This window comes from Glarea lozoyensis (genome assembly GCF_000409485.1).
Source record: "Glarea lozoyensis ATCC 20868 chromosome Unknown GLAREA3, whole genome shotgun sequence".
Classification (NCBI taxonomy): domain Eukaryota; kingdom Fungi; phylum Ascomycota; class Leotiomycetes; order Helotiales; family Helotiaceae; genus Glarea; species Glarea lozoyensis.
The window spans coordinates 550,033-686,638 of NW_007360998.1; the positions used below are offsets into that span (position 1 = coordinate 550,033).

The 136,606-nt window shown below is 46.3% G+C and overlaps 44 protein-coding genes across 44 annotated transcripts; 24 read left to right on the forward strand and 20 right to left on the reverse strand.

The window, feature by feature from the left end:
* Positions 1-503: 503 nt before the first annotated feature.
* Positions 504-869, reverse strand: GLAREA_00200 (uncharacterized protein; the record flags this gene model as incomplete). The annotated part of the gene is made up of 1 exon (XM_008084960.1): positions 504-869. One exon carries the CDS (start codon positions 867-869, stop codon positions 504-506), a length of 366 nt encoding a protein of 121 aa, XP_008083151.1.
* Positions 870-4,754: 3,885 nt separating this feature from the next.
* GLAREA_00201 (uncharacterized protein) lies at positions 4,755-5,614 on the reverse strand (the record flags this gene model as incomplete). Its single annotated transcript, XM_008084961.1, has 2 exons — positions 4,755-5,531; positions 5,588-5,614. The coding sequence occupies 2 exons, from the start codon at positions 5,612-5,614 to the stop codon at positions 4,755-4,757; spliced, it is 804 nt and encodes a 267-aa protein (XP_008083152.1).
* Positions 5,615-6,233: 619 nt separating this feature from the next.
* Positions 6,234-7,730, forward strand: GLAREA_00202 (MFS general substrate transporter; the record flags this gene model as incomplete). The annotated part of the gene is made up of 4 exons (XM_008084962.1): positions 6,234-6,386; positions 6,470-7,348; positions 7,403-7,496; positions 7,555-7,730. The coding sequence occupies 4 exons, from the start codon at positions 6,234-6,236 to the stop codon at positions 7,728-7,730; spliced, it is 1,302 nt and encodes a 433-aa protein (XP_008083153.1).
* A 513-nt stretch (positions 7,731-8,243) lies between these two features.
* GLAREA_00203 (Rhodanese/Cell cycle control phosphatase) lies at positions 8,244-8,858 on the reverse strand (the record flags this gene model as incomplete). The annotated part of the gene is made up of 3 exons (XM_008084963.1): positions 8,244-8,419; positions 8,475-8,589; positions 8,676-8,858. 3 exons carry the CDS (start codon positions 8,856-8,858, stop codon positions 8,244-8,246), a joined length of 474 nt encoding a protein of 157 aa, XP_008083154.1.
* A 587-nt stretch (positions 8,859-9,445) lies between these two features.
* GLAREA_00204 (uncharacterized protein) lies at positions 9,446-10,737 on the forward strand (the record flags this gene model as incomplete). The annotated part of the gene is made up of 3 exons (XM_008084964.1): positions 9,446-9,746; positions 9,794-9,936; positions 9,997-10,737. 3 exons carry the CDS (start codon positions 9,446-9,448, stop codon positions 10,735-10,737), a joined length of 1,185 nt encoding a protein of 394 aa, XP_008083155.1.
* Positions 10,738-12,604: 1,867 nt separating this feature from the next.
* GLAREA_00205 (Mannose 6-phosphate receptor) lies at positions 12,605-14,437 on the reverse strand (the record flags this gene model as incomplete). Its single annotated transcript, XM_008084965.1, has 3 exons — positions 12,605-13,266; positions 13,316-14,254; positions 14,344-14,437. The coding sequence occupies 3 exons, from the start codon at positions 14,435-14,437 to the stop codon at positions 12,605-12,607; spliced, it is 1,695 nt and encodes a 564-aa protein (XP_008083156.1).
* A 637-nt stretch (positions 14,438-15,074) lies between these two features.
* Positions 15,075-18,896, reverse strand: GLAREA_00206 (uncharacterized protein; the record flags this gene model as incomplete). The annotated part of the gene is made up of 1 exon (XM_008084966.1): positions 15,075-18,896. The coding sequence occupies one exon, from the start codon at positions 18,894-18,896 to the stop codon at positions 15,075-15,077; it is 3,822 nt and encodes a 1,273-aa protein (XP_008083157.1).
* Positions 18,897-19,478: 582 nt separating this feature from the next.
* GLAREA_00207 (uncharacterized protein) lies at positions 19,479-20,145 on the forward strand (the record flags this gene model as incomplete). The annotated part of the gene is made up of 2 exons (XM_008084967.1): positions 19,479-19,549; positions 19,713-20,145. The coding sequence occupies 2 exons, from the start codon at positions 19,479-19,481 to the stop codon at positions 20,143-20,145; spliced, it is 504 nt and encodes a 167-aa protein (XP_008083158.1).
* A 6,827-nt stretch (positions 20,146-26,972) lies between these two features.
* Positions 26,973-29,398, forward strand: GLAREA_00208 (uncharacterized protein; the record flags this gene model as incomplete). Its single annotated transcript, XM_008084968.1, has 2 exons — positions 26,973-27,411; positions 27,474-29,398. The coding sequence occupies 2 exons, from the start codon at positions 26,973-26,975 to the stop codon at positions 29,396-29,398; spliced, it is 2,364 nt and encodes a 787-aa protein (XP_008083159.1).
* Positions 29,399-31,307: 1,909 nt separating this feature from the next.
* On the reverse strand, positions 31,308-32,264 carry GLAREA_00209 (uncharacterized protein; the record flags this gene model as incomplete). The annotated part of the gene is made up of 1 exon (XM_008084969.1): positions 31,308-32,264. One exon carries the CDS (start codon positions 32,262-32,264, stop codon positions 31,308-31,310), a length of 957 nt encoding a protein of 318 aa, XP_008083160.1.
* Positions 32,265-32,576: 312 nt separating this feature from the next.
* Positions 32,577-40,088, forward strand: GLAREA_00210 (ARM repeat-containing protein; the record flags this gene model as incomplete). Its single annotated transcript, XM_008084970.1, has 6 exons — positions 32,577-32,632; positions 32,688-32,755; positions 32,805-33,756; positions 33,807-36,318; positions 36,374-39,610; positions 39,660-40,088. 6 exons carry the CDS (start codon positions 32,577-32,579, stop codon positions 40,086-40,088), a joined length of 7,254 nt encoding a protein of 2,417 aa, XP_008083161.1.
* Positions 40,089-40,771: 683 nt separating this feature from the next.
* On the forward strand, positions 40,772-41,831 carry GLAREA_00211 (NAD(P)-binding Rossmann-fold containing protein; the record flags this gene model as incomplete). The annotated part of the gene is made up of 6 exons (XM_008084971.1): positions 40,772-40,794; positions 40,841-40,857; positions 40,915-41,302; positions 41,348-41,454; positions 41,510-41,634; positions 41,685-41,831. 6 exons carry the CDS (start codon positions 40,772-40,774, stop codon positions 41,829-41,831), a joined length of 807 nt encoding a protein of 268 aa, XP_008083162.1.
* A 912-nt stretch (positions 41,832-42,743) lies between these two features.
* On the reverse strand, positions 42,744-43,354 carry GLAREA_00212 (cochaperone Pam16; the record flags this gene model as incomplete). Its single annotated transcript, XM_008084972.1, has 2 exons — positions 42,744-43,157; positions 43,244-43,354. The coding sequence occupies 2 exons, from the start codon at positions 43,352-43,354 to the stop codon at positions 42,744-42,746; spliced, it is 525 nt and encodes a 174-aa protein (XP_008083163.1).
* A 1,660-nt stretch (positions 43,355-45,014) lies between these two features.
* On the forward strand, positions 45,015-46,267 carry GLAREA_00213 (14-3-3 protein; the record flags this gene model as incomplete). Its single annotated transcript, XM_008084973.1, has 5 exons — positions 45,015-45,026; positions 45,252-45,326; positions 45,403-45,677; positions 45,756-45,843; positions 45,896-46,267. The coding sequence occupies 5 exons, from the start codon at positions 45,015-45,017 to the stop codon at positions 46,265-46,267; spliced, it is 822 nt and encodes a 273-aa protein (XP_008083164.1).
* A 751-nt stretch (positions 46,268-47,018) lies between these two features.
* Positions 47,019-47,450, reverse strand: GLAREA_00214 (uncharacterized protein; the record flags this gene model as incomplete). The annotated part of the gene is made up of 1 exon (XM_008084974.1): positions 47,019-47,450. The coding sequence occupies one exon, from the start codon at positions 47,448-47,450 to the stop codon at positions 47,019-47,021; it is 432 nt and encodes a 143-aa protein (XP_008083165.1).
* Positions 47,451-49,231: 1,781 nt separating this feature from the next.
* GLAREA_00215 (uncharacterized protein) lies at positions 49,232-51,503 on the forward strand (the record flags this gene model as incomplete). The annotated part of the gene is made up of 5 exons (XM_008084975.1): positions 49,232-49,300; positions 49,359-49,574; positions 49,626-49,729; positions 50,070-51,269; positions 51,326-51,503. 5 exons carry the CDS (start codon positions 49,232-49,234, stop codon positions 51,501-51,503), a joined length of 1,767 nt encoding a protein of 588 aa, XP_008083166.1.
* A 1,136-nt stretch (positions 51,504-52,639) lies between these two features.
* On the reverse strand, positions 52,640-54,686 carry GLAREA_00216 (uncharacterized protein; the record flags this gene model as incomplete). The annotated part of the gene is made up of 2 exons (XM_008084976.1): positions 52,640-54,240; positions 54,290-54,686. 2 exons carry the CDS (start codon positions 54,684-54,686, stop codon positions 52,640-52,642), a joined length of 1,998 nt encoding a protein of 665 aa, XP_008083167.1.
* Positions 54,687-55,765: 1,079 nt separating this feature from the next.
* GLAREA_00217 (uncharacterized protein) lies at positions 55,766-56,389 on the reverse strand (the record flags this gene model as incomplete). The annotated part of the gene is made up of 1 exon (XM_008084977.1): positions 55,766-56,389. One exon carries the CDS (start codon positions 56,387-56,389, stop codon positions 55,766-55,768), a length of 624 nt encoding a protein of 207 aa, XP_008083168.1.
* A 452-nt stretch (positions 56,390-56,841) lies between these two features.
* On the forward strand, positions 56,842-58,098 carry GLAREA_00218 (RING/U-box; the record flags this gene model as incomplete). Its single annotated transcript, XM_008084978.1, has 1 exon — positions 56,842-58,098. One exon carries the CDS (start codon positions 56,842-56,844, stop codon positions 58,096-58,098), a length of 1,257 nt encoding a protein of 418 aa, XP_008083169.1.
* Positions 58,099-58,969: 871 nt separating this feature from the next.
* Positions 58,970-60,061, forward strand: GLAREA_00219 (RING/U-box; the record flags this gene model as incomplete). The annotated part of the gene is made up of 1 exon (XM_008084979.1): positions 58,970-60,061. One exon carries the CDS (start codon positions 58,970-58,972, stop codon positions 60,059-60,061), a length of 1,092 nt encoding a protein of 363 aa, XP_008083170.1.
* Positions 60,062-62,526: 2,465 nt separating this feature from the next.
* Positions 62,527-67,336, reverse strand: GLAREA_00220 (GTPase activation, GAP; the record flags this gene model as incomplete). The annotated part of the gene is made up of 4 exons (XM_008084980.1): positions 62,527-62,558; positions 62,605-66,761; positions 66,815-67,087; positions 67,185-67,336. 4 exons carry the CDS (start codon positions 67,334-67,336, stop codon positions 62,527-62,529), a joined length of 4,614 nt encoding a protein of 1,537 aa, XP_008083171.1.
* Positions 67,337-67,369: 33 nt separating this feature from the next.
* On the reverse strand, positions 67,370-67,669 carry GLAREA_00221 (uncharacterized protein; the record flags this gene model as incomplete). Its single annotated transcript, XM_008084981.1, has 1 exon — positions 67,370-67,669. The coding sequence occupies one exon, from the start codon at positions 67,667-67,669 to the stop codon at positions 67,370-67,372; it is 300 nt and encodes a 99-aa protein (XP_008083172.1).
* A 4,669-nt stretch (positions 67,670-72,338) lies between these two features.
* On the forward strand, positions 72,339-73,562 carry GLAREA_00222 (RING/U-box; the record flags this gene model as incomplete). The annotated part of the gene is made up of 1 exon (XM_008084982.1): positions 72,339-73,562. The coding sequence occupies one exon, from the start codon at positions 72,339-72,341 to the stop codon at positions 73,560-73,562; it is 1,224 nt and encodes a 407-aa protein (XP_008083173.1).
* A 1,116-nt stretch (positions 73,563-74,678) lies between these two features.
* On the forward strand, positions 74,679-75,140 carry GLAREA_00223 (uncharacterized protein; the record flags this gene model as incomplete). The annotated part of the gene is made up of 1 exon (XM_008084983.1): positions 74,679-75,140. The coding sequence occupies one exon, from the start codon at positions 74,679-74,681 to the stop codon at positions 75,138-75,140; it is 462 nt and encodes a 153-aa protein (XP_008083174.1).
* A 770-nt stretch (positions 75,141-75,910) lies between these two features.
* GLAREA_00224 (RING/U-box) lies at positions 75,911-76,861 on the forward strand (the record flags this gene model as incomplete). Its single annotated transcript, XM_008084984.1, has 2 exons — positions 75,911-76,798; positions 76,841-76,861. The coding sequence occupies 2 exons, from the start codon at positions 75,911-75,913 to the stop codon at positions 76,859-76,861; spliced, it is 909 nt and encodes a 302-aa protein (XP_008083175.1).
* A 525-nt stretch (positions 76,862-77,386) lies between these two features.
* On the forward strand, positions 77,387-78,529 carry GLAREA_00225 (uncharacterized protein; the record flags this gene model as incomplete). Its single annotated transcript, XM_008084985.1, has 1 exon — positions 77,387-78,529. One exon carries the CDS (start codon positions 77,387-77,389, stop codon positions 78,527-78,529), a length of 1,143 nt encoding a protein of 380 aa, XP_008083176.1.
* Positions 78,530-78,910: 381 nt separating this feature from the next.
* GLAREA_00226 (RING/U-box) lies at positions 78,911-79,903 on the forward strand (the record flags this gene model as incomplete). Its single annotated transcript, XM_008084986.1, has 1 exon — positions 78,911-79,903. One exon carries the CDS (start codon positions 78,911-78,913, stop codon positions 79,901-79,903), a length of 993 nt encoding a protein of 330 aa, XP_008083177.1.
* A 1,831-nt stretch (positions 79,904-81,734) lies between these two features.
* GLAREA_00227 (RING/U-box) lies at positions 81,735-82,667 on the forward strand (the record flags this gene model as incomplete). The annotated part of the gene is made up of 1 exon (XM_008084987.1): positions 81,735-82,667. One exon carries the CDS (start codon positions 81,735-81,737, stop codon positions 82,665-82,667), a length of 933 nt encoding a protein of 310 aa, XP_008083178.1.
* A 519-nt stretch (positions 82,668-83,186) lies between these two features.
* Positions 83,187-85,206, reverse strand: GLAREA_00228 (uncharacterized protein; the record flags this gene model as incomplete). Its single annotated transcript, XM_008084988.1, has 2 exons — positions 83,187-84,799; positions 84,909-85,206. 2 exons carry the CDS (start codon positions 85,204-85,206, stop codon positions 83,187-83,189), a joined length of 1,911 nt encoding a protein of 636 aa, XP_008083179.1.
* A 519-nt stretch (positions 85,207-85,725) lies between these two features.
* On the reverse strand, positions 85,726-87,050 carry GLAREA_00229 (Chaperone J-domain-containing protein; the record flags this gene model as incomplete). The annotated part of the gene is made up of 3 exons (XM_008084989.1): positions 85,726-85,986; positions 86,034-86,875; positions 86,975-87,050. The coding sequence occupies 3 exons, from the start codon at positions 87,048-87,050 to the stop codon at positions 85,726-85,728; spliced, it is 1,179 nt and encodes a 392-aa protein (XP_008083180.1).
* A 942-nt stretch (positions 87,051-87,992) lies between these two features.
* On the forward strand, positions 87,993-88,523 carry GLAREA_00230 (uncharacterized protein; the record flags this gene model as incomplete). The annotated part of the gene is made up of 1 exon (XM_008084990.1): positions 87,993-88,523. The coding sequence occupies one exon, from the start codon at positions 87,993-87,995 to the stop codon at positions 88,521-88,523; it is 531 nt and encodes a 176-aa protein (XP_008083181.1).
* Positions 88,524-88,597: 74 nt separating this feature from the next.
* Positions 88,598-89,824, forward strand: GLAREA_00231 (uncharacterized protein; the record flags this gene model as incomplete). Its single annotated transcript, XM_008084991.1, has 1 exon — positions 88,598-89,824. One exon carries the CDS (start codon positions 88,598-88,600, stop codon positions 89,822-89,824), a length of 1,227 nt encoding a protein of 408 aa, XP_008083182.1.
* A 1,160-nt stretch (positions 89,825-90,984) lies between these two features.
* Positions 90,985-91,777, reverse strand: GLAREA_00232 (Chaperone J-domain-containing protein; the record flags this gene model as incomplete). The annotated part of the gene is made up of 3 exons (XM_008084992.1): positions 90,985-91,594; positions 91,646-91,706; positions 91,756-91,777. The coding sequence occupies 3 exons, from the start codon at positions 91,775-91,777 to the stop codon at positions 90,985-90,987; spliced, it is 693 nt and encodes a 230-aa protein (XP_008083183.1).
* A 621-nt stretch (positions 91,778-92,398) lies between these two features.
* GLAREA_00233 (uncharacterized protein) lies at positions 92,399-93,156 on the forward strand (the record flags this gene model as incomplete). The annotated part of the gene is made up of 2 exons (XM_008084993.1): positions 92,399-92,678; positions 92,726-93,156. 2 exons carry the CDS (start codon positions 92,399-92,401, stop codon positions 93,154-93,156), a joined length of 711 nt encoding a protein of 236 aa, XP_008083184.1.
* A 1,508-nt stretch (positions 93,157-94,664) lies between these two features.
* Positions 94,665-95,682, reverse strand: GLAREA_00234 (FAH; the record flags this gene model as incomplete). The annotated part of the gene is made up of 4 exons (XM_008084994.1): positions 94,665-95,246; positions 95,296-95,331; positions 95,382-95,621; positions 95,668-95,682. 4 exons carry the CDS (start codon positions 95,680-95,682, stop codon positions 94,665-94,667), a joined length of 873 nt encoding a protein of 290 aa, XP_008083185.1.
* Positions 95,683-95,933: 251 nt separating this feature from the next.
* GLAREA_00235 (uncharacterized protein) lies at positions 95,934-99,800 on the forward strand (the record flags this gene model as incomplete). The annotated part of the gene is made up of 5 exons (XM_008084995.1): positions 95,934-96,014; positions 96,077-96,108; positions 96,171-96,260; positions 96,581-98,100; positions 98,146-99,800. 5 exons carry the CDS (start codon positions 95,934-95,936, stop codon positions 99,798-99,800), a joined length of 3,378 nt encoding a protein of 1,125 aa, XP_008083186.1.
* Positions 99,801-105,427: 5,627 nt separating this feature from the next.
* Positions 105,428-106,285, forward strand: GLAREA_00236 (uncharacterized protein; the record flags this gene model as incomplete). The annotated part of the gene is made up of 2 exons (XM_008084996.1): positions 105,428-105,501; positions 105,553-106,285. 2 exons carry the CDS (start codon positions 105,428-105,430, stop codon positions 106,283-106,285), a joined length of 807 nt encoding a protein of 268 aa, XP_008083187.1.
* A 1,234-nt stretch (positions 106,286-107,519) lies between these two features.
* Positions 107,520-108,386, reverse strand: GLAREA_00237 (uncharacterized protein; the record flags this gene model as incomplete). The annotated part of the gene is made up of 4 exons (XM_008084997.1): positions 107,520-107,740; positions 107,787-108,049; positions 108,102-108,242; positions 108,301-108,386. The coding sequence occupies 4 exons, from the start codon at positions 108,384-108,386 to the stop codon at positions 107,520-107,522; spliced, it is 711 nt and encodes a 236-aa protein (XP_008083188.1).
* Positions 108,387-110,347: 1,961 nt separating this feature from the next.
* Positions 110,348-111,268, forward strand: GLAREA_00238 (uncharacterized protein; the record flags this gene model as incomplete). Its single annotated transcript, XM_008084998.1, has 2 exons — positions 110,348-110,526; positions 110,578-111,268. 2 exons carry the CDS (start codon positions 110,348-110,350, stop codon positions 111,266-111,268), a joined length of 870 nt encoding a protein of 289 aa, XP_008083189.1.
* Positions 111,269-117,456: 6,188 nt separating this feature from the next.
* GLAREA_00239 (uncharacterized protein) lies at positions 117,457-118,429 on the reverse strand (the record flags this gene model as incomplete). The annotated part of the gene is made up of 3 exons (XM_008084999.1): positions 117,457-117,585; positions 117,795-117,976; positions 118,351-118,429. The coding sequence occupies 3 exons, from the start codon at positions 118,427-118,429 to the stop codon at positions 117,457-117,459; spliced, it is 390 nt and encodes a 129-aa protein (XP_008083190.1).
* An 870-nt stretch (positions 118,430-119,299) lies between these two features.
* Positions 119,300-120,694, reverse strand: GLAREA_00240 (alpha/beta-Hydrolase; the record flags this gene model as incomplete). The annotated part of the gene is made up of 1 exon (XM_008085000.1): positions 119,300-120,694. The coding sequence occupies one exon, from the start codon at positions 120,692-120,694 to the stop codon at positions 119,300-119,302; it is 1,395 nt and encodes a 464-aa protein (XP_008083191.1).
* A 594-nt stretch (positions 120,695-121,288) lies between these two features.
* On the reverse strand, positions 121,289-124,041 carry GLAREA_00241 (ATPase of HSP90 chaperone/DNA topoisomerase II/histidine kinase; the record flags this gene model as incomplete). The annotated part of the gene is made up of 2 exons (XM_008085001.1): positions 121,289-122,913; positions 122,961-124,041. 2 exons carry the CDS (start codon positions 124,039-124,041, stop codon positions 121,289-121,291), a joined length of 2,706 nt encoding a protein of 901 aa, XP_008083192.1.
* Positions 124,042-127,353: 3,312 nt separating this feature from the next.
* GLAREA_00242 (DNase I-like protein) lies at positions 127,354-131,104 on the forward strand (the record flags this gene model as incomplete). The annotated part of the gene is made up of 3 exons (XM_008085002.1): positions 127,354-127,919; positions 127,965-129,296; positions 129,343-131,104. The coding sequence occupies 3 exons, from the start codon at positions 127,354-127,356 to the stop codon at positions 131,102-131,104; spliced, it is 3,660 nt and encodes a 1,219-aa protein (XP_008083193.1).
* A 1,063-nt stretch (positions 131,105-132,167) lies between these two features.
* On the forward strand, positions 132,168-134,100 carry GLAREA_00243 (MFS general substrate transporter; the record flags this gene model as incomplete). Its single annotated transcript, XM_008085003.1, has 4 exons — positions 132,168-132,353; positions 132,415-132,500; positions 132,833-133,355; positions 133,432-134,100. 4 exons carry the CDS (start codon positions 132,168-132,170, stop codon positions 134,098-134,100), a joined length of 1,464 nt encoding a protein of 487 aa, XP_008083194.1.
* Positions 134,101-136,606: the final 2,506 nt, after the last annotated feature.

A 136,606-nucleotide genomic window follows, 5' to 3' on the forward strand; every position in this document is an offset into this window, starting at 1 on the left:
ACCGTACGAGTCTCCATTGATTGTAGTCAAAATCCATAAAATGGGTTGGAGGTTCTTTCTAGCACTTATTTTGTCCCCTGCTTGAAAAACGTCTCTACCAAAGGCGAATCCTCGCTTACCATCCCCTATCACATGCGACCTACAGATCTCACCCCGCTGGAAAAACCACAATGTCCCTCTAGAGTCAAACACAAGTCTTTAGTATAGCAAAAATAACTCAAAGATTGAACAGAGTGGCCCACTCTAAAAGTGGGACGCGAACCCAAGCCACTCTCTGATATAAGTAACGGTCCAAGTAGTTCTTGTGCTACCTGTGAAATTCTAATAGGTCGTATTTTCGTATTGTTTTAGTGTTAGGCCAGTAAAGAAGTTAAAGCTATATTTTCTAACTCACTCAAAAGTAAGTACATAGCCGGTGTTTGAGACTGGCACTAATTAGGCCAGATTCTCTTCCTCTATTATTATTAGAACAACGATCCTGACTGGATGCCACTCCTCCTTCCTTATCTATTTTTCTGCAAGCAAATGGCCTTGACTTGGCCCACCACTTCTTCTTCTTCATCGACTCCCAATGTAGGATCTTTGCGTTCCGGTCGGCGCTTTCTGGGACTGACCTGGAGTCTAGCGACCTTCAAGTTGATATCTTGACTAAATAGGCCCCCGAAAGAGGGGTTGCTATCATCGTTTGAATAGCAAAGCGAGATGTTTGGTTGTGCCATCCTGAGTACCGAGTCCATAGTAATGGAGCCTGGTTGAATGGATCCCCATTGAGCACACCCAAAGTCCTCGACTACGGCAATTTCGTCTACTGAAGGCTCGTCCTTGCCTGCGTACCCATATTCCCAATTCCGCTGTGCCGTCCGAAACATCTTCTCTGTCTTCGACAGGTTTCCTTCACGCCTCACTCTGCGAAGATACATCAAATTTCTTTCTAAAGCGCCTAAGGCCAAATAAAGTTAAAAACTTTGCTTTTGTACTTATCAGCTGTACCAATATGATTTGTATTACGCTAACAATCTAGTTTATTCTCTTAAAAAGAGCAAATATATTCAGTGTTCTCATCTGAACACTCCTCTGTTCAATCGGCAAGCGTCTCTGCAATACTTTCTGCGTGTAGACGCCAGAACGCATATCCGTAGGGATAAATTTGGCCAGTTCACCGACGTCGCAGGTATGCGTCGCAATATGATTCACAAATTTTTGGCTAATATTCCTTGACCCCCAATGATCTTGATTCTTGATCCGACATGACAAATTCGTGGTGTTGGCACGAGGCAAACTTGATGACGAAGTATCGAAAATATCTCGATCTATGTGGAATGGAAAGCGAGTGTGGACCTCATCTTTGACTGTATTTGATTCACGCTCTCCACACCGAAGTGACCAGACTCTCTCACCATTGAATTGATACAGGAAATCTCAAGATCATCATCAACAACTGTCCCGACGACACAACTTCTCTTACCTTCCAAGTTCGGGCTTTAAGAAAACCTTCGACAATATCTTCCACAATGGCATCGAGCCCGTGAACAACTCAGGGCTGGGTACTCCGCCGAGCACCCAGCCAGTGATCCCCGCCAGAAGAAAACCAGACGGCGCGAAGATGTTTCACGATTCTATGGAAGATATCGCAGCTACGGTTGCATATTGGGAGGAATTCTTAAAATCCAGAGAATGCCCTAGCTACATGAAAGAGCTTCTAATCTCGCTCGTACCTTGCCACTGTTCTTTACACGTTACCTCCAGTATATGCGAAAAAATTCGAACATTCTCAAAAACGTGTAGTAGTGATGCTACAATACTACCGTTCGCAAGGCTAGAAATCAGTCGCACAGCTACCACCCGGGATACCTTACGGAAATGTTGCTCCATCAGACATTCCAGTGGTTCTTGTAGAACCGGCAATTGACACTTCGAAAGTAGGAATGCTGGGGTCAATCGCCAGTGACAGTATTGAAGGTTCAAATCACGATGTTGCTACTATTCGAATTACGCAAGTGGTCGACCAAATCCTCGAATTCAAGTCAAATCATGCGTGGGAATTGGAGCCATGTGTGAGGATTATTCTGGATAAGTTTTCAACTCAACAAATCATAGGGGTTGTGTTGAACTGCACCCACGAAACCATACTCAATTGGTTAGACGAGGAGGAGGTTGTTTGGGACGACGAGATCTTTGACGATTGAGAGGAGAAAGTCACTGCGGAAGCAGGAGTCTACCTGTGGCAATTTCGCGGCAAAAGCATCTTTTCTTCTAGCTGCGAGATACGTCGGCTGTTCCTGGGGAGCCGGGGGGCCATACTTCCGAATAAGTTGTCACAAAAATGAGAAGCACAGGCTCAGGACGATGGCCGCAAAAAGATGCTTACAATACGAGTATGCAGAAGGAGTATATGGTGAGAGGGAAAAAAGTCAGTTTACGGCACTCGCGACTGTCCCTCACAGTGAAGAAATGGGGTCAGAACACACCAAGGCATGGTGCTTACTGATCGAGTCGATTTTCATGATTCTACTACAAACTGTAGACAAAGAGATGGAGACCTCCGATATGCCAACGTTTCATGAGATGTATCTCCACGAAATGGAAGAATCTAAAATACCGCGGGGAGTTGATGTCCGAAATTTTGGAGAAATACATTCTCAAGTAACAAATCTAAACTCGAAACAGACAATCGCTAGTATCCTGTAGACTTAAAAAGCTTTTCACACCATATATCTCCTCAGTACCAGCGGCAATCGGAACACTTAGACTTCCCTACCCTCGTGGACAAAATTAGTGGCAGTTGAAACATGACATTTCTTCAATTAAGTTAACGAAATGTGTATATTTAGTGGATCGAAGTAGAACAATATCACATATTCTGTCAATTATTTTGAGTAAATAAGACTTCTTAAGCTCTATTCGAAGTTTGTCTATTCGGTCCAAGAGTAGTGGGTAGATAGATGACTGACACTTATCTTGTCCTCCGCGAGCTGGGCCCTAAAACCTCTCACAGGCTCAAAGCATTATCTTTTACCTTCTTATTATCTTTCCACGCCCCCTCTGGGCCCTTCCTAAAATCAACCAAATGCGCCTTTGAATCATCCTTCACCGGTGTCGAATCGATGGTGCAGCTTCCTCCCCAATCTCTATTCTAGCAGCCACGATACAGTAATAGGGATGGAACTACTAGATCATCTCGCCTGTACAAGTGTCTTCTGGAGTGTCTACTCATTCTTTAATACCTCCTCTTATCGCAATTCTGAAAACAGTACGCATAAGATATACAATCAAGAAATTCAACCCCACATACGCCGCACCGATTAATGCGCCACTGGCGTTGAGCATGGCAATACGCTCGCAGTCTTTATTTGTATCGGCGTTGGGAAGTGTCTGCATAATTGTTAGAAGCTGACATTGGAGTTAGGGAGAGACGTAGGCGGATTTCAAAGATTAGCTTGTAAAAACCAAAAGGAAAAATACATATCATAATCACGACCTTGAAGACATATACTCTACGCGGACGTTGAACTGCCGTTTACGTCACATTAGTACACTCTCTACTTGAAACCTATACTTTTATACTTATCAGCTGTACTATTATGATTTATTACGGTAACGATCCTGTTATCCTCCTAGGAAGAATTAATTAAACTGAACTGACATGAATCATTTCATAGACATCGGGATTAAGTATTATTGTGTTGTGACATCATTTGGCCTTAGGCGCCGGAGACGGATTCTCGCAGAGACATACCACTATCAACATTACTTCGTTATTCCCGACTTGGGGTTTTTGCTATATATATTATTTCCGAACACTGTCGTCCAATCAGCGGACAGATGGCCGAGCTGGTTATGGCGCCAGGTTAAGGTATACACTTAATCATGTTGTAAGCAATTACAATTTCCTGGTCACGAAAGTGGCGTGGGTTCGAGTCCCACTCTGTTCATTTCTTTTGCTTTTGAAACAATTGATCCTTTTTGACAGAATTCCATTTAATTATAGAGGGACAGTGTGGTGTGGGTTCTTCTCTTTGGTGGAGGTGGGATATGTGGGGTCGGACGATAGGGGTGTTAAGCGAGGATTGTCTTTCTGTGTACAGCTAACAGTAGAGGACAAAATAGTTAGTAGGTACTTCTTACTATTTTATCAACTTGAAGTGCGATTAAGAAAAGCTTAGTGATTTCAGTTACTTGTTCATTTTAATAATGGACAATAAACTCGTTATTCCTACAATCAATATCCTAATAAACCCGCCTTTATCTGAGTCCGAATTCCCTTCGTCGTGCGAAGCTTAAAGACAACCAATGCCAGTTTGATTCTCAAATGCAGAACTATTCCAGCTTGTTCTGACATTACTCTTCGCATTGGGCTTGTTGGTGTATATACCTATGGGAATTGGCCGACTTGGATGCCATTTTGTGTTATTAATAATAAGTGATGGGATACGAATCTAAGAACTTGACGAACGAAGACAGAGAACGGAAACAGTAACGTCGAGAGACAATATAGTAATAGAGAAAGAGGCCACTCGAAGGATGATGGAATTAGAAATCCTGGTAGGAGTCGTTGTGCGTGCATACTGGCAGTTGTTGCAATCGAGGAGGACCACCTGGATACAGTTTCAAGTGACAACTCCCCGCGCTATCTTCTAACGATGTTGGATAAGCGATGATTTTTGAAGGTTATCTATAGGATGGATGACTAGAGTGAGATATCAGTACAATACGTGACTAATGTGGACATGACTGCTTCATAATCTTCCAAAACATCACCCTCTTATATATTCCAAAACGCTCAACAGCAAGTTCTTGTCAACCGTGCAGCCACCGCCGCCTTCGCCCTTCGCGAATCCATTCCAAAGCAGAATGCCAATTTCGATCATGTCGATCCCTTTCTTGTTATGTTCACGAATCAGTGCATAGGCGGCAGAACACGGTGTAGTCTCGAGGGGGCGCTGGGGCTCGGATGGGATTTCGGAAAGGCCGATGGGGTTGTCGCTGGGCGTGGACGAGAACGAGTCCCATGGAAAGGACTGGCAACATGCGGATGCGCCTGGCATCATGCTGAAGGAATCTAACGAGGAGGCTGCTGCCAAAAGCTCAAATCCGAGGCCGTAGCCGTCTGTGAGCAGTTCGTCCTCGCCAACGGGGATGGTTGTCTTGGTAGCGACCGTGTCCGACTTTGGGATGCTCGAAGGAAGGACATCATAACCATTGCCTTTCTGCGCGCTTGCCGTGTTTTCGGGCGGCGCTTCTGGGACACTTGGTAGAAGGTTGGCACTGTCTGTCACCTCTACGCCACTGCGGTCTTCCGCCAGACGCGCGTCGACCAGAGCGTGCTTCACGCCAGCAAGTGCCAACATCTGCCGGAGTCTGCTATTCTCCTCCTCGAGCCGTCCGATGGTCTGCTGAAGAGCAGCATCCGCTGCGTATGGGGGGCTGCGAGCATCATGTTCGTAGACCTGGCGCTCGAGCTCAGCGACATAATCGCGTCGTTGGGCCCGGGAGCGCCGCTGATTATTGCGCACTCGAATCAAATTGGCATCCTACAAGAAGCTTCGCGGTTAATAGCGCACCGTGAATGATGGGATGGACAGCTAACGTCTTTTCCGACTTTTGGCCGTGGCATGACTATACAAGTGGGTGTCGAGGGTTGCTGAGGCAGGTCCTGGTAGAACTAGGGACGTGGATGACCTCGGTCAAGACAGCACCTGCAGATGAGATCCTCGGATCGTCGTAATCACAACCTCATCCGTTCAGTCTTGTCAATAATATCTGCACACCCGTGATTGCGCATGATGTATCAATTGACAGCAGGCGCTGAGCTGTGGGCGTCCAGAAGACAAAGGTAACGATCAGTTTGGCAGCAGTCCTATGTGTTCTCATAAGACTCTACTCTTCTGCCCCTCACGTCCGAATTCCATAAGCTAAAAGATATCAGGTAACCTTAAAGTCGCCAGTCAACCAGCTACAGCAGTACCACTGGTAGAACCAAAACGCGAAAAGGGTTGAAAATGCAGACCTCTCCTTTATCGACACAATAAGCTGCAAACCATCATTTCAATAATGGTGACATGCCGAGGGTCCTATCACAGCAGTGACAGATCGGTGCATCGCTCAATCCTGGAGCGGTGACATACCGATCAGGCTTGAATAAAGAGCTTGTCCGCCTGGTCCCATCACTACGCATTTGTTATCCGCCAAACAGCTCAATCAAAGGTCGCTCGGTCTGGTTGACAGTTAGCAGTATGGCAAGGGGCATGTCAAACGTCTCTCTCCGGGTTGAAGAGGACACCGAAAACCCACCTTCAGCTGTTCCGGGACCACCAGATGGTGGTTATGGTTGGGTTTGCGTCGCGGCATGCTTTACCATCAACTGCTTCACGTGGGGAGTGGTATCTGTAAGATATGCCCCCTACATCCGGCGTCTCCATCAAAGAACAAACGACACATGCCTTTCTGCCAGTTACTGACCAAGCCATAGTCGTACGGAGTTTTCCTTGGATACTACCTAGAAAAAGACATTTATCCAGCGGCGACACCTATGGACTTTGCTTTCATTGGAGGATTGAACTTTTCAGTAGCGATGCTGGCCTCTCCAGCCGTCACAGTTCTGGTTCGGCGTAACCCTATTGGCATCCACCTCCCCATGCTTCTGGGTGTAGTTTTCCAAACATCTGGATTTATCACAGCATCTTTTGCAACCCGTATCTGGCACCTCTACCTTACACAGGGCGTTTTGGTTGGCCTCGGCGTTGGCTTCTCTTACCTTCCCAGCATTGCTATCCTGTCGCAATGGTTTAGTCGCCGCCGTAGCTTGGCTAACGGCATCAGCGCTGCAGGATCTGGTATCGGTGGTTTAATCTTCTCCTTTGCTGTTCGCGCAGCTATTAGCAATATCTCCTTGGCTTGGGCACTTCGGATGACTGGTCTCGTCAGTGGCTTCATGAATATCATGGCCACAATTGCGATTCGGAGTCGCAATCATATCATTCAGCCTAAACAGCATCCTTTCGACATGAACTTGCTTGGTCGGTACGACGTCGGTCTTGTCCTCGGGTGGGCATTTGTGAGTATGTTGGGCTACATTACGTTGCTTTTTTCTATGTCCAACTTTGCTAGGTCAATAGGTCTAGACGATTCTCAAGCCGCTAGTGCTACAGCCCTTCTGAACCTAGGGACTGCGCTTGGGAGACCGTTTATTGGAGTTATCAGCGATCGCTATGGTCGTATCGAGACGGCGGGACTCATCACTTTCGTATGTGCAATATCCGTCTTTGCAATATGGGTACCAGCAACATCATATGGTGTAACTATTCTCTTTGTAATCATCAATGGGGCGATTTTGGGTGTTTTTTGGGTTGTGAGTAATATCTTAGGGTACACTTTTTGTCTTCAGAACTGATCTCGCATCAAGACTATCGGCCCAATATGTACGGAGGTTGTCGGGCTTGTAGAGCTACCCTCTATGCTCTCGCTAGCCTGGTTGGTGATTGTGCTACCAACCACCTGTAAGAAGCACCTCCTTCGACGTTGTGACATTTTCTGACATCTGTGCTCCTCATCTAGTCTCCGAAGTGATTGCACTCAAACTGAGAAGGGAAAAATCCGCACGCGAGTTTCTCTATCCTCAAATATTTGCAGGCTTAGCGTACCTCATCGCAAGCCTGATAGTCTTGGAGTTGTGGCGAGTTCGCCGACGTCGGATCGTGGTCGACCAGGCTCGAAACTATGAAACCTCATGACAAATCTTAGTATCGTCTGCATAGCCATGCTACCTTTCCGAGTAGTCATTATGTATTTGATATGTCCAGAGTTAAAACTTTGGGCATGAGCAATGGAGTAGAGAGGCTTCTTGCCCAAGAAATACACACAAAAGGCGAAGATCAACACTCTGTAGCGCACCAAGAATAACGTGCGGTTAGCACCCCAAGAACTACTGAACGACACATGTCAGCGTATTATTGACTCACCGCGGCCCAACTGTTTGCCATACCATAGCCAGCATATAGTTCACCAGGCCGTTCCAAGTATTTCACAGGTAGATAGCGCAACTTTCTCGGTACAGGTAAACCGCGACGGAAGAGAAATTATGAGTAAGTAGTCATGGACTGAGAGCCGTCTTGTTGAAGTACACTTCGATATTGAGTCCACCCAGAGATTGTGCTGCTTTCTCACAGGGTTTTGATGGAAAACTTCCCTATGTTTTGGGACAACGGAACAGGCCTCCTTCGTCATGCGAACAAAACATCTGGCCTCTATTTCCACACTGCCTCAACATATTCATCCATCATTCTCACATACTCATCACCTCCTGTCGCCCACCCCTTTATCCCCTGTTCAAGCGTAAGACTGTCCATCTCAGAGTCTTTCTGCTCCTTGATATAATCCGCAAACCATCCAGCAGCACGATTGCCTCGGCCGCGCGAGGAGCCTCAAAAAGTTAGCTACAAACATCGATCGTTGACGACGCAAAGAGAATAACGTACCACAATACCAAATCACGTTGCGGACGCCGGCGGTAGAAAATAGAGTGTATAGCGTGGGAATGGTCGAGTACAACGATTGAGCGGGTAGATTTACAGATCCACGAATAGTTCCACCCTGGATTTGGAAGTCAACTGAGTTCATGGAGCTCACACGAATCCGGAGCTTTGAGCTGATGGGAAAAGGAAGAAACCGCGACGCACCTCAAAGTCCGTCCGACGAAGATCCACCAAGACAAAGTCTACGCCCGCTACTAGCCCTTGATTCAACCATGAGAGAAGTTTATCGCGAGTGATGACGGCAGCAGTAGTCTTTGGTGCTGGGTAGGCGGCATGCCATGGCTTCTCGACTTCCTTTGCACCGAGACCGGGATTGCTTGTAGTCATCTTCGGGGTTGAGATTTTGGCACGGCGGTTTGAGATGCTAAAAATGAACTTTGTTATGAGAAATGGACTTCTCAAAGTCATAAAGTGAGGATTGCAGAGCCAAAAGGTTGAGGAGGCAAATGTGGCCAACTTAAAAAACGGATTACTAATATTGATATACCAGGTTTACACGCCTATCCGTCAAAAACGTGCGAGATGATGGGCCATCTTGTGAATCAAACAAGTACTTGATGATCAATTCAATCAACCTAGAACCGTCAAGAAAGATGTTGTGATACCCGTGGAGCTGGCATGTCACTCGCTTAATCTTGGGTGAGGATGTCACTTCTTCCCTCTGATTGGCTCGAGCTGCACGACAATCGTCGTGGGAGGTAGCTCAAAAGTCCTCGCCCCTACCCATTCTACAGCTCGATGAACTACTTAACCACGCTTCAGACATCGGATCGTTCTCTCCCTCAATTGCTTTATTAAATCTACAGTATCTGCACTTATCCAAGCTCAGTAAGCTAGGGCTACCATCTACTCCTGCTCTCCACTACCAAAAAAGGCTGTTGCGCGAAACACAACAATACAAGCAACTCAATATAATGTCTTCTCCTCTACATAACCCTCAAACACCAACGCCAGAAAGCAAAGAACACACCCTCTCCTCCCAACCACCGCCAAACTCCACAGTCCTCGACATCGAGCAGCAAGAAAAAGCCGGCTCAAAGGACACCGCCTCATCACCCACGGACTCTGTATTCAAAGGCCTGGCCCTCCTCGACCGCTTCCTCGCGCTATGGATCTTCCTAGCCATGGCCATTGGCATCATCCTCGGGAACTTCGTGCCCAACACCGGTCCAGCACTGCAAAAAGGGAAGTTTGTAGGAGTTTCTGTTCCCATTGGTAAGTCCCAGATTCGGTTGAGAAGGGCGTCTGGCTAATATGATCAGCAATTGGATTACTAGTAATGATGTATCCCATCTTGTGTAAAGTCCGCTACGAAACCCTCCACCGCGTCTTTCGAGACCGCAAGATATGGGTGCAAATCGGCTTTAGTGTCATCGTAAACTGGATCGTCGCACCTTTACTTATGGTACGTCCCCCCAAACCCCAAACCTATCCATACCACATCCCAACACTAACGTCCCCCCAGCTCGCACTTTCCTGGGCCTTCCTCCCCGACAAGCCCGCCCTCCGTGAAGGACTCATCCTCGTTGGTCTCGCCCGCTGCATCGCCATGGTGCTAATCTGGACCAACCTCGCCAACGGCGACAACGAGTACTGCGCCATCCTCGTCGCCATCAACTCAGTGCTACAGATGGTTCTCTTCGCGCCTCTCGCCATCCTCTTCCTGCGCGTCATCAGCGGCGCGAAGGGCGACGACGTGTCCTACGAAGTCGTCGCCCAGTCCGTCGCCGTGTTCCTCGGCATCCCGCTTGGTGCGGCGATACTCACGCGGTTTGCGCTGCGGAAACTCGCTGGCCCGGCGTGGTACGATGGTGTATTCCTGCGCTTCGCGGCGCCATGGTCGCTCATCGGTCTTCTCTTTACGATTCTCGTGCTATTCGCATCCCAGGGGCGCCAGGTGGTCCATCAAATCGTCTCCGTAGTGCGCGTAGCCGCGCCGCTTGTCGTGTATTTTGGCGTCATCTTCTTCGTCACTCTTTTAGTATCGCACAAACTGGGGTTCGGATACAAGTTGGCGGCGACGCAGAGTTTCACGGCGGCGAGCAATAATTTCGAGCTGGCGATTGCAGTGGCGGTTGCGACATATGGGGCGAATAGTGATCAAGCGTTGGCGGCGACGGTTGGGCCGCTGATCGAGGTGCCTGTGCTGTTGGCGTTGGTATATGTAGTTAAGGCTATTGGACGGAGACGTGGGTGGAAGGATTGAGTGAAATGTGTAGTGTTTATTAATTTAGAAGTTACGAGGGAGGGCCCGCCATAGATGTATATATTAGGTTGCTTGATCAGTAACAAAACGGAACAAGTAGTGCGTAAAAGCAAAAATCAATTTACCTCTACTCATCGTAAGCAACTTAGAGAAGAAACACAGAGAAGATCTTCACCGTGGGTAGAATAGAGTAACGAATATCCCGAATCATAATTATCGACAGAAGCGATCCAAATAGTGCCGTGGTACCAACTGTGTTTTACAGTTATACGGTATCGAATCTCTACACCTTCTAGACATTGTTCAAGTCGCTAACGGCATCCATTCTCGCTTAATCTTCAGCCGGCACGCTTTACACATTAGAATAACAAAGTAAAGTACTCTATAAGCCTTCGTGGGGGGGAAGTGCTAATGTAAGCAATAGAGTGAGAAGGTAATGTATTAAGATGTCGAAAGGAAAGTGAGTAAGCAGAGCCCGTACGAGGTATATATATAAGAATAGCATAGAACTAAGCCGAAAGAAGATTACACGTGATTTTAGGGTAATATACTCTCTACCTCTATACCTACCTAATACACGAGTACCTGTAATGACACGAGTATACGGGTACTACGGGAACTACGGTAGAGGTATGTGGTAGTATATATTCGGCTCTTATCTGTCGCAGGGCGACTGCGCAGACTCTGCAGATTATTATAGCAACACCGTAATATTTAGCAGAGTAGACGTAGATAGCTAATCTACAGCTTTTACAACCCACTTTCTAGTACTACGTACTTTATACATCGCAACTGTGTGACATTATCGGTGAAGACCGGGAAGGATCCGCACATGCGAGCAAAGGACCGCTATCTATAAACTCAAGGTCCTAACCCGAATCTCATACCCTAAGTCCTACCCAAACTAAACCCTGAGCATCTTCCCTATATAATTACAGTACCCCGAAAATTCAAAAAGGCACTATACCTTCTTTACAAACCTCTCTCCGAATCCCTCGAACTTAGAATATACTCTCTCTCAAAAAACACTATTTCCAAGAGATGGACTAGCCTCTTTTTATCAGCAACGCGAAAACACAAATCTCCGAGAGTTTCGCTAGGATAGAAATTCCTCGTCACACGGGTTAGAATTCGAATAGAGCGCTTAGAGGAAGATACTATATTATAATGCTTACGAGCTATTCTACTAAGGTAAGTAAGGATTTTGGAGGCTATTAAAAACCTTGACCTTACACCTAAAGAGACGAATAATCTCATCTACTTTAAACAAATTTATATATACGCTCACCTAACTACCTTCCCCATCCTCCTGCTTACACTTACTCCGAGCAAGCTACAGACAGCTCAAGAAAGAACAACAAGTCGAGTACAGAAAAACCTCACTAATCCACTTACAGTGTGTGGAGCGATGTCATTTGGTATACGTAATGGAATCGCCATCAGCTTAATATTATAGGACATCGAAATCCGAGGAAACCACGATTGGGTAGACGATTTAGTGAATACGTCGTCTACTCATCCCATCCCACTAGATTCAACGGGCCGTGTAGCGAGAGAGCAGACGATTTTCAATGCACACCAGATCTGCAGGAGGACCGTCGAAACACGCAGTCGTCGTGTCGAAATCAAAGGAGAGGGCAGGCTTAAGTCCTACAAGACCGCGTCGAATCAAGAAAACGTTGGATGGTTATACTTTGGGCTCCATAGCTGAGCGTGAGCAAGACTCATCGTACAACAGCGCCTGCAAACATTTTTCCAGTCGAAGGTTTCTTTACTTACTACAAACCCCTTTTCAACAAGCGAATAAAAAGAAGTCACAGAATACACACACTCTCCATTCATTTATACTACACACCCCCATCCAAATCTACAACTCATCCTTCCCCTTCCCCTTCTCCCCACCATTCCCACCACTCCCACCCCTCTCACAAACCGCCGGCGTCCCCACATCCATCCTATACATACACTTTTCCTGCTCCACCACCCTCCAAATCTCATCCTTCTCCGCACATGCCAGGACGACAAGCGTCTGCCGATTCGGGCCATTCCAGCAATGCTGGCCATTCTCATAGCTCATCGTGACGCGCTCTCCCTTGCCGACCCCCTTCCCATCAGCTCCGACCTCCTCATCATACACCGCCTTATCGAAGCGTACGAAATTACCCATCCCCGTGCTACCACCCCCTTTCTTGGATTTCTGCTTCGTGTTTTCCATCCAGCAGAGCTCGTATTCGTATTCGCCTGAGTCTTTGGAGATGCAGACGTTTTTGAGGGCGCGGAAGATGTCGTTGGGTCCGTAGTCTTTGGTGAGGTCCGTTTGAGACTCGCCGAGGGTGACACGTTTGGCGTTGAGGTCGTCAGAGACGGATTGGTATGAAGCGCGGGCGTCAGAAACGGCTTTGGATTCTGAGCCGCTGTTGGCGTTGTCGGCGAGGATACCGTTTTCCACGAGCATGATGCGCATGTCGATGATCTTCTGGTGGACCCAGGTGCGAACTCCTTCTGGAAGATATTCCTCGAACTTGTAGACTATTTTCATATTAGCATGAAATGAGTGTTATCAGGTTAGAGAACTTACTAGCTTCAACATCACTCTCCTCCTCCTCCGTCTCCCACTCCTTCCAATTAATCCCCTCACTCTCGGAATCCTCCTTCGAAACAGCTTCCACATCCCTCTCACTAGCATCATCCTCACCGCCCTGTCTATTGGCAGCATAATCCTCCCAAGCCTGCACGGCCCTCTTCACACCCTCATCATTAAAATTCGGATTCCTCTCCTCCTTAAACTTCGCCAAAATGCCCTCAAGCTCCGCAACCTTCTCCTTCAACTTATTCCTCTTCTCCACAACCCCCAACAACGTACTTCTCAACTCCTCAACCCTCGCCTTCGCCAGCCCAGCAAGAACCGTAACCTTAGACACCTTCCCCGTCGTGCTCCCACCCACCACCCTCCCCCGCTCCCGCCTCTCCACATCCTCATACACCTTCTTCAGATCCTGCTCTCTATGTTCCAGAACCCTAATCTCGCTCTCAAGATTGGAAATACTAGTCTCCAGCCCCGCACGCTTCTCCCCCGCATCTTTCAACAACGCATCCTTCCTCTTCAGCGCATTCCGCAGACTCTTCGTCCTGATATCATCCAGCCGTCTCCACTCCTTCCCAATCTCCTTACATTTGTCCTCGCATTTCGTGCCTCCCACACCAGCCCATTCATCGCTCCCATCACAGCAAAGCTCATAATCGCAGACGCCATCGTTGACATACATATGCGGGATATACCCTGGGATGTGCCCTTTATTCTTGCAATAGTACCCAGGCAATGCTAATGATGTATTTTCGGACCCCGCGAGAGGCTGTGGTGGAGAGAGACTCGAGAGGTAAGTACACGCAGCGGTACCAGGTTCGTCTGAACCATCGGGGCAATCGCAGTATTCATCGTTGATCTGGGAAGGCGAGAGGGAGATTTCCGGGTGGGAAATACATGTGAAAGTATCCGCGGACTTGTAGAATTTAGCAACTAAATTTAAAAGTCAATTGATGGTCATTTCATTGTGTGTGCACTCGGGGGGTTTTATAGGACACTTTGTTGGTTTGGGGAAGACTTACAATCTGGTCCTACACCGCGAGGTCGTGATGGTTCTGCGGCGAGAATAGAGGTTGACAAGGTGCCGAGGAGCACCAGTGCTTCTACTCTTTTCATGATTGCGGGTTTGAGAGGAATTGGTGTTGGATTTGAACCGCCAGTGCTCAAAGCTATTGTTGACTTGAAGCTTGGGGAAGATGCCACCGAATCCCCAAGGTGAAACCCGAAGATGACCCGACCCCTTTTGTGTCAGACTCGACCTCGACCGAAGCGAGATATTCCATGACAGAGACACAGGCACAAAAGGCACGAAAAGGTCACAAGCACCAATGCACATTGCAATTAATGCATGGAGTTTTATTATCTTAATCAAGACTTGTGCCGTAGCTCCAAGCTTATACATATCAATATTTACTACCTCCTCCACCTCGAGCATCTCCATCTTGCATCGACGCAGGCCTGCCGAGCCAAATACAAGATAAGGTACAGAGCAAATTGCTGTTTTTCGCCATCATTGCCAAATTCTCCTGCTAACAACGCACAAAATATTCCTCACTTACAGACATGTTTCCAAAGACTCGCTAAAACACCCTTCGGTACGCCAAGCCCATTCCATTCTTTTTTGTAATGCCATGTTTGAAATACAAAGGAGAAATTCGTGTAATACATTATTTGATAATCGCAGCATGAAGCAAACAGATGACAGGGTATATAGGCTTACGTGGTATGCGCAAACAAACATGTAAAAGAAAATTTAAAACATTCCTCCTTCGGATGGAGGTGGTCGTGGAGGGCTATTACCTCTTGGTGCTGTAAAAGCTGTGGTGGTGGGCATAGCTGGACTTGGCTTGGCCGATGCAGCTTGTCTTGCTTTGGCGTTAAGATTTCCACCCTCACTGGAGACCTTTCGTAGCTTTTGTCGGTTGCGAGACTTGGGTTCTCCGTCGTCAGAAAACGTGCTCATCTCTTCGGTAGATTGAGTAGCTTGAGGCATGGGCTGTACTTCCTCATAATCATCCTTCCTTCTGAGTCCAAACATTCCGCGAGGTTGACGGCGTGCAGGATTGACTGGAGGAATGGGCGGGGCACCAATTACAGGCATTCCATTCTGCAAGTTCTGTTGGGAAACTTGTGAAAGATTGATGGTGGTGACTCTCGATGTAGAAGATACAAATTTAGGCTCTGAAATTTGAGACTTGTTCACCGACATTTTGCGGACGGTGGGTACATGAGGTTGTGGCTGGAATGCTGCGACTGTAGGCGTTACTGCTGGAGGCATCCCGGGAGATGGCTGAGCTGGGGTCTGATTGACAGAAAACAAAGCTGTGGGTGACGGTCTGGGAGAAAGTGGTAGACCATAGGGTCCGTCATGGATTTTAATTGGAGCAAGAGTTCGCTGAGATTCAGCATGCTCGTTCGGGATGGGTGCAGGTCGGCTGTTGCTTCGAGATCTTCCACCTGGAGGCATCATAGGAGACGGTATAGGTGAAGGTCCAGACGGCAGACCACCAGGAGACCTTGGAGCCATAGGAATAGCAGGAAGTTGAAGATCGTTGTAGTGTGCCTGGTCATTGGAGGCTGCTCCATCTCTGGCCAAGTCATCTCTATACCTGCCATTGCGGCTCTTGGATCGATTTTGAGAGTTATCAGACCCTGATCGATCGCGGGAAGGCCGTGATGAAGGGGAGGAGTCAGATCGGCTGGATGGGCCACTGTTTTGGCTCTCCATCGTACCGTTTCGAGATGGACGTGTCATGACTTGTGGAGGTCTCTCCTTGCTTGGGGTTCGTTGGCGAGGTCGTGCACCTGGTGGTCCGCGGTGATTCATGTTACCGGGTTGAGGAGATCGGTTTTCAGGTCTCCATTGGGGGTTGTGGCCCTCTCTACCTTGTCCTTGGTGCCGAATAGCCGTCTGACGTTCGCGATCATGCTGAGCATCTCTTCGTGCTTGCCGAAATGACCTGTTCTCGGGAGGGGGATTGGGTCTTCGAACTTGGCCACCATTGACAGGATGATCCTCATAATTTCGATGGATCTCAGAGTCAAACTCTGCGTGGTTTGGCGAAGGCGAGCTGGTGATCGTTGCACTACCAAGTCCCAGCATTTTCATAGCCTTTAGCTGTGGTGGCTCTTTGCTTCTTACGACCAAAGAACCTCGGCTGGATTTGGACTTCAGAAGACCTAAAGGGTTGGACTTCGAAGGAAGATCTGGGAGTGGACTTGCTGATCTGCTATCAGCCTCGACAAAGCTCTTCATGTTCTCCTGCACACGCCTGCGTCGCTCGGCGAGCTCGTTTTTGAAGTCAAGCCTCTCTTTTTGAGTCTCGGTGCTTCCGTCTCGTGTATGATGTGATTCCAATTCCCTCTCCCATGCTGATTTCACACCGTCATTTCGCTTCTCTACGTTGGGCGAACGGACAGCTAGAGGAGATGGAAGTGCATCCAGATCTTTTGGCTCTTTTGGTAGCTCAGCACTGCTTTGACTGGTGTAATAATCTCGGTCCCAGCCATCATCGCCATCCCATGGATTACTCTGACTGTAGTAATCTTGTGGCAATGGCTGATTTATTTCGGTGGGAAAACGAGAAGTCAATGCACCAGAAGAGGCACCGCCATAGACGGAAGAGGTATTGCTATCACTTCTCAGGTGTTGTCGGACCATACCACTCAGACCAGTGGTACCAGATGTGGGCCCGAGAGTTGGAGAGTCCGCTGGGAGGTTCAAAGAAGGCTTATTGAAGTCGGGCGTGAGTAAGCCATCACCACTTCGCGGGGAGTCTAAACTACCATCCTTGGGTACAACGGAGGACTCTGCTATCTTCTGACGGTTGGCAGGATGCTGCGACTCAGGTGGTCTTTCAAGATTGACATTCTGGTCCTGGAAGTTCATCTTGCTAAGATCCAATGCGCTTCCCTGGGATCTCAATGGCTGGTCTTCTGTGGTCGGCATATCCACATCTTCTGGTGATGTCAAGAAGATACCTTTGACCGCATTATTCTCCGGGACAGTAGTTGGTTGAGTTTCAGAGACGCGCTGAGGATGAAAGTGTCGATTTGCTGATGAGTTCGACCCTGATCGACCAGACCCAGAAGATGCAAAGGTAGCATTCGAATTGGCACGGCTTCTCCCTCCTTGTGGCCGCGGGATGAAGACGTCTGGAGGTGAATGTTTCCTAAGTGGTGGAGTTTCCCGTCCTTGCTGCATTTGGACTTGGCGTTGAGAATATTTGTGCTCGTCATATGGCTCAGAAGGTCGCGAGAATGCTCCTGTAGCTGTAGCTTTTCCGCGGTCATTTGGTCGCACTGGCAGGAGAACCGTCTCACCCTGTCCGGGAGGTGGACTGAGAGGAGGTGATGATATACCGTAGGCTTTCGAATCTGGTGGGTTGGCTGGCTTGACCGCAAAGTCGAACCCATTAAGACCTGTATTGCTTTGGACTGGGCTGGTTGGTCGCAAATTAGGCATACTTTGCTTTGATAGGACCTGCCTGTCCCATCTATCAGATGGGAAGCTACCAGTTGGTGAGTTCATAGGTGGCGTCCTTGTTCCAATATTTCGTTGCCTGCTCAAGGTATCGATCCTGTTCATAGCAGAATGCTGCTGCTCATGCAAATGCTGATCGAGACCCGTTTCATAGAGTCGACGAGTTTTCGTTGTGGATCGTTCCAAATTTCCATTGATAGATCCATTCGGCGTGATTGGGGTATGGTCGCCTTTCAAGGATGGTGTTCTCTGAGAGGTAACAGAAGTTGCGGCTGTAGAGATTCTGACATTTCCATGTGCTGACGACGTAGTCGAGGAGGTTTCCCGGTTGCGGTTGTAGCCAGACAGTGGTGGAGATGGAGGGCGTGATGATTGCTGCGCTGCTTCACTTTCCTCTCGTGCCACTCGCTCTCGCTCCTTTTCCCGTTCTCGCAGTTTTTGAAATGCGGACTGGCTCACATCATGATCGTAAACTGCTCTCCCAGGCATATTGCCCCCTTCTCCCAGACTTTTCGTGGATGCGGATGAATTTGCAGGAAGTTTGTATATCTTTTGCCGACCGCCAAACAGATTGTTTCCTTCTCCTGGTTTAGCTCGACTCATTATACTTCCGCTGTGCACCGAGTCATCATCTGCTACACTTCCAGTTAATGTACTGTAGGAATCGTTTCTCTCTCGATCCGCAAAAGGGGGTCTGATTGATCCATTGATAGATGCTACTTCAGCAATATCTGATAATCCATACGGCCTCTGAAAGTCAAACTCGTTGAATTTTGTGCCTTGCTTAGGAAATAAAACGCTGTCGTCACTTGCTTTGCCAATCTTTGAATTTGGATCGTCTTGCTCTCGTAACATTGAAAATCGGGCTGAGAGGCCACTCATCAAAAGACTTGTTCGGAAGTCATCCGTCGGCGGTAAGGCGTTGGCAACATCGAATTCCGGTTCTGGCATAGGTTCCGGCTCCTGCTTCTTCGACCTACCAAACGTTCGAGACTTCTTCGTATGGAGTGTTGGTACTTCTGACTCAGTCGACCCTGTTGCTTGCCCTTCCGGCGCATCCTTCGCCTTCTTCTGTTTCCTGAATCGATTCATGTTGACTACTGCAACTCAGTGTGCCACTATTCCAAAAAGCTATTAGCCACCACGAGCTGATTTGACGATCTTACGGTATGCACTAACATTAACAATTGTGAATACCAAAGAAATTTGTGAGCAAGCTCACGAGGTCAATGTGGTTTTCTCCAGCTTGCTTTTGTCGAGTTTCGGACGCGTTATAGATCGCTAGCTGTGAAATGAAGAACGAGTGAACCTTGCAAACGTCGAGATTAAAAAGGCGGAGATGGAGTCTAAAAAAATGCAAGCATTAGCCATGACCAGACGAGTGACAAGTTATGCCGATAATTGTAGGGACTCCACGTACTAAGCAGACAAACAGATGTTGTATCTCAGCTCGGCACCGCCTATCGCGAGAACGATCCGTTTCGTAAATCGATTGATCGAATGCAAAATCCAAAAGTCGATTCTGAAATGCAGTAGCTCTGTAGGGATGGACGGAAGTCTTGCTTCAGATGAAGATGCGATTGTGTCGGGCTCGTTTCGGTATCCCTGGAGTATCGGTACGTGCTCTCTCCGCAGAAGCTTTTTTTCTCGGCCGAGGATTGGCAACGTTCGAAGATGTTTGTTTTTGCTGATTTGAGGATCGTCGAAAGAGCTGGAACCATGAATGAAGACGTTACGAGACTCAGGTAGGTCGGTTCGAGAATTTGCAGAAAGAATGGGTGGCTGGTGGTGATATCTCGAGCGGAAAGCTGCAGACGCTCAGTGACACTTCGCGGAGATTCGTGGTACGATGCATGAAATTGAACACGGAGCTCGGGAGACGACGACGACGGTGAAGTAATAGACAAGTAAGGAGCGTGTTGGGCGAAGATCGTTGCCCGTTGGTTTACGCAGACATTCGTATGGGACGAATGTTTCGCAGGAAGAGACCTGTGGCGGTGGAGGAAGATTGTTTTGGTTATCAATCTTGAGGAAGAGAGAAGGAGGGCAGAGGATGGATGTCGATGAGAAGCAAGCCCAAGGCACGCGTGAAGGAGTGGACTCGCTCGAAGATTGGCTCAAGATTGGGCAGAAAGTGAGCAAAGTGACAGGCACAGACAGGCACAGACAAGGGGCCGGGGCCTGCAGCTCTAAACCCTGGAAGAGGGGACCCGACGCCGACCGGGGGGATGGGATGGAAGCTGGAGGCAGCCAGTGGGAGAGGCAGACGGCGTGGGCGCCAGGTGGGCCCGAAGAAATCCAGGAGAAGTCTGGCGGCCGTGCTTCTTTGGCCTTGCATTAGGTTCAGGGGAGCCGACGGCGGCATTTGACAGACAAACGACTTCTCTAATTCTCATCGTCTGCGTCGACTCTGCGTCGATTCTGCGATCATGAACTAGAATGGAGCATCAGGAGTTACACAACATTTGCAACATACTTCCGCCGACCAGCAGTCACCAGCTGAGGGTGTTGTCATCTATTTCCTGCCTCTTCTTGAGTAAGGAGTCGAAGAGGGCACCAGTGGGAGTTTTTATCGGCAGCAAGAATCATTCCGCTGCAGTGCGATATTGTTGTTGGTGTTCCCCCATGATCCGGCTGTTGACTGCAGAACCGGCACTCTGTGTGGTCTATTTTGCCAGTTGTCTGATGTGTATCATGTTGGATACCGCTGACGGCAGTGAGGATAACCACCAACAAGAACCTTCAGCTCTTTCCTCCAGCAATAGATCAACCGCCGCTTACATTGCATACCGATTACAACTGGCGACCGCAAACGCGTGGATAAGATACGGGACGACCACTCGTACCACGCTCGACGGGTAATCCGCAGTACAAACGAATTGACTTAGGAGTTGATTACTCGTAAATCGTATCCGTCAAAAATACAAACATCGCCACTTCTTCGATCGCACCTCGCCGACTACCATCCATTCCATGATTTCACCTGAATGTTGGTGTTCCAGATTTTTGCTGAACCTCCATGAGGTAGCTTCCATATGGCTCAGCAGCAATGCGAGGACCTCATAACCGTCCTGTACGATCCTCCCAGGCGCATCTATATCGACGTCACTAATGATGCGTTAAGGATACAGATTAATGGTCGATTAAATTAATCCCGATCATATAGTCCTATACATTGGGTCATGACAAACCGAACTTTCGCTTGACCCCAATTTTCATTCTAATGTCTCGCTCTAGAACCACCACGTCGATGACTTTTTATACTAGCGGAGATCAAATCCAGTTTCAATTCTATTTGACTTTCGCACGAAATTTGTGTGTTGTTCCAATTTCTTTCGACTCTTAAAACTCGACGCTATTCATATCTGCCGACACGTTATCGGTCAGGATGGAACCAGGTCTAGCCTCTGAATAAGGTCAACGATGTGTGTGGGGAGCACATGGCGGAGGAGTTTCAAGATATTCTGATACAAAAAGAAAGTATACTTTTCCACCCAACATTCACAATTGTCACCCCTCACCCCTCTCTTCACCCACCCCTTCCCCTCATCTACGAGCTCCCTCCGCAACTGCAATCGGTTATTCACATCCTCATGGAACACCTCTACCAAAGTTTGAAAACACGAAAAAGGTTGCACCCTCTTCGCAAGAGTGACAAGAAAAAGGGGGCAAGCCAGGAAAAACCCAGCGGTTCGCTACCCGCAAGGGTGGGACAGCGGCTTGATCCTGGTCCTCCACGCCGGATGGAACCCGCATGGTCGCTGATTGGGTTGGTGGCAACGGCATTGCACGCTTGTACCTGGCGTTAAACCAAAATCTCCCGTTTGCCTTTGGCCGATTTTCTCCACAGAGATGATGAAATGAATCTTGGAGCATTTCAGCTGCACGACACAGGAATTGCAAGTGGCAAAGGCTGATAGAGAGGTTTTGCAGATTTTGGGATCACCGTTTAACTTCCTATTATGGTTTAGCGCAATAGTTTCATGTAATTTATGCTTTCTCTCTTTCGGAGCTCCGATAGAACTTTATAATCCCAAAATCGCGTTTGGGACTATATAGTCCCATGGGATTAGAATGGGATTGAGAAAGTCTGTCCTAATTAGGAACTTATTCAGGTCGAAACACTCTCTTACGCACTAAATTACGAACCGAGTCCCAAAAGCTGCAAAACCTCTTATTTTGAAAATAGTAACAATTATATAACTCGTAATCATGCAATCATAATCCCATAAGTTGCAAAACCTCCCTGATGGAGTATTTATTAGATGCGAGAAATCGTTTCAGCATTTCGGTCAATGTCTTGGATTCGGTTCGGACAGAGGTCTGGAAGCTCAATGTCTCATTTCCGTACCGTGTCTTGTGGGTTTTCGGGTCGTTGGTAAGTGTCTAACGGTAATTGAAAGATCAGTTCCGCGAGACCATTGGAAACGACGGGATCGGTATTGGAGGCTTGCCATCTCGAGGTAGTGAGCAGGCAGGTAAGCACCAATTGCACAAAGCTACACCTTCAACTCAACCTCACGAAATACCAATGTTCCCCTTCACCAATTCCAACCTTCTTCTTTCTCCCACTTATCTGCACATATCTAATCTCACAGATTCCCATCCCTCATCAAACTAACCAACAAGCGTTGCCAAGCCTTACACTTAAATCAACCCACACTCCAGCGGCAGCTCAAACCCTAAAATCTCTAGCACACATGTCTAATCTGGCTGTCAAATATAGTGTCAAACTATATTTCATCGTCATCTTAAATCTTAATTAGTCTGGGGTTTGGGAGACGCGTGGGAGTGACGCGTTTGTTTGTGTTTGTATTTTGTATTTTGTATTTTGTGTAGGTTGGATGGGATGAACGGATATATCTCCGTTGGTATGATCGTCGAGTTGTGGCGGGGAGTGGAGGTGGTGAGATTGATTTTTCATGCTGAAGATGCATGTGCTGGCTTTCGTACTTCATTTCACCTCTAACACTTTGAATTTCCACATTTCAAAATCCTTTCTATTCTAAACATTACATTTCGCACACAACCCTCCTGATATCTTCCTCTGCCATCTCATCCCCAGAAACTTCCCAAATCCCGCACATCAAGATCCCGCCGTTCAGATCCAACCTAGAGTACCATCCCACCAAGATCTTCGGTACCATCGGAGATTAACCTCCCTTTCCAAACCGCCACATCCAACACATTACCAGAAAACGTCACAAAAAAAATCCAAAAGAGAAGTGCGCACGTCCAAACAAACGGACGAGAAGCGCGTTTTTGGGAGAGAGATGTGAGGTTTGTGCATGGGGAGGTGGGGATGTGTTGTTGGGATTGCATGCGAGGGGGGAGGGTATAGGGAATGCCATGTGTTCGCTACCGTGACGGCATGGTGGATGGGATACGCTCACCCGTACAAACTGAAGCTTTAAGCTATATGATACATGTAAGTGACTATCGTGCGACATTTGGATCCACGGTGAGAATGGTTCGAAGGATTTCTATTGTTGAAATAGGTGAATTAGTGCACAGAGGGAAGTTGGGGGTTGCAATTCGGGTAGGTATCTGTCATACTGACATTCAAATCATGTGGTGAGATGCGGTGCTTTTGGGGAGAGTGAGGATTTATCGGTACTGCTTCTGTTGAACACACTCCAGATGTGCGGTATGCTTTCTAGATGGATGTCCATTTCATTCTCTTCTGTATAGCTAAGGTATTCATATATCCTTTCACAAACCACCATTCCGCTTCTGTTCCTATGCCATCCCGCACCCCACCTCCACACAAACTCGCCTCGACGCAAAAAGGATCTAAAAACAGAATCTCGGTAGTGCGATTCTTCAACGTGGTCAGCAGGGTATGCTAGATCTGCCTGAATACGCAGTGCGATGCAGGTTGTTGGAATTCGAACGATGCTGCAGGAACGTGGTGTTGTTCTTTGGGATGTTGCGTGAGATGGTGAGGGGGATGTTGTGTGGAGGTGATTTTGGGTGAGAAGCTCACGGTAAACAAAAAATTAAATTAACACATCAACAATCCTTTCCAAATAACCCATCTCTCCCCAATCTCTCCCCTCATCCCATCCCGTCCCCCACCAACCGAGAAGGATCCCACATACCACCTCACACATCTAATCCACGTGCATGACGCACGTATATCTCGTAGGAAGATGGTGGGGTAGAGGTAGATAAGCTGGTCGGCCACGTTTGACGATGAAGGAAGCGGCGTGAGGGATGGGCGAGTAGGTTGTTGAAGGGAAGACTGGAGGTGGGATTTGAGGTTTATTGATATACGTGATGTTGTTGGTGGTGTGCGAAAAACGGAGGAGGCGGTGGGAGAGGTGATTTGGGGAATTGTTTTTGTTATGGATGGTTGATTTGTGAAGAGCATGAAAGACTGTGAGGTTATTATTTTTTGTGTTCAATGTAGGTCTTCATTTTGGAATTCAGCGTATGTTGATAAATAGCATTATGAATGAAAGTATTCCTAGGTTAATCCCATGGTAACAACGACCGTAACAATTTCGCATCTTAACAGAAGAATAGTCTTGACATTGTGTGGTTCGAAAAGCTCAATTTTTTCTTTTCTACTTTATAATTGGACTTTTCGTACGCAGTTATGAAGCCCTTCGTGAAACTGGAATTTAAAGAACCGTTCTAGTATCGTGAGATTATCTGCATACCAGACATTAAGTTCAAGTATATCCGGGTCTTTGCAGGACACGGATTATGCAATGTCACCCAGCTTTACTTTTAGAATAAGTCCTCTAGGTATTGATCACAAGATATGTAAAAATACCTTTCGGATAATTAACACAAATCTAGATAATGTGGATTTTAAAATTCCATGGTAGGGACTCATGGATTTTTTTTTCGAAAGGAGCCCCTCAGGATGTTTGTTTCGATCAATGTACTAAATGAGTCGATTTGAGAACTTCGCCATACTCGACGTTATCCGTCTCGCTCCTCTTCCAAATTGAAACTTGCGCTTGCATGGTTTCATAAGTGGTTTTGGTAGTGTAGAATCTCATTAGTATACCCTTTATAATATCAAAAAGTCGAAAAGGCCAGGACTGAAGGAGAATCTAGACAGTACTGGCTGTGCAAGTAAAGTTTATCGTCATGAGAGGTTTTGCCGTTTCTGTAAAGAGAGGAGATAAATGCAAAGTTATTGCAAATGATCTTATACTCTCTACAACCAAAACCGCAGACATGCTACGGCTCTAAATTGGAGCCATTTTCTCTGTATTTATAGTGAAAAACGGCAAAGGATAGCTCGAACGTATTCATGTATTATATAACAGCTGGCTGTAATGCTAGGGACGAAATTGCTTTAGAGCAGTGCTATAGTGTAAAGAGTTTATATACTAAATTCTTCCAAATTTCGTCCCCTGTGAAAATAAATAGTCGTGTCTATCTTCGTTAAGAACTACACATAATAAACTGGAATTTAACTCTAAAGGTAAAGTCAGTCCCATCAACTGCGAGAAAAGCTACCGCAAAAGATATTTTCTGTTACTGGTCGAAGCTTCTTGAATATCATGATTTGATTAAGTACATCCCTCGCTTGTGAGTTTTTGCTTAACGGGCATTCTGAACAGCGTTTGATGGGAGGTAGAAGCTCTGGTGTTTTCTTTTGTGTATGAGCCCATTTGATGTTTGAATAATGGATTTGCGAGAAATGTTAGATATAATGCCGTGACATTGCGTCGAAGGGATTTGAAATTGTGATGTAACGGTATAGTTGCAAAGTATTTGATGTTATAATCAGAAGACTGTGTAAACCCTGATATGAGAGTATAATTGTCAAGTTTTATTATAGAATGAAAGGAAGACTAGATAGGTAGTAAAGATTAATTTCTTGAAAAGAATTAGCAGCCTAAGGTTATCCTTACTACATGTTGCGATGAATAGGTAATTGTTTTATCTTGTGATACTTCGAATATACTCTTAAACTACTCTTTGGAACATGTAAATCTGCCGGCAAGGTGTGTGTTCTTGAATTTTCTTTTCTAGTAACTTTTGTAGAATAGGAGGAGAAAATTATATAGATTCAGTATTGTACTATTAGTACAATTCTACCTTTTGCAAGTTCTATACAGAAACATTCCTGAAAAGTATTCGAGGCTGCGTTATAGAATAGAGGCCAATTATAATACTATGAGAAGTAAATTTCTTCGCTAACCAGTATCTGCAACTCCTTTACTTTTGTATTTGATTCAGGATTCTACTCGAGATATTTTCCAGGAAATAAAAATGAAAACCGATAGTCAGGAGAGTATAACCCCTCTGGGATGAAAATAGCATGCAGGTTGTGGCAGCTGAAGAGATACAATTTGATACGTTAGGTAAGTTCTCACATCCAAACACAAAAGCGTTACAAGCGCGAATGGACACTCTTCAATTACAATAATGTGAGAAAACGACATTCCAGTACAAGGGATTAATCAGATGGGGTTGTGTTTACTACAAGAGACGACATGGGATATTTAATTGAACATAAATAATCGTGGCTGTTTGGGTAGGAAACGTCCTATTGTCAGGAGGAAGCTTATCAAACTTGCAGCACATTGGTGGAAGCTGTCATATTCTGCCATTATCACAAAAATATACAGAACCTAAACCGGCCCCTCAATGCTCAAGATCTGGAATCGCTATTAATATGGAAGAGACATGATCTTCTTAACGGGCGTTTGAGGCTTGGGAGCGCAAGTACACTTGCATAGGTAGGTAAGTGCCGGCCCACCAAAGACGGGAGTCCGCAAGGGCATGAAAAATGTTCTGAGTTGTTTCTGAGATAAGTTGCTGTGATAGATGAAAACCTTTCATTCAATTCGATGCAAAATCCATCAGATTCGGTTTGAAACTGTATTATATATCTAGGCCAGTCAACTTGTATAACAAATCGCAAAGTGATGTGTAAAGAATGAGGTAGGAAGCTCACATGACGCTATTCCTAATACAGGGGGGCTAAGCGATTCGAAGACTTTCGAACAGGGTCAACGACATTTTCTAAGGCGGGGATCTGATTACCAGCTTTGAACGCGACTTTACAACATCCGCACCGCGTCATTAAAGACTCCCCGGATGCTACATGACCTGCTCTACGGTCATCGTTGAATCTTGGGGACGTCGGGTAAAAGTCAATCCCTGGTCAAAGTAGCTCTACAGAGCTCTGCAACCATCATGGCACCCATCAACAATTCTGCCAAAGCTCTTCAGCAAAATCGACCACGGCCCGCCGTTCCAAAGGCAATTGTACCTGCCATCCCACTGACATATGTGCAAAAGAGACAAAAGCAACAAGCAGCTCGAGCTAAGATTGAGCGGGAGGAAGCGCCGCCGGCTTCACCAATTGTCGCGGAGTCACCCGCACCTACATCACCTATCTCTGAGACGGTGGTTGTGAACGGGTCATCAACTTTGGAAAAAGACGAACCCACCCAGGCAGAACAGACCGAAGAGAACGAGTCGGAACCAGAGGCACAAGCTGAAGCAGTGCCAGAGCCAGAACCAGAAGTAGAGGCACAGCCGGAGCTAGACACATCTGTTGAGTCTGCTGGCTCTGTCGCAGAAGAAGTTGTAGAATCCACCGACACCCCAGCGGTCGATGAAGAGCCTCCAGGTATGCAAACGGAATCTTACCCACGGTGGTTTTCTACGTGAATGAAACTGACAACACCACAGCAGATACCCAGGAAACCCCACGATCTGCTCCCTCTGAAGCTCTGTCATCTACCTCTCGATCTACATACCAACTACCACCGCCGTTTGTTCCATCCACGAATTCGCAGTACCCAAACATGGGCCCCGAGGCACATAATCTTCCTCATCCGCCTACTTTCAATGGTCCTCATCATCCAATGCATCATGCGCACCCGAGTGCTGGAAGTCTGAGGTTTGGAGGATATCCAGAATCGAACAATTCGTCGCCAGCACCTCCACCATCAGCGGGCAACCTTCCGCCTTACCCATTTCCCCAACACGCACATCACAATGTTGGTCGCCATGGTCCGCACCAGTCCAATGGAGGCATGTCCAATGGATACTCTCCGATGGGCCCTCCACCGCCACCAGGATATCATTACCCTCGTCCAGATGGTATGATGAACCATGGCCCTAGCGCCGATAACTATGCTCGCCGTCAAATGGGTCATTTTGCCCCTCCTGAAGGATATTCCCCCTCGGCGACTCCAATGGGCCCTGAAAATTATCGATATCCACCTTTTGACCCTTCGACACCACATAGCTTTCACGGCTCCCAGTCTTCTGCGCCCAACGAGCACGACAATGGCTCGGCTTTCTACCACCAATACAGCAACTCGACTGCCGTTGTTAACGGCTCCAATGGCCACATCAATGAAGTTCAGGTGTTTCAACAGCCTCGCCATAAGTCTCGTCATGCACCTCAAGCCGGCCCTCCTATTTCAAGCGGATTTCACCCAGCACACATGGCTCCTCCGCCTCCTATGCCAGAGGAACGCTATGATGGTCTGGTACAATATTTACAGAACCAGTTTGCTGATCCCGCGTTTGCCGATTATACACTTGAGCTTCGATATTCGGACGACCGTGCGCCTGCAGTACGTATTCCTGGCCACAACATCATATTCGCACGCAGCCCTACCCTAAAGTCTCTTATGGTATCCCAACAAAAAGAGGCCAATGGTGATGCCATATCTGCCAAAACACTCTTCATAGAGTCTGACGATCGCTTCCTCCGATCAGATGCATTCTGGTTGGCTATGCAGCGACTATATGGCGGACCTCTTCTGGATCTTAATCATATCTCTGCTCTCAATGGAGCGCCTAGTACCCAAACCAATTCGCCGGCGTTAGAGACCTTTTCAGACAGATTTGATCTTGCCTTGGGTTACGCTGCTGCTGGTCATATCCTTCAAATTCCACCAGCAGTCAATCGCGGCATTGAGATCGCTGCGCAATCTATCTGTTGGAACACTCTTGAGAGGGCTTTCGATTTCGCTCTCGATGGTGGTCTCGACTGTTCCTGGACTCTCCAACCTGCAGCTGAGCAAGGTCGCTCCCCTAGTACATATGGCCCGACAGTTAATCTACTTCTCCAGTCCGCACTGAACTGGACCATCACAAACTTTCCTCCAACTTTTGAGCTGGATAAGTCCGTTGGAGACTTTACCCATAATCGCCGCTTGCCTGAAGTTCCACCTGACGATCGACCAAAGACCCACAACCCTCGCCTTAGCAGTATCAAATTCGGTGACCACGCATCGGATGAGAGTCCTAGATATACTACGAATGGCGACGAAAATACCATTCTGTCAAAGCTCCTCCTCAACTTGCCCTACTTTCTACTGAAATATGTGTTGGAATCGTCAAGATTGGGGAACGTACAAGGTTGGGCTACCTCGGCTCTGAGGCAAAAAACCATGCGAGCTGTTGTAAATGAAAGGGAAATGCGTAGACTGAAAGTCAAGAGTAACCTCAATGTTGCCAATTCAGAACGCAAAAAGAACCATGAGAGCTGGGAAGCGGTGGCATGGATCGAATCCATCGAGCCACCGGCTAGCCCCGAGGGCAGTCCTACCATTGCTCGAAGTTTCAACGACTACCTCGAGCCAAAGACTGCAAACTGAGAGACATGCCAGATGGACAACTACGAGGCTTGGGAAGCACTGGCCCACAGAGAGGCATATAGCATTCTATGAATCTTTTTACGATGAGCCAACGAGCATATTGTGTTTTTAGCAAAAAATGACTCTTTACCTCTATATACATAGGCTACTGAGCGGAGCGGGGGTTTGGGGATGGGATGGGCAAAAGTAGAACGGCATGTTTTCTGGCTTACATATCTGATACCGCAGGAAAAATAGTGGCCCTCGTGGAAAGCGAAAAAAGTGGATTTTTCAAAATGAGAGAAAAGTGCATAGCGTGAGATGATTGATTATCTCGTCGTTTTGATAGAGTAATCTAGTATAGTGCTAGCTGAATGAGTACCCTGTGTTGGCAGTTGGGGAGCGTGATGGGAAAGAATGGGCATGGAGCGAGGTGCTAGATGACGAGTTTTTATAATAAGACACGTACTTTCGATGAATGGAAAGCTTGTTAATACGTTTTGTGCTGAGAGTTTTAGTTGTACGGTGAGCGGTTGAATGAGATTGGGTTGATTTGGTGGTGGTTGGCGTAGGGTAGGTGATATAGGTATGATATAAAAGCAAATTACGTCTCGAAAGTATTTGTCTGGGCGTCTGTGATGGGCACAATATCTGCTCAGGTAAGGTATGTTGGGAGCTGCTTGGCTGATATACTGAGAGTGCAAAATTGTTTGTGTCAGGTCCTCGTAAATCTACATATAAACTCCCATCATCAAAGAACATCCCTCCCCAATAAACATCCTCCCAATACACCACTTCCCACCCAATTCCGTACCAGCGAACTCAAAAAGCCACGTATATCAACTAATAACCTCGTAATAAAAGACTTGTGAACCTGTTGGCGGGTTGTAGGTGATTTCATCGTGGGTATTTATCCATATTACCGTTCCCGCTCGGTAGATTTTTGATTTGTGATTGGAGGGTGAGGGATGGGTCATGGGACTTTTGGTGATTGACGGGAAGAGGGGAGGGAATGGGTATAAAAGGATGGGGTTTGGGATTGGGGTTGGGGATTGTTTTGGGTGGTTGGTGAGGAGAGAAGAATTTTATTGATATACTTGATTTGCACTGATACTTGAACACGACGATCGAGATATTGGACTGGGTGTCGGACGATTGGTACGAGTAAATTCGCTGTTTCGATTGGCTATATTTGAAGGATTTCTTGAATTCCTGAAATCTACCATCGAAACCGCCCAAATACTCGAACTATTAGCGCCAGAATTCGCGTTCTGGACCACCCTTTTTACCGAGAAGAGGTACACGCATCCCTCATCAAAATGCGCATCGCAACACCCATATTCCTCCTCTCCCTCACAACTGCCGTGTTAGCAGTTCCTCGACCTCTGCCTTATTGGATGAATAACTATCCTCGTAAGCCTCCCCCGTTTCCTCCTCATCTGCCCTGTACAGGGCAACCATGATCTCAGCGTGTTGACTGGTATGCAATGATAGAGATGGGTAGTACTTCTATTTTCACGAATGGAGATGGCGGGTTATTCTCTGTCGAGGGCTGGATGAAGATGAAGGAGATGGTTGCGAGGGCTGTTGGAAGGGAGGAGGTTGTTGAGGAGGAGTTGTAGTTTGGTTTGATGAAACAAGTTGGAGTATTCGTCACCAATAGTTGCTTTTGGCCCACTGGGAGGTGTGGAAGTCGAGTTGTTGAGATGGTAGAGGGCTTGCATTGGGACGGACCGAGCCGGTGGTGGTAAGGCTCTCATACGACTGTTCAGCTACCGCCACATGAGACGGGAATGAATGAACGAAATCGCTTTAATTCGAGTTACTGCTGATATAAGAATATGCCCAATCCTGTATCACCCTGCTATGCCCGCTGGACCAACGCCTCGCTAAATGATATTTTCAGATTTTCCAACTCCGGAGACTCGATTCATGTAGTCTTCTTGGGAAGAGAGAATCCTCTAGTCATGAAATCGCCACCTTTGTGTGCTTGTGCGCTGTATCCCCCACTTGAAAACAACGACTTCAGATTATCATTAAGACCTAGTTTGCGCCTCTTGTTGCGTTCCTCTTGCTCATCCAACACTTTGGCTGTAAGAGATGCTGTTGCAGCATTCTTAATGCCATTTGATGTGACATTTGGGGTCGACGCACCACTGCTGGATTTGACCTTATCATTACCAACCAGTTTGTACTTCGTCTTTGGATTTGAGGTTGGTTCGTTCGCGGAGGATGTTTCGGTTGGTTCTGCAGCTTCGGCGTTCTTCTTTCTCTTCTTTGCGCCGGGTGCTTTTTTCAACGAATGAGTGAGCCCTGACTCCTTCAACTTAGCCATTCTCGCTGCCAGCCTCGAGATATCTTCTTTCGCCAGAGGCAATATGGTGATGACATCGTCGCTCTTGTATGGTTCGTTACATTCCACGCAAGTATCTCCAGCTACTTCCCGAATCGCCACATCTGAAAATGCATGCCCACAGGGAACGAGGTAAACAGATTTCGTAGTCGGACCAAGCTCTTTGCTGGTGATTGGACAGATCTTCTTCTCTTCCTCTTTGCCTTCCTTTACGACTGTGAATTTGACTTCGACAATGTCTCGTAGCCCTTTGACTCGGCCTTGCAACACCTCCTCTTTCTCCTTGATCACTGGGGCCGGTACATCATCATCTTTTGGGAGCAGCTGCTCAAGTATGGCATCCTTATTGTATAATGTGCCTGCGCAGTCGGAGACGATAGGCGCAACGAGGGGTCGATTCGAGAGGGGGCAATAGGTCCACGCGTGCCCTTGAGCTTCTTGCTCTTTGGCTTTGAATTCCGATGTATTCAATGCTCGTGCTGCATTTTTGACCAGCTCTCTTCGCGTCGGGATGCTACCACCATCATTACCCATGACTGCTGTTAATGCCGATAAATATTGAACGTGTTTGCAACAGATTTAGTGTTGTATCGAAGATCGAGATCGTTCCTCAAAAGGTTGTTCGATAAGCCTATCGGAAGTACGCTAGGCTCCGTCGGCTCCAATCCCCCTGTAAATGGTCACGCCCGATTTCCCAGCTCCAGATGAGCTCCGTCACAACGTCGAAAGTTAAGAGTAAACATCGCCGACCCTCAAACACAGACAATCACAATAACGTACGCGCCTTTATGGTTGGAGATGGCGCGTGCGCAGTAGAGAGGAAGTTGGCAGAAGTTTTTACACAAGATGGCGCAGACTCCTGGAGATGCCCTTAACAGTATTGTGGCAGACTTGCGCTCGAAGTGGGTTGTTCCTGGAGCCTTGTGGATGTTAAGAGAGACTGATGATTTTAAACAGGAGCAGTGACGATGTCAGAAGACGTGCGGCAATAAGTTTGAGACAATTGGTGGAGATATCTTCTAGAGGTATGTGGGGGAAATTTCAAGCTGCTCGTAACGACTAACTCGTTTGTAGATTTATCCCAGGAGCGCTTCCAGGAATTTTATAATGTTGTCAACCAGAAGATTACAACCCTCATTAGCCATACGAACGAACCGGTGGACAGACTGGGTGGTATCTATGCTCTCGATGCGCTCATCGATTTCGACGGCGTCGATGCTGGACAGAGGACGACTCGATTCACACAATCATTACGAACTGTACTTAGAGGAAAGGACCTGGTGCCTATGCAGCCAGCTGCCTCGGCGCTGGGAAAAATATGTAAACCAGGGGGATCGTTGATTTCAGATCTAGTCGAAGCCGAGATCAAGACAGCCCTCGAATGGCTCCAGTCGGATCGTGTAGAGGAAAGACGATATGGAGCGGTCCTTATATTACGAGAACTTGCCCGAAACTCACCCACGCTGGTATATGGATTTGTCGGTCTGATATTCGATCAAATATGGGTCGGTCTACGAGACCAGAGACTGCTTATTCGGCAGACAGCTGCTGAGGCTATAAGTGCCTGCTTTCAGATTATACGAGAAAGAGACCAAGCCATGCGACAGACATGGCAGGCTAAGATTTATGACGAAGCTGTTCAGGGGGTTAGGCAAGGATCCGTTGAATACATCCATGGATCACTCTTGGTCATTAAAGAACTGCTTCATCAAGGTGGAATGTTCATGCAGGAGCACTACGCCGAGGTTTGCGACATTGTCTTTCGTCATAAAGACCATCGTGATATGACAATTCGGAGGACAGTCGTTATGTTGATACCAGAGCTTGCGAACTACTCGCCTAGCGAATTCGCTGCGTCTTACTTGCACAAGTTTATGGTGTTCCTTTCCGGCATGTTGAAGAAGGACAAGGACCGAAATGACGCCTTTTTGGCTATTGGCAATATTGCAAACGCTGTTAAAAGTGCTATTGCTCCTTATCTTGATGGCGTTCTGATATACGTCCGGGAGGGCCTAAGCTTAAAATCGTCAGTATTTCTGTTTCAAGCACCCTGGCGCCTTGCTAACATATTACCAGAAGACGAAGTGGCACCGTTGATCCTGTCTTCGACTGTATCAGCAGACTGGCGGTTGCAGTCGGTCAAACTCTCAGCAAATATATGGAGGCTCTTCTCGATCCAATATTCGCTTGTGAATTGACACCAAAACTCACGCAAGCACTCGTCGACATGGCTTTTTACATTCCGCCTGTTAAGCCGACCATCCAAGAAAGACTTTTGCACATGTTGAGTAAGGTCCTATGCGGAGAGCCATTCAAGCCCCTTGGTGCGCCTACACCGAATAGCATCGCTGCGGCCCCCGTTGTACCAAAAGATTCGAGAGATCCTATGGCGTACGAGCACCGGCAGACTGAGATTAAGCTTGCTCTGAACACACTTGGCAGTTTCGACTTCTCTGGCCATGTCCTCAACGAGTTCGTTCGTGACGTCGCAATAAAATATGTCGAAGACGAAAATCCCGATATTCGTGAGGCAGCAGCATTGACGTGTTGCCAGCTCTATGTTAGAGATCCCATTGTCAATCAAACTAGTCACCATGCAATTCAGGTCGTTAACGAAGTCATTGAAAAGCTACTTACCGTGGGTGTCGCTGACCCTGTGCCTGGAATTCGACGGACAGTTCTTGCTGCATTAGACGAGCGCTTCGATCGTCATCTCGCAAAAGCAGAAAATATTCGGACGTTGTTCTTTGCTCTAAACGATGAAGTTTTCGAGATTAGAGAAGTGGCTATTGCTATCATCGGGCGTCTGACGTCGGTCAATCCCGCCTATGTGATTCCATCACTCAGGAAGATATTAATTCAAATGCTCACCGAGCTTGAATTTTCCGATGTTGCAAGAAACAAGGAAGAAAGTGCCAAACTACTCAGTCTCTTGGTCCAAAACTCGCAAGGCCTAATCAAGCCGTATGTGAATCCTATGATAGCAGTTCTCTTACCCAAAGCTAGGGATCCGAGTCCGGCTGTGGCTTCTACAATTCTGAAGGCAATTGGCGACCTTTCGACAGTGGGGGGTGAGGACATGATTCCATACATTGACAGACTCATGCCTATCATTATTGAGGCGCTTCAAGACCAAAGTTCGCCTGCGAAGCGCGAAGCTGCTCTTCGAACACTTGGGCAACTGGCTAGTAACTCGGGCTATGTCATCAAACCATACCTGGACTATCCAAATCTCCTAGAAATTCTACAGGGTATCATTCGCGGAGAGCCGCAAAGACAGGTGCTTAGACACGAGACAATTAAACTTATGGGTATCCTTGGCGCACTTGATCCGTACAGACATCAACAAGTCGAGGAAACCTCGCCAGAAACGCAACTCCACCTCGAGTCAAATCGGACAACGGATATCTCACTCATGATGGACGGGCTCACACCTTCAACCAAAGAATACTTCCCAACTGTTGTTATCAATGCTCTCCTTCAGATCTTAAAAGATCAATCGCTAGTACAGCATCATGCGGTTGTTGTAGAAGCTATTATGCAGATCTTTCGAACCCTAAATATGGAGTGTGTTCCTTTTCTTAACAAGATCATTCCAGCCTTCTTAGCCGTCATCAGAGCATCTCCGACCGCGAGACTGGAATCTTACTTTAGTAACCTCAGCATCTTAGTTACTATTGTCAAGCAGCACATAAGGAATTACCTACCACAAATTGTTGAACTTCTCCAAGAATACTGGGACAAATCGCCCTCGCTACAAGCCAATATTCTGACGCTCGTGGAGTCAATATCACGCTCGCTCGAAGGAGAGTTCAAGATTTACCTTGCTGGATTACTTCCTCTGATGCTTGGAGTGCTCGATAAAGATACCACTGTCAAAAGACTACCATCTGAGCGGGTTCTACACGCTTTTCTGATCTTTGGTTCAAGCGCAGAAGAGTATATGCACTTGATAATACCAGTCATTGTTAATGTATTCGAGAAACCCGGTCAACAGCCACTCATTCGCAAACTTGCCATAGAAACTATTGGCAAAATATCGCGTCAAGTCAATCTGAATGATTATGCTTCAAAGATCATTCATCCTCTAGCTAGAGTTTTAGCTGGCAATGACCCAGCGTTGCGAGTTGCTGCTTTTGACACGTTGTGCGCTTTGATTTTCCAGCTAGGCAAGGACTATTTACACTTCGTTGGAACAATCAACAAGGTGCTTGTTGCCAACCAGATATCACACCAAAACTATGAGCTATTGGTTAGCAAGCTCCAGAAGGGGGAAGTCTTACCACAAGATCTGAATGCAGATGATCGCTATAGACACCTGAATGATGATACTGTTCAAGATCCATCAAACAAAAAGCTTGACTCTAACCCGGTGCATCTAAAGGCGGCTTGGGACGCGACTGGCAAGTCGACGAAAGAAGATTGGCAAGAATGGATGAGAAGATTTAGTTTGACGGTTTTGACGGAATCCCCTAACCATGCACTCAGAGCTTGCGCGTCGCTTGCGAGCGTTTACCCCCCTCTAGCAAGGGAATTATTCAACTCTGCTTTCGTATCTTGTTGGAGCGACCTCTTCGAGCCTTATCAGGTAAGTAGTCACGCTGGTGAAACAGACCCATTTACTTGAGCTAATTGAACCCTAGGACGATTTGATACAAAACATAGAGACCGCCATACGATCAGAATATATTACGCCAGATCTTCTTGGTGTCTTGCTCAATCTTGCCGAGTTTATGGAACATGATGATAAAGCTCTCCCCATTGACATCCGGGTACTAGGTCGCGAAGCTGGCAGGTGCCACGCATGGGCAAAGGCTTTGCATTACAAAGAATTAGAGTTCATTCAAGACCAGTCTAGTGGAGCTGTTGAGGCATTGATTCAGATCAACAATCAGCTACAACAATACGATGCGGCTATAGGCATTCTGCGTAAGGCCCAGTCATTCAAGGATGGGATAACACTTCGAGAGACTTGGTTTGAGAAGTTGGAACGCTGGGAGGAAGCTCTGGAGTTCTACAAGAAAAGGGAACAGGAATTTCCGGGCGATGCCGACACAATTGAAGTTATTATGGGAAAAATGAGATGTCTACATGCTTTGGGCGAATGGGATTCTCTATCCTCATTAGCGCAAGATAAGTGGCACACTTCATCCTTGAGTATAAAAAGACGCGTTGCTCCTCTGGCGACTGCCGCTGCATGGGGACTGGGCCAATGGGACCTGATGGATGACTATCTCAGCGTCATGAAGGTCGATACCCCAGATCGATCATTCTTCGGCGCGATTCTGGCTCTCCATCGTAATCAATTCCGCGAGGCCGCTTCATATGTCCAAAAGGCTCGGAAAGCGCTGGATACTGAGCTCAGTGCTTTGGTCAATGAATCTTACAACAGAGCTTACACTGTTGTCGTCCGCGTACAAATGCTTGCTGAGCTAGAAGAGCTGATTACTTATAAGCAGAGTAACGGGTTAACTCATAAACAAGAGACAATGCGCCACACCTGGGAAAAGCGTCTTCTCGGCTGTCAGCGAAATGTCGAAGTCTGGCAGAGGATGCTAAATCTGAGAGGCTTGGTCATTTCTCCGAAAGAAAACATGTTAATGGAGATCAAATTTGCAAATCTTTGTCGAAGTTCTGGGCGTATGGGTCTGGCAGAAAAGTCACTGAAGAGGCTGATCGGTACTGAGGAGAGTCTCGATACCCTACTCCCCTACACAGAAGATGGGCCTCGGCAGAATGGCCAACGACGCATCAAAAACGCAATTCCTGCTCACGTCCAGTATGCTGTGCTTAAATTTCACTGGTCTGCCGGAAAGCGGGCTCCAGCGCTGGATGGGCTCAAAACCTTAACGTTAGATATGGCCGATCGACTGGAAGCCGCTCAGATGGCTCCTCAAGGCATGAACGGTGATATGCATATGAACAACAACCCTAACATTACAAATGGTTATGCCAATCCAAATATGGCCGGCGCTAACATCCTCAATTCCAAAGCGATGCAAGCTCATACGGTTTTGCTTTCTCGATGCTGTTTGAAGCAGGGCGAGTGGCAAGTTGCTCAAAGGCAAGGGAACTGGCAGCACGACCAAGTTGAAGATGTTTTGGCATCCTACCGGGCCGCAACCCACTTCAACCCCAACTGGTACAAGGCGTGGCATGCATGGGCTCTGGCAAATTTCGAAATCGTTCAGACCTTGGGGCATAAGTCTGACAAGGACCGTGACCTTGTCGTTTCTCCGAATGTTTTGATCGAACACGTTGTCCCCGCGGTTCGAGGCTTTTTCAAGTCCATCGCACTCTCAAGTGACAGTTCTCTCCAAGACACCCTGAGATTACTGACTTTATGGTTCGCGCATGGTGGAAGCCCTGAGGTTAACACTGCGGTCACTGAGGGCTTCGCCTCTGTCAGTGTGGATACCTGGTTAGAAGTCATTCCACAATTGATTGCTCGCATCAATCAACCAAACACTCGAGTTCGACAATCCATTCATAATTTACTTGCGGATGTCGGCAGAGCTCATCCGCAGGCGCTAGTATATCCATTGACTGTTGCCATGAAGTCGGCGCCAAATACCCGGCGATCTAGATCTGCTGTCCAGATCATGGACAGCGTGCGTCAACACAGCGCAAAACTCGTCGAGCAAGCTGATGTTGTCAGTCACGAACTTATTCGTGTTGCGGTTTTGTGGCACGAACTCTGGCACGAAGGCCTGGAGGAAGCTTCCCGACTTTACTTCGGTGATCGCAATATTGAGGGTATGTTCAACACACTCGCGCCACTTCACGATATGCTTGATGCTGGTCCTGAGACTCTTCGCGAAATATCCTTCGCTCAGACCTTTGGCCGCGATCTTCAAGAAGCACGTGAGTGGTGCTTCGCCTACAGACAGTCTGGAGATATTGGGGAAATCAACTCCGCATGGGACCTCTACTACCAAGTTTTCAGAAGAATTGCACGACAGCTACCACAACTCAACAACTTGGAGCTGGCATACGTCTCGCCTAAATTGCAGAAGGCCGAAAATCTTGATTTAGCTGTACCTGGTACCTATCAGAGTGGGAAAGAGGTCATTAAAATCGTCGGTTTTGACCCGAACTTTACCGTGATCTCTTCCAAACAGCGACCGAGAAAGCTTCAGCTGCACGGTAGTGATGGACAGACACATGCTTTCGTACTCAAGGGCCACGAAGATATACGACAAGACGAGCGTGTTATGCAACTATTTGGCCTATGCAACACCCTTCTTCACGTTGACCCCGAATCTTATCGCCGCCATCTGAATATCCAACGGTATGCGGCTATACCATTGTCGCAAAGTTCTGGTCTCCTCGGTTGGGTGCCAAACAGTGATACTCTGCACGTCCTCATTCGGGAATACAGAGAAAGCCGTAAAATCCTCCTCAATATCGAACACCGGATCATGCTTCAGATGGCACCCGATTATGATAACTTGACGCTCATGCAGAAAGTCGAAGTCTTTGGGTATGCACTTGACAATACCACTGGACAAGATCTCTACAGAGTCCTTTGGCTGAAAAGTAAGAGTTCCGAGTCCTGGCTGGAGAGACGAACAAATTACACAAGATCCCTCGGTGTTATGTCAATGGTTGGATACATTCTTGGTCTTGGTGACAGACATCCCTCCAATTTGATGCTTGATAGGATCACCGGCAAGATCATTCATATTGATTTTGGTGACTGTTTCGAGGTCGCCATGCACCGTGAGAAATATCCCGAGCGAGTCCCATTCCGACTGACAAGAATGTTGACCTACGCCATGGAAGTCGGAAACATTGAAGGCAGTTTCAGAATTACTTGTGAGAATGTAATGAGAGTTTTACGAGAGAATAAAGAGTCTTTGATGGCTGTACTCGAAGCGGTAAGATCAAATATAGAGTCTCTCTTGCTATATACTAATGATTGGATAGTTCATTCACGACCCTCTCCTCAACTGGCGTCTGACCGGTGACGCCTCTCCCACTGGAGGTCCAAATTTCCGTGCCGAGCGACGGAATTCCATGATGGCAGATCGCAGACCCTCAATCATGGACGCAGACATTCCGCCCTCAGCTCTGATGGCTCAGGATCCAACACTTGGAGCGGCACCACCTTCGTCACGGCCTCGCGGGAGAACGAACTCTACAGTCCATGGTCCTATGGTTGACGGTGAATTACAGGAGACGCAGAATGAGCGGGCGATGCAAGTGCTGAATCGTGTGAAAGAGAAGCTCATCGGACGAGACTTCAAACCTGATGAGGAATTAACGTACATCCTTCAAGTCGATAAGCTCTTAACCGAGGCAACGAAGTTCGAGAATCTTTGCCAGCATTATATTGGATGGTGTAGTTTCTGGTAGAAAACAGTCATAATGACAGATTGCTTTTATGAGGATAATATAGGTTGGGTGGCGTTATCTCGTTAGATACGATATCAGGGACAGATGACTTGGCATCTGTTATTTAAGGGTTAAGAATGTAATACTGGTTGGTGTTGGTGTACATGTAGACTAGGTTGCATAATTGGTTCCGTAGCATGGCGTCGGTGGGGCTATTTCTTGGGAATTGTAATTCTTGGTCTTGAATCAGGTTGATGACGAGCATTCAATTAACATCTTCATATATGCTACACCGCTTGCCGTCGTATTGCGAGCGCAACACTGGACGTTGAAGAGCGCAGGGGTCTTGAACCATTCTCGAATCCGGGATCTGAGAGTAGAAAGTTTTTAGTTATACACCACAACAACATTTTTTTACAAAAATTATGATACAAATGGACAACATCCAACTACTTACCGTAGCTCCCGTCGGGTGACATCCGAGGACCTTCATAGTTACCCCCGTTTTTCCTACACAGTGATACCCGGGTACCCCGCATTTAGCGTTCAAAAGAAATACGAACGACCATGATGTTCTTTCACTAAACTGGTCCCTGCTGCATAGAGCCGGTTCCTTGGTGTCTAGTTATATATCTACCGTCAGTCTCAGTCACTTTCTGAATTACCATCATAGAAGTAGAAAGAAATTTCGGAAAGCGTAAAGAATGTCTGAGTTTCATGAGGGCTGGTGAGTGAGCTTCTTGTGTGAGATGAATGACTGCTGATAGAGTTAGTGTTGCCTTTGTCACTGGTATGCTAAACCTTTCACATGAGAAGCTGAGTTGCTGAGATAGAATCCGCGGGCTAGGTGCCGCCTCAGGAATCGGCCTCGCAACAGCCCGCCATCTTGTTTCCGTAGGAATCACCAAAATCGCCCTCCTCGATCTCTCTTCAGACAGCTTAAACAATTTACCCACAGCTCTCACTCAACTCTCACCCAAAACAGAGGTTCTCATCCTCCCAACAGACGTCTCTCAAGAACAGGAAGTCGAAGCCGCGGTCAAGCAGACCGTGGATAGATTCGGGAGAATCGATATCGCGTTCCTGGCTGCGGGGATTAGTGGGAGTATGGAAGCTTTTGAGACTTCGGAGGTCGAAGCGCTGGATAAGGTGTTGGGTGTCAATTTGAGGGGCGTGTGGTTGTGTGAGAGGGCTGTTGTGAAGGTTATGTTAGGGCAGGAGGAGAGGGGTTTGACGTATGAACTTGGTTTTTATGGGGAGTATGGGCTAACTGGATGCAGGACGGGATTGCCATACAAAACGAGAGGGAGTATTGTTAATGTTGGGAGTGTGTGTAGTCATATTACTATGGTTCCGAATCTAACGCCTTATGTTATGGCTAAACATGGTAATATATCCTGACCCCTTTTGCTGCGGGACTATTGACAAAGAGAATTCTTTAGGTCTTCTTGGTCTCACGAGAAGTACGGCTATGGATTTGGGACCTAAAGGTGTTCGAGTCAACTGTGTCAGTCCAGGATGGATCAAGACTGCCATGACGAAAGAGGGGCATGAGAATAAGGAAGCTGTAAGTCAGGAACTCTCGTACATAGAGAAACAAGTACTGAATCGAGGTAGTCGGACGCAAGTTGTGCTAGAGTACCAATGGGAAGATGGGGTTCTCCTGAGGAAGTGGCATATCTGGCGACTTTTCTGTTGAGTGATAAAGCTAGTTATTTGACTGGAGGTTCATACGAGGTGGATGGTGGAATGTTGTGTGCGTAAGTATTGAGTAAGGCTTATAAACTCGTTTGACTTGGAAGTCCAATATGGAATTCATAATATTGTAATTTTGACCTCGAGGAAGATTTGATGCTTTGGATTAACAAATGGAAGCGTTAGATGAGTACCTCGATGATAGATTCTCTAGTGCTCAACATAGAGTAACCTCGGTCATTTATCTTCTGTTGAATAAAATCAAGTATACAGACTCGTGGTCCTGTCTGAAAGGAACGGAAATCAAACTGAATCTTTGTTGTTCGAGAATGATTGCAAATTTCCGAGATTGCTGCTAAGCGCGACATCGAGACAACGCCAGCAAGATGCCACTTAGTTAGATGCGAAGGAACAAAGACGGAGACGAATCAGCTTGACAAATTTCATCTATTCATCGTCATTCCACGAATGAAGAAAATCTAAAAGTACATGAGTGAAAAGAAGGGATGGCGTGGCAGTCTCTGAGCCAGCTGAACCCGCATGAACAAACAATACTTCACTTGACCGAAAGTCAAGCTTCAGTCGTTTTAACATAGCCCGAGAGGAAGCGGTGTAGCCATTCTTAATTGAATGTTCAATTAAAATATGTATCGAAGTTATTCGAATCCGTCAACTCTTCTATACTCGTTTCAAACCTCCTATTTTCGAGGTATGTCCAACCTTCCGTAATATTGTACAACAAACGAGACCACCTAGGTCCGTGTAAATGCCGATGAGAGCCCCCAAGATAGATTACAATTCCAATAACGCCTGGCTATGTCGAATTACACAGAGAGAAGATGTCCAGTATCCCGTTCCGATCGTGCTTTCGTCCACCTATATGTTGGAGCAAATTTCCGCATTAGATGTTTCAGTCCGCACGAATTTTGTCGTCAAATCGTTCCCAGCGCTGTCACCGTTTGGGAACTTTGTATATCAGCGCTACCGATCTTTAAAGACTTTAGGTTTCCAACCTTCTCTCGCCTCTGCCGCTTGCTCGGCTTTCTCCTCCGCCACCCGGGCTTCACTCTCTATCCGTTCCCTCGCTCTCAGAATCTTACTCTGCAGATAGAAACTCCCACCCTTCTTTGGATCATTGGCGTCGAATAACTTCTTGAAACGGTCCATTACATCTTCCATATTCGCTTTTCCACCCTGAGGAGGCTTTACGTTCAGTATTTTACATGCTTCCTCGAGAGTGAGACCGCTGTGTGAGGAAAAAGCTCCCGAACCACCAGCAGCTTTATTCGCTTTGGCGTATTGTGAAGAAGCGGAGGCTTGCTTGTAGGCTTCGGCGAAAGCGCGTCCAAGGACTCGTGAGCCGGTGAGGACGACTTGCGTTATGATTCGATGCGCCTGAGTACAGAGTTAGATGCTTAGTGCCATTGGAAGTGTATCTTCTGGATTTTCAAGATCCTATCCATCACGGGTGAAAGGCTTACCATATTTAGTGAGTCTAACCACCGAGTATAATTGCCTTCGACGCTGAGGGATGATTGATTGAAGCGACTGCCGGAAGAGTGTGATCGCCTCAACTTTTTCCAGAAGCCCATCGGAGATATTCTGGAAGAACAATAATCCGACGCCGGCTTCACATTACCATTGCCCTAGACTCGGAACGCTACTCGTCCCAAAGAACCCAGAGAAAGACTGAATACAATCCAATGTTCTCATACATGGAACGAGGGGATCCTCCGATTATCTGAATTGCTTCTAGGAATTTAGCAGTCTGATTCGATATTTCAAGCGTGCCGGTCACGCGGTCGACATCACCGGACCGTTCACATGTGACAACACTGAACTGACAAGGTAAAGACTGAAACCCAGCTCGTGATGCGACGAGCATCTGTATTGATCTTGTAAGGCTGAAAGGACTGCTAGGTAGGAGCTAGAAAGGTTTTATGCAGGTTGTGCTCTATGTGTCTTAGTGACTCGGCGAATACGCACGCTGCTTTTTGGATATATCTGATACTCATCTTGTTATAGAATCTGCCGCAAATGCATTGTCATTTAGATAGTTGAAAATTCAATTATTTCGACAAGGAAACACCTCCGAAGCTTTATCGAATCACCTCCCCTCTTCTCTCCTGTATTGAATTATCTAACGAAGAGCTTTACAGACGTAGTGAAGAACTGTTGCAATGTAAATGAAGTGATCGGAATCCTCGTGGTTGCTGCTTCGCTGTCACCTGTGAATTCAAATTGGTCCCAATCACTTCGCTCCACGAATCTTTGGAAGGAAACCGTCTAATTCAAGAACAATCTTTGCATCCAACAATAGATTAAAATGGTCTAAGCCTTATACTTTCGTACTACATGATAGATGGGGTTGAAGTGATTAACACGGACAAATCAACAAAAGTAGCCGCTAAAGTGATTCGCAAGCCGTAAAAGTAATTAACAATTAGAGGTGCTTGTGAAACTGCATTCATGTATACAACCTTGACACAGATAATGAGTTACGGACTTGAAACCATGGCAATACAATTCCATCTTATGCTATTTTTGGAAGAAGCAATTGCTTATATCCTATTAACAGCTTCAGCATGTTCATAAGCACTGAATGCAAAGTGTTTGTCCTGGTAGGCAGAAAGATAGAAATAAAAGTTAAGATCACCAGCACGTCCGTAATTTACACGACAAAAAGACCCACTTTGAATATTTTAACGTGATTCAAAGATAGCATTGAAAATCCTTGTAAATTCAAGTCTCCTCATCTTGAGCTTAGGAAAATAAACATGCCTTCGTCACGATCAATCACCTCATGCTAAGTGAATTGGCTGTGACGTGAAACATAAAAAGCGGCGTGGATAGCAGAATGTTGTCAAGTGTTGAATGACCTAACAGTCGGCAATTCCAACAGCATAGAGTTGGAAAAATGTACAAGTAGTTGACTGAGATCTAGTCTAGTATCCCAGGGCCCATAATTGTATCGAGTATCCAGTACAAAAGTCCTTTCTGAATGGAACAAGTCAGTGATTGGGCGCCGCTTTGTTTGTTGATATCGAAACTGCTTACTGGGATTATCAGGTGAAAGTTTCTGCCTGAGGTCCCCATGGAAACCACGCTGCTCCATTTAAATTGGAATAACCTGTTGTCACAACCTCATCTAACCACTCTTTGCAAAGCCTTTGCCCAAAACAACAATATCCATCGATCTGCCCCTCGCAATCCTCTCATATACTCCCATCTAAAAATCCGATAACATCAAGAATGACCACTGAAGTAAGTTCTGTAGCCCGCCGCGTCACTTCCCACAGTGATCCGTCTTCCCCTCCATAGCCCACCATCCCTTATCGACCGCGTTTCGGTTGTCAGCGGTTTTGGGCGTGCTCTTTATGTTTACTTTTACTGACTCGTTGTTGTTTCTGTAGCGCGAAAGGTTCGAGATACCCCCGATTCCGCCTATAGGCGCTGTGCCAAAGTTCCCACTGACATCAAAACAGCAAGACCTTCCTCGCGAGGCTCTGCGAGCAGGCTGAGCGCTACGATGAAATGGTTACATTCATGAAGGAGGTTGCCAAGGTACGCAGTTACACATCTAGCCGATCCCGGTGGTATTCGCTCGTGAAAGATAACATAGCTAATTACGCGTGACCAGTTGGGCGGAGAACTCACCGTTGACGAGCGAAACCTTTTGTCCGTCGCATACAAGAACGTTGTTGGAACTCGACGTGCGTCTTGGAGAATCATCTCCTCGATCGAGCAGAAGGAAGAATCCAAGGGTACCGACAAGCACGTATCTACGATCCGAGACTACCGCCAGAAGATTGAGACCGAGCTCGAGAAGGTCTGCCAAGATGTCCTCGATGTCTTGGATGAGTCTTTGATCCCAAAAGCCGAGTCTGGAGAGTCCAAGGTCTTTTACCACAAGATGTACGTCTTATCAAGTTATGCGCCCTGGGAGCGCTATCATATCCTATCGAACTTGCCCTAATATGAATACCAATTTAGGAAGGGCGATTACCACCGTTATTTGGCCGAGTTCGCTTCAGGCGAGAAGCGCAAGGTTGCTGCTACCGCGGCTCACGAGGCTTACAAGGTAAGAAGCGATTTTGCAATCAAATTTGAATATTCGCTGATTCATGATCCAGAACGCTACCGATGTCGCTCAGACTGAACTCACACCAACCCACCCAATCAGACTGGGTCTCGCCCTCAACTTCTCCGTTTTCTACTACGAGATTTTGAACTCACCCGACCGTGCCTGCCATCTTGCGAAGCAGGCATTCGACGATGCTATCGCTGAGCTCGATTCCCTTTCAGAAGAGTCATACCGGGACAGCACGCTCATTATGCAACTCCTCCGAGACAACCTCACACTCTGGACCTCTTCGGATAGTGGCGAGGCTGAGGCCGCTGCTCCAGCTGAGGCACCAAAAGATGACAAGGCCCCAGAGGCTGAGAAGACTGAGACCGCCGCTGCCGAGCCAAAGACTGAAGCTACTCCTGCAACTGAATCTTAAATCGACTACCCCCGATTCTCATCGTCTCATTTTCGTATTCTTCTGCTGGTATACCTGGGTTGCTGGCGGTGGGATTGCAGCATGGGTAGGGGATGGGAGTTGATATGAAAAGCAGAATGAGTGGCCTTTCGACTGATTTGCGAATACACCATACTGCGAACTTGATGATCATGTTTTTCTTTCTGGTTGCGTTTTCCCCTGCGGTCTTTCTCACATCATAGACAGTATCTGTGGAAGGAACCTTCGGGTCTTGAAGCGGGCGTCTTTTGATTTCGGAATTGCGAATTTCACCGAGCTTCGACGGTTCATTGACTTTTAAAGAAGAAGATATAGTCAAACGGTATTGGGAATCTCTCTAATGCAATGGACATTAGTAACTCTGGTGGAGCGTTCCGGTCTAGATATCCATCGGATTTCTTACATCCTACCCGCGTTGTCATAGCGAATAGCCTTTTGAACCTTGTGCGCAGCTCTTGAGTATGTAGAGGGTTGATAAATTTACTCACACTGAAGCAATTTGTTCTCCTGTGTATTGTGAAATATTATGATAACATGTGAGAAAGCAGTACTGTGTTCCAAGCCGTGACAAACTCATTCAGTCTGTACAACGTAAAAAAAGCCCTATGTCCTACTCATTTTTCTTCCTCCGTGAGACTCATATTACGCAACTAACATCTGAACGAGGGCCCTCCCTCATACGCGGTGTGTAACAACCACACAACATCCTCAACTCAACCTTCTCCTCTGCCTCCTATGCAATCCTTTTCCCATCCCCCTTCGCTCCACCATCCAAAAGTCTCCTAGCCCGTTCTAGCCTCTCAGCTTTCTCCCTCAGACCATCTAGTATATCGCTATGCTGGCTGTGGAAATCGATGCTCTCATCATCCCTCACCACGTGCCCTCGATCAGTCGTAGGAGACCGCTCTTGATCCGTCGATGACGAATACATCTCCGTCGTTATAGGTGCCACTTCGGCGACTGGTTTCGGAGCGTAATCAAATAGTCGTAGGTATTTCATTTTCTTCCAGAGGGTGGAAGGTCGGGTTGCCGGATTTGGTGGCGGGGAGGTGTATGTGTTAGTTGTAGGGACGGATGGCGTGGAGTCGGAGTGCAGACATGCTGAGACTTCTTGTCGCCATATTTCTATTGTTGTTGGGTCTTTTTGGTGTTTTGGCGATGGCATTTTGGCATTTCTGATATTTGGGGGATGGATGATTAGGAGGGTTGGGTTGATGAGTGAGGGGTCGTTTGCGTCTTTATTGCTGGACTGATGTTACGGCCGCAGGATGGTGTAAATCCGATAACGATCTCGATGATGTCGTCCAAGAGGTAACATCAAAAAACGTATGCTGTGGGTGGTATAATTGCTGATGGACAGAATTTGGGCTACGAGAGCATTATGTGGTGGTGGTTGCGGCAGCGATTATGCAATGTACCATGGTGCAAGACAACGTGGTTTGGACGATCACCCGATACAATGTCTCGGCGGATATACCGGCGAGAACTGTCGAGCTGGCTGAATTCAATGTATGTATGTTTTCGGGAGTATCGATATGTTAAGGAGTTTTTACGGAGTTCCTTGTTGTAGAAATGGTCTAAACATAGGCTTGGGTGAAGAAGCTAAACTCGGATGATCGCTTCTTGTTAGTACACTTGTTTAGAATACCAGCGCTCGTGATGTAGAATCTCAATGTCTTGTTGGATGATGGATTTTGAACAATCTATTTCTTTTGCTAGTCTAGGTATCTATGTAGAAGTATCTCAAAAAGAGATTCGTGATAAACGTGTATCTGACTTTGGCTTTACGGGAAGTTAAATATGATTGACAGCCGACAGACTTCAGAGTACAGCATTTGGAACATCCTGAACATAAACCTAGAGTTCAGCTTGCAAGCGAGTGTGCAGAAAGATTTATCACTTTTTAGTTTAGATGTTGCTCCTGGTGTTAAAATGCCCTGATGCTTTGGTGTACGGAACTACCTAGGTATTTTGTCTCTCCTCAAAGTAAGCTTGTTAAATTCTCTGTACGTTCATTTTCATGATCGTCTACACCCACAAGATACAAAATACACAACAGCTTGCGTAGGAAATAATGAGATACAAGGAGATTGTAAAACAACATTACGACGACGAATCTGTACTTAGTTGAGACTCGACACAATGTATTTCTGAAACCTCGGGCAAACCTATCAAGGCTTGATGCGTAGAAAACGTCGTGAGACTATTGTTGCTATACAGAGGCATTCACTTGAATGCTTTCAGAATAAGAAACAGTATTTCGCTTCGCCTTCCCAAGACTTGGTAAAGATCCAGTCATAATTCCAGATGGTCGAGTCGAAGGTGAGAACCAGCAGTGACTCCCCGCGTCCCAAAATAACGACATGAGACAAGAACTTCGCACCAGTCTTTGCCTGTTAAATGCGATGATCAAGACTGATAAGGAAAGCAGCTTTGGAGTGGTATTTTTGGGATAAACCAAAAATGCTTTCCAAAAATTAGCGGGCTTCGGGCCAAATTAAACAAAGATTGTATGAAGTTGTTAGCGGCTTCAGAAACTGTCATGTTGAGATCATGCTCTAAAGAGCGTTCATTCTCTTCCTATATTTGATGATACTGTGTATCGTTCATCATTAGCCATGAAGGAAGGGAAATCGCCAAAAGAATTTGAAAAATGTTTCTTAGAACGATTTTGATTGGCGCTAGAGAGAATAGGGCTAGCGCAGATCCCGTCCGCGCTTGTCTAGTCTGTTGCTCACCCTTCGAATTGAGGCTCAATCCTGAAGGACCCACATCAGCAATTCACGTCCTTCGTTTCTACTCCATATATTACTTTCTCATCCTCTTGCGCGTCTTTTCTGAGAGGTCCGCCGTCAACAGCGCGCGAGAATCATTACATTTCCAACATTTCCACGCTACGATATTCTCGCTCTTCAGCCTAACCACTCTTTCGCGACTTTCGCGACCATGAGCGACTTCAACTATGGCGGAACGGATGAGGAGTCCACAGAGATCAAGAAGCTTAACAATGCAGTTGTAAGTCCTTCTCTCATCCCAGAATGCCGATCAAATTGCTCACCGTGATTGCGCGCAGCTTGAGGATACCGATAACTTCAAAAATTGGGAAGAGCTTATAAAAGCGGCCGAAGGCCTCGAAGGTGGCCTGAATCGTAATTCGAGTCCGCAAGCCATTTCTACCACTCGTGACGCATACGATCGTTTTCTGGCAAAGTTCCCCTTATTGTTCGGGTATTGGAAGAAATATGCGGACCTCGAGTTTTCAATTGCTGGCACAGAGGCTGCAGAAATGGTAGGGTTGAGCGTGCTTGCATGTTGAAGAACGTCCATTGACACTGCATAGGTCTTCGAGCGTGGTGTGGCCAGCATCGCTACCTCTGTCGATCTATGGACCGATTACTGTTCCTTCAAGGTCGAGACCTGTCATGAATCAGAAGTGATCAGAGAGTAAGTATACTGGACGCTTTCCTTCCCTTTAACACAGACAAATGCGACAACACCACATGGCTGCCGTGCGCCCTAAACTTGGAGAATTGGGTTGCAGACGGTGAGATTTGCCAAAGTCGCTCATTGCTTGATATTCTTCTCACCCAACTGATCAGGACCTTTCCTTCTGCTATCACTCGTTCGCTTTTACCTCACTCAAGTCTACACAAAACAAATGTTCGGAACTCGCGGATTTTGAGAAGACAATAGTTCAAGCACATGCCCTTCCCGTATTTGCACTCCACACCATCTCCATACCCCTCCCTTTGCCCAGAAATCCGGGACTAATATCACATCACAGTCTTTTCGAGCGAGGAGCTTCGTCTGTTGGCCTAGACTTTCTAGCGCATCCATTTTGGGACAAATACTTGGAATTTGAAGACCGCCTCGAGGCTCAGGATAACATTTTTGCTATTTTGAGCCGAGTCATCAAAATACCTATGCATCAATACGCTCGTTATTATGATAGGTTTCGCCAACTCGCTCACTCGCGTCCCCTGCTCGAACTTGTTACCGAGAAGCAGCTAGCGCAATATCGTGCTGAGGTCGAGGTCGACATATTTCAGAGCGGACCTAAAGGGGATCAGGAGATTGAGCGTGACATTCGTGCAAAGATTGATAATTTCTACCTCGAGTCTTTCCATAGAACGGCTGCGGAGACGACAAAACGCTGGACGTACGAAGCGGAAATCAAGCGACCGTATTTCCACGTCAATGAACTTGATGTCCCTCAATTAGCAAACTGGCGCAAGTATTTGGATTTCGAGGAAGAAGAGGGCGATTACACTAGAACAGTATTTCTCTACGAGAGATGTCTAGTTACCTGCGCTTTTTACGATGAGTTCTGGTTCAGGTACGCACGCTGGATGTCTGCCCAAGATGGAAAGCAGGAGGAAGTCCGCAACATTTATCAGCGTGCTAGTACACTTTACGTCCCAATCAGCAGACCAGGAATCCGGTTACAGTATGCATACTTTGAAGAAATGTCAGATCGTGTTGACATTGCGCGGGACATACATGCCGCTATTTTGGATCGTATGCCTGGTCATGTCGAGACCATCATTTCTTGGTCAAACCTCGAGCGACGCCAAGTTGGGCTCGAAGCGGCCATTGAGATTTACAAGCAAAACATTGATTCCCCGATTGTTGATCTTTTCTCGAAAGCCGCTTTCGTTGTAGAGTGGGCTACCTTGATCTGGAAAATTGAAGGATCAGTCAATGAGGCTCGACAAGTGTTCCAGAAGAATCAGCAATGGTATCTTCAGAGCAGGCATTTCTGGGCTAAATATTTCGAATTTGAACTCAGTCAGCCAACTAGTCTTGCTACGGAGAGCGAGCACTACTCCAGAATGAAGAAGATCTTTGAAGACATGATCCAACAGAGTCGCATGAGTTTGATCACGAAGAAAGATCTGAGTAACTACTACCTTTCTTACTTGCAACAGCGCGGTACCAAGGAGGCTATGAAGGAATTTTTGCAAGTTGACAAGGACCTGAATGGGTAAGTTGGGCGAATCCAATTCTCCATCAACCGCAAAATGGCTAATACATTCTCAGGCCTTCTTCTATTCAACCTTCTAGCTTTAAAGCGGATGTCAAAGGATTAGAGAATGGACGTTCTGCTGGCGAGGTCGATGACGCTACTCTTCGCAGAGGTGAAGCTCATTACTCTACCTATTATCAGGAACATGGTGACCTACCAGTAAATGCTGCTGGTCTCGCAGCATTTCATTGAAATGTGCTGCTAGTTCTCAGGAGCTTACCGACGCTGGACTGGGCCTGCAATGAATTAATGATTTCAGACGGACATGGATGAAGGGGCATTGCTTGTACGATAATTGTTTCTCTGCATTTGTTCCTGTAATATTGCTTTTGGACATGGTACCGGCTTGCGAATCTTGGGGTCCTGGCTTTGGGTGGAAATAGAGTCAGCAGTCTTACAAAAGCTGGCGTTCAATCCATGTCACTTCTCGGGATTTGATTTCCTCACCTTAATACATGTCGCATTCTTACCTTTAGCATTGCTCTGGTGTGGTCATACCAAAATGGGGCTAAAATATCATGTGTCTAAAGTAACTTTAGAATATCACATCTGCAGGAGTGAGTATTCCTCTCTGACAGCCACTGAGGACTCGAGATACGAAGACTTAGTAATCTGAAACTGTTTCTAAACAAATTCAGTCAATGTAGAGCTAGCTATTCAGGTCTTAATACAACATCATTACTGTCTTCCGTTGTTTAAAGCCACAGCTGAGGTGTGAATGAATGGTATATATTTCTGGCTGGTGTATATTTCTACTCACCTAGGGACTTTAAACCAGCATGTGCTATAGTTGATCGCACATAAACAAGCAAGCCACGATAAGCTAGAATCTCTTAAACACGAACATGTTCTTTCTAATCCCCTGTACTGATTACGAGAACTTGGTAGTGTATTGAGTAATGTGCTGTAACGCACCATGGAGACTCACGACACTACAATTGACAATTATAACGTTATCCGAGGCTATTTCGATTCGTAATAGGCTCTCGAGTTGTCCCATGCTGAACAACAATGTGATTTGGTAATAGGTAGACTAAAAGGAGGTATGGGCACGATTTCGCTTATCCATGATGTTGAGAAATCTATTTATTCCTTGATGCGACAAACTGTTTTTGGTCTTAACTCCTGTTCAGTTATGAGGACCATTGTTCAGGCTTAACACCAAGAGTTTTTGGATAGACATAGGACTTGGTTCTTATCACTGAGCAGGAGAGTTAAATAACCTTTAGTATTTATTTGTAGGCTTAGCAAAAGCTCCATTGGCCTGAACCTTCTATCCACCGAAATATGGATTTACTAGATCAAGAAGCTAGAGTGCTTTCATGGGTTCAAATGAGCGTGACAACATGAGTCTTCTTCCCGTCTGCGCCGACAGAGATACTGTGATACTCTTCTTCATCATGTTTCCCTGGTAGGTCTAAAAATTGCTGTAATGTGAGACCTCGTCCTGTACGTCCTCCCCCTTTCCAAGTTCCGGGAATTTCAAACATGCCAACACGTCTATAGCATCCTTGCACTCCTTCTTCCTCTAATACTAAGCCTCTTAAGGTTTTCGCCCCCTTCGACCAAGTTAAATACCGAGGATAAACTGTATAAGCTATCATCAAGATGATATTCTCTCTATGGTGAAAAGGGGGCTGATCGAAGTGAAGTTCAATTTTGACCGCCAAGCCACTATTCACAACTACTTGCACGTTTGGTGCTCGTCGGGGCTCATAGAGAACTTCTGGAGTAATAAGGTGATGCCCCTGGAGTCTTAAATATCCATTACTCACTTGGCCAAATATGTCCCCGTCAGCGAGAGGCGTAATACCTGATTCATTCAATAAAACGCAAGGTTTGAGCCCACGCTCCCAAGCTTCATCTAGGGAAACAGGTCCTATCACTGATGCCCACGACCAGGATGGTGCTCTGTAACGTTTTGTCCGTGTGGGCTCTTGGGTAACATGAAGAGACCTCCACACCAGATCAGTAGGTAGAGAGCTTTTCCATAGACCGGCTAGGTATCCGTCTTGAGTCTTCCGATACATCTCCCTAGCAATACCCGAGAGAGCTACTAACCTATCCCTTTCCTCGGACAGATAACAACTAGAATACGTCTGTACTATTCTGCTCCACAGATTATGTCCCACATTTCGGTCTTTATGCACTGAGTAATCTTTAATTTCAACGGGGATATATCTCGGCCGAATTTCTGGTGAGGTCTCTGAAGCTAATCCATGCCCACACTCCCAGCGTAGTTTGTCCTTAGTGAAATGCAGCGTCCTCGGCGAAAGCCACCTTTCTTGTACTATCCATCCGCGGGATAGAAGTGTACTTTTAGATACTGGTTCGAAAAAATTCCCGTGAAGGTAGAGTGTCTTTGAGGATTTTGGAAGATGAAGGCTTGGAACCCATAGATCTCTGCGATCCTGTTCGAAAAAAAGGCCAGAGTTTCCATCGGATCCAGCTGTGGCTGCCAGATTCAAGCTCGTGTTCTTATAAACTGAAGCCATCCTTGATGATTCGGTAGACCAATCAGACTCGTCATTTTGAATGATGCAAAGCGAATCGATCCATATATACTTGAAACCGAAATTTCTCGTGGCGAGTATAGCATGCTGAAAAGTTTTAGTTAATTTATACCATGGGATTTCCTGCATAAAGTCCTTGTAGTTTGCCTTTTCTAGCTTTAACATGGGAATTTTTCCCCAGCAGTGGGATAATGTGCAGTATTGGGAGGCCGGATCTATATGGCTCGCTTCTAGAAGCCTGGGTGGCTCGTTGGATTGGCCAACATATATCAATCTGGTTGGAAGGTCTATTGCACCTGGTGTACGACACCCGTGACTTCTAGAGCAGACTTCTAACCATGCGGTGGCTGAATTCCAAGCTGACGACAGGATCGTGTCATTGGGATGATCATGTTTCGATACGTGGGACTTTTGCTCTATGAAGCGTCAGCTAGCGAATCTTCAGGATCTTTGTTTCATGAATACCTTCTCGTGCCAGTAAGAGAACCATCAGCTGTCGAATTTCTTTGTCTACGGTTCTCATTGTCCGGAGTTCCAAGCGTATGGCGTTCTCGAACTGCGTATAAAAAGTTACCTCGACATTATCGTCGGCCTGCCAGACCATTGTGGACGGCAATCCATCCATAGATGACGTTACTAGCTGTTTATAGGTAATGTATTGGCATAGTGTACAGGTAGGAGAGGGACTGTTTCGGAGTACGTAGCGCTCGACTGGCGGTGGGAGGTATGGATACAGAATGCGAATGCGATACTGTTCATCAATCCATGCAGTGAGACCAGTGCATTGTCCGCATAGTGAGGAGAACTCTATTTTTGGAAGCAGTAGGTCGTCTGTTCCAACTTCCGCATGGTCGACAGCCATTGATTCAGCCATAGGCTCCGAAAGATGTCGAAACGAGCTGAAAAGTCAAGTGATACAAAGTACAAATAGTAATTGCAGTATGGCTTTGTACACCAATTCAGCTGGATAATTATTGAATTCGACTGCGAAATGATCAACTTAGATGTGTTGCATTACGAGTCGGCGTTCAAAGTAACAAGGTCAGCTGAATGACTGGTTTCTAGATTAGACGGAGGTGAACTTAATTGGTTGAATAATTGGGATGCTGCAGGAATAAGGCACATGCGGTCTGATCCCATTACTGTTCGAAAGCGAAAGTGATGCGTATTCAGCACAAGAACCAATATCCTGTTAACTACCTGTATAAAAGTTTGTGCTATGAAACGGAGAAACATAAATAGATAAAAGTTGGTGGAATTTCTTCTCGGAAGGGAACAGGTATAGCGCGTCGTTTCATTCGAAAAATTCAATGGCCCAAACACCTCGAACAATATCACTTGGAAAATAACGTTTATTAACATATTTGGTAAGTCGAAAAAAAGAAAAGAAGAAAACGTATTTGACTAGATATAAAGCCAAGCACCCGCAAGACTGTTCTAGGAGAGGTCATTCGCAATTCATCTTCTGCTGGTTTGGAAATGGCTTCGCCGGCCTCTGTCAGCGTTCATACTCATCTACTTAGTTCTATTCAGACTAGATAGCTCTTTTATAGCCCAAAAAGAGTCAAGGTCATATTCCATAGTAAGCATCCTGCCCGAAAAAACAACTGTATCATGCTGTGACGAAAAAAAAAAGTTATCGTTGTCTTTTTGACTTCCTTCAATATAAACAGCTACTACACAACAAGTCAGCTTCCAGACAGAACATAATGCTCAATTAGGTCGACATACACCTGGTTGTTTCGCCAGTATTTCTTTTTGGCCTGAACTGTGCTGGAAACATTCTCACTTTATTACAATCACAAAGCAATCATTGCAATCACTTCTCTGGAACTAGAAAATTTGCACACGACACGTTTTATCATTGGCCATTTCTATTTCTTGTTACAATGGCATACCAAGATTCTCAAGCTCTTCTACTAACTTACCTGAATAGACACTTCAACAGAGTCTCGCATCCTCATACTGCAAGAGATCCTCGTCTAGGTCTCTAAGGGCATAAAGCCAGGCAGGTGTCTCTTTGGGTGGAAGCGTATCATGCGCATCAGCAATAAGATTAAACTCCACTGCAGCAAGATATGAATCATACAATATACAGTAAATCATTTGCTCGTCACTCAAGTCGGCTCTTGGACCCCGTACCATGTGGCGGCAGGCAATCTGAATGATCTTCCTCGTATTATACAGCCAATTCAAATCTATAGCAGAAAGTCGATACTGAGCGACATCTTTTTCCTCATATCTATGAAGAGCAAGGAATGCAGGCGACTTCCTCGCACGTTCAAGTATGGGAATTGCAATCCCTAGGGCATTGTCGACATTGGCATCCCATATATATTGTTCTGGAATTTTATCCGCAAGGCCGCAAACTGAACAGTTCAGGTTAGTGAAGAGTAACTTGACTCTAGGGTCGGCTTGACTGATGAGGTCGTCTAAAGTGGTGATCTCCGTATTCAGTATCACCTGTCCAGTTCTGTAGTTACAATTTCCAGAACCACATTGAGCCAGAACCCAGGCATCTGCTGTACACTGGCATTTGCGAATAAGTATGTAATCTTGACACATTTTGCTGATCTTGAAAGGTGGTAAACTTGCTTGCTTCTGTGGCGTCTTGCCGAGGTGAATTTGGAGGTTATGCTTTCTTTCCAAGAAAATTAAAGTAAAGGAAAGGTCTATAGTCGTGTCTTTATATTTGAGGTTTTTTCTCTGTTCTGATGAGTAATATTTCTCTATAGAGAAGTTGTTTTTAAATTTCTCGCCTATTTTCGAGCAAGCTGTGCTGTGGAATTCTTTGTTCTCTTGGAAACGAAAGGGGCATTCACGTTTGGATCATTAATCAGGGTTAAAGCACATGATCTAGAACAGCTTCGCTTCCCGTGTTTACTACATACCGCGAAAACTCCAAAAAAGCAACACGGTCCAAGCCTCAGGGTCGTTGGACCTGCTTTGTGGGAGCCAGACTATCAGAAACCAGCCCATCAACGCAATCAACCTCGATCTGCCACAAGCGTACCAAGATGTGCCAGATATTCGAGCTACAACCCGGATGTGATCATACTCATCGAACTCATCGATGCTGCAGAGAGCAAACCACCTGGTGGATTGGACGAGCGAGTGACGATACCGACGGAACAATCATCGCTAAGATCAAATCAGCCTGTCCGACCACAGTCACTACAATACCAATAATCACTCCTTCCCGCTGCGCCGGCTGTGTACTTTCTCAGCACTGGAAATATAGTACAGAGAAAGTTCCTTTCGCCGTCAAAAAAGAAGCAGTTTTGAACATACTCCCTCTCTCCCAAAACGAGGGGTACCTCAATGACAACCTCAACGACGTTTGCCTCTGGGACGATGAGGGTTGGCATATTCGCCACCCTGACGACCTTTTATGGCTAATATTCATCACGCAGAAACTCGAACTATTTTTACAATTACGAGAAGAGCAGCGTCTGCGTATTGACAGAAGACTTGCGGAACGAGGCATTGAAATAACACCCGATCCCGACGACGAGCCAACTCAGAGTATTAAGCCCCGAAGGCTATTGTTACTTTTGATACATCGGATTGAACTGAATCTCATTTACCTGGCAATGAAGAGTTTTGACGGAGAAAAACCTGGGTGCGTCAGACCTATCGGGATCCTAGCAGTGGAGGAGACGAAAAGAGAATGTGCCATATGCAGAATTGATATTGGAGTATTTAATGAAGACGGCGTTAGGGAGAAGCCTGTCATTACTAGTTGTAATCACGTCTTTGGGGATAATTGTTTGGGCCAGTGGCTTCGCGAGGCAAAGACTTGTCCCATCTGTCGAACTCAGTTTCACGGTATTACCGTTTCCGTCACAGGGCTTGATATCAATATTGAAACCGAAGATGATGCACTTCCTAGCCATTTGTCTTATCAAGGTCTAGCTAAACTCAAAGCTGCATTCAATGATGGGGGCGACAATTCTAGGTGGAATTACCTGTTTAAAGACAACTTTATCTACGAAGATTTTAGCGATCACTTCAACACGCACAAGAGCGAACGCGAATGGCTAAGATCACAAAAGCCAGAAGAGCAATGCGATCTCAACGACGTTTGGGATAAACTTTGGCATCGAAAAACCGAAAATTACCGGCAATCAGTTTACGAATGGACAGAAATATCGACTTACATTTTTGGGGGACATTTGAACATGTTTTTCGGTGATACAGAGTTGTTGTTGACCATGGACCTGATGAGAAATGCTCTTGCTTTGGATACAGAGGGCTCGGCCATTACGAGTTAGAAAATTTGTAGAGCAACATTGGTTCGATATGCCATATCTTCTAAACGTTGTTTAGTTCTTTGTGAAGCATTTAAGATTCTACTAGCTATTAGTTGGCCGGTTTCAGTCAAATAATGCAATTCAGATTAAACATATCTTCCACTATTTAGTCGTGATCCACTATCTATAAGCCGTGATTTAAGTTACGAGACATTGAATGATATACGTAGAAATACACTACTCTTGCGATTCGTCACTAGTACCTGATGGATAAAATAGTATGCCGATAAGAGTTAACAGTATACGGTGGATATTAAGAGGATCTACGAGCCATTACTGGTGTGTTGCAACTTGTTAGAATGACGGAAAACCCTAGTAACCCACTAATAATACGGAACGATATTGACAATGTTCTTAATTTAAGTACAGGAGTTAGACAGTAAATCCAACCCTAAATGCTCAATAGACTAGCTTATTATGAAGATCATATCACCCATCTACCATAATGAGATGGCCCGTCAGTCTCGCAACGCTAGCAGGTTGTTTGGCTGGAATCTCGCTTAATTTTGCAAAAAGCTAGAACAGCCTTCCACAATTTCGTTGTTGATTTTATTTCAGACCTTGTTTTGACTGAGGATTCACGCAACTTTATCATGTCCAAACAACCTTCAACAGAACACTGAAGCAAGATTAGATTCAGAGCTGTTCCATTCCAGTAACAACTGCTCTCTTTAACTTGTAACAGGTAAGTCACTGGTAGCTCACCTTGCGTTCTCCAAAATCACCAACTCGCCAATTTACTGCATCTCTTTAAGTTATACCACTTCATACAGCCATATCTATGCTTCCTGTTAGACCACCAGCTAACCTATCAGTTCATCGAACCACCAAGATGTGTCTCCTGATACCCCTCATCTCGACCTGCGGACATACAGCACTCTACTTGTATTCCTGCGTAACTCAGCAGACGACCTTGATCGGTCGAGCAGAAGATCCCTACCGCACTCACGAAGAAGACTTTCCCACCCTCCTCGAGCACAGCAAAGAATGCCCCTACACAACCCTAGACATCAGCCACGACACCTGTCTTCCTGGCCGCTGCAAAGACTGCATCACCGCGCATAACACTGAGCTCATATGGGCCAGTCCACTCAACCCAGACAGAGAGAAACGACTTGCCCTTCATGCTGCGGTCAAGCTCTGTTCGTTCGGAGAATTTGTCTACGGGGAATTCATGCAAACGACAAGGTTGGTGTTCAAGAGGCAAGCGGACTGGAGGTTACTGAACGATGTCGTCGATAAACTGGATCAAGTATTATACTACAGAGACGAAATACATGAACGCGAGCGAGCCAAGGCAGAGAAATCAGGTGTTGCTTCAGAAGACCAGCCACCTAGGGACTTGAGTCAAGATGCGATTGCGCAGTTCGTATTCCGTGTTGCTCCAATGGTGGAGGCTTCGAAGCTTAGATACCTTTCCACAGAATACCAGATTGTCACCCAAATCGAAGGGAATACTCCTGAACAGGAGGAAATCCTTGTTAGAGCCATATCAATCGAAGAGGTCCCCGAGGAAGACCGACACTGTGGAATCTGCCGCATTACCATGGGCGTTCCGGACGAGGGAGCAGAAGCAAGAATCGAACGACCAGTCATCACTGGCTGCAAGCACGTTTTCGGCGATCTCTGTTTGAAACAATGGGCGAGCGAGAGAGAAGAGCCAGACTGTCCCCTCTGTCGCAAGCGCATTGAATTCCCTAAGGTCATGCCTACCATCGACCAGAGAATTGAAGCGGACATAACCCTCGAAGAAAATATCACTACGTGCATTGAACTCTTCCCGCTTCGAGAGATACTTGATGCTGGGAATTACACTCGGTTCGACTATATTCTTACGGAGAAGAAGCTAGCGCGAGATATCCAGGCCATGATTTTAACAGTCGGACTACCAGAGAAGAGTGATGAAGGGGGAGAAGCCAGATAAGAAGAGGCAACAAGACTCCGTTGACTAGGAAGATGTAGAGTCACGGTCCAGACTGAGATACAATTGTGGGAGGGAAGCAACAAAATGAATGGATTGTGTAGACAACAGCTTTCTTTGGATAATCGAGTCTATAGAACACAGTGACAAGTTTGTAAATGGTAGATTGATAAAGCTTTTGAATCAGATAGGGAATGTCAGATTTAATATCATCTTATAGACTATTTTACTTCTTTAAGGTAAAGGTTTCTGACAAGACTCGAGAATCGAGATGTAGACAACAGCTCTCTTTTGAAAACATTCGAGTCTATAAAGCACGGGGACAACTTTGCAAACAGTAGAGTAATGAAGCCTTTAAACTTTTAGATTTATAACCTTCTTATAGACTATTTTACTTCTTTAAGGTAAAGGTTTCTGACAAGACTCGTGAAATAGAAAGTATAAGACTAGCCTGGATATAATCTACCTTATTATTTAAACACTTAATAAATACTAATTGTAGAGAGAGTAGTCTTTATCTATAGATTACTCGATTTACGTATAGCGACTATTACTTAAAGCTATAAGGTAAGAACCTAGTGTACTATATATATAAATAAGAAGTAAATAAGTAGTTTTTAATTAAGTATATATAGTATATTTTCTCTTTATATAAAGGAATTATACTATTAAGATATCTATTCTATAGCTTAAATAAAGCTAGATATCTATAAGAAATTAAGAATTATTTCTAGCGATATAGACTTATATTTCTAGAAGAGTATTAACGTAAGTTTTTAATATACTAATAGTAACTTTATTTCTAAATATAGTCTTAACTAAATAGTCTATAGAATCTAATTCTACTTAAATATATAATATAATAAGAATTAAAATATACTTTATAGTTTTCTAGATTAACTTCTATTTTATTAAAAGAAACTATAACTATTATCTCTAGATTCTTTTATTTTATTCTTTTACTTTACTATATATTTATACTAAATACTTTATAGAAAGTCTAGAAGAAAGAATTTATTTAGATAAAGTAATAATTATAGATATATTAATATATTAACTATAAAACTAAGTTACTATTAATAACTTATAGAATTTATTAATAAATAAAGAAAAAGAGATAATAATCTATTTAAAAGTCTTTTATTATTAATTTAACTTAAACTTCTTTTTATTTTATTTTATTTAATAATACTTTCTTTATACTTTATATTAAAATTACTATATTAAGTATTATAGTAAGTAAAACTTTAAAACTATAATATAAGTAAGTAAACTAAATTACTATCTTTAAATATATTTTATTAATAAATAAAGTAAAAGAAATAATTATTTATTTAAAAGTCTTTTATTAATAGTTTAAGTTATACTTCTTTTTAGTTTATTAAATAATAATCTCTTAATATCTTTTAATAAATTAAAACTACTATATTAAGTATTATAATAAGTAGAATTTTAAATTTTATATAAGTAAGTAAACTTAGTTACTATCTATAGATATATTATATTAATAAATAAAGTATAAGAAATAATAAATTATTTAAGTTAAACTTCTTTTTATTTTATTTAGTAATAATCTCTTTATACTTTCTATTAAAATTACTCTATTAAGTATTATAATATTTAAAACTTAAAGACTATAGAATAGTAATTAAGTATACTAAGTTTTAAAAAAGAAAATAAGTAAAGTAATAAAATACTAGTAATAATACTTTTCTATATAATTTTATAGAATCTTAACCTTCGAATTAACTTAAAAGTATAATCTAAAACCAAGATTATATAGAAACACATATACGCTAAAGAATTCATCTTCATTTGTTAATTCTATATCTACATATCGTATCCATCCACGACCTTCCCCCGCCAACTTCCATCATACAATAGAAATCTGCACCTCCCCCAATTACCCACGGCCCATCCATCCTCAAATGCCAGTATAAAGACATCCTCATCCAAAGACGATGAACATCTTCAATATTTTTCACCACCAAGCAAAGAGCTCATATCCATACGCTTGCAAAATAGTCATTAACCCAGCCGCTCCTGCCAGATAAAACTCTCTCCCTTCCTTCAAAATAATTCCAAGCAAACTCCCTCCCCCTTAACGTAAATAAACAAAGTCGAAACAACCGAATTCTGGGGTATAACCTCCTCTGCTCCCTCCGCAGTGTTGAAGAAGAAAAAAATGTAGAATATGCTGTGCTCGCCCGCTTGCCGCAAATGTGAAGAAAGAAGGTCCGAAATGGTTGCTGATCCCAATGCCGACGTGTCGAAGGGATAATGTACAGAGTGCGACAGTTGGGACAGGGATGAATGGCGTGCAAATTGGTCATTAAGTATTACAGTACCGATGGGGTATCTTTGAAGCAAGCTGTGGCACCTGGCCAAAGCTGTGATCTATGCATACGAGCATCGCTGAATTGAATATTTTCGTATATGTCGTTAATTTTATGTCCAGACAGGTCATCCTATTCGAAGAATGATTGATCGTCGACGAGACCTGTACTAGTCAGTCTGAATCCCGTCAAATGACCGGTTTTACTTACGACCATCTGCCGCTCTCATCTGTTGATTGCTTGGTTTTCGTTGTCCGCCCAAAGAGCTTCCTAAGCCAAACATTGTGCTTTCTCTTCGCTTTGATTTGCTCACTGAGGCATTATTACTTGCATATTGATCATATGCTGGTCCCGCAAGAGTTGGTGCCGTTCTACCGTACTCTGGCCCTGCCATCAATGGAAAGCTCCCAATAGTTTGTTGTTCGTAAGCTGGCTGTAGAGGTGTGAAGCCGGTTTCGTAACCTGGTTGCTGACGACCTTGTGACTGAGGGAAAGATAATGGCGCCATCTGTTGAGCGAAAGACTGTTGATTGTATGATGGCGTAGGCAGATCTTGCTGAAACTTCTGTCGGCGAGGAGATCTAATATCATCTGGACTCAACGGCGGAGCAGAGACTGATATTTCAACCACAGGAGATCCAGGTTGATCATGAGGATCCTCACCAAAGATCCCATCATACTGCTGTAAGAAAAGAGCAAAGACTGGAGCAGGTATATTGAGAGTTGGCGAGAATACAATGCCTACGTTACGAACCGTCATCTTATTGGTATCAGCATGGTTGATGATGTTGATAAGGAAGCCCGAAAGATATCGCAACAACGCATTGTTTGCTCGGGGAAGCCGGTACACAAGACCATTGAGCGCGCTGACTTTGTCGTTGACATCGGTTAATTCTGTGACGGCTAGAAATTCGAGGTGGAGTTCACGTGTCAGGATGGTGCTTGGAAGCTCTCTCAGATACAACTTCAGAAGTGAAGCCACCGCGTGAATATCGTAGTACTGGTCGTCGGTAACGAGATTGACGTCTCCTTCGGTATTGAATCGCTCCCTGAGCTGCTTAATCACCACATTCGAACCACTCAATCGGAAAATTCCCTCTTCACCAGCAGCATTTTTCGCATCTAGGTACTCGATACATCGGTAAACAACTGCTGGCAGCTCGATGTTGACATCAGCTGGGTGGTTGAACCGGACTGCCTCGCTCAAAGTCGCGCCAAAAACAGCCCTGATAGGGCCATGCTGCTCAAACGCCATTTGAGACAAACTCGACTGACCGTCACCACCATTCGATTCCTGGTTTTCAGTTGAAGCTCGAGGCTTTGATCCGAACCCGAAAAAGCTCCTCTTCTTTTGTTTCACATCACTGGCAGGTGCAAGCATATTTTGGCGGTTGCCCCAAGTACCGCTATCTTGGATAACATGGGCATTTTTGGGTGCAGAAATAGTCTTTGCGGACTGCGAATGTGGAATTTGGCTCATGGGGTCCTTTTCACGTCCATATGTCGGCGGCGAAGGGGTGCCCGAAATCTTCTGCTTCACGCTATGAGGAATATTACCTTGTTTGGTAGTCTCGTAGCTGACGCCGCGCAAGCCATCTTCCTGCAAATCAGGTAAGGTCTGACTTCGATCAACACCGTGAGACTTCTTTTTCGGTTTGCTGACATGACCAGATCCGCCTGAGCTAGTTCGAGTGTGTTCTCGAACACGAGCTTCTTCTTCTTCTGGATCTTTGATATCGACATATTTTAGGAGCGCCTCTACCCACTCATCTCGCTCACCATCGCTTTCGGCGCAAAGAACGTGCCTCACGTGGCTGCTTGAATCCTTTCGTTTCGGTTCCAGAATCAAAAACGCATGCCGATATTGGTTTTCTGGATCCTCTGCCTCACCATGAGATGGGGAATGATCTGCTTGCTGTTGTTGCTTGCCGATCTGTGCACTCGGAAGTTTGATCGTTCCCAAATGAGGTCCACCTGGAGATTCATAATACTTAAATATCGGACCATCAAGAACGAAATACCTAGCTTTCCAGCCACCAAAGTTTTTACCTCTCTTGGTCAGATAGCCATCTTTCAATGGTCTCCCGCCAGGACCGGTTCTGACTGGACTAGAGTTGGGGGAGTCGGGAGTTGAGTCTTCCTTGACGGGGGACAGAGCATTAGTTGAGAGATATCTGCAAATTTCCAAGGCAGACGAAGTATCCATCTGGGTATTCAAGATTTCATCCAGGTACGTATCGAGAGCTGCTCGTCTTGCGTCCACTTTGGCAGGCGCGTGGCCGCTGAATAATGACCTGTCTGGGGTTCTAGCAGTGAACGATGCTGACTGCTTAAGCTGCTGGTCTAGACGTGCCAGAGAGGTCGAATCCTTCTCAACCCGCCATAACTCCCGCCCTTCGGACCGACTGTACACGGCGAGTGTAAAGACAGGATCTTCTTCGAAGTTCTTAGGGAACATGAGACTTGCTCTGGAGGGCTTCAAGCGAGAAGAAGCGACCTTGACGTCAATTGAAGGAAGTGCATTAGGAGCAAGTAGCAAATCGGGATACTCGTCAGTCGCCAAACCACGGTAGATTGAGCTGGGAGGACTATCTCGAATAGGCGACTCATCCTTACTGCCATCATCTTCGGCCACCTTGGTAAATACTAATGGCTTGGGCGATACCAACTGCAGAGGCTCTCCACGAGGTAGCCCAGGCGAAGTTATTGACATTGGTGTGTTCGGGGGGAGTGGGATGGGCATTCGAGGAGCTCGGGGAGACAGAGGAATGCCACCTGGGAATGCTCCCATTCCACGTGGGGAGAGTGGCGGCGAGCCGAAAGAAGAGTTGCTCGGATGACGTGGGAGAGGAGAACTCATTCCTCGGTCAATGGGTCGGGGACTGAGAGGTAGTCCGGGACTCATAAGAGGAGGAGATATCATTCTCGTGTGTATGGGCTCAGAGGCATCGCTGAGCATACCCGCCAAAGAACCAGAGTTCGAATTAGGTGACATGTGTTGGAGATGAGCGTTAGGTGGTGCGATTGGAACTGTCGGTCGATGTTTCGGTACTGGATCTACAGTGCCATCCTTCGGTGTTGTTGTCCCGGATTTCGAAGTTCCCTTCGCGCTACCTTGACTCTTCTTCGACAAGCTTCGCATTTCAGCTTCTCTCAGCGCGGCTTGTTCGCGCTCTCGATCGTCAGCTTCGCGAGTCTTCCTCCTCCCTCTCTCCGGAAATGTGGGGATCTCATCGACTTCTAGGATATCATCATAGTCGGAGTCCGAATCATCGCCAGTTCCTGAGGCTTGTCGGAGGTGTGAACTAGCACTGACGGCCTTCTTTCCCAGATTCAACGGCGCTGGCGGAGCTTTACGAGGAGGCGGCGGGAAGGCTCGTAGCCCTTCATCTGGATTTGGAGACGGTTCAATCAAAGACAATGAAGGGGTTTGGCTAGACATGGGTGCTTTTGGAGGTGGGATATTAGGTGGAGGTCCTCGTGGAGGGTTTGATGGCAAGCTTCTCGATGGGGGCAGCGACGCATTATACGGTACTTCCCTGGCGACTTCAGTCTTTTTCTGCTGTTGACCAGCTTCAAATTCACCAGTAACAGCTGCATCCGGATTGTACTGCTGGTAAGCGTGCTGTGTTGGGGACGGCATTTTATGCTCGGCTTCCACGAGATTCGCTAAGGCGGGAGTCTGACTGGGAGCAAGATTGGCTGGCGGAGTGATGGGATATGGTGCCAACGCGACATCGATCGGCGACGGTGGGTGATCATCCTCCTGGCTAGGAAGATCTCGCAAGCTAGATACCATTGAACTAACATTCTCCAAGCTGGGCTTTTCCGTAGGGCGAAAATCTGAGGTTATAGACCCGGCATCAGATCCTGCTCGGCCTTGAGTGGAATCGACTGGCGAAGGATTTGACATTTGGGCCAGGCTCTCCTTCAGTTTCTTCCGGTACCGCTCTTTGTCCTTTAACGCTCGCTCAAGATCCTTATTCAAGCCGAGGATCATTGCTCTCTGCTTATCTACGAGACGCCATAGCTGGTCGTTCTGCGCTGTTTGCGACGATTTCTCCTTGAGCAGATACTGTATCACTGCTTCTGGCGACCCTGCAGATTGTATAAGCTTGCCGATATCCGGCGGGCTAGAGGATTTTGCATCTTGAGAAGTGGCATTCGTCGAGATCGTAGATATTGCCGAGTCGATGGAAGACGTTCGGGGAGGTGGCCGAGCCATATCTTGACGATGTTGGGGAGCCGTAGCTGGCATTGGTCGGAAATCTGAAATCGAGCTCCCTCCCACAGGCTTCGGGTTTATGACAGAATCAGAGACGCTCCGCGATGTACCATTCGTCGTATCTTTGAGGACCTGACCGAATCTAAAGATTTCATGTGAGTACTACGACAGGGCACGTACGAGAGCACCACCTACGGAAACGGTTTCTTTTCTCTGGAAGAGCCGTGAGGGCTAGAGTTTTCGCCTTCAGAATTGTAAAAACTTCTCTCTGAGGCCAGCAGATCGTCCAGACGCTCCTTTGGCGATCGAGGTGTTTCCTGAGGGCTATGATTAGGAGAGACTGCAGAAGCAAGAATATGATCGGCGCCGGTTCTGTGGAAGGTACTTCTTGTCGGCGTCACACTGCTGGGAGGAGATGCAGCAGTCGTACTGGTTTGGAGAGGACTAGGAGCGGCCCTCCGATTCGACCTAAAAGTGACGGTTGGTGAGCAGAAAGATCGAGGAAAGTGAGGCTATCTCGCCCACACAACAGAGAGACTAGATGTCAGTGGGATGGTCGCCGTACCTCTTGACAGTGTCTGAGGGCGTAGAACTATTCGGCGTGTAATGATTGTGATGCCGGCCAACAGTGGGGCTGTCGTTGGATTGTGGTGAAAAGGATTGAAGCTGCTGCGAATAATCTGAGGGTCCCTCTGGCGGTTGCGAAAGCTGCGACATTTCCCACCGGGTCTCGTCTGTCGCTAAGAATTGTTATGCAGATGGACCTGGCAGTTCGGTGGACTGCTGGTCGACGACGAGGAGGAGAGCGCGGCTACTGCAATTGGCTGCATCCGTGCTAGGTTCAGGGGCAGAAGTGACAGACGGCGAGAGGAGAGTCTGTGGAGAGCGCGAGGGAGGTGGAGCGTCGAGGGTCGAGGGTCGAAGTGGGCTCCCGACGCAGGTGGGAGTTGGCGATGAATGGCTGTTGATGGGCGACCGTTTCGAGTCGTGCCCGCAATGTGGCCTGGCGAAGCCTGGGTTGATCCTGCTCGAAGACCGTCGCACGTTCATCGATGGTTGTTCAGGCAAGGGAAGCGAGGGTCGCCGCCGGGGTAATCTGGAACGGCGATCGAGCAACACAGAAGAGTCGACAATAGTAATTATTATTATGATACTCGTACGATTTTCCGGATTACCTGCAGTCGCAAAGGGAGGGGGTGGAGGAACAAAAAGGAGGCAGCGCCCGCGCGAGTGCTGAGGAAAGTTTAAGGTGATAGAGAAGGCGGCTGCACGGGCAAGGAATCGACAGAAGACGGCGTGAGGATGTCTTCTGAGAGGTTCAGAAGTGTCAGGAGGAGGGAAGGGGTGTGCGCTTTGGGCAAAGGTCGTATTGGGGTGGATGGATGCGTATTGCTTGGGTGGAAGAGGTGCAGTATGCAATAGTGCAACCAGCATGTATTGTAAAGGTGTCAAAAGTATCGCTATCGGGATAGCAATTGCTGATAGCAGCACAACCGTTGGCTCGCGATGGCTTGGTCAAGTCGAGTCTCAAAGAGCTTTTCGTCGGGTTTTCGATCCAATGTTCAGGTAGAGCTCACGTCAGCTGACTTGTGTGTTGTACGGAAGGTCCAGTCCAAACTAGTCTCACTAGCTAACACCTGAGTAATTCAACGCTATCAGAAAACCTGCTTAGCAGACGGACATTTTTACCATAATGTATACATTGCGTTGTATACTCCTCGACTTCATTTGAGTATGGATCGATCTAGCCGAATGTTGTCCCTGCGCCTCATGTAAGCTTGCCAAATTCCCAGCATAGTACAACTGCACAGTACAAATTGCTGCAAAGATACCTCACTATCAGTCTGTCACTTGTTATTTGTTTACCAAAGTACATGTGTTGACAAAATTACAGTTTGCCCTGAGGTGGATCATCAATATATGATATCAAAATGAACCTAATAAAAGCCTTCTACTTCCGTACCGTATGGGCCCACGGCTACTAAAATAAGGCAGCTGCCACTCAGTAGTACCCGGAATTAGTACTTTGCACAACGTTAAACCTTGGAATGGTGCAGTAGCTCTGCTCCGTTGGACCCTGATTCAAATATGTAATCTTTTTTCTGCACCTCCAAAACATCTTAATGCTGTAGTCTAATTTCGAAGCTGGTAAGGTAGTTGACCATCATCACGTCGTCTTCAAAGGCACAGGCCACATGGGCGCTTGTCTTGGCAGGTCCCGCAACGATGGTTGTATCTTGTCGTCGTGGAGCATTGACAGCTGCACCTTTGTCAAACCCATCTTCGACACGTATTTCAACATGCAAGCAATGCTCGATATTGAGGCGTGAAAAAAGAGACCCCAATTGTGTTATCGATATCATCGGATCCATCGCACTCGAGAGAATACCTCGTGCAGTTATGTGGAACTTTACCTTCTCGTCAAGCAGGGGATTCTGCAGGTACGTTTTTTCATCACCACCAAGATGCCTCAATTGGAAAAGCACGACTACCGATGTCTTCTACGCCTAGTCTGTCCCGTATTAGGGGATGAGAGAGGCTTCACTGGTAGCATTGGGTCAAAAGTAAGGGGTCATTGATGAAATGTAATCACCGTCCAAATACGCAGAGCCACCGGAAATATTTCGTCCAAACTCAGTAGAAGGCGGAACGGGCTGAAAAAGCAACCACAACGCAGCGAACACATCTCTACAACAAACTCGTAGCTACTACCAGAAATCATTCAATTCTCGGCACCAACGATGATCATTCCCCGCACGGTAAAACCAAGAAAGGATTCAATTGCTAGTGCAACTCCTCCTACCAAGTTCTTGCCCTGGATCATGGGGTATGTAGGATAGATAATGAATCACAGGAACATGCAGGGGCCGTTATCGAAAGGAAACATGTTTTCTAATCCGACCCTTCGTTCGCACATTTAGCCATAGAACTCAATTCGTTTCATGATTTTACCCACCAGAGGTCAGCAATCATGGAAAACATTAAGCCGAATAAAGCATTGATATGCGTTTGAATGGTATCATTGTTAGAACAACCAAACGATCAGAACACGGACCGAGAATAACAACAATTTCCGACTTTCTGAAATGCAAATTTGCCCAAGGGTTTGCGCCGGATAGCATTTTACGCTTTCGTTTACATCACGGGACGAGCGCCTACGGAAACATCCCCGAAACAGACTTGCATCTGGCTATTCTTTGCGTAACCACAAATTCCCTGTGTCCATCCAGTACCACGGATTACGGAACTAACGATCCCACAGCATCCGAGATAAAAAAATTGGCTGGAGAGTAATGCCATGATTTCATTGCAATCCGAGCAATATAGATTCTTGGAACGCACGCTTCTAGGACGAATTACGAGGTATCGAAATTCGTTCCCAGGGCCGAATGGCGTCTATTTCGGCACTCACACACTGCCGGCTTTGACAGGACACTGCTCATGGAACCGAGCCATGGCTATGATTACATGGCTGCCACACTTTATCACAACTGTTTTAGCGTATTCAAAGCCTCGACAATCTATCTGTATGCTTCAGGAACTGGACACTTCCGTCCTGCAATCCTCAACTACGGACACACCTGTATCTACTCGAGGAGTGCCTATCGCCCGCCCCTGACAAGATGTGGCTGGTAGAGGATTTCAGTATACCCCTCATAGGAGCATGAGTTTCTACAACGACGGTAGACGGCCTATTGACAGCGGAATGCAAGTTTGCAAAAGAACTCAACGAGGTTGTGGAGAATAGCGGTGTGACGGTTTCCTGCCAGTAAAACCAGTGATACAGGAATATCACGGCTCGAATATCAACATCAAAAGCCACCCCGCGCCCACCATTGGATACAAAATAAAGCCCCTGAAGATGCTGTAGGACTGGGGCGAAGGTGTGGCAGCTTTAGGTGTTGTTGAAACGAGAAGGTGGTCAGCATATACAGGGGATATGCCCCGCAATGATCACTTGGTGTTTTGGACGGATCGGAAAGACGACTGGAGTTTATTTTTCAACTTTCATGGCTGCACAGAAGACCAAAAGCAGATGAAACCTCCACACATCAGACCACAATCCAAATGATCACCACAACCGAGGACGTAGATCACCGGTCAAAAGCTTCTCATCTGCCAGTTGGCGCGCGCTCAGAAGTTTACGAGGGGTTTCTCAAACCGACCCCAACAATGATTGACATACGGATAATGCCTAGGATCTTTTATTTCAATCTCATTATTTGCGACTGAATCTCGACCCGGCTTTCATCAATTCCAAGCAAATATCAGGACTCAATAGACACAAACGGTTTCTGACAAGAAATTGCCGCGTAACTCAAAAGTCACAGAAACGTGGAGTTGCGACTAGTCACATGACCATCCCCCTTTGCGCTTCCCCACTTTGCTCCTGAAACATGGTCGAGTTACCAGCAGGATGTAACCGCCAAGGGGCGCTCACTAATGCCGTGCATGCTTTCCCGTACAACCAATTAGACCGCTCTCTTCGTCTGTCGTTTCTTATTCGCTCACAGACCTCGGTGCTCTTGAGCCTCGTATTTGATCAGATGAGACTTATTTAAGATTTGTTAGTCCCGGACGTCTTGCGAATCTAGAGGGAAGTTCCGAAATTGGAAGATGTTTATTTGAAAGTTGTGGGTTATTGGAATTTCTTAGTGTGGGACTGTTCTTAAGGAAGTCGAAGGCGTCGAGGAGACTCGTGAGAAAGGCATACGGTACGCCAGCCAAACCTCGTCATGACAATGTCGTGTGTAAGTTCGGAGATGCAGTGATTGTTTTTATTATCAAATCAAGGTGCTCTATTATCTTATCTCCAAAAGCTTGGTTGACTTGCAAACAACTTCAAATGCAAATTCAAGACTTCATTCAGTGTGTATCTCTCGCTGTCAGTAACTTTGCACATGATCGTTTGGCTTCTTGTTTTGGGAATATTAGCTGCTTTCTTGTTGCCATTGGCCAATACTCTAGCTTTCAGATTCCGAGTATGGCTGCACAGTCAGGCTTGAAAGAGTTGTTGCATCATCTGGGATGATTGGGATTTATCATGAATGTCATTTTGTAGATTAGTTACTCTTCTCGAACGTAAGTGCATTTCGCTGCAAACTGGTTCGTGGGCTACTGTGGAGTTAAGTACACCTTGCCCTATGTGAGTGTCTCTCTACGCAGTCCTTCAAGTTATGTTGGACCCGAGTATTTCAAGCGATGTTTAGTCTAAACTTTAGAACAGTGTGAATGCGTCCGAAAAAGTGGACGAACAAACTACATTGACTTGAACTTCTACCACAAGATACAGTACGTGTTTCTGTGGTCTAGCTTTCAATGGGAGTAAGAACAAGAAGTCGAGGCAATCTCGATATGTATGGAATCATATTTCCAGTAATAATTACGATGGACTTCTGAAGCTTCATGTTCCCCAGCAAAGAGTTCTATTGAATCAATCGATATTTGTGTTGAGTCAGCGCACCTTACCGGAGAAAGTCAGCTTAGACATGGAGTGAGTTTGAAGGAAGACGACGTAGCTATCCAGATACAAGATGAGAAAAGTTTTCATATCATCGGGACCTCAGAAAAAAATTTGTCAGCCATGTTGAATGGGAATCAAAACATTAGATTGGTGGTTCTGTTCTGCTGAACCTGTTTTGATTAGAAACAATGAACTGCACACAACATAAAATTTCTTTTACTTCCCCCACGAGCTTTAATCAACTATCATTAAAACATGTCAGACATAAATCAAATGTCAAATCTTGAAGAGGATACCAACATGGAGAGAACATGGCTTGCCGAAGAGATGGAAAGTTCAGTCGAAGACCTAGTAGTAGATGTTATGCAACATGCTCTAGATCTAGTCAGGCACAGCCTGCAAAACATGACAGAAACACAAAGTACAGGATCAAATACGGCACAAGCCACAGAAATCCAGCTACATCGCACAGAAAATATGTTACGCACTTTCCTGACTCGCATAGATGATGCAATAGACAGAGTTTCGATAGAAGTGGGAGACGATCAAAATCTTAGGCGAAACAATAGCGTATGTATGCTTGAGCACCAGCGTGGCCATTTCACCTATGTTAAACCTTTCCCAGACGGGTTTTTATTCCGCAGACCGCCTCCAGAAATGGCAATGAACCGTCCAGTAGCTCTTGACCAAGACTACTGGATTCACTCTGCCACGCAATGCCAACGCTGTATTTCAGATCTGAGAACTTGGGATGGCGAGCCCCACGATTACGTCCCTCGTCTTTTCACAAGTCAGAAGGAAGCACTAGATTTCGCCAAACCACTCCTCGATCGCATTTCTGAAATCAACGATGATCTCGAAGAACATTCCTTGGATACCGAAAACTCGCGAAAACACAATGTCGTTCCCACTTCCGAATTACCGTTTTTGCAAAAGGCTTTCGAAGCCTTGCTGATAAGTGGAAAGGAACGCGTCTATCAACTTCAAGCATCTGAACGGCAGGACAATAACGAAGAAGCAAGACCTGAAACCACCGCAGATGTTACCATCTTCGGTGTCAACCCCGACACTTTCAACCTCCCCAAGCTCACAAAGTCCGTGGCTGAAGAACTCGTAGACCACATCTACCAACTCGATCTCATCGCCGAATCCATCCAACTCGTCGAAGTCACCAACGCCATTTCAGCACGCCAACTCAGCCTCCGCAACAACGCAGAGCCTCTGCAACTCTTCCACCCGCTTCCTAAGGGTTCAGAGAAAGAATGCTCGATCTGTCGTTCGGAGGAAAAGTCGGAGGAATACGTGCAGCTTGATTGCAAGGCTAGACATGTTTTCGGGAAGGAGTGTCTGAGGGTTTGGCTGCTGGAACATAATTCTTGCCCGTATTGTAGGGAGATGTTTGATAGGGCGCTTTATAGGTGGCCGGAGAGGGAGGTGGTGTGTCCCAGGTGGTTGAGGGTTTTGAAGGAGGTAAGGTAAGGACTTGAGCTTCTTACCACTACGCTGTCTTCAGCTCTAGTGTTGCCGCGCCTGCTTGCTAACTTGATTAATCTCGCGACATGAATAGAATCACGTCAGAACCGTTGGACAACTCGCCACTTACTCCATCGTATCTGCTCTGCTAGACAAGAATTCACAACCCACATAACCCATCCAACTCTACCGACATTTTGAATCAAAAATCTCATCACTATCATAGAACATCCGAGCATGACGATTCATGAAGATACGAATGTGGTGAGTCCGTGACTATTCGGAGGTACGAAAATATCGGAGACATCACGCTCAAGATCTGAGTGTACCGAAACATGAAGATCCTGATTTATGAGTATTCTGAAGATACTGTTGCTATTGAAAAATGAATGTTCTCAAACCATCAATGGCATAAATCATAAAATAAATATATGCTTAATCCCTCAAGACTACAAATCTATAACCCTTGATCTCTCATGTTCTAACATCATTACTATTATGTGAGTTCGTCTATGTCGCAGTGTATGATCAAGCCTCTTCGAAGAGTTTACCATAGAGATAGCTCATATTTCTGCTAGTCACTTTAGTATGTGTCCTGTTGAACAATCTAGAATGCCTAGGCTGAGTGAGCTTTTCGTGTTAGAAGGATTATGTGTTGTTAAGCAAAAAGAATTAAGAGTTTTTGCCTGTTTCTCTTCGATGACACTGTACTTATAACTATCTGCTAATGAACCATATTCGAACTCTTTTAGATGTACCGCACCTGCAGTTCATCTTTCCTTTCGGCTGGATCTGCTTGTTCAGGTCATTTTCACTGTGATCATGAGAGAAGGCAGCTGTTAGCCCCAAGAAATACTGGGGTTGAGTATGAAAAGTGCGACATTCCTCCCATCACTGCTCCCGACGTATTCCAGATATAATATTCTAGATCCACAGATACACCATTCCATTATACAACAGATCCCCACGCCCAAACACTCCGCCAAGCACATTATTGGAAGATAAGATGATCAGAGGGAAAAAGCTGTCGAAAATGTTCTTCAACTCTTTCCAGGTGTTCTCTTCGGCGACTGCGCCGAGCAAGAGAACACTAGCTACTCCTCGCCACAAACGCGTTTTGCCATGCCAAAATATGAACAACCTTTCATTCCTTCGAAGCTCTTGGGACGCGTCTATAGCATCGCCGTTACTTTCAATTTTGGAAATCCACTTTACAAACGGCAAAGCCGATACAAGATACGATACAAAGTAACGAAACTGGCAATGAAATTTCTGAAGGAAGTGTATAGCGAGCAGCTGGAGATGCAAGTGCGGTGGAAATACGCCAGATTTGGTAATTCTAAAGTGAAGCAAAACCGTTGGACCAGCGGTATTCATGGGGAGGATGTCTATAGTGAAACGTTGGTTCTGGAGAGCCTTGCTGTGATTATCACCAATAATCTGGTCAAGATTCATCATGAAGAGTATTTGAGTACTCTTACCCCAGAACAATTGATCGACGGCTGCTCCACCCTCGAACTCATCATGAATGTGCAAGCCGACTCATCTAATCAAGAATGCGATTTCTGCCTCTTTGGTATGTGAGAGGCGGGTGGGGAACACCCTTGGCAATTGCCTTGTGGACATACGTTTAGAGATCGATGTCTGAGCTCTTGGATTCAGGATTATGATACTTGCCCTTTGTGTCGCATCAATTTTAGGAGAGGCATTTACAGGTTGCCGAGAGAGACGAGAGCTGATTTTGGGCCAGAGGAAGAGCCGCTTTGGTTGAGGGTTCTTAAAGGGACGAGTTTACCTGCTAACTTGAAGTGGGGACTCGGTCGTACTATTAGGTATTAAAGAGGGGACTTACGAGACAACGAGAGCAGGATATTGCGAAACATGTTCGGTGAGTCAATGCATCAGGAAGGCGCCACTATTTTAGAGACGGGATTATCATGAACATGTAGTATTGATAATGGTCTGGTGTACTTGAAACTTCGTTCTTTGTAAACGTGAATATCACCCACGAAATGTGGAAAGCAGCAAATGAAAATAGAACTAAAGTTCTGTTGATGGTTACTAACAAAGATGAATAATACAAGGCATAATACCATGTTGTTCAAACAATGCCATTGTTTCTTTTATCTTGCTTGATTCTTTGTAGATCAAGGTGCTTCGCTGCTTTGCGCAAGTCGCTCTCGCTTAATCTTCCTTTGTTGACAATAATTTCACAAAGTGCGGCTATGAATGGCCTTGCTTCAACTTTTGCTTGAACAACCCTTTCCTTGCCTACATAAGCTCAATTATCACCCCAGTCTGTCAACATGCCATCAAGCTCGAGAGTTTCATAAGACTCAAACCAAATATCCGAAATGTCGCAATCATACCTCGTAAGATTCACCTGCTCCCACACAGAGGATTACACCGTACAACGAGATGGCACTTGCGACTGGAGTATAAGCCCCGATATGCCCGGCGCTGTGGATCTTTATGTAGGAACTCTCTGTCGAGGGTGTATTGGAAAAGAATCAACCTATCTCCCTACCAGTCCTCCCATACCCGACCACGCTCAACCATTCGTTCCCTCCGAACTCTTCAATCGTATCCCCTTGATGTTCGAGGCCTTGGAGTTGTACCCCTTTGGCGAAAACACCAGATTATCTAAGACTTCCCTTTCATATATCAAAGACGTCTATCGACACCTGGAAATGCAGATGCGTTGGAAACGACATGATATGCCTAGTTTCGAGAAGAAGAGGATGCAGTTCGTAAAATCTAATATAAAGGGACGCCCTGAAGACGTTGATAGGCAAAACAAGTGGGAGATGGAGTGGAAGGAGTTCATGGAGAGGTCTCTGCTGAAGCATCTGGCTTGGAAGATACAAGTCAACGCTTTAAAGAATGCTCACGAAGACTACTTGAATTCGCTTCCCAAAGAGTCCACTTCTAGTTGCCTATCTATTCCACCACTCTTGACAACCCCCTCGAGCGCTTCCATCGAAGAAGAGTGTCATATATGCCAATCTCCAATGGATGAAGAAAGTGGAGAAAAGCCCTGCCAGCTACCTTGTTCACACATATTTGGTGATAAGTGTATAGGTACTTGGCTTCGAGATCAGAGTAGCTGTCCTTTGTGTCGAACTGTCTTTGAGAGAGACGCTTATTCGTACCCAAAAGAGGAAATTATTCAGGACTCTGATGTGCTCGCCGAGGGAGAGGAGTATGATTGGGTTTTGGTTGTTAGAGGAGTGATTCCAGCAGTAAGGAACCCGCCATCTCCGTTCGGCTGGATGCACTGATAGGAAGCGAGTTTCTTCTTTTGAATTTGGCTAGTATTATGCGGCATGTTACAATAGATATAGGTAGATACAATATAGTCTTGATTTGATAAATGTTGTTTGTGTGTTCTTTAAATATTAATTCCACGATGATGAGACTGCATAAAGCTTTTTCCAACCTAGTATAGTATATTAGTATACGTCATCTTGGTCGGGTGTACGGCTACTACGTTTATAAGCAAACTGTGCCGAGCCTGAGTAGATAGTGAAGCGTGATGAAATGTCAACTTGGAAGTCTCTGGAGCTGTCACGTGAGGCAGTTAAGCGAAGCAACCCCCTTTCGAATTAGGCGACAGGCTAATCCTCAACAAGGCTGATTGGATTTTTGTACGGTCTTCGCCCGATGACTAATCATACATGTTGGTCAGATGTTGCACGTATATTGTGAACTAAGCGAACGGCGCAGCTTCTCTAAATCTAGGCAGACTAATTTGCTAGATATCCAACTTCATTACATCTTACAACCAGTGTATCTCCATACCTGAACTGCAACGAATGCTCTCATACAAAATGGCTCGGACAAAACAAACTGCTCGTAAATCAACAGGCGGGGTCGCTCCTCGGAGACAGCTCCCTGGGAGCAGCAATCTCCTGGCACTTTACTACAACTATGGAAGACGCCGAACACGCCAACAAAAGATCCCAACAGATCCTGTGACTCCCAAAACCATAACAACTTTCACTATAGCAAATAGTTCAGTCGCTCAAAGAACGGTATTATCTACTCCAGAACTCATCGTCATTATTCTCTCCCAGCTTCCGCACTCCTCTCTGCTCAAGGCCAAAAGTGTCAATAGAACATGGGCAGGCCTCTTCGGACATATCGAGATCCAAGCTGCGTTGTTTTTGCGTCCCAGACCTGAAGGATCAGCTTCCTATGTCCAAACACAATCAGATATATTGACGGATAAGTTCTCCACATTTTGGCCGATCAAAGGAAAAGATAACGCAGTGTTTCACAAAAGCGCTAAGGTAGAAACTCCATATCCCGAGGAGTGGAATGAAATATCTGTTGGTGCATCGAATATTCATGACCCACCAAAAGCACATTCGCAAAGTACGTCAACGATCCAGCAACCGCAGATTCGAGAACGGAGCGATAAGTTACCGTCGTGGCAGCAGTGGCGACAACTTCTAGTTTGCCAACCACCTATCGAAGCTCTGGAGCTTATTCAACAGGTTTGCCGGCGCTCAGGCGACACTTTGGAATTTCGGAGCGTCATTCTTCGTCCCGATGGTTTGCGGATGGGATTTCTGTATGATGCCGTTAGACATTGGCATGAAGTTGAGTGCAGCCCTGTAGAGCTGCTATGGAACAGGAAAACTGGCGATCTTACCGATGAGAAACGAATTTACGTAGACTGTCCTAGCTTCAAAGTGAGTGAAGACAAGTCGTGCTTGACGATTTGGGGACAAACAAGCGTGGGTTGTGGACAGTACGGGGGGCTCACGTATGCAAATCGGTCCAACCCAACAATCCAGAATATAAGAAGTGGCAACGAAGAGGTAGAATATCGCATGTCGGAACCCAGGGAAATAAGCTACGATGTAGGCTTGCTTTACGCGGCTTTACAGCGTAGATTGAACAATCAAGTGCAGCAGGAGGACCAAGAGGATCAAGATGAGGAAGAAGAGATAGACTACGAGGAGTAGATGTCAAAGGACGATGAGCTCAAACACCTTATGGTTCAATCGATAATATAGCGAAAGCCTGTAGATAGAAATCATGACCAGACCAGATGCTCTGTACGAGAGATAGTCTTCAAAGGGTTTCTCGGAAGGTGAACCTGCGCAGTCGAGAACTGCCACCAAATTTTCGTGCTCAAAGAAATTTTCCCACTGTTGTTCTGGAAACAGTGTTGACTGATCATTCATGTACCATTCACTAACGTCAGACCATTTCTGATTAAGAACATCACCGATCCCTCAACGTTAATCTATAATATCACCGCCACCATTGCTGAAAAGCTGCATTCAGCTCTTTCTTGCCTCTTAGCTTCGCTCCTTAACCAGAAACCGACAAACACGCGTAACATGTATTGCGAATACATCATCAAGCATTCTTGTGGATGCAAATCTACCACCACGAGACACTGCGGACAAATCACTCCCCCAGATCCACCACCTACAATACCGATCTCTACTCTGTGCTCCCAGTGCGTCGCAAATGAGCGCACATACCTTACGGAAGAACAAGAGGAACTAACCCCTTATGTACACGAACTCATGATCCGAAAACCGCTATCAATTACCCTCCCTACCATACAAGCAGCGATGGAGAAAGCCTCACGCTCCGGATTTCTTACCGAAATACCTATCCTCTCGTCGCCGAGCCTCTATTATCTACAATGCGCATACGTAATGATCGAGACTGAGATGAGGAGAAAGAGGCTCAGCTATCACGGCGCGGAAGGAAAAGAGACGAGAATTGCGGACCTCCTGTCGGGGAAGACAAGTGTTGAACAACAGGCAATGGAGAGGAATGTTTTGTCTTTTATTGGACAGGTCCTATGTGGCAATCTCATTGCGAGTACACATCAACGCTTTCTGAACTCTCAAGTAAAGGACAAAGCCGAGATCGCGAACGCCGATTCCTCTATCCAGCCCATCTCGGAGAGTAAACCTGTAGCACGGATCTGCGAAATCTGCCTGATTCCAATTGGCGAACGCGACGAGCACCTAGGAGCGGGGGAAATAGCAGTGATCGAGAAGCTCTGTACGCTCGAACCTTGTTGTCACAGTTTTGGAGATCAATGTGTTCGTCTCTGGCTCACGACTGAGCAGAGCACTTGTCCTACATGTCGTGCAGAAGTTGAAAGAGCGATCACCTGGGCAAGAGAGCCTATTGGAAGCATGGACGATATTCAGCATTTGAAAGCCCTCGAAACCCTTGAACGTGTGAAACACTCTGATCCTGTTGAGTTTGTTGAGCGTGTCGTGGGTGAACATGAAGACTTCCATTGGGTAGAACCAGCGTGGATGAGGATCATGAGGGAGCAATACAATATTTACGAGGTATCTTCGTAGATTGTCTTGGTCGGTGTATTGAAGTCGTGTACATATCTTTGGAACAAATATATTGATATCTATGCCAAATGTTGTTCAGTCTATGAGTTTCTTCTTACAAACGCTGATTGTGGGATTGCAGCTACCTCATTCAGGTTGAAGACCTGTAAGAGAACATGATTGAGTGCTAATCGTGAGAAGGAGAAGCACAGATACAAACGCAGGGAGCAATTACCAGATATCAGAGTTGACACAACTTGGGAGAAAAGACTTCTCAAAATCACTCAGTACTGATATACGGTTATACCCAACATCAGTCATTCGCAAAATCTTTTCCTCTGTAGTACTGGAAGTGATGAACTTAACTTTGTGCGAAGCCTCCTTTTCTGATACGATCAGAGGGCTGGAAGACGGCGTACAGGCATTTATTGACGTAAAGCTTGTATAATGATTAGTTCAAATGTGATTCAGTTAAAGAGTGTATATGATAGCATGATCTTGATGATCTTGTGGTAGGGTGTGCACCTAGAATATTCGAGGCAAGCGAAAAGTCAGTCTTCATATAGTATCTTTGTGTTTTTAAATAATCACTTGTTCCACCTCATAATCGAGCTTTACAGCATCGTTCTTTGGAAACCCTGATCTATCATATAAGTATAGTAGTATACTACAATAAACACTATAGTCCAAAGGACAATGGGCTTTTAGGTAATTTGGCAGCACAGGCTAATTGGATAAGATATCTGAGAGGAGAAGCCCCTGAGTTTTGGTTTGTGGGAGGACGACATTAGAAGCAGATTGAGGATGAGAGTCGGGGTCGCAACAAGGAACTTTGTCCTACTTGTTGGGGGGCATTCAGTCGAACAGTATTTCTGGTAAAGGAGCTTAGAGTGGAAACCTGATTGTTTGACGTGTTTAAGAAAGGAAGGCAGGCAATGGGCAGTACTGGAATAAATTACAGACTAAATTCAATATCACCAATGATGAATGGCTGGTCTCTTGACTTGATGGGACTTTGGTTAAGCGGCACCTTTCTCTCCCTTCCAACAGCTGAAGTACCCAAGAAAACGTGTACTTCGGGGTGGGTTTCAGGCCTAGTAAAAGCCCCAAATAAAACATACTATTTGGACACTTGCCAAAAGTGTAAGGTGACTGGGTACATAAGGTTATTGGCTATGGGGGGAGCTTTTTGCTCTTTGACTAACTTTACATGAGCTATTGCAAGGTAATTAGGTAGGATCCTATAGAGGTCTAAAGATGACGTATAGAATAGAACATAGCGCTTTCCACCTTCCAGGCGTATCTTTCCGCTCAGACTACAAAAAGTTTAAGTCGAGCCTTTTAGCGGTCAATTACCACGAGGAAAGTAATCAACCTGGCCACGCTTGATTCGGGTGCTTTTTTTTGGACTATTTGGCTAACCGAGGACTTTTACGAATGTACAGATATAAGCCAGTTATTTGCACTACAATTAGTGACCTGAGTGAAAAGGTCCAGATAAAGCACTAGAGGTAATAGATATGTGTAGGAAGCAAGAGGCCAGTCTTACCTATTTGGTATAGTATACCTTCGTACCTACTAAGATTTGTCAGGCTTAGTACTGGCCTTTAGTGTGATAAATCACTCTTACTTCACAATTTATCCTTTGTTTCTCACATAATCACCTCGCTCACCTAAAAGTCACCTCTACATAACTGTTTTGATTCAGAATAAGAAAATAAGCCGTTTTAAAATAATGACAGAAAAACAAGCTATAGACCACAGAACAACAACTCGCCATTTGATATATCACCAAATTCTCTACTCCCTTGACTTACCTTGAACCACCAACAAACCCATCAAAAACCCAAGAATGTCTCGCCTCTACGTCCTCAACCACACCTGCGGCCACCAGATGTTCATCTCCCGCGACCACTTCTTCGCGACCCACAGCTCAGCAACCCGACTCGTAGCATTAACAAACTCAACAACCCACCCCCCAACCCCCATAAGCCCGGGCACGATCTGCAAACCATGTACTCTGAATCCCGTAACCTACCTCTGGCCCTACGAGCTGGCCCAAGATATCGAGCTCTCCTCCATCGAGATCCTAGCTGCATCTATCATCACAGACGCGATCAAGAGAACTATGCACACAGCTATGATGGAGGTCAGGAACTCTCGCGCTATGCCAGATCGGGTGGCAGCGCCTACGCTCGAGTATCTGCGAAGCACGTACAGAGATATAGAGATCACGCTGCGAAGTAAGATGGATGATTGGTCACCCGCGGCCCGAAGACGGGTGTACTGGCTCGAAAGACTCGCACATGTGGTGAAGCCGCAGCCTGTGCATTGTTGTACGGAGGTGCTGAAGAAACTTCTGGCACGGGTTGGTGAGGAGATTGATTATAATCTTATTGAACTGCAAGACGGGGAGTTTGTTACGGACATCGATGAGATTCCACGGATTCGTGAATCGCTTGCTATATCAGCTCCAGATGCTGGCAGGACGCAAATCATGACTCCAGTTCCTTCGGAGGGAATGACTAAGACGCACCAGTGTCTGATATGTCACGTTCATATTGGTGAGCGTGATGCCGATGAGACCGAGCAGATAGAAAGCCCTTCCCGACTGCCATGTGGCCATGTTTTTGGGAGTGCGTGTCTGGAAGTATGGCTTGCCGATCATGAAACTTGTCCTGTGTGTCGTAGAAAGTTCAGTAGACTCGTGTATCAATGGCCTGGTCAGAATCCACAACAATGGCGGGAACCGAAGTGGATTCGGATTATGAGAGGGGAGAACTGAAGGAAGTCGGACTCAAAGGGGGTGACTCCTGGTAAGTGGGCAGTTCTCTTGCTGTATTTAATTGAAAAGATTTGATAACCTAGAAGTGTTGCGTATCATTGAAAAACAAGTGAGAATGAGAACATGTATATGACCGATGATATTAGATTTGTAAGACTTCACCTAATTTAGAGTTAACGATAATTGAAAATGATTGTCATCAACATAGCAGACAATGTGGCAGAGAATATATCTGGCTAGTAAGCAGCTAAGCCTTGTAATCTTGGCTCTTTTGATAGAGAAGTCTGAAGAGATTACAGGCTCAAGGTGTTGTTCGAATTCAATCTCGGCGAATCTGGTGTATAGCTTTGAACAAAGGAAAGGCTTCTATTCCTAAAGTCCTGTTTGTCTTTAGTGTTCTTCGGTAGTAATCTGAGGGAAATTTTGCCTTGCGTTAACCTGAATAAGTCGATAAGCTACGAGTGGACCAGACACAAGACCTGTAACTCACTTAGTTCTAGGACATCCCATCTATCCCCCCTAGACGATAAAAATCTCCCTCCTCTGCCTCCCCTCCCTTACCCCACCAACCTGTTTCGCAAGCAACCCAATCCTCTCAAACACTCCCTCCCTCCCCCTCACCCCCCTCAAAATCAATTCAAAACACGTAATCGGACTCTCCCCCACCTCGAACGCATACACCTCCTGGCCGAACTCCCAAAGATCCTCGCCAACACTCCTCCACCCCTCCTTCACGTCCCAAGACATATCCATCGCCACGCCCATAAAGCCCGTTTCCGCGTCTCCAACCGCGAAATTATGATAGATACGCCAATCCACCTCGTCCGTGTCAGGAGTTGCGCCTTCATTAAAGTAGCGCAACGATACGGGGCTTAGAAAGCCGGAGAGCGTGAGGGAGGCAGAGGAAATTTGACCGAATGGGTCGTCTGTTGCGTGGGTTGTTTGCGCATCTATTGTGATAGCGGTTTGTTTGACAAGGGGATTCGATTTTTTGAATGACACTTGACTGTTCACCGCCATCCACGACCACGACGGAATGCGTTTTTGCGCTGGCGGCGGAAGACGCGAATGATCTTGGACATACCACAGCAAATCCACCGCCAGGGTCTCCCTCCACAGGCCTGCAAGATACGTTCCCAACCCCCCTTTCGTGAGTTTACACACTTCATTCGCCAGCCCAGAAATCGCAGGCAGTTTATCAGATTCATAGGTCAAGGCCAGACGGGAATAGAGATGCACCCAATCGTGCCAGTGTTTAGACCATTCCGCCGGGTCCTGAAGCGCGGCGTCGTAGAGCCAGTTGCGGTCATGGACGAGCCATTCGCTGGCGCATTCGCAGAGCGTGTGGTGGCAGCATTTGAATATCAGTTCGCCGGTCATGAAGAAGAGAACGCGGGGCGCGAGAATGCGTTCTTGGAAGATCCAGGCGCGGTGGAAGAGGGGCGCTTGGGTTGTGGAGGTGTGGTAGGACATGTATGATTCGTGGGGGACCTGGCGGCGAATGCGGAATGTGATGGGCTGGTTTTGGATGGCAAGAGGGAGGTCGGCGGACCATTTGTAGGATGGAGATTGGGAGAAGCAGCCGTGGTGGGCGGATGTCGACATTGCGGCTGCGAGGACGAGGGATGAAGATTTGTAGATTAAGCCCATGAGGGAGGACTGCGTGCGCCAGTCGGAGGGGGAGTCTTGGATTATGCAGACGGAATCGATCCAGAGGTATCGGACGCCCATGTTTCTGGTAAACGTGATAGCATCTTGATATGTCCTGGGAAGAGTTGACCAGGCAATATTCTTGAGGTGACTGTCTAGTGAGGACTGTGTTGTGCTCAATGGAAGCGAAGCACCCCAGCAGTGACTGAGACAGAAGTATGCGGCTCTGGCCCCATTCGTCTCAACAAGCTTGACACCTTTCCCAAGACGTTCTGAATCTGAGAGGACAGGGTCACCTAGGTCAAGCACCCTTTTGGGCAATATACTTTGGGTGTCATAAAAGCACTCTGCGTGTGATATATTGCATTCGCTGATTCTCTCTTTCACCCAGCTCAGAGATGCTATGGATGATGTGTCTCCAGGTATATCTCTTAGATGTTTGATTTTCTGAAAAGGTTTCATGAAAGAGAGTTGAGAGTAATCTATTCAATCATTAGAACATATAAGCATGTATTACGCGATAATACAATGCTTAGACAAAATTAAATCCCAATGTTCAAACAGCGATATAAAAACAGATAAAAAACCAACAACCTTCAATACTATAAAGCTCAAAGACCTCTCTCTTCCCACTTCCATATCTCACCTTAAGAAACAAAGTTCCATCCGAAGCAGACACCCCAAGCCTATTAGCCAGATCAATAACCATCACAGTCTCTTCAGCCACATCTTCAATAGCTTGCACAGCTTCCAAGAGCAAGGGACAGAAAACACATTTCCCGCTTAAAGCCCTCTCCTTGAGCGCGCTCGGCTCGATAGGTCCATACGATTGCGGCCCATCAATTTTCGCAAGATTGTTGCAGACTGGACATGCTGGAGGGATATCCATTGCTTATGTCCGTCGGAAGCTCTATGTAAGTCGGTGGCTCTAGATGAGTCCAGACAACTCGAATAGAGGAGACTGGAGTCGTGAGTCTCCTTAGCTCTTCTTGGCTGGAGTTGAGCGATATGATTTGCATGCAGTGGCATTAGAGCTCACTCTTGCCCCAGTAGCGTCACCTAGCCATCGATATGTGCAGATTGCGGTTGGCCAAAACTCATTCTCCTAGGGTTTGTGGTCCAGAGGAGGTGAGGAAGAAGTTGGAAATGGGGTCATGTATCAATTATGGGTGTCTACTTAGTCACGACTGCACTTTTGACTACTGTAGGCACACCCTGTCATTTGCCATTTTAGGACTTTTTTGTGTTCGACGAAGTACCTAGCTACCTCAATGACGTCTGTCTAAATTCTTTAAGCTTGACTGAGTAAAGATCACGTTTCAACGAAAACCAAATCAAGTTGCCAGATATAAGTAACTTTTGTCTACATGATCCCCATATCTTACATCTAAATGGTCTGATATGTCCTCTATTTTCCACCGCGAGTCGACTTCTTTCTCTTCACAACCTTTCCTGTTCCGTTTTGTGCGGTAGTTTTAACCTTCTCCATCAATTCAAAGTCTTCAGCCCCGGAGCTACTAGATGGTGGAGTTGCTTGTCCCTCGTCATCATCAAAGTCTTCTTCCACAGGAGCCTTGTTCAACAAACGACCAGCAGTACGATTGAAAGCCCAGATTGGGAGACGGACGAGTGCTGTGTCTCGGATAGTTGGACGTGCAAGTTCCTCAGGCTAGCAATTGTTAGCTTCGTTTCTGCTCAGGGAAATGGTAAACTTACGTCAAGCAAGAACTCGTGAGTTTGACCGTCCTCGTCGGCTTGCTCCAGGAAGACATTTCCAACAGAGTCCACAACAAGAACTTTACCATTCTCAGCAACAACACGCTTTCTCGCGCCAGTTGAGCCAACCGGAGGAGTACCAGCAGGTGATGCCTTGGCAGCCTTCTTAAGCTTCTTCTCTGCCTTGTCCTTCTTCGTGTCCTTCTCTTGCATTCTTCTCTGTCTTCGGTTCATTTGTTGAGCCATCGGGTCCGACTCATCCCCAGTCGCATTGGGAGTAGAAGCGGCATCCAAGCCAGGGACGTTCAAACTATCTCCCCACGCAGCATGTCTGGCGAACTTGATATATCGCCCAACGAATTCTTGTTGTCTCTTCCAACTCATGAAAAGTGCAAGCCAGTGTCCACCACCTCCAACGAAGATGAAGAGGCCTACCAGCACGGAGCCGAGCCCTGGCCTATATCTGGCATAGTAATATCCAGTGCTTCTCCATTTAGGGAAGCCGTTACTAAGAAAGTGATCGTAACGAGCTCTACCAGACCCCTTGAGAATCTCCTTGACAACACCTAGACGCGCAAAGCGATCGCTGGCAGCTTTTTGTGCAGCTCTGATCTCAGACTGCGAGGGAGCCCTCTTGACCTTGACGCCATTCTTGTCGGTGGATTTATCGGAAACGAGCTTCTGCTTGACCTTGTCTGGGTGGAGAGTGCGGGACTTCTTCTTGAAAGCCTTGGCAATGTCGTCTTGGTTCGCATTTGGTTTAATTCCTAAAAACTCATAGAAAGTAACGCCCACGCCCTCGTGGAGTTCGACCTCGTCACGCAACCGGAAGATTTCCTGATCTGTAATCGAATGGTTGTCAGCACCAACACGCACCACGGTGGAGAAGATGAGGCAATTGGGCCGCTATCCATGGGACATGAAGCTCTGGGTTGACATACCTTCCTTGGTCCACGACGCTGCAACTAGGGCAATGAAGCAGGCAATCAAAGCCAGCTTCAGGAATGTTCGCCTCATGATCGGATTGGTTGTGTCGAGTCTGCGAGGGGAAGCTTCACCGCTGATGTGGCTTCTGGAGAGGGAAGAAGGGGACTTTTGATGCCAGCGAAGACTTTAGAAAATGCGACAGGGGATGTTTGGCCTTCGGTTCGGGAGTTCGCTAGTGGCTGATGGGGGAACTGCTTACTGCTGTCTGCTGTGGTGGGAGGGTGGCTGCCCGCGTTCCGCCTCAGGCCCCACTGCTCCTGCCTTGCTGCTCGCAACTCTTGCATCAGCATTTCTCACTTCTGCGCTTCCTTTGGCTCAGAAGCTGCAGAGACCCTCTTCTACCTCTTCGGGGCCCGAGAGACTTTGCATGAGTAGTCCGGTTGACCGGTTATAATTGTGCTGTTCCTTCGTCTGCTCTTTTCTCTGCTTCTCCTCTTGCTTCTATTCTGAATACCCTCCTCTCGCTTTCGAGGGAGTAGCGAAGGAGTGATTCCAGCTGCGGCCAGCTGATGGAGGAGCCTTGACGTGATTCAGGCTGCGAGGCAGGAATACCGCCAATCTAGGGTCCACTTTTTGGGCCTGCGACTGGGGTTCTGATCGCCCTTCCCCTGAGGGACAGATCCAAACAATTTTATCGATACAAACGACAACACCACCACCACCCGCGATACCCTCATTTTTTGATACACGTACGTTAGATTCCGTCCTTCAACCCACTACGCGTCCTTTACCAGCACAGTTGTTTCTAGGTAGGCTGCCTGTGCACAATCTGCTGCCTGCGACAGGGGTTACGAGTAATTCGTGTTGCTGACTACTCTCTCTGAACAGATCTCGAATAAAAAGTGTCTCGTGTCCAACCACCTGTTCTGCAACAAAGACTCAGTCTACAAACGCACTCTTCAGAACGCACCGCAACCTACATCCAACCACTCCTAGGTCAAGCACCAGCAGTACTTACCTCACCTCAACACGATGGCACGAATTCAGATCCCCATCGACGTGATCACGTCCCGACTCAATCTCTCCGACAGATTTGCGGGCGTCCGCTCCCAGTCAATCACGGCGAGATTTGCCAATTTGAAGCCTATTTCGGAATTCCTCGACTTAAAGAGACTCTCCAAGCCTGCCAACTTTGGCGAGGTTCAGTCACGAATCAACTACAACCTGGGCTATTTCTCTAGCAACTATGCCGCTGTCTTTGTGATGCTCAGCATCTACAGTCTTCTTACCAATTGGACCCTGCTCTTCGATATCATTCTGGTCGTTGGTGGTATGTGGGGTATTGGCAAACTTGGGGGTGAGGACTTGGTCGTGGGTACCTTCCGCGCCACATCTTCTCAGCTCTACACGGCACTGCTTGTCGTCTCGGTTCCCCTCGGTCTCTACGCATCACCAATTGGAACACTCTTATGGCTCATTGGCGCAAGTGGCGTCACTATTTTAGGACACGCTTCATTCATGGACAAACCCATCGATGAGGCTTTTTCCGGGGAGGCGGTCTAGGTAGTCGGCCGCGATCTCCCAAATCTGTGCCCTCATGGGGAAGACCACCAGGGGCGAAGGGGAGTAAAAGGCGCATGCAGTGGGAGCGTGAGCGAGCGTTGTGGGAGGCTAATATTCGAGTGGAAGAACTCGATAGCGATGATACTGATACACAAGGCGTTGGGCTTGGGGATAATGGCCAGAGGCGTTTTGCTAGCGATCCTTTGAAATTTACGGGTATAGATATGGGACCTTCGGCCAGGTCTAGAAGGAGTTATGGTTTTGAGGGTGATGATTCTTCATCCGAGTCATTCGATTCAGACGAAGGAAGTAGTGCTTTACAGATTCAGTTGCGCGATAAGGAAGAAGCGCTTGTACAGTCTGCGCTCGCCCGAATCCGTCGTGCTCGAGAAAAGGGAAAAACAGAAGTAAAACTTAATCAGGATGAATTGGATGCGTTGGAAAGAAGGAGGAAGCGATTAGAGGCGGCCGCGAGAAAAGAGAAGAAAGGTAGTGGCAGTGGCAGCGAAAAGAAACGGCGAAGCGAGAAGAACCTGGTGACCGTTCCGATTGCGTCCTTGGAACCAAGCAGCCGCAAAAAGAGTGCTAAACATAAACGTTCGGGAGATTTGCAACAAGCTGTTGGTCCCTCAAACCCTCCAGGACCTCCTGGAATGTTAATACCTGGCCCAGATGGATTGATGTACGCTCCAATCGGCTACTCTGTTTCTAGCGGCTCCAATCGCAATTCTCCTACCCGTCCAAGGTCTGCCTCTTCTCAACAAATTCTAAGTCATTCTCCATCATTCTATGCGACAGGTTCTCACCGAAATCTATCTGATGGTATGCGGCCGACATCTTCTTCGAGCACCAGCTCCCGCCGCCCCTTACCAGATGAGGCCGAATGGATACCCGGTAGCTCGCGACGCAGTTCAGTGTCCTCGCAAAACTTTGCCGTGGACCCCTTTGAATATCAGACCTCTTCTGGCCGTCCACCAGCTATCCCGGAACAATACTTACCCGGCCGTCGCAACGTCTCGAATCCCTCTGATATTCAATACTCGTCAATCCGACGGAGTCCTCCAGGACTCGGTGCTTATCCTGCTACAGGTAGAGCACCAGCCTCTGATCCCGCTCTTAGACATCGAAGCTCCTATGCAGACGAAATCGCAGACAGTTCAACCGATGAGAGTGATGATCTTGGGAATGGCGTTCAAGTGTTTGTTGACGAGCGAGAGACCGAGCGAGAGCGCGAAAGGGAACGAGCGCTCAGTCGGAAACCTGTCGCTAGCAGTGGACGCAAAAAAGGGAAGGGTCGATAGCGAGTTTGTTTCTTCTTCTTCTTTTCTTCAAGATACATAGACTATTGCGTTTTTAATGAGCATCTTATTGTTGAACGTGGTTATTGTGGTGATTTGTGATTGTGATTGTGACTTGTGACTTGATTTTGATGGCTGACGCTGGTGATGTGTGAAAAACTTAATTGGATAGCTCCCGCTTAGTGAAGTATGGCATGATTACATCGTATCTATTATTTCAGCAGCATGTTCACGTACAAAAGAGGTGTTGCAAATGTTGAAGCTGATATTTCATTTAGAAGTATCACATCTTCAGCTTTTATAGCTGAAGATATATATCCGAGGAGATGGGAGATCTACCCTCGACTCTCTGCTTCTCCTGCCAGAAAACGGATTGTGAATGTACCAGTCTAAGAACTAGCCTATGCTCTTTTAGTACATACTTCTTCTATAGCATCTACACGAGGCATCTTTTCAACTCTTCCGAGTAGTACGAGACGAATGAATGAAAAGGGGAAGGCGTATGCAGCAGGGCTTTGGGGGGCGTGAGTTGATGGGAAAGGCAGCTGTTGATGGGGTTGTTTGTCTGATGATGATAGGCTTGGTGTTATGTTGATTTACGCTCCAAAAACATAGTATATTTCTGGGACTGTTATCTGAGGAGAAAGGTTGTGAAGAAAGTACATAGGGAGGAAGGACTTTGTGTTGCTGCCCAGGGAGGTTGACTCGCTTAGGACTTGGCGGCCCCCCTTAACACTTCTCGCTTGTGAATGAGGAAGTGAGAGCTGGAGATGGAGAACTGAACACCAAGTGCTAAATCGGTACACTGTGGATGTGGAGACGAAACTCACGTAATTGGTCAGTTTCTGCTAATAAGCTAACGAGAGAAGAAGTCTCTATACTTAGCTCGCATCCTTGACTTTTCCCAAACAATAGCTTCTCTCTGCCTATCCGTGGAACATTGTTACGAACACCCTCAAGGTCACAATTCAGGTCTAGATGATGGTTCATCTCCTCTCGCTAATATAGTCTTAATATGGTATCTATCTAGAACTAGTTCTGCTAAGAAATCCTTATTTGCTGAAGAAAACCAAAGCCACTATGGTCTTTCCTAATCCCGCCCAAATCCAGTCCGCTAAACGCCAAAACCCTCAGAAACAGCGCAACCCAAACACACAACCTTTCTAACTACCAACGGCATGGCTGAAAACTTTCTGGGCAAGTTGACTCAACAATCTTGCCTTATCCGACTGTGGAAGTTCTTGGAAGACTGAGTAAACACTCTTTCCCTTCGCATCCCTCACAGCACCCAACCGGTTACCTGCTACAGCACCAGCCAACATACCCGGGAAATTGGCGACGATAAATCCCATAGCACCACCGCTCAGTCCACCGACCATACTCCAGAACAGTCCAGTTGGAGTTCCACCATTCTCGGCCATACCTTCCTCCCTCAGCATCTCCTCGAAAACATCTCCAAATTGTTCGCTCTCAAATTTCTGCTCCTCCTCCTTACTCTTTGCTTTTGACGAAAAGCCGAATGAGGACCATGGGAATCCGCCTGGGACAGAAGCTCCTGGATCTGGGATATCCTCGTCTGAATCGAATGCGGTAGACGCTGTCGAGGCGCCTGAGCCAAAACCATGCGTTCTGCGTGCGGCATCATAATCTCTGCGTCTTGATGGGTCTGAAAGAGTGTAGTATGCGTCGTTTATGAGTTGGAATTTACGGGTGCGTTCAGGGCGTTCTGGTGAGTCTGACGGGACGCGATCAGGGTGGGTTCGGAGCGCAGCTCTATTGTGGAATTAGCTTCAATGATCCAGCGATAAGAGCGAATTTGTTTACTTTTTATACGCATCTCGAATCTGCTGCTGCGATGCAGTAGGCGGTATTTGGAGAGCGGCATCTAGGCATATGGTAAGTAGCTGATACAAGAAGAGAAGGCTGCTGCTCACAATAATCCGTGCCTGGCGCCATGGTGGTGGATTGCAATAATTTTAGCTCGGTATTTTTGCTGAAATATCTGGAAAAATAGTAACGGCTTTGCGGTACTCGAAAAGAAGACAGATAATGAACAGCGCAATCGTTCCTGAGAAGTTGCGGGTTGAACAACTTGGTCTAAAACACCCCTCGGTGGATGACGCAGCTGATAGTTCACGCCACTGTGGCTTGAGCTTCGCGATCTGACATCCCTTTCGGCCTGAGGCTGCAGCTGACGACTCAGACTTCACACCTAAGGCATACTTAATCGACTCGCGGACCTCTATCAAATAATGTTCTCTCCCCAGCCCCGCGAATTACAGCGGTGAGAGCTTCAACAAGCTTATCCATACCACCAAACTCGATTCTTTTTCTCCGACAACATCATTGTTCCACGTCTGCTAGATCCACTAAGAGGATTATTATCGTTTCACTTAAGAACTAACTTTGCGATTTCAGCCCAATACTCCACAGCTTCAATTACTTGCAGACCCTTCGAACCAATAGGCTGGACCCTGAATCTAGACTGAGCTATACCCGCTCTTTTCGGATTCAATATCATTGCAAGACTACTCCTCAATTCAGACTTGTAAAATATATCAATTGAACTGAATAATCATGGGCTGGTTTGACGGCGGTTCGTCTTTGGCCGATTGGGCTCCTGGTGCCTCTTCCTCCTCTCATAAACACCATCGATCGCATTCACACGACAAACACCATAGGAGCAGCAGCCACCATCGCTCTTCCGGCTCTATCTTTGGCGGCGGGGATCATCACAAACACAATTCCTCCAAAGCGAGCTTTTTTGGAGGAGATTCGAAACGCAATCGGTCGAGTTCGAGTATCTTCGGAAGTGGAGACCATAAGCACAATTCTTCACGGTCGAGTTTCTTTGGAGGTAGGCCACATGACCAACTTTATTACTTCATGTACTAATAATCTTAGGCTTTGGTGGCGGTGGAAGATCCTCCTCATATTACAAACGTAGCCCTCGAGGCGGATTCATGAAGCGCGCATACTCCAAGCTTCGAAGGCTACTGCGGGACCTGATATACTACATGAAGAAAAACCCCATGAAGGTTTTCATGCTGGTCATAATGCCTCTTATAACTGGTGGAGCTTTGACAGGGCTTCTTCATAAATTTGGAATCAGGCTACCACACGGTTTAGAGAAGATGATGGGTGGAGCTAGAGGCGGTGGAGGGGTCGGGCATGATCGTCATGGTGGGATGCAATTCGAAAGGACTCATGTCGAAGGGAGTGGTCCTCTTGGTGCTATGGGTGGTGCTATGGAGAGCATGGGAGGTGTCAGCAACGTTGTTGGAGCTATGGGCGGCATTGGAAGCGCCATGAAGATGGCGAAAATGTTCATGTGAATGAGCTGGGGTGAGAATATGGTGTACTTGGTTCAAAGGGATAAAGGCGATATTGACAATTTGCGGAGTTTGTGAAGGAGTTGGATACCAGAATGTAGGATTTTTTTGGTGTGGCTATTGTGTTCCCATTTCACGACCAAGTTAGAATGATGTAAAGTGCAAGGGTAGCTTATGGATTTGAAAGATGAGTGAGCATGCAACATTTGATTGTGTGTTTGGAATTCGACTGATAAGATATTTTCATTAAGCTTTTTAGATATCAACACCGATACGTGTTCGAGATTGCTACTTGCTGCGTATTTCCCACTATCAATGCCTGAATCGGAGCTACAACTGGTTCATCAAAGTTGCCTGCCTCATCGATCAATGTTTCACAAATCCATGCCAGTGTACAGCGGTTGACTAAAAAGCAACTGATATAAATTATGGTGGCACATGCCTTCGCTATAACCGCGCTCTCTTTTTGTCCATCATTTAGTGAGTATGATTGGTATTAAGGCGCAAACCATGTTTAATAGGATATTTCGTACTTTTATGCCTATCCAATCCAGCGAACTGACTGCCACGATTATGATTTGGCGAATTTCCTTTAACGGGGATGACCATACAATTTGTGCTCAATCGGCCTCAAACAGAGAAAAAGTCAAGATCCTTGACCATCCCGGGGAGTTTCCGCTAATGGTACAGTGAAATACTCGCCATAATCGAATTCCTTATCGTGGTTCTCGATTGTCGATTCTCGTGGATCTGGATGAGAGAAGACAACAAGGTGTTCGCTTAGATATTCTTTTGAACTTGCCTAGTCGCTGTAATGAAATAGTTCAATATAGTCTTTTTTCACATTCATAACTTCATTGAAGGGCCCGTTTATGTCAGCAATGACTATTGTAATGTGGTAATTGGTTTACTTTTGTTCGTCTCACTATATTCTCCGCGGTGTTTCTAAGTCTTAAGTCTGTAGCACTACACCCAAGTCAATGTATGATATAGGATTATCCCCTCACTGGCCATGCGTTTACATCAGAAAGCTGTCTTTATTATGTTCACGCTTGAGGAAGGAATTTTATGTTTAGTTCATAAGAAACCTAGGGAAATGTGAGTTCAGGCTTCAATACTGTCAAAGCCTTAGAGCTGATGTGCGTTGCGATTGCAGTATACGATTGATTTACAAGAGACGTATATATTTGCTACATCAGATGGTCATATAACTGGTGTTACCTAGGTATTGCTACGGCGTTGCAGTGAGTGGTAAAAAGTCCAGCTCCCTATCTGGCATTGAATAGATAAGTGGCTGTCGATATACCACTATGTAAAGGTAGCTAATGGGTTAAAGCATTAGCAGGCAAATGATTGACGCCTGCCTGGTGTTAGCGAATCTAGTCGTCAGTATTTGTAAAGGTCATTGGAACGTTAGCATGATTGCTGGTGTAATAGCCATTGTTGTATGGTATATAGCTATGTACTTAGGTAGTCAAATATATATAACACATATCACCCGTTCATTCACACTACAACTTTGCATCCGTTCTCCCTGCAAACTCAACCTTATTAGAACACCACCCCACGCCTTCTAGACCCACCTCAACCACATCTTTATCCTTTAACCACAGTTGCGGCTTCCTCCCCATCCCCACCCCCTGCGGCGTTCCCGTAAAGATCACATCGCCAGGCAACAAAGTCGTTCCTTGACTTAAAAACGCAATCGTCTTCGCAACTCCAAAGATCATATCTTTCGTATTACTATCCTGTCTCACCTCTCCGTTAACCTTCGTCTGGATCCGCAAATTCTGCGGATCCTTGATCAAATCAGCACTGACGATACCAGGGCCGTAGGGTGCCCAGCCATCAAAGCCTTTGCCTAAGGACCATTGCCCACCGCCGTGCTTGATTTGCCAGTCGCGGTGCGATACATCGTTGCCGACCGCGTAGCCTAGGACATGGGAGAGGGCGGTGGATTCCGAGACGGAGGAACAGGGACTGCCGATAATGGCGACGAGTTCGCATTCGTAGTCAAGGCCACTGCCTTGTTGGGCCATGGGATGGATGGGGATGGGGTCTGTTGGGCCGGTGAGGGATGTCATGGGTTTGTACTGGGCGTGTGAGTTTGTGTTTTTAGACCTTTGATAGGGTGCGGCTTACGAATAGGATTGGGAATTTGGGAATGGCCATGTTGGACTGTTGCTTGTTAGAAATAACTTTACAAACTGTCATTGGATAGGTATTACCTCTTTGGCGTGTTGTTCATAGTTGAGACCCAAGCACCTGACAGTCTTCACATCTTCCATAGCCAGTGGTGCAAGTAGAAGTCTAATATCGGCCAGGCGATCCGTGACTTCATGTTTTCCAAAGATTTCGCCTCGGATTATCTTTGCTTGTTTGGCTTTTGAGATGTCAGTTACACCTTGCGGTAAGATGGCATCTCCGTAGTATGTTTTCCCATCTTTGGCCAAGAAGCGAACTAGACGCTGTAAGAGTTAGTTACGTGGAACACAATTCATTTGAACAACTTACTTGAAAGGTAGGCATGGCTCTTAGCATAATAATTTGCTTAAATTTTACTAAAATGCCACTATGTATTAAGTTGGGATGAACTTCCAAAAAGACAATGGGATTGTCGTTTAACTCGTCGACAACTCACCCCACCAACCCCCACTTTTTGCTCCAAGCTCGGCAATGTCGAAGTCAACAGGGGTAGCTTTGAATCAAGTCAACGTCACGAAGCTTCATTCTCTTTACCCAGCAGTCAATTGGGCTTGCACAACGACAAAGTCTCAATCATGGTGCGTTATTCGGGGCTTCAGAAGGAAGTCTTTGCATTGTATCGACAATGTCTTCGAGTCAGCAGGAAAAAACCAGAAGTAAGTGTCCGAATGCTTTAAGAACCAGAGAGGGTACATTCCGGTCCTAACTTTTTGCATAGAGCTCAAGGGCACATTTCGAATCCTACGCGAGGTACGTAAAACAATTCCTGTTGGAGGTCGAGTCGGGTGTGAACGCTAAGCTGTATGTGACAGAAATGAATTCAAGAAAAGCATCGGCCTCGACAAGAAAGATTTTGGTGCAATTGAGTACCTATTACGAAAAGGCCGCAGACAAGTCGAAATGTACTCCTCGCCAGGAATCAAGGATATAAAATGACGATGGAGAAGCATTCCATGGAAGTCCTGTGGCTCTGCTACTAGCCTAAGCCTCGAACAACGACATTGGGAAGGAACGACCCCTTGGGACAGTCTGTCAGAAGTCTGTCGTAAAACCTGGGTATTGCGACTCATACATCCTAGATTTCTCTCTCTATCACTCTCGAATTAAAGCATTCATACTCTATATCTGTAATGCCATCCTTCAAAATACGATGGAGGGGGCGTCCGCATCGTCATTTACCTCGAATACAACCCACATCCAAACGACGCACATCTTTCGCCAGCCAAACTACCACTCCAAGTGCAGCAGAAGAAGTCCTACGTACGCCTTTGAGCGCCGCTTTGCAACAAGAGAGGAGGAAACAACGCCAGATTGCTCGTAGTCGTAGTAAGAGCTCTCCGAGTTCGATTGCCACATCATCTCGCAGGAAGGGCTATGGAAGGATGTCACGAAATATACAGTTTGTTGGGAAGCAGAATTTACGAGTGCGTAATGGTACCAGAAGTCCTTACCAGAATCGCAATGTTATTGTATCCTCGGATGGAGCTGGCGTATTTACGAAGCGACCGCCCTTCGACTCCACGCAAAGTACCGGCACTGTACTGGATTTCGGAGATACAGATATCCCATGCGGCTCTCAACCGACTGGAACAGAACATCACAATCGAAAAGATATCCGCTTTGCCTCACGAGGTCCTGTTACCCGGATTTCCAAGGCCGCCGAGAAGACGAGAATTGCTAAGCGGCGTTCAGTAACACCGTCAATCGGCAGACAATCTCCTAGACAGCAATCACCAGATCGGACGCACACTCGAGCCTTTGACAAAATCCATCAACAAAAACCCCACAAACGTCCGCAGGTTGCTGATTTAGGCCGGTCGTACGATCCTCGGATCGACCCTTGCGAGCACATCGACTGTACACCTGCGGATGAATATGTTTCTTTGGAATCTGCACCAAATTCGCAGGCACAAACTTCTGCCATAAGCTCTGCAGAGTCATCTCAGAAGACTGCGAAGGCACGATTCAATGACGCTACTCTGTGGGAGACCATAGATTCAACGAGATTTCCGCCTGATGATGCGAGCATCTCAACGCCAGTACCTTCCTCAGACGCTCCCACTTCGAATGTATCATCTCGTAATCGGAAACAAGCTAGGCAGCTTACAAGATTTCAAAAACAGTTGGAGCTCCACTACAAGGCTGTCAGCTCCCTGCCAAAACAATCCCTCGTTCTTTCTCCCTCTGCAACAACGATATCCGCAAATACTGTCAAGGCATTTCTACCCTACCACACTCAATTCAAGTCCGCTGGCCTCGCTATCACTTCTCACGAGCAACAAAGAAAATCTCTACCGCCAAAACGCAATTCCTACTCTCCATGTATAGAGAGTATCGCAGATAGAAAACAAAACGAAGTCGGGGGCAATGATGGCCATGGCTCTTTTGTTTCAGGGACTACCGGCACTACAGGCACTACGATACTCGGTTTTACACCTCCGCATGAAAAGACATATGGAGTCTCGACCAAAGACCGTGCTCGCTCATCGTCTGCGTCGGATTATACAGCTGTTGGCTTCACTCCACCCCACGAGAAGATGATATCACGCCCTGTCTTCCAACAGAATCGACAAGGTCCCATATCGTCAAATCGAAACAATATTCCATGGCTTCAAAGACAAGATGTATCTCCCAAACAAACACTTCCTCCGCCTAGAATGAGTAAGACACAACCTAGCAGATACAAGAATTCAAGATTCGGAGAGCCACCGGCAAGCTACCAAGGCCCGAAGAACATGGCTGGTAGGAAAGCTTGCTCAATTTACCCTCAGTGCTAACGATCGCCAGGCCTAGTACCTATGACACAGCAAACAAATGAAGTTGAGCAGAATCCCTTGGAATACAGTGAGGATGATCAGTCATCTTCCACGGTTAAGGCTATGTCCCAGCAGATTAATGAAAAAGCCACCCAGACCGAACCCGCCTCAATGAAATACGTAGACGCTCGCACCCAGACCGTAGATGAGGAATCGACGGACCAAAAATACGAAGACTCTCTTACCTATCTATGCGGATCAACCAACCCAGACAAGGACTCTTCGAACAATACCGCCAGGCACACCAGAGTCCCGACCACAGAGAACGCTAAGGATTTGGCGGCTACAGCCTTAAGCTGTACATGGAAAAGATCACGCCTACCATGGGAACGTCCGAAGAGAACCGCAACACCCTGCCCAATGGCCGCCAGCGATCATGGAGTTAATGGGGACCCATGTGATTTACAACAAGACTCCGAAAATCCAACTGAAGTCTGCTCTACCGTTTCTGATGCGCAGAATTGTGAAACACCCATCAGCCAATTAACTCCACGTCTACCTACGCTAGCTCCTGTCAAATGTCTGGGTTGCGAAGTCTTAATTAATAAAAATGAGAACCTCGACGGGCCAACAGGGCAAGCTCAATCAAACTCGATTTCGGAAGATGCCAACGCCCAGCCACATATCGAGCAGGCACATTCGCTCTGTCAGCAGTGTTCTCAGTCAGTTTATACAGCGTATGTGGTTACCCCTAGTCGAAAGCCTACTTCGCCACCCAGACATTCACACTCCCACACCCATGGTGTGCATGATCGGTCGGCGCAGCCACAAGAGGCGGCGTTTCGTAACATGGATGATGAGGAAGTTGCTGATGCAACATCTAATTCTCACGTACACAAGTCCAAACACCGAAGGAGAAAATCTGAACAGCACAGTCGACACACAGATCCAGTGAAACAGTCTTCTATACCTCGAATTGATCCTAGCCTCAATCTTCCTTCGCAGGAAATTGAACAATACGGGGATTACGTTCAATCTTCCTCGCAACCAAGGAAAGCTCGTCATATCCATTGGCCGCATTCGCAGCGTCATGGTGCTCCAGCCCAACAATCAAACGGCGCCGAGGCTGCTGCTGTTAGACACTACACATCTTCTTCCAGGCCAAAGCATCACACCAAGACTCATGGTTCACACCATATGCATCATGCGCCTAACTCAGCTTCGTCACTTTCTAACCCCGCGCCGCATAGAACTTCGAAGACCACAAACCAGAAAGTATTTGACGGACTCCAGGTTGCAACGGCAGCCGCATGCGACAAAGACCTGGATGCATGGCTTATAGAGGTCAATGGCACAGGAGTTCGCCATTTCCTAGCCAATCTCAGCAAGTTCGAACCACTTGGCGTTAACGCACTTTCAAACGTAGCGAAGAGGGCAGCGAGGGACAGACGAGAGCAACTGCTGGTCTGGGAGAAAGTAAGGGAGCAGAATTTGATGAAACAGGAGCAGGAACGGACTGAGAGACATATTCATCGGGATAAGCATACTAAATTGGGATTGGATATGGAGACTGATGGTCCGAAGGGTGCTGAGGAGGCGAGGTGGATTTTGGAAGACTCAGGCTTGAAGAAGGATGGGAAGGGGGGGTTTAGTTTGGGGAAAGAAGGCATTGTTAGGGATGATTAGAAGTAGTTGTGATTAATACAGAGTTGAGTACTCTAGTATAAATCGACACGTATACACATTCTCTATTCCTTTCCGTCTATATATTCTTTTTTATAAATTTAATCATCTATAGCGCGTTATAATCACTTGAGATACGAGAGCTTCGTCTTAGTGAGATTTAATGTAGAGAGCTCTTGCTCCTAAACTAGATATTCCAATTTCCCTTTCACCTGCGGACTATTCCCACTATGATTGACACTAGTGCTCTCGACCAGCGTGCGACTAATGGGCTCTATAGACTTAAATTGTGAATAGCCAGTAATAGATTACTTTAATATCTCTAAACACAAGTATAGATCAGCCTATCGTAGGTGCATAAACTACCCGAATCAACTGTTGATAGCTACGAGAGTACTAACCGATTGCCGTCCGAATTCAACGAGATTCTGTCCTTTGCTTCATTGATTTTCGTACAAATGTGCCACCTAACGTAAGGGGTGAAGGCTCTCAAGCAAAATTGAAGTGAAAGTCATGCCTCAAATTGGAAGCACGAGGACGCTAGGCAGCACCCTGGAGCCGGTCCCGGTCCGACAGTCCCTAAGATTATTTGTTTAATTTTGTTGTATTTCGCAGAAACTTGATGCCTTATTCTAGGTTTCTAAGCTCCTCAGAAAATTGTAAGTGCAAGTGCGCGCCGAGGCGGCTGTTGATAAGCATAGTGGTACTAGCCCCCTCAGCCGGTCCCGGTCCGAGTTGTCTTTCTTCTGTTTTGTTGCATCTCGCACAAACCTGATGCCTCATTTCAGGTGTCAAGGTCCATATTCGCGGACTATGCTTATAAAGCCTTTACACGGCGGAACTGAAAAATAGAAGTAGATTATCTACGAACAAAGTATAGCGACGAGAATCACAATGTGCAGCAGCTGGTAGTGGGACTAAAATCGTAGATTTTATAAAGCGTGAAAAGGCCAGCGCTATTGGGAGTATTCTTATGTCCCTGATATCTGACACCGATACTCTTCTCCACATCTAAGATAGTATCTTGAATATTATTATCAGTTGATTGTTCTTATATCCTTGTGTCTAAAACATCCGGCACGAAACACTTCCACTTCATCCGCAGAGCCTCTGCTTTGTCCCCCGTTCTGGTCTGCTGGATCTCCATCTGTCCCTCTTGGAATTCAAACAAGTTACAATTATCGCTCTTGATATCTTCCCAGCCACGACTTCATTGAACTTTGCTCAGTTCCAAGCGCCTTGTTGGGTGAAGAGACGACGTTGGCTGAAATGTGCTGTTTCGTAGCAGAAGTTTGGTGAGGTTGAAGTCGTCTAATACTGTTTTGGTTCGGGGGAGGCTTTTCGATTTCGGTTTTTTAGAATTATAGGGCTGTGAGTGAGTGAGTCGTCTTACTTCTAAAAGGGTTGTGAATCACTTACACTTCAAAGTACAAACATCCTGGGTAAAGGCTTTCGGTCTACTAATATTCCGATATGATCCGTCAATAGCCGTGAGCATGTATCGTTCTCCTCGCTACATGCTCGATGGCCTTCGTGTTCTCCCAGGCGTCTTGTTTGAAGAAAGGAGGGGGGCCAATGAGTTTGCTGCTTCTTACAGATATCTGGTGGGATAGATATCACGATCGAGGTTTTGGTAGATATATATAACATGCGACCTCGGTGGTGCTGGTCTGTCGGGTTGTTAGTCGTTTGCTTTGTATGAAGGTCATGAGTTGCTTACACTTGGTCATTTTAAGAGCAACTGGGCCAAGACGACTAGCTTTGCCGTGTTCAATTATTGACCATCGACAACTGTACATAATTGTACTATTCCGACGATGGATCCAGCTGCTTCCATCTACTCCCTTTCGTATTTGAGAGGGGACGCATGAGCTCGATTATGATACAAGGTTCCGTGAAGAAGGTCGCTAACATAGAGCTCGTTAGACTTGGCAAACTCTTGTAGTAGGAGGGTGTGCTAAATCTATAAAGGCCTCAGTATCTTATTCCTCTGAAGTTAGGGAAGTACTTACACTTGAGCAGATTACAGGTATCCTTGCTAAGATATCCGGCTTAGCGGTATTCCAATGCATCCATCAATCTGATTAAATTTCTCCTTGCTGTTGACACATTTGATTGTTCTCTCTTAATCAAGCTCAACCTATGCGGGAAGATGGTTGACATGTGCTGCTTCCTCGCTGAAGGTGGTTATAGAGACCTGTGGACTATGTCAACTATTGTAGACTCAGAGGATGTGCGATTGGGTGGATTGTGGCCGTGGAGGGAGTCAGTGGCTTTATTTCCATAAAACTTTGCAAGTACTTACACAGGAGTATATTTTAAGCACCATGGCAAAGTCCTCTGGTATTGTGGCTTTTCAATACTGCCAATCGATAACCAGGTATGATTGTCATGCTCCTGCTATAAACTTGACGACCTTTAATTGATATACATCCGCTTTCAAAAAGCAAGCGGGAAGGTGATTTGTTTTGTACTGTTCCGCGCGAGAGTGGTGTTCATAAGGAACTTTGAATTATGTGGGTTTTGGTAGTCTGAGAGGATGTGCGTCTGGGATGGTTTAGGGCTATAACAAAGTCAGTCATGTTACAATGCAATACCTGGGAAGCACTGACATTGAGCAGACCCGTTCCTTGGGTTGGGTTGACGTCAAAACACCTCAAGGAGGTTTATTTTGTCTGCTGAGCTCTGCTTCGCAACAATGTTCGTTATAATTGGAAGTTGTCCATTGGATCTTAGCATTAGCAGATAATGTTCGGTTTTGGTGGTTTGACCCTGTAGAATATCAGTCAGTCGTCTTTCCCCATAACCGTTGGAAAGTGCTTACCTTTGGGATGTGCCTACCCGAGTGGACCAATGACATTTTTTCAAGTGTGAGCGTAGATCAATCGACTCCGATGCTTCTCTAATCTCCAAGAGCAACTGGAAGAATAGATTCTGCCCAGTCCGATATCTTCGTGTCACTTCTCAGCGGCGGCTCAACGGAATTCAGCGCTGCTGTCAGTGACCGGGACGTAGTTGCAACATCTAAGCATGGCTTCGCTGATACGGTTACCACTTTGTGGCTCTCAGCTTTGATGTTGAGCTCTGGGCGAATGTATCTGCTTGTGTAATGTTCGCTGACTGCTGTGAATCATCTACCGTGTGGCTGCAAAATGGAGTCGAGGCCAACAAGACTGACAGGTCGTTGAAAGTTCATACTGGAGCGTTGACTTGCTCTTCCTTGACTTCTGGCAGAAAGTGCTTCGAGATCAACAAGATTGACGGATGGTTGAAAGTTCATACCGGAACTTTGACTTGCTGTTCCTGGACTTGTCGCAAGAAAGGATTCGGGATCAACAACATGGACAGGTCGTTGAAAGTTTATACCAGACCTTTGGAATGCTCTTCCTTGACTTCTAGCTGTGATAAGAAGCTTTGGATTTACGTGTCTCGCGAGTTAAGAAGGATGTATGATCAACTCTTACCAGACTGGAAAGTTGTTCAAACTCGGTCATTTAGTGGGAGTAGAGTATTAAAAATCGTTTTAGGCATATGTTGTAGGATAAGTCGTTCGATGCTTCCATGGTGAGACTGTTGTTTCGCCTTCGAAGTGGCTGTTTGATTTCGGCGTGTAACACTATAGAAATATTAGTCGTCTTATACCGTCGAAAATTGATCTCAACTTACACTTGAGTAAATTTGTCTTTTGAAAACTAGCCAAGCACCTCTATTTTACCTCAAGAGTGCCTTGCGTAGTTGGTAAATTCAGCTTTTCTTACTTGATATCGATTTTCTCCCTGCTGATCGCACTCCAGCGCCTGCATCATGGAATTTATCTTTATTACCCGGACCGAACCATTTGTCTTCCAACTCTCCTGCACTCTTTGTCGGTAATATTATGGCAGCGCATATTTTTACGATGGTGTTATTGTCTTGAACATAATCTGTCACTGAGATTACTCCTTAAAACCAAACAATCTCACGTTCATACTGGATGTCGTCGAGGGAGCTTTCGGTGTAACAAGGACTTCAAGGCTTGGACTGCCAGATTCGCTCATGTTTTTCAGTACGCGTTGAGATTCGAACTGGAGACTTTTGTTTGTATTCATCGCTGAATGCCGTGATCAAGCAGGCATGATGAGGCGTTGGATATGGGGTGAGGAGTTTCGTGTTGTGGGGCTTCTCGAGCAGGGAAAACAGTCAGTAATGATCAGCCTCAAGTATGTTGCGTATGGACTACTTACCCAAGTGAAATTGAGGAAGATTGAAAACCATGCTTCTGAAGTTTGGGCTGTTTGTCAGGACATGGCAAAAAACATAGTTTCGCAATTGCTCAAGAATTGGGAGGGGCTGTTGATCCAAAAAAGATATCCGACGTTCTGCAAAACCTTCGCCAAGCAAGACCACACTGGGCGCCAATTTTGTTCAGAGATACGGTGAGCTGATATGACTTGTGCCGGTGAACAAAGGTTGACATTCTGCTAAAAAGATTGCTCGAATTGTCATTTCAAGTGGTCATTCTCCAAAGCCATGACTTGTCAATCCATCGGTCCCTAAACTCATTCAAGCATCTAGTAAAACCGAAGCTAGTTATTATTCCCTGGGTGAGGCTGAACAGCCAGAAAACGGAAGCACCAAATTACACTTTCTACCCGTCTTCTTGATAACCGCAAATTGCAACTTAACATTCTCTTGTGATGGACTGAATCTTCTAATAAATGATGAGCACTTTACGAAGCAAAATTCTCATATTTCAGATTGTGTGGCAATGGTCTCTTGTTTCATACCGGCATTTCTATGTTATATGCTCTGGGCTGGAAAGGGGTTGTAATATGCAATTGTAATAGTACGCTCGGTATCAATCATATCCGCAATCTCCTATCATTATCAATACGTCCGTATCAACCGTGTTTTGATTGAGACCCCTGTTCAATTCAAAGTTTCACCGCCGACTTCCCGTTCTATCATCATCTCGGGGAAAAGAAGAGCACGTGGTTAATTCACCTAGGCGATGCTCTCACTTCAATAGAGAAAGGAAACTGGCGACGCGTTGAAGGGCAATTATGTTGAGCAATAAAGACACAAGCATTCATAAAGAGCATTGTAGTGGTACCAGAAATATCCAGAGGTGTAGTGGTGGTCTATGATGTGCCATTGTAATTCCAATTTGATTATAGCAGACGATTTCTTTCGTCAATCAATGTTAATGGGCATCATTGTGTTAACTCGCAAATTTCCAATGTATCGGATATCGGAATGAGTTAAAGGATTAGCCATTGTTTCTTTTGTAAGCTCTCTAGCATTGACGCAGCATCCTTTCACCCCAGAAGAGCAAGTTATCTTGTCGGACTGTACAATTTCCGCATTTCACCAGGCTTACCACGCTAAGGTTTGTTTGCTAGCGTGCTTCTCAATGACCGGAAACCTTTCTTTCCGTAACCATTGTTTATTTGACTATTTTACCACTGTTTATGAAGGTTAAAATTCCATAAAAAAGAAACTCCAGACCTTCAACAACTTCTTCTGATACCATCTTTTCAGACACTCAATTTCTTCTCTGCAATACTGTAGCAACCTACCTCGCAACAAACTCCACTCCTTTGCTTTATTTCTGTACACTTTCGATCTCACTCAACCAAAGCAAAACCACAATGGCTGCCTCGTCAAGCACCAGTCGAATGGCTCAGCAATGGCCAGGAGGCAGACCACCAGTTTCTGATTTCAGGTACGCACCCCAATTGGAGTCCAAAGTCTACCATACTAATTATCTTGATAGTGAGAATGTGTTCATTGATCTGAGGGTGTTCGGCCCAAAGACGGAGCACACCACGGCAGCTGAAGGAAGCAGCCAAAACAAGAAGGGGAAGGAGAAAGAAGTGGTTCAAGAAGAAGGAAGTGAAAATCACAAGGGCAAGGAGAGCGAAGAGGTCCCAATCGCCATGTTCAAGGTTGAGAAGGCCTCCGCTTGTCATGGCTCCTATGTTATCAATAGGAAGCTTATCAACCAGACCTGGAGCGGCGACGGACCTTTGTCGTTTGATCTTCATGACTTCAAGCCAGAGGCTATTCCCCTTCTAATTCAATTCTTGTATCGGTTCCGCCTGAACGACCCCGAGCCTACCACCAATGAGCAAGATATTCTCGACGCTGCCACCAACCGAGTCCACCTCTGGTGCTTGGGAGATTATCTCGGTATGCCAGCCCTGCAAGACCAGGCCATTGCCCACCTTGATCTGTTCGCCCGTGGCACGAAGAGTGTCATGGTTGGCCTGTGGAGAACACAGCAAAAGTATATCTGGGAGAACACTCAAGAAGGCTACAAGCTCCGCGAGTACATGATCCAGGCGCTATTGACAACAGTCAACAAGAGTACCGCCAGCGAGCTGCGTTCAGGGCTAGACATCGGTGTTCTGAACGAGATGATCAAGCAAACGACAGCTCACTTGGGAGGCAAAGACTGGCTGCCATTGAAGGCTTACTTTCTTGACAACAAGTCGCAAAGAAACTAATTCTTTCGGCACATATTTGGTAAGTCTAAGAGCTCAATTTGTTTCAACTTCACCAGTCTCTAATAGGTCACAGGATTGACAGCATAACGGAGTTCACTGGGAGTGGTTGATGGCGTAAAATGGAGTGAAGAAAGGAGTTTACAAGGGCTTCGATTGATTCAGTTTCCTTGGATATCCGTTTTTGCTTTGCTTCATCTTCTTTGTTTAGATATTTTCTGGGATTCATCCATGTACAGCATTTGAGCGAGGCGTTTTTTGAAACAACTCAGTCTATTTTGAGGCAGTCTCTTTAGTTTGTAGTTTCAATCAAATCCGCAGAAACAACTACACAGAAGTATTTTTACTTTCCCATTTGAATGATAAATGACAACAGAGTTTCAAGGTACTGAAGTAAGCATATATTGGCAAGAGCAGATGTATGGTGTAAGTGAAGATGATTCAAACATCTATTATCTAGCTTTCAAGAAAATTTGCATTAGAGTTCGGAGAAATATATTGGTCGAATAACATCCACCTCATAAGGTTGGGACGAATGTTCATCGCTGGCGGGCACCCGTTTGTCAAATTGGAGAATCACCAAAATCTAGCAAATTAAGTTTACAGTATTGCAGTTGACTATAAAAATCTCATTATGAAATCGAGGCAATTAAGATAAAACTCAGTAATTGGGGATGTCTATTTAAACTATAGCTATTGAAAGCGTTTTTATATTACCAAGTGCCACAAGAAAAGCTCATTATTACCATTCTCTTTGGAAGCTATTTTTAATATTTTGGTAGAACACGCTGTTGCATTGTCTAGCTGAAACTTAGTCTAAGTTTCATTTCTTACAAAGTGCGGACGATAGTTAAGTGCTAGTATTTCGCAATAAGAATGAAGTGCTGTGTCCGCAAAAGACTGATGCATTGCGTGAGGGCTTGTGTTATGTGTACAAATACTCCGCTTGCAATGCCTGTCTTTGAAATCGTTTGTGAAGACCTGACCATCACTTTCCTTCAGCTCAATACAATTGCCATCACAAGACTCCATCATTCCACCACTGGGCTATCTCTATTGTCTCTACTCTAACAAGGTTATTGTCTATCAAGACTCTCAACTTCCCCCCTCATATGCTTTTCTCTGTCAGCAGCATTCCCGCGAATATTAAATCATTTTTGCTCTTGTAGATTTGACGACAGTTCTGTGTACATAACTTCATCTCTCACAATGGTACCATCTTTCACTACCAATTATATTATTCCCAATCTCCCGTAAAGGTGTCAAAATGATCGGCTTCCCCAGCATTAAGTGTCTCCTTTTGAAGATGATCAAGTGTGCCTGGTCTCGTAGACGAGCTTCGAACGCATGTAGCGGGGCTGGCTGAAGCACTTGAAGCAGCGTTGATAGCGTACGGTTGAAAGGTAGATGCCGTGGCTCCAGCTTCATCCCTCGTTGGAGCGTTACCACCAATCAAGTCTATAATAGTTACTCTCTCGTAGAGGTGTCAGAATGACCGCCTTACCCAGACTCGAGTTTCTCCTCTTGAAGATATTCAAGTGTGCCTGGTGTCGTTGAAGAGGCTTCAGCGCCTGCAGCAGGGTTGGCTGACGCACTTGAAGCAGCGTTAATAGCGTACGGTTGAAAGGTGGATGCCATCGCTCCACCTCTATTTTTCGCGGCGCGTCGTCAGAATAGGCAGTGGTTACGCCCGGAAGCCTTTCGCTAGATGGAAGGCGCCGACGAGCCTGCGGTGTGCTAGAGCAAGAATCTGAACTTTCACTGAGACTACTGGGAGTCAGTGCTGGATGCGAGCAATTGAATCGAAGGCTAGACTGACCCGACGAATTTATTGAGAGTGGCGGATGGATCTTCGTTGGCAGCCACCCCACCGGATATCTTAGTTCGATGGTATTTGGTCTTCAGCTTCGATGCTCTCTTCCGTGAGGTTGGATGAGGAAGGATGGAAGCCACCCAGATGCTCATCTGTTTCCAAGTAAGACCTCACTTTTCAAGAAGATAAGCATCAAAGTTCATACCTGAGGGTCTTGATGAGCATTGGATAACCATCTCTGTTTTTGTAGATACCCGGGTAGACCTTTTGGTTATTTAACGGCGTTGCCATTTTTGCTTTAACGTTTTTGGTGTAAGGTTGAACGAGCGAGTATCTTGAATTCCTCTCAGGTACGGATTCGTCTCGAGGGCAGCCCTGTTGAGAAAGACTTTGGATCATTGCTCAGCGCGAGGAGTCGAGGCGTGGATGGCACTTTCTCGATGGCAGCCCGTTCAGTTAAAAAAGAATACTGTCCGGCTTGATTGCTTTATACGAGGAGTTGAGGTTTGTACTAGCGTTCTTTCGAGAGGATCAAGTCGGTTGAACAAGATTCGTGCAGAGCGGAGAGTTGACTAAGAAATCTGTTAGCTTATTAAGATTGGGAAGAGAGTGTAGGTGGGCTATTGGATAACTCCTTATTCCGAATAATCTCTCCGCAGGAAGGGCGACTTTTCCAGTAGATAGCTCGTCATCTATATGTACAAGAGTTCTACAAGTACTCCAACTCTGCGGTTGTATAGGAAGGCAATCAGGTATAATGCTTGCGACTCACATATACAAGAGTGTTGTAGTCCAGTATAAGAAAACGTCTTCTTTCGTTCTAACTTGCCTTCGATATCAAGCACCTTCTCGACTCTGCAGTCTTCTTGCAATAATGATTCCACGAAATCCCTTCTTATCATACCCTGTTAGATCCACAGCCATCAAGTGATATATCTCTTTCCCTTCTTGGATTGACTTATGTGCCATCATTGAGCCCTTCGCTCTTCGTAGCAGCGGGTTCGGAGAAGATGGTAGTTGTGCGGCTGGGGAGTTCAGTAGAATGGGCGAGCAATATAGCGAAACGAATGGGAACTCCATCGAAGGGTAGAGTAGTTGTCGAATTGAGGCTAAGCGTGCTGTCTTTGTAAACAGCACGTGTTTTTGATATGACTCTGGAGTCAACCTGGAGTCTACAGTCGTGTTAGATGATCATAGTGACCAAGTGCGAATAGCCTCACTGCCCGGTCAGGTGCTCCCAGCTGGAAAACTCGGCACTGGGCGTGGTGTAAACATCGGGCCGCTCTGTCTTCCGCGTGGAATCACAAAGAACCACCCACAGGAGTTCACCCTTCGAGTTCTGCTCGTCTGTCAACCGGGAAACTTTAAGCCGGTCTAATCTTCTGTCTGTTCCGCAAATTTGATTCTTGTTTTGATATTCGCTAAGCCCCTTTGTGGTCGCGGAACGACAATAGGAGCGGGGATAAACATACGAATGTCAAGTCACCAAACACTTGATGGCTTAACGATTGTCAACTTGATATAGATACATAACACAATGGCCAGGCTTTGGTTGTCTTGAAGTTTAAAGGCTTAGCGCTTAATTTGTGTCCTGTACCGCCTCTCATACTTCAAAGTTGAATAACAATAAAGGCATGATTGTTCTAAGCAAGACACGGGTATGCTCGGCTCAACTTGAACATTCTGTGCTCAATAATATTTGAAAAAAGTACTATTCTCTGTTGTTCTCAGAGCTTGACATCTTGTACTGAACTTGTCTTCTTTAACTTTGACATTTCATGCTGTGGAACTCGTTGACTAGTAGACGTATAATAGAACTATCTACTTCTTTCTCTCCATAATGAAGAGAAGAGCGCGAAGATACCATTGTCTAATCTTTCCATTCGGATGAGCCACGTCCCGGTTGCCTTCTCCTGACCTCTTCCGCACCAAAGACCAGCCACTACACGCGAGAGTAGGACGACTTGGATCCACATCAACAATTGATATCTCGCGCTAGTGGGTTACCTCAGAGATATCAGTATTCACGCATCTTGCCTTAATCAACGCACTTGAAAATTCAGATACTTCTCAAAATAAAACCCTCTTTTACAACAAATTCACAACAAACAGTTTCGACGCATTACAAGCTTCACACATAACACTCCACACACGATACTTCAAACACAACTCTTCACACACAGCTATTCACATACAACACTTCCTACACAACACTTTTAAAGATATCTACAATCTTTCTGATCGATCTAACCATGTATTTCAACATCAAACCAAGCGACAGACTCGTTGAATGGTATGCTTCGGCGCAAAGACTGTACCGGACTTTGACGGGTGCCGTGGCCCCAGATATTGACAATTTGTCGGGTATGAACCTGGAGATATCATCAAATTCCCGATCCATTCCTCCAAAGCCAGAAGTGCTCGATTTCTCGTACGTATACAACTTGCAAATCATAGTACAAAGCTCTGCTAACCTTTCCAGGGATCCGACGCACATCTTCCTCATTGCCATGGGGCAGAATAACATTGAAGAAGGCAGATTTGCCGTCCACAGGCAGGTCGCTTGCTACTATCTTGAAGTAGTGAGAGTAGGTCTTTACAGTAAGGTAAAGACCGGAGCATCCAGCACGCCTCCTCCTGGTGGAGAAGGTGTCTTTGAGCTACCTTGCAGTAAAGATGGTGTGGCACTGCTTTTGCAGTGGCTGTACTTCAACCACCTGAGACCGCTCCCCATAGACATCACAGATGAGCAGCTTCTTGCCCACTCAAAGGCTTTGATAAACCTTTGGGCGGTTGCCGACTTTCTCATACTGCCGCAACTCAAAGACATTGCAATAGACCGGCTCGATATGTGTACCCGCATGACGCCCATTATGTTTGACTTGTTCAAACAGGAGTGGCAGACCATATGGGCAGTCAGCCATGATTACAATCGTAGCACTCAAGTGCTAAAACATTTTTTCATGGATTGGTTCATCACTTCTCTGAGTGAGGAAGAGATCGAGAATTTCGATGAGGAGACTGGCGGGGCCATCACTCTCGACATTGCCCTTGCGGCAAACCGGAGGTTGAGGAACAAACCTCGACCTCTCGTAGATCACTACCATGTAGTGATCGAGATGGAGGATAATGGGGAGGGGGGGACGGTGCCGGCGGGTGTGGTGGCACCATAATCTGGGGTGAGCTTGAACCTTGGATTGATGAGAATTTCATCCGTTCTGTTTGGTTGGGAATGGGTGGATAAGCTAATGTTAAGATGATCCGTGATAAATTCTCTGGGTAAGCTTTCCTCTTCACTTCGCTAGATCTTCCGCTAATATTTTCAAGTAACACTGGCTATTGGATCATCGACCTCTGTCTCTTAATGGTTCAATGATACCAAACACCTCTCGCCTCTTGGAGGAGGCTTAGCAGACCATCGGTCAGACCTCCGGTACATATATCTCGATGTTATCTTTGTCGGCGATCTTGGACCCGAAGTCAATGGAGACGTCTTCGTTTGAGGACTCTCCAACGGCCATCCAGTTCGTCCCCTCGCCCAACCACCGTCTCGAAATCCTCCCCAGGGCCCACTGATTTAGACCCAACCTGCTCCTCTTTCCTGTCGAGCGCGTGAGCATAGCCAGTCTCGGGCCAAGCAGCTACAACACCTAAGCACCTAATCTTCTTCCATCAACATCAGAATATCCCCAGTTGCACTACGTAAGTCTTTCCCGCAGGCGTCACTCCGTTGGTACTAACACTTCTTAGTATCGCAGCAAGTTCAAGCTCTCGAAGATGTCATCAACGGTCGGGTAAATGTAACGACAATAAAACCTTTTGCCGGAAGGTGTCGGTATTGAAGTTGCCGGTTCTCCCTTGGTAAAGGACGAAAATTCGCAGTCAATCTTTCCACCGTCCTACGGTGTGGAGGACAAGTTCCCCTTATCAGACAACGCTTCCAAGTTGAAGCGAAGTTGTGAGATTCTCGCAATTTCTTGCACAAAACATCTCTTTGCATCACAAGGAGAACTTGACATTTTTGTGGGGGGCGTTTGGATTAAGGTGGATGGCTGGCTTTTGTCTTTTGTATATTGAGGTGTTGGGAGCGAGGAGTTGATGGTTGATGTAATTTCTTTAGTCTTGTTTCTTTGGATATTCTTCGAGGTCTTTTCTGTATTTTTCTTTCTTTTGTATTATGGTTCATTTTGTACAAAGCTTTCCTTGTAGCGGTTTGTCGCGTTTTTTTCAATTGTATGTTAGATAGCTTTTTTGATTAATAGGTAGAAGGATAGAAAACTAGAATTGATTCAAAAATATGACACTTGGCTTTGTGTGAACCATCGCTTTGGTTTGATGAAGTTGACGGGTAGCAGATCATAGTGATGTTTGAAAGTGATCACTCAGCTCTTGATTGCATACCTGCAAGAGACTTGGAATTCTTGGAAGGAAGGAACGATCAACGGGACACTGTACGTTTCTACGAGAAGACTTTGCAGATGTTAGAAGAATGATGAACATTGAACTGCCTGAGTAGGGGAGAGGACTTATTTGCACTGATATACTTCAGATTCAAATGTAAATCATCCCCCGTCCTCATTTCTGGCTACTCGTAACTTTCGAGACTTTCCAGAATACACAATATTCTCTCTTTTACCAAAGCCCCACTTAATGCAGAAAGTGCCTCTTGTAAAGGCAACTTGAAGCCAAAGAAGCATCGCCCGAGCAGCAGTATTCAAGCATCAGCGGAAAACTGGCTGCATTTTTCTCTCGAACTTTCTGCCTACCCCCATCAATTAAACTAACCCGTAGACGGATAATCCTCAACAAAAAGCTTATGGACTCTTCTCTCTCAATAGCCACCGATTTGCGCATTGAGTAAATCTTCATTCAGAAGAGTCGTTTTAAATCCCATCCGATCACTCGAGATATTTCCGAGGGACCACAGGCACAAGATATGTTCCTTCATATAATAAGCTGGCCATCTGCCTGCTCCCCCTTTCCTTTATGACATGGTATGAAAACGAATTGTAACGCTCGGAGGTTCCAAGATATTTGAATGCCAAGGATTTGTATGAGGATAAGAGGTAAAGCGCAGCAGTTTTGCCATAAGACGTTCAAGACGTGGAAGTCCTAGAAGTCTATTCGTGAAGGCGTGAGGTTCAAGCCAGAGGCTTCCGGAAGCTGTGCAGAGGATAAGATGTGCAGAAGACAAGGAGATGGATAGAACGCGAAGGTGTGGATATTTTGCGATTTCTGAGTGGACTGCAAGAGTTTCGGATGTTCTAAATTATGGCGGAAAACCAAACTAAAGGTTTGGGCTTCTGCGTGAGGTATTAGTGAAGTTGCAAACCAGTTGGGGGATTGGCAGATATTTGAACCGTGGCATAAACTAACAATGAAATGTAAAATTGAGAGAATAAATTTTGATTCAGCCAGGCAGAGGGAATAGCAGACCAAGAGAAAGCGTTTCTCAAGTCCTCAGAACTGTTTGTGGTAAGAATAGGTGAGTAAATGATGGAATGTGTATACGCTGGAAGATTCTTTTGTCGGGATATGTGCAACCTGGAATGCAGGTGTTGCTTAAGTACGCGAGAAAACAACAACTTTGGAGAATGATACCCAGTCACCGAATCTACGCGATATCACTCCCCCTCAGATGAAGACAGCAGACAACCAGATGCGAAATATGCCGCCTGACGGATCTTAGAATAAATTCCTGGCATCAAATTTCTTTACAAAACTGAATATTGTTTTTGCATTCGCCAGCTACATGCTGAAATGTTTCACTTGGACTCTGGATATCAGCGTCAGAAACAGTCGATACATCAGTCAACCGCGCAGATAATGGAAATCTGCCACCGATTTAGTAATGCAAAAATGCGCGTCTGCTACAGCTATCAAATGATAGCAGTGCTTCCCACCCTTTGAGAATTCGATTCTGATACCAGAGACTCGAGGACTCATGGTAAGTTTACTGCTTTCAGCTTCGAATTTTGTGCAGCGCTTACACGCTACCAGATGGCTCAACCTCAACAAAAGCCAATATGAACACCATATTTTACCCACCATGGCTGAGTTTAAAGCCCCATAGTTTTTGGAATTCGCAGGACAAAGCTTATCATGGATTGCGAATGTCCTCATACAGCTTCCTTCAGTGGCAAGTTGGTCTGCTAGAAGCATTTCCATATAAGATATCTACTGTATTCAGTCAGCGGTAAACACAAGTAAGCCCGAGGCCTCCACCTACCAATAACACTAGGAACTAATCATTTAATAGTGTATTTTTGTCTAATACAGAAGAAGACACTGGCGAAATGATCCACGACTGGGACCGGCCTATGAAGAAAATTCGAATTCGATACTTCTGAGCATACTTCTTGAGAGCCCCTCGACGAACAAACTCAACCACAATTACGAATGACCTCTCTCCATAATCTCGAATTTCGAACACTACCAAACAGAGACTACGACCCCTTTCATTAAGCGACGATACAAATACAAACGACGAGAAGAAATAAGTAGGGCAATGTAGAAACTTCAGCGAACGCCTTAACAAAGAGATGGGACTTAGGAGATGTAAGGTCCCGGGACTAAAGACAAAAACAATCAGTGGAGCTGTTATATGAGATATATAACCTGTAATATCTGAGCTCATATATAAATTATTGAGAGATACAGGGGAAGCGGACGGAGGGTTGGATATGTTACCAAACGTCTGTTACAAGATCTTCTGATCTTGAGACTCCATCGGAGCAAGGCACCTGTTCTGTTAAGTCAGGAAAGAATTAATGCCGTAAGCGATGAGAATAACATAGGGTGGTTTAGCGATCAGGATTGGTCAATACCGAAGGGATGGAGCTTACTGGGAGTACACGAATTCGATGGATATTATACTTCCTTCCTGAAAGAACGCGGTCTCCAGGTAGGAGCAAACAGGTATGTCTTCAGGTAGGAGAAACAGGTATAGCAGTAATCTCGACAAGATAGAACTACAAGGAAGGTTGACCAAGATATAGATGTACCCCAAACTCTGCCGAATTTGACTTCTAGGTCTTTACGATCTCGAATCGCCACGAAACCTATGCTTATAAATTGATCCAACCAACGACAACACAGAACCATACGAGTGGGATAGCGAATAGCGGGCTAGTTGTTATGCTTCGAGCCAGACGGAAGAGTTGCGCTCGGCAGAGTCATAGGGTATTTGTAGGGACGTCGGTTTCACAGGCGCAGTAGCTGCTAGAGAAGATTCTAATAATTTAAGTATCCTTTGGTCTCCGACAATTCCGAATTATCCCTCCTAAAGTATCTGAACAGCCACCTCACCACAGCTGGATATCTTGTCTATTCCATCAACGATAACGAATCGGCGTGCGAGCGAAGCAACAAATGTTGGTAAGCATGGCATAAATAGAGCAAGGAGGAGGGGTCGCGCTTGCCTGGAGCATAGAGGGTCAGCAGAAGCATCTATTTTTGAAATTAGTAGCTGCTAGAAGATAATCAAATTAAGTTTCAGATATACTTCTCAAATTCCGACGCCTTCGACTTGTTTTCCACACTATCAAAAATCGTCACAAGGCTATATATCCACTCCACGCAGATGAAGACAAATTTGACATGCACGAGGAAAGAACATGACAACAAGTCTATGGGACTGCAGGACATGGAGATTGACGGAAGAAAAAGAGTTGAGTATACGAGCAGCAGAGCTGGGTCATGGATCAGGAGCTTCGTTGGAAGAATGAACTTCAATCAATCAGCGGAAGGGTGAGTTTGACAAGGTCATCAAAAGTAAGTCCACAAGCAGATCCAAAGTCCTCGAGCTGTAACATTACTAATACAAAGGAGGATAGTCGTGGTCTAGAAAGCTTCTTTAACATCGACGACATCTATCTGTCCCTCCTATGATATATCAACAGCCACCCTACTGTAGCTAAAGCTATATTACCTTCGAGCACGACAACATAAAGACGCGCGAGCGAGTTGGCGAGTTGAGGGATACTGATTGGTATATCAGAGCACAGAGGGAGAGGACGCGCTTAATACAATGATTAAACAACAGCAGAAACGGGGGTTCGAAAAGTCCGAATGTTTCAACTGCGGTTAAAGAGATTGAAGACTGAAGATTTAAGGGTGGACGCATAAAACCCAATTGCTCTACCATATATAAGGAAGACGTAATTTAGGAATTCCTTAACCTTTTGGACTAAATTGTGATTTTCTTGACAAGTTCTGGCCCACTCCACTAAAGCGAGGGGTCGGATGTAGTTGCAATACCAAGGAATGAGCTAAACAAAAACCTCTCTTCAATAGATGAACAGACGTAACAATAAAGCAAAGTGGTAGAGCGGTAGACTTATAAGAAACACCTGCTTGATATATGGAGGGTTGATCGTACTTAAAACTCAGGCGTATAGCAATATGGGCATGAATAAGAAGTTACCTCCCGTCTATGGCATTATTCGAAGCGTTAGGAATTCTAGATTTCATATTAATTGGCGGACAAGAGCGGAGTCGAAGGGTCAACGATTGAGATGACATGATGTGTCTCGCAGTAATTCCTGTTTAAGTCGCACAAAATAGTGATGTGACTACGGAGTCGAGGTGTACCCATTAGTCAGAGCTTTGATTGCATCACTTCCCAATCGTGCCGTTGATTTCCCTCTTCAGAAGCCAGGCGCCGTGGAATATATTTCCCATATACTTTCAACTCCTTTACTTGAATTCACATCTTTGCTATATAAAAAGAGTGGCAGGTATAAACTTGATTCCAACAAGTAGAACTATCGAACACGAGACATCAATACATCCATCCGCCCACGTAATCTTATTAATAAATATATCCCAGCAAAAAGAAAGGATCTATAGACAAGTTCCCAATCTAATTTGAAAAGACCCTTTTGTTTTAATATACCACTGGGTTGGGACAGTTATTACGTGTAAAGCTTAAAGCGATCCATCTTTGGGAATGTTTGACGGGACATGATAGACGCATCCGCGCTTATAGAGAATTCGGATTTCTATTTAATTGTAGATATAGTATCGGATATCTAGAAATTTGGTTGCATAAATGAAGTCAAGTGCTTGTTTCCAATTAGTGTGGTAAGATCTAGCTTACTGCGTTACTTGTATTACCTCTGTATAGTGGTATTGCATATCAAATGTTGCTTAGAGTCGGAAGCATTTGTCACTTTGCTTGGAATGCCAAAGATCACCCGCAAACATGCAGGCGTCACAGCACAGGAACCAGAAAGCCAACAAACTGTCAGAAAGGAAGTCCCATTATTACATCCTACTCATACAATCCCATCCATCCCTAACTCCCTACCCTATTGGCTTCTCTCCCAGCCCATTTCAATTTCTTCCTCCAGTCAAAGACTTATTTGCAAGTCTTGACCGAGTACTCAACAGTATCATTCCCAGTCTTCCACACCTTTGGCTTGAAGTCAAGATACACCAACTCGCCCTTGTCGGGGGTCCATTGGCCGTTTGTGTCTCTGTAGTAGACCTGTAGCGTTTTGATTAGCCAATGTTTCTCTTCTCATCTTCTCTCTTCCTTCTGTCCAATTGTTTCCCTCCACTCCCCTAGCCCCTTACTCCACTCCAGCTTCCTCTTGTATTTCCATTACACTTTCCCATCCCCTTCACTGCCCAGGCCACTCCTCTCCTTCTCCCTCCGCACCCCAAACTCCCAAAAAAAGAAGTGTAAAAACTCACCATCTCACCACTCCCCGCATCCCTAACCTCCACAGTGGTATGGCTCAACGTAGCATTGGTGCTCCACTCAACGTTATAACACTTATCTTTCTCGACCAAGAAGGGCTTCGTACATCGCACGTTCCCGTCGGAATCAAGACACTTTTCGACTGCGTAATCGAGGACTTTGCCGGATGCGATTGCTAAAGGGGTGGGTGTTAGCTTGGGTCATTAAAGAGGAGAGAGGTGGTGGAAGGGAGGATGAAATCGGACAAAGAGGAAAAATTATCCACTTCCGAGAGACCGAGACTCGAGCTCTCAAACTCTAGGGGATCGAAATAAGAGAGGAACTATGAACCGAGAGAATGATGCAGAACTTCATCCATCATCCCAGTCCATATATGCCTCTCTTTCACCTCCCGACCCCTTACAGCAGAGCCAACTCCCCTCTTCTAATCCAAACATCAACCTCCCCATGTAACCCTCGCAAAGAAAGTCCAAGTCTGCTCAATTCTTCACAAGTCCAAAATCCCGGATACAGAAAAGGAAGACAAAAAAGAAAATCTCAAAAACTCACAATCCTTCCCCATCCCCCTCATACACCCGGTAGCAGCCAACCCCGCCGCCATAATCTGTTGCGCGCTTGGGATATACATCTTCCTCTTGATTTATGTTCTTCTTTTCTTTCTCTCTTTATCTCTTTCTTCCTATTTCTTTTCTTATTTATGGCGTTAAAGTCGTTTATTTCGAAAAGCCCAAATGTTATGTTTAAGAAAGTCAAAAAGAGGAGGGCGAAGTATATATCCACGAGAGGCGATTAATACATCGTCATGTCTCACGTGATACGAGTGACGAACTCCCAAACCCCGCGGTTGACGAATCAAACGCCCTGTTGCGTAGCACAAGTAGCACCAAGAATTCGGGGGCGGGTTAGTGTGTGTAGATCATCTAGGCACCCGCGATGCCAGCCACTTACCAATTTCGGTAGTACGTGAAGGGTTCCTTGGATATTAGATCCCCCTCTCACAAGATTCTAGACTTAATGAACGCTATAGTATCGAGTAAGAGATTAATAGTGTTGCTTTCTTGGCTTTTACCGATTATGGAAGAAAAGAGAGGGTAGTGAAGAAAAATGGTTTGAGGAAGAGTGTGAGGGAGAGTAAGTAAAAACAGTAGGTTGCAGTGTTATATCATTGCAGTAAGATTAATTTTCTGTACGACATCCATACTTTTCTTGTGTACTCATCTCCGGTGGATTAATGAAATTTGTATTACCACCATGTACTATGCACCATCCATCATCAATAAATCATTTTAACAACCAGAAACCCGCTTAACCCAACCCAACCCAGTAAACCAACAACTATAGTTCAATCCAATACGCCACCCCATTCATACAATCCAATAATTCCCGTGTGTCCGATTTATACAACCGTATCCCCCATACACCCCTCACCCTAGCCCAACAACATTCAATCCGCAATAACGTCCCTCGCCCCGCAACCTCACCGTAGCACATAATTCTCTCACTGCGGCTCATCACCATCACCATACCGTCCCCTACCCCAATCCCCCGGATCACCACCAGGAACACAAAGCCCCAGTCTCCAGAAATAATCCCTGTGCGCGAAGAAGAGCTGCCACATCTTGAATCGGGAACCTATCGGGAGACCCCATCTCTTGCGTAACTCCCTCATGTCCCCTTTTCCTTCCCCTTCCCCACGTCCTTCCTCCGTTTCAGGCGAGCTGAGGAGGAATTGCCGTATTTCTTCCGGTGTTAAATCGAGGAGAGACGCAGGAACAGCTTCAGCGTCCAAACACTCCCGATCATTATCCCCGCTACACATTCGTAAATCCGCGACAGCCGGTTGTAATTCCTTCTTCCCGATATAAATCTCGCCAGCATGTTGTTTGTATCCCCATTCCTCGAGTGGTAATAAAGGGACCGGATCATCTACATGCGTGACCCTCCTATATCTTCCCCCATCCATCTCCCCTTTACCCCTTAAACTCCCTTGCGCCTCCCCGTTGCCCTCCTTCAGCGCAAATGTATCGTCCAAGTAGTTTCTGAGTCCCTCATTCCCAATCCTCGGCTCTCCAAACGTCGTAACCGTCGGTCTCATCCCCTTCCCCTCAAGTTCCAACCCGGCAAGCGCAGCGACCGCACCACCGAGACTGTGTCCCACGAGATGGAGTTCATAGTCCGGATATCTTTCGTGTAGGGTATTGAGATGCGGGAGGATTAAGGGACGGAGGTTTTGCCAGGTTGTAAAGAAACCTGTGTGGACTGTGCAGTTCTTACACTTTCTTTCCTTTGGCAGGTCTCTGGTTTGGCGCCATGGTTTCCACCACGGTTTATTGGGGTGGGATGTGGAATTCGAGGGGTCTTCGGGGTATGGTATATATTCCTGCGGTACGGTGCTTAAATCGATAATCGTGTTTGCGATACTGTAAGTTCCTCGGAATGCGACTATGATTCTGCCTTTCCTCCCATCCTTCCCATTCCCCTTCACCCTCTTATACCCCTCCCTCTCCTCCATCTCCCCCTCCTCTCCCTTCTCCAACACTTTCTTCCCCTTCCCCTTCCTCATCCCCTCCCCCGTCCCATGGTCCAGCACGATATACCCGCATCCCTCACCCGCCAGAACACCGGAGCAGTAAGTCTCGACGAGCTCAAACCCCGGAAACTCCTCACACCGACTCGCGCACAAAAACGGATACTGAATCCCTGTGGTGCCCACACAATACGAGATATCCACGATCCTACTAAACTCCTCTAGATCTGCGAAGAGCGCCGTGGATACGTTTCCATTGCCATCCTCGAGGTTTTGTAGAAGCGTCTGAGGGATCGAGGGGATGGAAACCGAGATGCCCAGCGCCGAAGGAAGGAGGAAGTTGAAGAGGATGCTGAGATTGCGCATCGCGAGGGTGCGTTACATATTCGATAGGGGAGTGTAATGATGTATAGAAGAGGTAGGTTTGTCGTTGAAGTAATTGCTTAGGTAGATAGATATGTGATCGTAAGTTCTCGGTTGAGGTCTGCTGGTCATGAAAGAAATGCAACCATGCGTCATGACACAGAAAGCCCAGCCACACCACACTCAAGTGATTGGGCGGTGGTGATTGGATTCCCCGCGTTCGGTGCCTGTCAGCTGAACCTCATCCGCGGATTCCATCACTTTACAATTGTCAGCCCTTACAATCACTTGAACACAATCATTTGATTTTGATTGTTTATACTCTCTATTATTTAATCGTCCTCTGAGTTACCAGTATTAATTTCAGTGCTCAGCACAATTCCCATAATTATACATCATCCTCATCACTCACCCATCACCCTTTAACCCTCCAATAAACCCCACCATCAACGCCATTCCAATGTAAATGCTACACCACTCATCCCACCCCACCACCAATTTTCCCTTCCCCGTCCCAATCCCCATACTCCAACCCAAAAAGAATAAGAAAACTCCCGCTGAAAATACTATGCAGATAAAAATGTCATCAATGGACTCTCACTCCTTGGCTTGGAAATGTTCCACAATCAGCCCCTCAATCATCGGTATCTTATATGGTTTTGCGAGAAACCCCATCCCGATATCCTGACTCTTCTCTAAACAATCACCTGTGATATCTGCCGTCACAGCCATGATTTTCGGTATCGTTGTCTCACCATCCTTTGCCATCTCGAAGATGCGCGTCGCAGCTTCAAATCCATCCATATTCGGCATCCAGATATCCATAAGTATAAGGTCGAAGTGTTGGTCCCTCGGTTTCGTTAAGGATGTAATGTAATGATTTACTGCCTCTACGCCATCAAAGGCGACCACGATCTTTTCGGGGTTGTAGCCGAGACGTTTCAGAGATGCTATCAACACCTTGCGGTTCGTCTCGTTGTCTTCGGCAATGAGGATGTTGAGCGGGTATTCGGTTGCTAATTGCGACTTCACAGAGGAGCGCTTGCTAACCTGCTTTCGAGCCATCGTTGGACGAGAAGCGGGCCCAGATGGAATCATCTTGGTCTCGGCGGGATCCGCATTCGTAGGTATTGTGAATCCTATGCCTGGACTTGGAAGACTGGCAGCGACGTCGGCAACAGCAAATGTGCCATTCGGCGGTGTTTTGATTAATGGAGCGTCCAGATTAACGAGATCGAAAGTTGAAATTGGAAGCCGGAGAAGAAATTCGGATCCTCTAGATGGTCCTTCTGTAGCTGATCTCTCCAATGTCAAATCACCCCCCAAATTCTTCCTCACATGTGCCTTGGCGTTGAAAAGACTCAAACCCAATCCATCTCGAGACCGACTGATAGATGCATCTTCCTGGAAATGAGGCGTGAAAATTTGCGACTTTGCTTCCTCAGCAATACCGCAGCCAGTATCCGATACCCAGATCTCTACAAGCTGCAGATTCCGAGCCATTCGAACCGTAACTTCTATACGACCTTCATCCGTAAATTTGATAGCATTGTCGATAATCCTTTGCAGGGCGAACTGCAGATGGGCCTCCTCAACAATGATCACTTCAGGTACGGAAGCCTCCACACTCAGCGAAACCAGCTTATTATGGACCTCTCCTCTTGGACCTGTGGTAGTGATTTCGACCGTTTCGCCCAATTCCGTCTCGGTATGTACTTCCTTGCTGGGATGCCCACTTTTCAATGCTTCGTCAACCAACTCTCGCAAAAATGTTCGGGTGACCAGTCTTCGATGACCAGGACTAAGTGTAGCTGGTACTATGACTGTTGTATCTTTGTCTTCGAGCATGATCTTATCCAGTCCAGGTGAAAACAACGTAGGTGTATCCGTTGCGGTAACAACTCCGCAGACACCGCATGACGAGATAGCATCGTCAGGATAATACTTTCTTAATATTTCTGCTTCTGTAATGGTAAACATTCGCTTCCGCGGTCGCCCGGTATGACAGTCATCTTCATCTTCATCAGCATAATCTCTCTTACTGCTAGCAGGTAGCAGAAACATGGCAGAATCAGGAGCAGGGCTTTGTATGGCCGACGGTGCAATCGATAATGAGGGCTGGTAAGTCGAGTCGGGAGTTAGAGGGGTTTCTGGCATCTGCATATTGAGGTCATACGCATGTACAACGTTATCAGCTGCATCCACTGCACGTCGCGAGCTTTCTAAAAAACGGTGAGTAACGATCAGCGAAATTCGGGAAGTGACTTACCTTGTACTGTCTCAATATGATTTTTGAGAATCGTGAACACGTCTCGCACCCTGTCGCTTGATTGATTTGAGATAGCGTCCAAGACGGTCGAGTACATGATATCCAGCATCCCAACCACGCCTTGCATAGGTGTTCTCAGTTCATGAGACAGGCTTCGAGCGTATGGTTTCAAGGATTGAGTTGCCGTGATTGCTGATAATGGTATTACCTTGGCTGACTCGGAATCTGTCGGAGCATCTTTTGCAAACCCACGGCCTTCAAGAATACGCTGAAGAATCATATCCTCCAATGAGTGTAGAAACATCTCAATAAAACTCCACCCCAGTTTCCTCTTCGACGCACCCTCAGTTGACCAGATCAGACCGAAATGAGCAAAGTTCTTTCCCTCGCTAAACAATGGAAGCCCGATGAAGGCTTCTGACTGCTTCCACGGCATCTCGTTCGGATTGTTGGGAATAAACTCATTCATCCTCTCCGGAACGATAAATACTTTGTCGTGCTTCATATAAGCGCATGGTGTCCCGTACGCATGATATCGATAGTCTCGATACAGTTCTTTCACATTGGCGCCATTGTTGACGTAGAATGCGACACCCATTAAACAAGAACCTGGTGCTCCCAGTTCGGGCATTTCTACCGCACTATCTTGATCGTCCACGAGCATTCTTTTTGCGACAAATCCACATTGCGAGCCGGTTATGTCACACATTTCCTCCATCAATAAACCCCAAAAATCGTGAGTTGAAGCCTGTCGAAGGCGTGTTTTGAGCTTGACCAATCGTTCCGTGGCATTGCTCTCCGCAGAGGGAAAATACTGACGGGCGACATGCTTGAATCGGCCATCTCCACCATGAACCACATCATTCTGAGCAAAATCGGGTAAGCATAATGTATCTCTGTCGATCAGATTTTCTGTTTGTGATTCTCCCAATTCCTCCTCCATGGCCGCATGGCCTGTCCCCCTTGAGTAACCTTTGATCTCGATCACAATACGAGGCCGGATCCGCTGTCGATGTGCTTTATACGTTCTAGGACCTGGCGGTCTTGTCGGTATATCAAGATGTTCATTTGTGTCCTGCATTCCAGACTCCTCATCCGACGCTGGCTCCAAGGAATCCAGTTTGAAAACCTTTCGGGTTGTCTGTGTTGACGAAAGGTTGCCACCAATGACGATATCATTAATGTTCCGCTCAATATTCTAAAGAGTACTGATGGTTCTGAAGTGTAAAGCCTGGCTTCTATGCTTCGACGGTGTTATCCAAGAGTCCGGTTCGGCCGGTCTTGTCAATGCAGCAATTGTGTCAAGGGTGTTGATCAGGTACCACTGCGGTTTTGAAACAGATTATTGAAGAGAGAGTTCTTCGAGAAGCACTCTTGACAAGGTAACACGACAGACTGTGGTGGGCAAGCGGAGGGATCGACGCGTGTATATGGATTGCGCTTGGTGGTCTGGATTTTGCAGCCCACAAGCGGGAATTACACCAGTGAGACCGGGCTTGATTGCAGCACCAGCGCACCAGATGATAGGTGGAAGGTCTTGACTTGTGTTGCTCGAACAGCTGGTAGGCTTGTCGAGGAGGAAAGGTTGGTTTTCTGGTGCCTGCTCTAGTTCCGGTCTTGGACATGCGAGAGGGTGGAATGATTTACCAATCGGCCTTGCTGTAAGCAGAATAGACGCAGCGACGATGTGTATGGAGCTTGGGCAAGCGAGTCCGAACCGATTCTGCGGCAGTTGGACTAGTTCACGTCGTCCAAAAGGCGGTTCTAGCCCTTCGAACAGGCACGGGCAAGCAAGGTTCCGTCCACAGGTAGTGCGGGAATTCCCCAAGGCTTGGTTCGAGCACGATGGAGTATATTAGCTCTTCCTCGGTACCGCGCCAGACGTGTTCGATCAGTCCCCACGTACGACAGGCTGTACGTACATTTGAGTTGGGCGGACTATTATATTTGGTGCGTTGAGACTTGAGGTCCGAGGAGTCGAAAAGCCGTGGCTGCCAGTCTGCGATCGGTCGACGTAAACTCCTCTTCTTGTTGACTTTTCTCTGTTTGCTGACTCCCGACGCTCCTGGCCCTCGACGATTGGACGCCTCCCACGCCAAACGCCCTGATGCGGTCAAAGATAGGTAATTGTTTACCTCGTTTCGACTGCCTCTCTCACTGCGTGTGTTGTACGAAGCACCTTGAAGGTTTACGCTACTGGCGTGCTACGGCAATGCAGCTGCCCACCGTCGTTGCCCTCGGCCTCCACCCCTTGCTGCATATGAGGATATTTTGGTCGGAGGACACACGACAAAAGAAATTCCAGCAATGATATAAGAAGAGGGTATATCAACAGAGTGAACGCCAACGGAGTGAGGAAGAATATGTAACAAATGGAGATGGATCCTGGAATACGGACAGGACTCCGTTGGTCGCTCAGCTATTAGCTGCGTGCAGAGGATATGGAAGGTGTAGTCTCCACCAGAAGCCGAATCTCTCGGTCTCATTGGCCCAGATGCACCCACACGAATGAAGACTTCCGCGATGACCCCACTTTTTAGCGCAGCTGGCGGTGGACTGAGGACCCATCTAGATCGTGATCTTCCCCGAGGTTCCCCTTCTCCTGGTCTCGCCTGGGCTGAAGGGGAGGGTGAGAGGGAACGTCTTGGCGGTACGGATCGGGTCTCTGGCAGACTTGGTTGACAGGAACGAAAAGGCGAAAAGGTGAAAAGGCCAGCCTCGAACACAGTCCAGACCGTCGTCTTGGCCATGACAGCGTCACCACTTGCTCGGATATACGTGGGAATAAGAGCTTGATTTCAAGCGCATGATTGCTAAAATACCTGGCTATGGGGGAAATAAAATTCTTTTGTCATTTGTATATGTTGAGGGACATCGGGAGTTCTGCACCAAGAACGGTACCTACTACCTAGGTGCTTCCTTCTTGGCCTCTTTCTAATCACCGAACCTTGCCGTCCTCGACAGCCTCAAAAGCCACCAACATTTGCGAAAGTCAAGTCGACGAGATCGACGATATAGATAAGATGGAATCATCAAGGTCGTACGCCAACGACGCCACATTTTTGAGTCCGGCCACTGCATGAAATGGGCCATCAACTAGGAAATACGTTAAGAAAGACGCCATACGCCTTTTACACGCACCGCTCTTTGCATCGTCCTGCTTAGACCTTCCACCCACGTCAGTCACAGTCGCACATATTCAGATGCCGGCGCTACTGCGTGTTCCCTACCGTATGTTCAGCTTTTACCGTAAGTTGAGAAACTGTTTTATCTACAGAGTCAAGACCATGGCGCTCATCCAACCACATCACCAACAAAAGCAGCGGAAAGCTCGTCTGATATCCTCCTCCTGCAAGCCATCCTTAAATCATACCGGAATCGACGGGAACGATGCAACATGTTCCTCGTCCATTGCCTGGATGGCCTGATATGTCGTGTCACATTGCCTACGTGCCCAGAGCCATCAGCCTATAGCCTCTGCAGCGTAGCCTTCTAGAAGGATTGGCTTGTGCATAAGGGGAAGAAGCAATTATTCGATTTTTATTGCCGGTTGGATGAGAATTGATTTCACCGCTCTGCTGCTGATACCACTGACGATCAGAATTACCTTTTGTTGAGCCTTGGGAGCTGAGTGATGTCTTTAATATGAGATTGGAATACTCCCGTACGCAGCCGAGTGCCGAGACAACTATTTATGCTCAAGTCTCTGCGTACAAAGTCTCTAGGGCCTGCTACAATATAAAGAACGTTATGGGCCACAGTCTTAGAAAGGATTGGAACATGGGGTCTTTACTCCTCTTGGTTGATGGGGAATCTTGACTCGCCTTGTTTCATAAATAGCAGAGATTACCTAGCATGAAGGTTTTACTTCGAAGTATAATCAAGGCACACAAATCTTGGCGACATCTAGTGTCATTACTATCACATTGTCATTCATCTGTAGCTTAATACTTATTAGGATCTCAATTGTCCGGGCCAACGTTTGGTTGAAGATGGTCCCCTGTCCACCAGTTTCACTTAAACAAATAAGACTGATTGGAAACATGGTAAATTTATATTTCTACATGACTACTGCATCACTAGGCACTTCTTTCAACTGATTAAATCAACAATAAGTTTGCAAGATTTTGAAATACATGGTGGTCACGACCCTCGTTCCATACCTAGGTAATTAGGCCTCCTTGAGGCTCATGGAGGGGCAAATGGCCCCAGCTCAGGCGGTGACAGCTTCGAAGTTCTGCCGCATTCATGTGGGTCTGGGAATAGATTCACATTGAATGCAACAAGCTTACAAGGTAATGATCCCTAATCCCCAGCATGCCTTGAAATCGAGACCACCTTTGAAAATGCTACCGAATTCAAGAACAGGCTCACACATCCTCCACTCGTCGACATGTCCATTAGAGTCTTGATAAGCGACTACCCTCATCGCTCAATCGCTCTGGTAACCCCATCTCATGCTCTCATCTTTCGATATAGTCCGTCAGCAAGCGATGCAACACACAATGGGTCGCGTACTTCAATCCAATCCCTCCCTCCTCGTACTTCGACAGATGGATCTGCGGCATCAAGATGCATGGTCGAGTTCGTTCACGCCCCCTCCGCAGATCTGAGCGATTATCGAACTTTACATCCTACTCTAGTCCACGGAACCCTCGGTCTTATAACAATCAACAACGATGTGTTCATATCCGTGGTTACGCTATGCGAAAAGGTGGCTACGGTCAGGCCTGGGGAAACAATTCAGAAGATAAAGGGCGTAGACTTTTATTGTCTGAATAGTTCTGATTACGATCATATCTTCAGTGACAATCTGGATCCATATGCCCAGCATGCTCAAGATTATACACAAAGAGAACCACTTTTGGAGCATCCAACTTTAGCGCTCAAGAACCTCCTAAGTGAGGGTAGTTTCTACTACAGCACAGATTTTGACCTTACGAACAGGTTGCAGGACAGGTAAGAACCTCACTGTGGATAGGTGACAAGGCTGATACATTGAAGATCTACCGAAGCGGCATTACTCGACATAGACAACCTCGACGAATCTTTTCTATGGAACTCCTATATGATTGATCCTCTGGTCAAGTTTAGATCTAGACTCGTCGCGCATGAAAGAGAAGCTCTAGATAGTTCGGGGTTCCTGACCTCTGCCATACGCGGTTATGCTGCAACATTCGCAATACCATCCTCTTCTGCGCCTCTACGAACTTCCAGAGTAGGCATGCCATCCACTTTGACCCTCATATCTCGATTGTCCTGTCGCAAAGCCGGTACGAGATTTAACAGTAGAGGAATCGATGACGACGGAAATGTTGCAAACTTTGTAGAATCAGAAACAGTATATTGGAGTCCTTCTGCTGCGGGTGTATCCGAGCCTGGGTTTCGCGAAAGCTCTGGAGGTATATGCTTTTCTTATGCCCAGATCCGAGGTTCGGTTCCTGTGTTTTGGGAGCAAGCTACCACCCTCCTGCCAGGTCAACAGAAAATTACTGTGACACGGTCCGCGGAAGGGACGCAGCCTGCATTTGATAAGCATTTTGGAGAGCTGGAACAAAATTACGGCGCGGTCCATATCGTGAATTTGCTTAGTGCATCTAAACCGGGTGAAGCCGAATTGACAACTGCATACCAGAAAGGTATCAAATTCTCTCCTCTCAATGATGTTGGCGGTAATCGAGGGCGGGAGCACCATCTCCTGGAACAGACTGTATTTGATTTCCACGCAGAGACAAAAGGACCAAAAGGGTACGAAACAGCCAACTTGATTCGTAGACACATTGGGGCAGCAGCCGAAGGTTTTGCTTATTACTTGTCAGAAGAAATGGATGAGTCGGACGAGCATCCTCAAGAAAAGTCACACAAAAGAACCGTCGTCGTGTTGCAGCAAGAGGGTGTATTCAGGACCAATTGTCTTGACTGTCTGGATAGGACCAATCTAATACAGACGATCATCTCTCGGATGGCGGTCGAGACCTTCCTTGGCCACCGAGGCGAAAATGCTGCTTCCGACTTTTGGTCGCGTCATTCGAGTTTATGGGCTGACAATGGTGATGCTCTGTCACGGATTTACGCTGGAACTGGTGCACTTAAGAGCTCATATACTCGTAGTGGTAAGATGTCCATCGGAGGCGTACTCTCAGATATACGGAAGAGTACAGCTCGAACATATATCAACACTTTTCTTGACAAAGGTCGACAGGAAAATATTGACATTTTGCTTGGTAAATTGGTTGGACAAACGCCTGTTCACCTGTTTGATCCTATCAATGACTATGTGGCGGCTGAGCTTGCCAAAAGGAGTTCTGAGTATCAGTCTTCAGATGATATCAATATGTAAGTCTATTCCTTCGTCACAATTACTGTCCTGATTTAATACCAGATGGTGTGGAACATACAACCTGAACGGCAAGACCACTGGAATCGATCAGGATTTATCATCATGGCTTGCTCCACAACTCGAGAAGTCCCAACAAAACCCCGAAATTGTGGCCGTAGGATTTCAAGAGATTGTTGAACTCAGCCCTCAGCAGATAATGAATAGCGACCCTACACAGAAGCAAAAATGGGAGAAAGCGGTCCGAAGAACCTTAAATAAACATGCTGTGGCGGGTGAAAGATATGTTCTACTTCGTAGCGGTCAATTGGTCGGTGCCGCATTGTGCATCTTCGCGAAGTCCTCGGTACTTAAAAATATCAAAAACGTCGAAGGAGCTATCAAGAAAACGGGAATGTCTGGTATGGCAGGAAATAAGGGCGCGGTGGCTATCAGACTGGATTACGCTAAAACACACATCTGCTTTGTCACGGCTCATCTGGCTGCTGGTTTTGCAAATTACGAAGAACGAAACCGGGATTATGTTACCATCCACCACGGTCTCAGGTTTCAAAGAAATCGTGGTATCGATGATCATGATACTGTGATTTGGATGGGCGATTTCAATTACCGCATCGGTCTTGGTGCAGACAAGGTGAAAAGTCTCATCAAGATGGGAGATCTAGAGACACTGTACGAGAACGACCAGTTAAATCTACAGATGGTTGCAGGACTCACATTTCCATTCTATTCGGAATCAAGAATCACATTCGAACCGACCTACAAATACGACCTTGGAACAGATACTTATGATACTTCCGAAAAAGCACGAATCCCAGCCTGGACTGACCGTATTCTCCGCAAAGGTACGAATCTTCGTCAGATAAATTACAACACCGCACCACTTCGTTTCTCGGACCATCGTCCTGTTTATGCTACCTTCCAATGTACCGTTAGCATCGTCGATGAAGCCATTAAAGAAGCTTTGAGTCACGAAATCTACGAGAGGAAACGCTCGGAAGTTGGGCATCCTACCATCAATGATGGTGATGATGATAGCGAGGATGAGGATCTGATTGGGTATGACTCTATCGAACCAAGTCTTCCACCTGCGAGTTCAGATCAGAGGAAATGGTGGCTGGATAACGGTCAACCTGCGAGATCAGCTATTAAGCCACCTAAAGATGGAATGGTACCGAATCCGAATCGCCCAAGTAATCCTTTCACGCCGACAGACGAATCAGATTGGGTTCAGGTTCCAAGAAATCCTACACCTCAAACACAAACAGCTCCACAACCACCCGGTCCACGACAAAACGGCAGAAAACTACCGCCTCCATTCCAAAAGCCAGAGTCTAGCGTGAATGAACTAGTGAGAAATATCTCTACTACCTCGCTAACTCAATCCTCCCCACGTCGCCAATCCACAGCCTCTCTAGCTACATCCTCATCCTCGAAGAAAGCCGCACCACCCGTAGCTAGGAAACCATTACATCTAACCGCCTCCCCATCTTCACCAACACTCGATCCAAAACCCACGTCCGTAAACGCTTTCTCTTCTCCTCGCTCAAGGCCTGAGACGGCTGCGTTCCCACCCCCACCGAGACGTAACACTGCTGGTACGGTTAGGAAGGAGGTTAATAGTGTGCCAGCGCCGCCGCAGCCTAGAAGGCAGGGGAAGTTGGTTAAGAGAGATAGTGGGAGGGATGTTAGGGGAATGGGATATAGAGATGAGGAAGAGCAAAGACCAAGTTTACCACCGAGACGACCTACGGTTGATCTTTTGGGGGGTGATGCGGAGTTGGAGGGGTGGAAGAGTTTGACTTAGATGTAATTGATGTGATGACTGGGACGGGTGGGAATGTTGGGTTGTGGGTGCAGTGGTTATGGGGAGCTCGCTTTTGGGTGATGGGGGGTGTTAAGGTGTTCAGGTGGAGGGGTTTTAAAAGGGATATGCTGGATTTAGTGCTTTAACTAAGAGAGTAGATGAACCATTTTTACAAATACAAGAGACTAGATGTTTGGGGTTTGTGTACTACTGCTGGTGCGGACGGGCGATTATGTCATACATAATCGTTCATTCGTAAGTGGGGGGACTGATGGTTCGCAGTATGACGCGTAAACTTACGCGTGTGTGTATTGCTGCCTAGGTACCTATATATTTTCTTTTTTTTTTCTGGAGAAAGAGGGTATTGTGTGTTAGAGAGGTTGAGGTCAGCTATTTGATGATACGTTGGGGGATTTCGTTCCTGTTGTAAATCTCATCGCATAGACCGTTATGTTTCGGGATTTCTTTGGAACCCCCCCCCCCTTTTTTGGAAATTTTCTTTGCGATGGGTGTAGGTCTGTGGTGGAGCGGGTTTGAGGTGAGGGTGTGGTGGAGTGGTGATGGGAGGGGTGTGGTGGACTGGTGATGGGGGGAAAGGGAAAAGGGAAAAGGGGGCTCGCTCGCTTATTTAAGGGGTATTTGTTGATGTTGTGTGGATATGTAAACAATGGTATGGTTTTCGTGAGATGGATGACCACAATGCCCATCAATTATCCTCCGTCGCTAATTTTATCGATTTGTAAGTGCTCAATTCATATGACGACAGGTTTCACACCTATCAAACGACGGTGTCACTCACAACCCGCAAGTGCCCACGAGAGCAGTGAGGAGATGTTCGCCTCCTCACGACGTACCTTGGTTACCTTCCTGTTTGATCTTAGCGCTGTTGGGTAAGTGTGGTAAGCTTTACCTGACGTGCCTAATCTCATTTCTGCTGTCTCTTTTCAATCTGGTGTTTTGATTTCTTGGCGTACCTCGCTTCCTTCCACCACTTTTCAACCTCCTCCCCAATATATCGCTCGTGAGGGCGCACAATCACGAGATCATGATGGTAGATGGAATCATGGATGAAGGGAATGGGGGCGAGATGAAAGGCGTTGTGAAGGAAGCGGAGAGAAAAGAGGTAAATGTCGAACAGAGAGGAGACGTAAAGGTAGAAACTGGAGTTACAGCCGAAGTGAAACATACGGGCTTTAAATTCTGGGCGGTGTTCATGACGGTGGGGATGGGGATGTTTTTTTCGGGTTATGTGAGTTCTGCGTCCCTTGGACGTGGTAAATAATGGATTGAGGTTGATGGCTAGACTTTAGGACGCAACGTGCGTGACTACCATCACTCCTTTGATCACCGACGAATTTAACAGTCTGAATGACATTGCATGGTATGGAATAGCTTAGTAAGTCCTCTTCTCCCCTACTCCCCCCATCCGTCGATCATCCAGTCTGACCACCATACAGCTCCCTCACATCTTGCACCATGATTCTAAGTTACGGCAAACTCTACTCTTTCTTCCCAATGAAACATATCTTCACATCCGCGCTTCTTATCTTCCTAATTGGGAATACCGTCTGCGCAACAGCTCCCTCCTCACTCTCCTTCATAATCGGCCGCGCTCTCTCAGGTTTTGGGAATGCGGGGTTATTGTCTGGTTGTACCATGTACCTTCCCCCCATTCCCTCCCTCTCTCCCTGCCCCCTCTCCCCTTTCCCCCATACTAATACGACCCAGCATCATATCACGCACAACCCCCCTCCCACTCCTCCCCCTCTACTCCAGCATCGCCGGCGGGCTGGAATGCATCGCCATCATCCTCGCGCCCCTCATCTCCGGTTTCATCACCGCGGGCACGTCTTGGCGAGTGTGTTTTTATATCATCATCCCCTTTGTCGTGCTCATGCTGCTTACCACCTTTTTATTTATCGATGTCTCCAACACGACGGAGCAAGCATCTCTGTCGATAAAAGAGAAGTTGAAGCAGTTGGATTTACCAGGCATAATGATCTTCTGGCCGGCGATTGTATCGTTTACGCTTGCTTTGCAATGGGGCGGGAGTGTGTATGCGTGGGGGGATGGGAGGATTGTTGGGTTGTTCGTTGTTTTCGGGGTTTTTACCGTGGGTTTTGCGGTTCAACAGTGGTATTGCGCGGAAACAGCTACGATATCACCAGCGCTGCTGAAAGAAAGAACGGTGACGTTTGGATGTCTCTTCATGTTCGCAGTCTCCGGGTCGGGATTTGTGGTTGAATTCTACGTGCGTCTCCTATCCCCTTCCAACACGAAATCCAGAACCTCTGCAGCATCCGCCAAGTCTAACACAACCCGCATAGTCCCCCCTCTACTACCAAGCCATCCACTCCACCACCCCCCTCGGCTCCGCCCTCCGCGACCTCCCCCGCCTCCTCGCCCTCGCCCTATCCATCCTCCTCGCCGGCTCAGTCACCACATGCATAGGCTTCTACACGCCCACCATGCTCCTCGGCAGCATCCTCATGTCCGTCGGCGCCGGGCTGATCACCACTTGGAATACGACTACCTCGCTCGGACAGATCATAGGATACAACCTGCTGTATGGCGCAGGCGTGGGGTTCGCGTTTCAACAGCCTTTTATAGCAGTCCAAACGGTGCTGCCGCAGAAAGATGTGCCCGCCGCGATTGTGGTGTTGCAGTTTGCGCAGTATTTGGGGAATATTGTGGCATTGGCGGTGGGGGAGAGTGTGTTTGTTGAGGGGCTGGTGGAAGGGTTGAAGGGCGTGGAGGGCGTGGATGAGAAGTTGGTGTTGAGGGTTGGAGCGTTGGATCTGAAGAGGGTTGTGCCGGAGGGGGTTAGGGGGGTGGTGTTGGGTGTTTATGCGGATGCGTTGGATAGGGCGTTTTTGGTGGGTTGTGTGCTTGCTTGTGGGACTGTGGTTGGGGCGCTGGGAGTTAAGTGGAGGAGTGTTAAGGGGGAGAAGAAGGTAGATGGTGTTGAGCGTAGGGTGAAGAAATTGGAGGTGTGATGAGTGGGTGGGTGAGCTTAAATTTAGGCGGTGTTTTTAGTATTCTCTATATTGGTCCGGATCGGGAAAGCCTTGTATTCGGCTTTTGATAAAACGCGCTTTCGAAAAGAGCCTTTGCTTCCAAATATCAATCTCTTAATCCGCAATCCATCTAGAGGTGAAGTGTCACTTTACATGAGGCCATCTCTGCGGATTATTGGTTTAATTTATTTAGTCCTACTTTATCAATGATTACAAATTTCTATTAATCCGTGCAGTAATTGTACACGCAAGTTCTGGGTTTTGCGCGCCATGTAGATAACCTCGAGTCATCTCTTTCATGGCTCTTACACCAGAAACTGCTGCTCGCGCCAAAGAGAGGCATCCACCACCGATGTATCCTTCCACTGAACCCTTTACTTCCCTATGCCCCTTGCTACATACAATTGTACTGTCTTTCGCAAATCTGGCTTTGGATACAGTTGCGTCTATATGTATTGATGGTCGAAACTTGGCAGAGAAGAGCGTGCGTATTGGTTTGATTGTAATCTAGGCTTTCTAGGGGAGGTAACTTTTCGGAGTACCAAGATCTCTAAATCTCAATCAGTCTTGCGTGTAGCAGACACTGCTAGGCATCTTCGTTCCTGCCCCTAGATTTACCTTCTTGAAATTAGAAGTCCTTCTGTTCAGCGCATATCCTTCCACGGAGTTGTTCCTTGTCTGCAGGCCCTTCATAACCAAGAAACCCATTGCCCGCGTATTTATGTAAAAGGTTGGCCGAGTATAGCATACTGAAGCTCTAGTGGATAATTAAATATTATAGGGGAAAGGCAAATCGAGTGGAGTAAGTTGTCTAAATCACAGTCAGCCTCCCTTGCCACAAATAGCGTTTTTCCCCCTTCGCTCCTGCCCTTACCTCTTTCAAGCGACAGGCCCTTCTGTCGGGCTCTTCCACTTCGTACCTTCTTTTCAGGTTTCTTATCGTCGACCGACCAGAGCACAAGTATAGAAGTGGTAGCGATTTGGAACCTGTGGAGAGGCAAGTCGGAGTATAGGAATTAGAATGAAGCGAAACCTTCAATCGTTCTCTCCTGCTGTGGGTAATCCTCTATAATGCCGAACCTTCACTTCGCATAAGCTCATTCGTTGCCCGTTTTGAAAAGCTACTTTCCCACCAAGCTCCTTGAACTCGACAAAGCGCTTTCCAGAAAGGCTTCTTTTCCTTGCGTCTCCTTTCTTGTTTCCGGACATGCTTCTTGTCGAAAGCTTCATGAATATCGCGCAAGCTTCGCGGCGCTGATGTAACAGGTAATGTGTCGGAGGTAAGTCGAAGGTGTCGGAGTGGACAAGATATCTCAATCCAATGATGCTAATCCCCAGATTCATATCCCATACTCGGATTCACCTCCCTCCCTTTCGCAAGGCATTGATTAAACCTCTAGCTGTCGATTCTATTCTTGCTTTTATCAGTGATCTCCATCCTTGCTTCCAGCTCCTTCGCCATCATATAAGCTGCCGTTCGTCTTCCTTGGGGCGCGTGTCTGTCTTATCGGGCAACATGACAGTTTCCTCTCATCGATCGAGATTCAGACTGATCAAAAGAAGTCGTTATGGGCTTCCAAGCTTGTATAGAAATTTTGCTGCCATGCGAAAACTACAGAAGTCGAGTAGGGGGGATCGGTGGGATGGAATTTCTTCGTCTGTCAGGCGGGATGGGATCCAATGAGCTGTGCGCTGTTTTTCGCTGTCTATAGCAAGGTTCTATCGATTGAATATTCAGTCAAAGGGTTACCAGGCAAGGGTAGAGATTTTGAGTTTCCACGTCTCACTCTGCGGGGAGGAGAATTTACTGAGTAACAATTGCTGTGTACTCAATCGGCGTTGGATAAAGATATCAGCAGACATCACCCTGGTACGGTACTTAGTGTTGATAAGATCTTTGAATGGAAATATAAATTATCGTCGTTGTGAGATTTGGCGGAATGCGCGCGGAAAGAATATGTGCTAAGGAATGTAAGTGTGGAGCAGATTGTCTATAGGCGTGATACAAAATTAAAATGTCTGATAATAATCGGTCGCATCTTGAATTATAATCCACCAGCATGCTGTGTCGGCGTCGAGGTGTCGTTGTCGGGACCACAGTAGTTGTTTATCAGCTGGAGATTGTAGATTTTTCGCTTCACCTCTCGGAACTTTCTGTTCACACGTCCCTCGAAGGGACGAAGGCCATACTTCTAGTACTGCTAGTGAACTATAGGTGAAGGACAAGCTGGAATATGGTAATTCCATTTTAACGCTTTTATTACTTGAAATATAGATGGAAGGAGAATGCGCTGAAAGTGCAATAAGATGCTGAAACTCTGTTTTGGCTTTCGTTGGGTGGTATGTCAGATGCTCTCTTACTGCATGTACAGTAAACAATTTGGAAGGAGACCTGATTTGAGCGTCTGAGATATCGCCAAAATTATGCGACTCAGTATTTCCCCCTAGACACTCAACGTCGCCGATTCTGGTTGATGTCTTTCTT